This window comes from Homo sapiens, chromosome 11 (assembly GCF_000001405.40).
Source record: "Homo sapiens chromosome 11, GRCh38.p14 Primary Assembly".
In the NCBI taxonomy this organism is placed as follows: Eukaryota; Metazoa; Chordata; class Mammalia; order Primates; family Hominidae; genus Homo; species Homo sapiens.
Window position 1 is genome coordinate 30,685,863 of NC_000011.10, and position 136,423 is coordinate 30,822,285.

A 136,423-nucleotide genomic window follows, 5' to 3' on the forward strand; every position below is an offset into this window, starting at 1 on the left:
CTGCTTTCATTATAATTCATGGAGAGGCCTATGATCTTGCCATTTTGTCATGATGCCATATAGTAGCCAATGAATACTAAATTGTATGCTTCTTAGCTATTTTTCTACCACAGTTTCAAGTGGTAACAGATTTCACCCATGTGCTGCAGTTTGTCCATTTAAAATCTTACCTGCCTAGAATGTGTGAAATCACAGAAACCCAGAAAAGAACACTATTTTTACATACGCGAAGTTTGGTGTCATAGAAAGAGGATCCAAGTACATTTGGCCTTGGATCCTTCCTCTACCACTTAACGCTGTTGTGGCCTCAGGAGTGTCACTTGATTCCTTTTGTTCATAAATAAAGTAGTGATAAAAGTGTTTACCTTTACATGTTAATTGTAAGGCTAGGAGATTTGCTATGGAAAATACTTTGCCCAGTCTTTAGCATGTAGTAGGTGCTTACTAAATGCTAGTTCATTAATATCATTGCTATTATCATTACCGTCTCTGAATGGTGCCAAAGGACTAGTTAGAAAAGTTAAGATAAAAACAGCTCTTGAATTTATTCACTTGGGCCTTGATATAGACTGGGCCTTTTATGTTGCCAAAATAGCCAGGGAAATATAAGTGTAAAGTCACATTAAAATGTTTCATGCAGGGAAAAATAAGTGGTCTCCTAACTTGATTTTGCTCATTTATTTTTCCAGCAAGCATTAAACCATAATCAGGCCCTTACAACTGGAAACATCACATAGCAATTAGAGTTTCACATGTCACAACTGAGGTCTTTGGGGAAAGAGATGCTACTGACATACCAGCCCATTCTGTCCTTTGCAACCTAATGTCCCCGTTGTTACAACCAGCATTTTGTAATACACTTTTACTATCCTGAAATGAAACTCATAGATAAAATAACCTGTCTTCTCATTGGGTTTTTAAAAAAAATGCCCTAAGTATCTATCATTAGAGGAAAAATAAAAGGAAAGTAATATACAATTTAAAATAATCTAAAATGCTATGGCACAGCTACATTGGGGAACTTAATAAAGTTGTCAGACACTTTTGCTTAAAAATAATATCACCTTGACTGCAATATCTACAAATACAGATTGACACAGATGGCTGAACTGGCAACTCAGACACCAAGAGCTATATTGCATCTTTGATGCTATTTTCTAGAATGGTGAATGACTCTTGATAAGTTCCAAACACAGCAAAGCATGATCTTTCCTTAATTTATGTAATTGTGTCCCTGGAAAATTTAGTGTATATTAAAACTGTGCAAAAATATTTTGTGTTATATGTATATATGGAGTTAGGCTCTATGCCAAGACAGTTACAAAGAGGTTTTTCATTGACAAAAATGCCTGGAGGGACATCCCTAACTTGTCCAAACTTGAACTTGGGACAATTTTTCATTGTGTGCAATTGTCTTGCCCATTGCAGAACATCTAGCTCAGTGGCCCTTTATCATTTTAAGGCTAATAGTGCTTACTAATTACTGGGACCAAGAAAATTCCACAAAAATTTTTCAAAACATCCCCTAAGGATGTCCTGCTCCTGTTGAGACTACCGCTATAGTCATACTAAGCACTTGCAATTCTCTCAACAGCCAGCCTTTGCTTATTCTTTTTTTCTCTGTAGGATATGCTCTTCCTCTACTTGGCCTTGCTATTAATGACTTAACCCTAAAGACCCACATCAGGTATCTCTAGTCTAGGAAGTCATCTGTAAAGCTCCAGTTGCCTTCCCTTTGTGTTCTCATAAGACCCTCTGCTTAAGGAATTTCGACTTTGATTGTACAGTATTATTTGTTTTCCTACATCATCTAAGAGCTCCTGAAGGCAGAATAAATCAGTCAATTTATTTTTCTTTATCTTTATTTACTTATTTTTACCTATTTAAATTTAAATTTATTGGTTTCAGCCTGCTAGCTTTGAAGAATACAAGAAGTTCGAGCAAGGAGAGGTTCCCTGCAGCACAGCACAGCTGCCTTGCCAGATCATGGCCAGACTGCTTCTTTAAGCGGTACCTCAATCTATTCCTCTTCACTGGGCAAGTCCTCCCTGCAGGGGCTTCAGCCACACAAGCAAGGGTTCTACAGACAAAGTTCTGATCTCTCCCTGGAATGAAGCTCACAGGGGAAGAGCAGCTGTCATCTCTGCAGTTTGGTAAACTCAGCCATTCCAGCCTGCCAACTTTGGAAAATACAAATGGTCCAGGCAAGGAAGGGTCTCCTGGCACCTACTCTACCAAAGGGCAGCCAGAGGGCTTCTTGGGGTGGGTCCCTGATCCCATTCCTCCCGAGTGGGTGGGACCTCCCAGCAGGGGTCTCCAGCCACCTCCTACAGGCATGTTCCTTCTGGCAACAGGTCAGTGCATCCCTGGGATGGAGCTTCCAGAGGAAGGAGCAGGCTGCCATCTTTGCTGTTTTGCAGGCTTCACTGACGATACCTCCAGGTACAGGGAAAAACTGAAGCAACTAAGGTCTGGAGTGGACCCCCAGTAAACTGCAGCAGTCCTATGGAAGAATAGCATAACTGTTAAAAGAAAAACAAACAGAAAACAACAACAACATCAACAAAAAAGACCCCACAAAAACCCCAAAGGACAGCAAACCTCAAAGATCAAAGGTAGATAAGCCCACAAAAATAAGAAAGAATCAATGCAGAAATCCTGAAAACTCAAAAAGCCAGAGTGCCTCTTCTCCAAATGACAGCAACATCTCTCCAGTAAGGGCACAGAACTGAGCTAAGGCCGAGATGGCTGAACTGACAGAAGTAGGCTTTGAAAGGTGGGTAATGATGAACTTAGCTGAGCTAAAGGAGCATGTTGTAACCCAATGCAAAGAAACCAAAAATCATGATAAAACAATACAGGAGCTGATAGCCAGAATAGCCAGGTTAGAGAAGAACATAACCAACCTGATGGTGCTGAAAAACACAGCAAAAGAACTTCACAATGGAATCACAGGTATCAATAGCAGAAGAGGCCAAGCAGAGGAAAGAATCTCAGAGCTTGAAGACTATCTTTCTGAAATAAGACAGGCAGATAAGAATAGAGAAAAAAGAATGAAAAGGAATGAACAAAACCTATGAGAAATATGGGATTATGTAAAAAGACCAAACATACTACTGATTGGGATATCTGAAAGAGATGGGGAGATAGAACCAAGTTGGAAAACATACTTCAGGATATCATCTAGGAGAACTTCCCCAACCTAACAAGATAGGCCAACATTCAAATTGAGGAAATGCAGAGAACCCCAGTAAGATACTCCATGAGAAGATCAACCCCAAGACACAACATAATAAGATTCTCCAAGGTCAAAATGAAAGAAAAAATGTTAAGGGCAGCCAGAGAGAAAGGCCAGGTCACCTACAAAGGGAAACCCATCAAACTAACAGAAAACCTCTCAGTGGAAACCCTACAAGCCAGAAGAGACTGTGGCCAATCTTCAGTTTTGTTGTTTTTTTTAAGACAGAGGCTTGCTGTATTGCCCAGGCTGGAGTGCAGTGGCATGATTTCGGTTCACTGCCACCTCCACCTCCCAGGTTTAAGTAATTCTCCTGCTTCAGAGATCCATCATGTGCAAAGACACACATAAGCTCAAAATAAAGGGATGGAGGAAAATTTACCAAGCAAATGGAAAACAGAAAAAAGCAGGGGTTGCAATCCTAGTTTCTGAGAAGACAGACTTTAAACCAATAAAGATTTAAAAAGACAAAGAAGGACATTACATAATGGTAAAGGGTCAATTCAACAAGAAGAGCTAAGTATCCTAAATATATATGTACCCAATACAGGAGCACCTAGATTCATAAAGCATGTTTTCTTAGAGACCTACGAAGAGACATTAGGCATTAGACTACCACACAATAATAATGGGACACCCCACTGTGAGAAAATAGACAGAAAATTAATAAAGATATTCAGGACCTGAACGCAGTTCTGGATCAAGAGGACCTCACAGATATCTACAGAACTCTCCATCCCAAAACAACAGAATATACATTCTTCTCATTGCCACATGGCACTAAGTCTAAAATTGATCACATTGGAAGTAAAACAGTCCTCAGCAAATGCAAAAGAACTGAAATCATAACAGTCTCTCAGACCGATGCAATCAAATTAGAACTCAAGATTAAGAAATTCATTCAAAACCACACAACTACATGGAAATTGAACAACCTGCTCCTGAATGACTCTTGGGCAAATAATGAAATTAAAGCAGAAATCAGTAAGTTCTTTGAAACTAATAAGAACAGACAATGTACCAGAATCTCTGGGATGCTGCTAAAGCAGTGTAAAGAGGGAAACTTATAGCACTAAATGCCCACATCAAAAAGCTAGAAAGATTTCAACTTAACAGCTTAACATTTCAACTAAAATAACTAGAGAGCTAAGAGCAAACAAAACCCAAAACTAGCAGAAGACGAGAAATAACCAAGATCAGAGCTGAACTGAAGGAGATAAAGATGTGAAAAACCCTTCAAAAAATCAACAAATCCAGGAGCTGGTTTTTTGAAAAAAATTAATAAAATAGGCTGGGTGTGGTGGCTCACACCTGTAATCCCAGCACTTTGGGAGGCAGAGGCAGGCTGATCACCTGAGTTCAGGAGTTTGAGACCATCCTGGCCAAAGTGGTGAAATCCCGTCTCTACTAAAAATACAAAAATTAGATGGATGTAGTGGTGGGTGCCTGTAATCCAAGCTACTCGGGAGGCTGAGGCAGGAGGATCACTTGAACCAGGGAGGTGGAAGTTGCAGTGAGCCAAGATTGTGCCATTGCACTCCAGCCTGGGTGACAAGAGCAAAACTCCATCAAAAAAAAAAAAAAAAAGACTGCTAGCTAGATTAATAAAAAAGAAAAGAGAGAAAAATCAAATAAACACAATCAGAAATGATAAGGGGGATATCACTGCTGACTCCACAAAAGGGGGATATCACTGCTGACTCCACAAAAATACATACAACCCTCAGAGAATACTATAAACCCCTCTATGCACATAAACTAGAAAATCTAGAAGAAATGCAGAGATTTCTGAACACATACACCCTCTCAAGACCAAACCACAGAGAAATTGAATTGCGAATAGACCAATAACAAGTTCTGAAATTGAGGCAGTAATAAATAGCCTACCAATCAAAAAAATGCCAGGACCAAATGGATTCACAGCCAAATTCTACCAGAGGTACAAAGAAGAGCTGGTACCATTTCTACTGAAACCCTTCCAGAAAATCGAAAAGGAGGGACTCCTTTCTAACTCATTCTTTGAGGCCAGCATTATCCTTTTACTAAAACCTGGCAGAAATACAACAAAAAAAGAAAACTTCAAGCCAATATTCTTGAACATCAATGCCAAAAATTCTTAATAAAATACTGGCAAACCAAATCCAACAGCACATCAAAAAGCTTATCTACCACAACCAAGTAGGCTTTATCCATGGGATGCAAGGTTGGTTCAACATACACAAATCAATAAATGTGATTCCATCACATTAGCAGAACTAAAGACAAAAACTACATGATTATCTCAATAGATGCAGAAAAGGCCTTTTGTAAAATTCCACATCTTTTCATATTAAAGACTCTAAATAAAGTAGGCATTGAAGAAACATACCTCAAAATAATAAAAGCCATATATGACAACCCCATAGCCAATATTATACTGAATGGGCAAAAGCTGGAAGTATTCTTTTTCAAAACTTGCACAAGACAAGGATGCCCTCTCTCACCACTGTTATTCAACGTAGTATTGGAATTTCTGACCAGGGCAATCAGGCAAGAGAAAGAAATAAAGAGTATTCAAATAGGAAGAGAGGAAGTCAAATTGCCTTTGTTTGCAGCTGACATAACCCTATATCTAGAAACCCTCATCATCTCAGCCCCAAAGCTTCTTAAGTTGATAAGCAACTTCAACAAATTCTCAAGATACAAAATCAATGTGCAAAAATTGTTAGCATTCCTATACACCAACAACAGACAAGCAGAGAGCGGAATCATAAATGAACTCCCATTCACAATTGCTGCAAAAAGAATAAAGTACCTAGGAATACAGCTAACAAGGGAAGCGAAGGACCTCTTCAAGGAGAACTACAAAACATTGTTCAAAGAAATCAGAGAGGACACAAACAAATGGAAAAACATTCCAGGCTCACGGATAGGAAGAATAAATATTGTTAAAATTTCCATACTGCTCTAAGTAATTCGTATATTCAATGCTATTCCTATTAAATTACCATTGACATTCTTCACAGAATTAGAAAAAAACTATTTTAAAATTCATATGGAATAAGTAAAGAGCCTGAATAGCCATGACAAGCCTAAGCAAAAAGAACAAAACTGGAGGCATCATGATACCCAACTTCAAACTATACTGCAAGTCTACGGTAACCAAAACAGCATGGTATGGGTACAAAAAGAGCATAGACCAATGTAACAGAATACAGAACTCAGAAAGAAGACCACACATCTACAACCATCTGATCTGCAACAAACCTGACAAAAACAAGCAATGGGAAAAAGATTCCCTGTTTAATAAATGGTGCTGGGAGAACTGGCTGGCCATATGCAGAAAATTGAAACTGGACCAATTGCTTACACCATATACAAAAATTAACTCAAGATGAATTAAACACTTAAATGTAAAACTCAAAACTATAAGAACCCTAGAAGAAAATCTAGGTAATACCATTCAAGACATAGGCACAGCCAAAGATTTCATGATGAAGATGCCAAAAGCAATTGCAACAAAAGCAAAAATTGACAAATGTGATCTAATTAAACTAAAGAGCTTCTGCACAGCAAAAGAAACAACCATCAGAGTGAACAGACAACCTACAGAATGGGAGAAAATTTTTGTCGTCTATCTATCTCACAAAGGTCTAATATCCAGAGTCCACAAGGAACTTACAAGAATTACAAGAATTTACAAGAAAAAACAACCAACCTCATTAAAAAGTAGGTAAAGGACATTGACAGACACTTCTCAAAAGAAGACATACATGCGGCCAACAAACATGAAAAAAAGCTCAACATCACTAATCACTAGAGAAATGCAAATCAAAACCACAAGAAGATACCATCTCACGCCAGTCAGAATGGGTATTATTAAAAACTCAAAAAACAACAGATGCTGGTGAGGTTGTGGTGAAAAAGGAACACTTTTACACTGTTGGTGTGAGTGTAAATTGGTTCAATCATTGTGGAAGACAGTGTGGTAATTCATCAAAGACCTAGAGGCAGAAATACCATTTGACCCAGCAATCCCATTACTACGTATATATCCAAAGGAATATAAATCATTTTATTATAAAGACACATACACATATGTGTTCACTGCAGCACTGTTTACAATAGCAAAGACATGGAATCGACCCAAATGTCCACCAATAATAGACTGGGTAAAGAAAATGTGGTACATATGTATCATGGAATACTATGCAGCCATAAAAGAATAAGATCATGTCCTTTGTGGGGACATGGATAAAGTTGGACGTCACTATCCTTAGGAACAGAAAAACAAACACCACATGTTGTCCCCTGTAAGTGGGAGCTGAATGATGAGAACACATGGACACATTGCAGAGCAGCAACACACACTGGAACCCGTTTTTTGAGGGCGCAGTGGAGGGAGGGAGAGCATCAGGAAGAATAGCTAATGGATGCTGGGCTTAATATCTAGGTGATGGGATGATCTGTGCAGCAAACTACCATGGCACACATTAACCTATGTAACAAACCTCCACATCTGGCACATGTACCCATGAACTTAAAAATAAACGTTGAAGAAAAAAAATTTAAATGTACCTCTTTATCGTTAGTGTCTGGCTCATGACTGTCACATAAGAAAGATAGATGGATGGGATGGATATTTGAAAAAATCAATAAATGACAATTTTTATCCCAAATATTAATTAAGTAGCTACTTTAAAATATACAATGTGACTGGCTCTCAGAGAGATAACTCAAAAGTGGATTCTGTTATCAAGATGTTGGTAGTTAAGGAGGGGACTTAGATCACTCATGGCCATTTTCAAAAAACAAGTATAAACCATAGCATGTTAATTAGATATGGGTTGAAAGTAATCTACATGGTGCCATGTATTTTATTTAGAATTGGTGGAGAAAAACGCCTTTGTAAAGCTTCGAGTTTAGGAATCATTAATGTTATTTCAGGTGGATTAGGTAGGTTATTCTGATATGGAGCAGAACAACACAGGACTGTTTTTAAAGAGAAGTTTTCATACTTGGAGTATTTTAAAGTACTTTAAAGTGCTTTACAAAGTAATGAGTTAAACATTGGTAGTGAGAAACTATGTATGCTAATGGAGAAACCCATTGTGCTCTTGACAGTAGCTCAAACGGGACTGTGGAAATTAGAAGCAGTTTTATTGATATTGGCCAGGATTTGGGATTAATCCTTGCTCCTTTTGAAAATTGCCATGGGATCTTTAAATTGCACTTGGATGGCCGCCGTGTTTAATAAGATTGTTTTCTAGACCTGAAACTCAACCAAAAAGTTTGTGCACAGACTTTCTACAAATAAAGCATATTTGGAGGTAGCAATTTTTTTCTATAATGAATTTCGATAATGATAGATTTTTATAGAAGCAGCAGCAGGAATAAAAGAATCCCCATGACCCTTTGCTGGCTTTTAGAAGTAATCTCATTGGAGATTCTGAAATATTCAGATAAATGTGTTCCAATTTTGCCTTTGCTCTTCAGGGTTCTGGCTGGGACTAATATAAAGGTGCCAAAAATCTAATGAGGAAGCCTGTTCATGAACAATTTCCATACCACTTTTAACAGACTTGCAAGGTTAAGAAGGTCTGAATAAATATGCAAACTTTATGATATCCAATGGAATAATTTTTCCTGCCTTTGGCCTTTTAAAAATTTTGCACAAAATTCCATCCAAATTCTATCCAAATATAAGTGACAATTTAATTGGAAAGAGTGAAGCAATTTGAAGTTTAAAATTTATTTTAATATATTGTATCATCTATTAAGTTAATACAAAATGAAAGGTTAATACTACTATTAGTATGTTTGAGAAATCCCCACTATAAGCCTACAATGAAATCTACAACATAAATGATAGATATTAAAGCTAATCATTTACTAAAATTCTTTAACATTCTGTTTACATTTTGCTTGAAAACTATGTTACTATAATTCACTATTCATTCACCCAATAGAATTTGATTGGGACCGAGTGCTTCTAAGACAGAAATACAAGTTAAGAAAGGAATCTTGGTAAAGACCCGGAAAGCAGAAGTTTATTGAATCCAGATTTTAGAGTTAGCAATAGTGAGACTATATATTGTTCTGGAATTTAAATTAATCTCCAAACTCTCAGCTTTTACTTATGAACTCTGTCTTTTCACATCATACAGAGGTTTCATATGCTGAAATCATTACCTTGATGTCTGCTTCATTTCCACACCTTTAAAATCCCTGCAGAATACATTCATCAAGCCAACTTTCAAGGAAAAACAAGAAGGAACTTGGTGTATCAATGTCCATGTTACTTGCCCTACTGTATGCAAAACAAAACAATACATTTTTTATAAGTAAAGTTACATAAGCTTGACCACAGATGAGCTTGCCTTACCCATCATAAGCAACATAAGCAAAAGATTGAGCTTGACAGTGCTTAGGGCTCACAATGTGAGTTAGCCCCAGTGTGAGTTTTAGAAGTTGGGGATGGTGAAGGGGCAAGTGCTTCCCCCTTGTCAACATTTCAACGTAACCCCAAAACTTTTCAGAGGTGGAAGCCAGTAAGGAATTATAACTATTGCAAATGTAACAGACTTTTCAAGAACATGGGAAAAATCTGAAGGATAAGAATTATTTTAAAAGAATATACAATTCATATATTTTACTTGTAAAATTATTTATAAAAATTAAAAGTAAACTGTGAGGGCCATCCCATGGTAAAATCTACCTCTATGACATTCCCCTTGCCTGCAGTTTCAGACGTTGTAGTGATGATATGTCTTTCTCAAGGATTGTAATGATAACCCAAACTAAGGCAAAAGCTGCATATTAGAATAGCAGGAACTCTGATTTAGGACATAATTCAGTTTGCATTATCTTACTTCTGCCATGAACCCTGACTCCCCGTGAGATTATAAAGGCAAGGCTCACTCTGTCATATTTGCCACAGTATTCTCAGTGCCTCATGCATCGAGTATGGGTGCCCCTTAAATATTTTTTGAATGAATAAGTAACAATATTTTGGCTTTGACTTCTGTCTTGATCTCAACCATTTCATTTGTAAAATAAGTGGGTTAGGCTAGATGATCTTCATGTCCCCTTCCAGTCTAGGACACTGTTTCTTAACTACCAGCCCTTGTTAACAATACAGATTTCAGGACCAAAATCAAAGTCTCTGGGGATGGGGCCTCGGCAATTGCCCTTTTAATGCTTCACAGATGCTTCTTTTGTACAAGAAATTTGTTCTAGGACCATACAAGTATCTTAAACTAAGTTTAGAAGTAGAAATTTTGACCACATCAAAGTACTTATATATAAAGAGCAAGTAGATAGTGAAGGTGACCATCTTGATAATTTGGTTCTCTAATTGCCCATACTCTTAACTTAGAGATTATGAAATTTTTGTAAGGCCTTTCTACCCAGAGAATTTCCTTCATTCTTGATAGAGGTGGACAAAGATATAGTATTTCCAGATTTGGTTGAAAAGCTATAACTTTTAAATAAAGCACTCTATTCTTTCTTTCTTCATGAAGATATAATTTTCAAGCTGTTAATCTTTCCATATACAAATATATCACTAAACTAGGTTTTGAAATATTATATTATAAACACAGAAAAATCTCTTTAACTGACAGACCAAAATGTAATTGGCTTTCTTAATATTCAAACACATCAATCTTTTAAAATGTTAATTGACATCTACTTTCCTGGATAAGTGTTTTCTTTTATAAAAGTGTAATTTTAAAAACCCTAAATTTAAAAGTTGGCATTGGTAGGTATAAATTTTTCTTATTGACAACAGAAAAGACAACTTTTTCTACTCAAATTCCTACTAGCCACAGAAAATACCAACAAAACGTGATTAATAAAACAACCTTAAGTCTTTTCACTGACATTCCCAAAAACCAAAACTAACCGTTGAGTTTAGGATGCTCAATTGCTTCTTTGTTCTTCCAAACTTCATATTCTTGATGAGGTGTAGATTGATATGACTCAAGGGAAGCCAAAGCAAAGATATTTGTTTTATGTATCTGAACTCTAGTGAAAGCCAAATAGGTAGGCTTTTAAGGTAGACTGAGAGGCCAGATTTTCAGACATCACTCAAGCAGAACTCGTGCTGGGCTCCCTCTCATTTCGATGAGTTGTCCAAACCAAACACAGCCAGTCAATTCCAGTTTTTTCCAACAGTTTGCATAGTTTCCAACTGCGGAAAGGGAGAGACAATTTTCGTGATTCCATGTCAGATGTCAGGCCTGCTGACCTTCAAGGAAAGCTGAGCTTGACAATGGTGAACATTGCCCAGAGTACACAAAGTTAAAATATTTGTTCCTTTGCCAGAAATACAGATGGATGTAAAAATAGGAACATTTTAAAGGTTTAAATTTAAACAGTGTTCTTTAAAGAACACATTATTTTGAAACTTTTTTTTATTCCGGAGCTATCATATATTTTAATTTAGGTGCAAAGAGTATTACACTTTGATTTCCAGTACATATTGTTACACTAAAAAGCAAAGCACAAAAGAATATCTATAATACACAACTCTTCAAATAAGAAAAAAAGAAATTTGAAAAAATATCAATTTCTTTGTGTAGAAGAGATACAGAGAGGGTAAAGCAGAAACTAAAGAGATTGGTTACGTGATGGAGTAAGATGAGAAAAGGATGGAAAGAATAGAGGAATCAAAACAGGTTAGCAGGGATGAGGAGGGCATGACATTTTTCTAAGTATATATATTTAAGAGCTCTTACCCTTAGAATCATAGTAATGTTTCATGTATCCATCACATACCCAAAATAATAAACAATAACCAAGCAGGATCCAGGGGGAGCCCAAACTGGAGCAGAAACAAGAACACATGATCTGCCCATAGTGCAAATAAATAATATAATCATATTCAAGGGAATGGGGAAGAAAAGAACTAGGTTTGGAGAACACTGTCTTGATGGATATTGTAAGGCTAAAGACACAAGGAACTATTATGCATGCATAAATAGGATTATGCATGCATAAATCCTGTAATATTACAAGTAAATGTGTTTCTCAAAGGTTTATGGTTTGACAGTTCTGAAACAATGGGTATGCTAAAATTGAACAAATAGGTAAATATACTGAAGATAATAAGAAATGGGTTTCTCACTGCCAGGGAAAGAATTTAAAAATAAGGAAACAGTAAAAACTAAAGCAGTAGTCCCCAACCATTTTGGCACCAGGGACCGGTTTCATGGAAGACAGTTTTTCCATGAATGGGGTGGGGTAAGCGGTTGGTTTTGGGATGAAACTGTCCCAGCTCAGATCATCAGTCATTAGATTCCCATAAGGAGCGCACAACCTAGATCCCTCACATGTGCAGTTCACAATAGGGTTCGTGCTGCTATGAAAAGCTAATGCCACCCCTAATCTGACAGGACATGGAGCTCAGGTGGTAATGCTCCCTCACCTCCTGCTGTGCAGCTCAGTTCCTAACAGGCCATGGACAGGGTACCGATCAAAGGCCCAGGGGTTGGGGAGCCCTGGACTACAGAGAACACTGTAGTGTTGTACTGGAATCTGATGTATCAGCATAAAGTCATGGCTAGATAGATAGATAGAGATGTAGATGTAGATAGATAGATATAGATATGATTGATAGATATATAGAGAACTACAGATATGGTATGTATATGGCTTAAAGTACACAAATATATTTTCTAACATATAGATAGATATAGACAGATAGATACATACATACACACATATGTACATAGATACATAGATAGAGAACTACAGATATGGCATGTATGTGGGTTAAAGTACACAAATATCTTTCCTAACTCTGTCTGCTAAGGGGGCTTAGAAATAATGGCATCCCAGTAGTAATGCACATGCAGCACTCAGATCTTGGTTTCTAAACACCATTCCCCAATGAAAGGAACCAGGGCCCCCAGGAGAAATGGTTAGTTCCAGGGCTAAGGTCAGAAAAATACAAAATGAACCTGAATATCTTGTGCTAGCAGAATGTAAGGAAATGTTCACTAAAAGATGGGGGCTGACTGAAAAAACAAGAGCCAAATCTAGAACAATTTGAGTAACGAAATAAATGACAATATTGGATTATAACCTACAGAATACCCCAAATATCTATAAGTCCACACTAACATAAATAAATGCTTGTTTAAATAAATAAATGAGAAATAAAGGAAAACTCTTCCTCACTGTAGAAATACAGTTAATAAAGGTACAAGAGAAAGGAAATAGACAATTACAATTAAGCAAACACCATAGTAATAATTGTGTGTCATAAAAACAAGATCCATCAATGAATGTCAAAATTCATAGGTGAAAGTTTGAAGAGAAACACTTTCTATAGCTTCAAAATGTGTCCCCTAAGATCTTTACTAACTACAAAGGAATGATAGTAAGTTTACGGTGGTGAAATGCAGCAGACACCAACTTAACCAAGTAAAGTCAAAATCATATATATATATGGAATCTAAAAAAGTCAAATATATAGAAAAAGAGAAAAGAATAATGGTTATCAGGGGTGGAACGTAGGGGGAATATGGGGAGATGTAGGTCAAAGGATACAGAGTTAAACATATGTATATACATACACACACACATATATATATATTTAAATTGCATATATTTAAGGTGTACAACATGATATTTTGATATAGACATATACAGTGAAATGATTATGACCACCAAGCAAATTAACTTATACATCACCTTACATAGTTACTTTTTTTCTTGTAGTAAGAACACCTAAAATCCACTCCTTTAGCAAATTTCCAGTATAAGATATAATATTATTAGCTATAGTCACCATGCTGTTCATTATAGTCACCATGCTGTTCATTAGATTTCTAGACTTATTCATCCTGCATAACTATAACTCTGTATCCTTTGACCTACATCTCCATATATTCCCCCTACATTCCACCCCTGGTACCATTATTCTTTTCTCTGTTTCTATATATTCAACTTTTTTAGATTCCACATATAAGTGAGATCACGCAGTGTTTTTCATTCTCTGTCTGGCTACTTTCATTTAGTGTGATGTCTCCCATTTTGTTGCAAATGGCAGGATTTCCTTTTTGAAGGCCGAATAAAATTCCATTGCATATATATACTCATTGAAATGTCGACAGACACTTAGGTTCTTTCCATAGCTTGACTATTATGCATAATGCTGCAATGAACATGGAAGCAAAGTTATCTATCTCTGAGGTCTGATTCATGTCCATGGGGTATATATCCAGACTGCTTGGTCATACGGTAGTTCTGTTTTTAGTTTTTAAAGGAACCTCCCTACTGTTTTCCATAATGGCTATACCAATTAACATTTCCTATTTCTTTGGTATTTGTGCCAAAATCCATAACTTCATTCCAATCATGAGAAAACATCAGACAACTCCAAGTTGGGAGACACTTGACAAAATATCTGACCAATATTTTTCAAAATTTCAAGATCAAAAAAGACAAAAAAGAAACCCTTAAAAATGTGAAGTGCAGCAACTAAGGAAAAAGAAGAACCAAATGCAATGTAGTATCCCAAGTAAGACCCTGGACAAGATCCTGAACTTAAAAAAACAACATGAATGGGAAAAGGAATAAGATTCAAATAAAACCTGTAGCTTATTTAATAGTGTTGAGTTAGTGTTTGTGTTAGTCCGTTCTGACACTGCTAATAAAGATATACCTGAGACTGGGTAATTTATAAAGGAAAAGGGGTTTAACTGACTCACATTTCCACAGGGCTGGGGAGGCCTCAGGAAACTTATGATGGCGGAAGGGGAAGCAAAGGTATTCTTCCTCATATGGCAGCAGGAAGGAGAAGTGCCAAGCAAAAGGGGGAAAAGCCCCTTATAAAATCATCAGATCTCATGAAAACTCACTCACTATCACGAGAACAGCAGCATGAGGGTAACCACCCCAATAGATGATTCAATTACCTTTCACCAGGTCCCTTCCAAGACACATGGGGACTATGGGAACTACAATTTAAGATGAGATTTGGGTGGGGACACAGCCAAACCATATCATTGTTAATTTCCTGGTTCTGATCATTGTACTGTGGATATGGATAGGAGAAGCTGGATGTGGGCTATACGGAAAGTCTCTCCGCAATTGTTGAAACTTTTCTGTAAGTCTGAAATGTGTTCAAAATAAAAAGTTAAAAAACATGAAATACAAGGTGATGTGTAAAAATTGTTTTAAAGACAACTTTTAGATCTTTTTAAAGGTTTTTGAAGGAATGATATAGTTCAGACTCTTTACCCTGAACTGCAAAGATTTGCACCAGGAGCTCATTCTTACCACTCCTATGTCATTTCCAACCCTCTGCCACCCATGCTGGCTTTTTTCTTTTCCTTGAGCATGTCAGATGAATTCTCAACTACACACACATACAAACACACACACACACGCACACACACATGTGTCTTCCCCTGATCTTCTCAAAATTGGCTCCTTCTCATTGTTCAGCAGAATTTCTTAGTCAGCTCAGACCAGGTTATACTGTATCTCAAAAATATACTTTTATTTCTCATGTATGCTTCATGGCCCATCCATTAACTCCGAGTCAGCTGTGGATCTGCTCCCTACGTCTTCTTCATTCCAGGAGTCAGGCTCGAAGAGAAAACCCAGTATGGAATTTGCTGAGGGAAGAGAACAAGCCAGCTTTCAATAGCAAATGATGGCTCTCAGGGCTTCTCTGTGGAGCTGGCAGGCTGGTGTTCGTGCTCACATTTCATTGGTTGAAGCATGTCACCTGGCTAAGCCTGGTGTTGACGTGATAGGGAAGGAAACTTCTCCTATAGAAGACACTGCAAGTCACATGGTAAGGATGTGTAATCTTCCAGGAAACAGAGCAAGAATTTGGGAACAATAAATAATCTATTATAAGACTCCTTGAAACTTTCTCAGAGGAACTTTCTTGTACCACCTGCAAGTAAAGTTATCCCTCTTCCCCAGGTTACTTAATATTCTATTATTTTGTTTTATTTTCTTATCACTTACTAGAATTATCTTACTTTGTTAAGGTTTCCCTTTATGACTGGTCTTTCCACCACAATGTAAATTCTAAGAAAGCAGATAATTTATCTAAGTTACTCATCACTCTGTCCAATAGTTCCTTGCTCATATTTAAGTGCTCAATAAATATTTGTTGGATAAAAGAAGGGCACAGCCTGGAACTCTCCAATTTCCATGTTTTTATACAGTACATCATATACAATGTCTCACTAAGAGCAGGCACTGATAAATGTTTGTTAAATAAATAAATGAATGCATATTTATATTGAATGAAATTAAAGATGAAAAATATATACATATATTTATATACACATTTTGATAATGGTTATGGCTACAACTAAGAAAAAAGAATTTCCTTATTAAGAAGGGACATTTCTATGCATTGACTTTTTCTCCTAGTGTACTTGGAAGAAGTAGATTAAATTTGATTTTTCTCATGTAGTTCCAGCTAACCTCACCTATAAATGAATAAAGCATTTGAGGATTCAGTCTGGCAAATGCAGAGCAGGTCTGCAGAACAGACATATTAACAAATTGTTTTGGAAGTGGAGCAGCAGCAGGATGGGAGATTGAAAGGGGTTGGGATATAGGTGACGAACAGCACAGACACACTGGTGTTGCAAGTGCTTTTTCCTTCTTTTGACTGGTAAGAGCTTCTATTGATAGCTCATTTTAATAAATGGTACTTCCTTGCAAAATTCTCTATCTTTCTTTTTCATAAGAGCTAGGAAAGTTCCGTATCAATTCCTTGTTTGGACTTCCACTTCCTCCCCCAAAGGGCAAAATTATGATCTAATTTATTTAAATGAGCATTACCCAATAAGGTTGGCTCTGTTTAGCATGACTGCCTGCAGTCTCAAAGTATTCACAGACCTGCTCAGTTTTAGCCTTAGGGATAGATGGAGTCAGGGCTATGACTGCAGAAATCACGGTAGATGTTGCCTTCCCTGATCATAGATTTCCACTATTAATAGTTCATTACTGTAGCTTTAAACTAGATAACCCACAATTTAAAGGTTGCTTTTCCTCTTAAATTTAAAAAAAAAATTAAGATGAAAAATAGTGTGATTCTTTTCTTTACAATTTTTAAATTAGGTCCCAAGAAAAATGTGCTAGAGATGGGTGTCATTGTTGGGAAATGGGAAATGGAAAAGCATGGGAGAAGTAGAACTATGAAGCTAAAAAGTTTGTGTAATTTCCCAAGTTTACCTTGAGCTGGCTTTGACCTTAGGGTAAATTACCCATGGTTGTCGCCATAAACCTGCAACCCATTACTGCACAGACTGAATTAAGATGAGGTCTGTAATAAACTCTGCTCAAGGAGGTTCAGTTAAGAAAGGTGAGCAATGGACCAGTTATTCCAGCAGTCTTTCAGGGATACATTTTCATAGCATAGAGACCATTAGAGTGAGTTTCTACAATATTTACTTCTTTTCAATCTTTCTCAAATGTAGAGTTTAATGATTCCAGACAGTAAACAATACTCACAATGGTACTGATGAATTGTAAATTTTTGTACTGAGGTATTCTGAGAGTTAAATTTTAGTCTGCCATCTGTCAGCTATGTATTATTGAGCAAGATACTTAACCTCTCGGAGCCTCAGTTTCTTCATCTGGAAAATGACTACACTAATACTATCTATTTTGGGGCATATTGTAAAGATTAAATGAAAACGTGTATGTGCAATGTCAGGATATCATGAGTTGAAGGTCCCCCAAAAAATCCAACTCTAACAAAAACGCAAAGGAAATGTATTAATTCATGCAACAGGAAATTGAAAGTGAAAGGCTGGCTTTACGTATGGTTGGATAAAGATGTTCAATAAATGTATTCAAAATTTGTCTTTTCTCCAACTCTTGGCTGAGCTGTTCTTTGGATAGGCTTTAATTTCAAGTAGTTTCTCTTCATGTGTTGGCAAAGATGATCACCAGAAGCTAAAAAACAGTACTTCTTTTTCATAGTTCCAGAAAAAGTCCCAGGACTGAATCTCATTTGTAACTCCTGGGTCATGTACTCTAGACTGAGACCAAGAGAAAGAATTCTCAGATTGGCTTGATCCTGGAGGAAGTTGGTTGTGTCAGCCTCACTCAAATAGTATGGACAGGAAAAGGGTGAAGGGCAGCACCTTTCAAGCAAAAAAGGTGATGTTACATCACTACAAAAAAAATTGAGAGTGGGCAAAACAACAGCTGAATGTATTTAAAGTGCAGCACAACGCTTGACAAAGATCAAGCCATCCATGAATATTTGCTGTTATTAATGTCATCAATTTTCTGGAGAAGGAAATAGATGGTGACCTTAGGCAGATATCACCAGGGGAGAATCTGGGTGACTAAATGCTAACCAAGGATGTGAAATATGAGAGCATGACCAATTCTTCTTAAACTTTTCGTTCCCAGTACCAGCACAGTAGTTGGCACATAACACTGCTCATAAATGCATGACAAGTGAATGAATATGTGCTAGGAATCCTGCTAAGTTCTTCTCATCCAATGGCCATTATAATAGGAACATAACTATTTCTTGGTCTGTTGTCCCAATAGACTCTTTCTTCTGAGAGGTTTCTTGTAGGGTGCTCTAAACTTGAAAGTGCATGTGAATTACCTGTGATCCTGTTACAATGCAGATTCTGGCTGGGCATGGTGGCTCAAGCCTGTAATCCCAACACTCTGGGAGGCTGAGGTGGGTGGATCACTTGAGGTCAGGAGTTCAAGACCAGCCTAGCCAACATGGTGAAACCCTGTCTCTACTAAAAATACAAAAATTAGCTGGGCGTGGTGGCACACACCTGTAATCCCAGCTACTTGGGAGGCTGAGGCAAGAGAATCACTTGAGCCTAGAAGGCTGCAGTGAGATCACACCACTGCACTCCAGCTTGGGTGACAAAGTGAGACTCAGTCTCAAAAAAAAAAGGAAAAGAAACGATGAATGGAGATTCTGATGGAGTGAGACTGAAATGGGGCCTGAGATATTACATTTCTAACAAGCTCATAGGTGGTGCTATTTCTGCTGGCATGCAGACAACCCCTTGAATAGTGTCTTAGTCCGTTCAGGCTGTTAAACAAAATACCATAAACTGTGGTGCTTATAAACAACAGAAATGTGTTTCTTACAGTTCTGGAGCTGGGAAGTTCAAATTTTCAGGGCTGGCAGATTCAGTGTCTGGTGAGGGCCTCAGCTTCTCGCTGTGTCCTCACATGGTGGAAGGGACAAGGCCACTCCCTGGGATCTCTTTTATAAGAGCACTAATCCCAGTCAAGAGGGCTCCACTTTCATCACCCCATCACCTCCCAAAAGGCCCCACCCCCTAGTACCATCACATTAGGGGTTGGGATTTCAACCAATGAATTTAGGGGGTACACAAACATTCAGATTATAACAAATAACTAGGCTCTAAAGCTCTAAACTATTTCCAGGTGGGAACTGACATAAAGCTTTTACCAAGTTATTCAACCCCACTGTTCAGTAGAGACCCTGCTTTAGGGTGTTCTTGTACATGTCATTTCCTTCGTGGGTAAGGAGGCAAAAAGGAAGTAACAGAGAATTTAGGCTTAGAGTAGTTCTCCTAAAAATCTGTGAAAATGGAGTAAACCATGTAAAATGTACTTTTAAATAGATTAGTGAATCAGTTTCTAGCTCTTAATCTATATATTTTAATTTATCATACAGACTACTCTAAAAATGTTAAAAATGCACCCATAGCTGTTTTTAAAACCAGGCATCATGAATTTTAACCCTTATTTCCTTTAGCACTTTATGGTGTGCAAAGCATTTTGGCATTTATTGCCTTATCTGATTTGGCTAGTCTGAGATAAAAGCTGACCTTCTAAAATAAAATAGTGAAGATGCTGTGTCAGTTTGTCTGAATAACCATATTTTCTCTTTTGGCCATATATCTCATTTTAATGCACTTATGATCATCCTCAATCTTTCCTCCATCAACTCCATTTCTAGGATTTAGAATTCTTGGCTCCACACCTGAGATTCATAATTGCTTCCTTCTGTTTATGCAGCTGCAAGAAGTTCACATGAAAACAGTCTCCTTCCTCTCTCTGTAGCCATGACATTGAACATACATTTTCCCTCCTCAGCAATTACATGGAGGTTACATAACCTACTTGTTGAATTGAAGTAGCATATCTAGACTAATAAAATTTAACCATTGACAGATCCTTACAGGTGATCTGTGGGTAGACGAATCAGAAAGACATATTTGCAAATGTAACATAGCTAAGCAGAAAGATTTAAATGGATCTAGACATAGGAATCCAAGGAGAAAATAAAGTTACTCTAAAGCACACTTGGCCTCTCCAAAGCATGTCCAGAGCAACAGGAGTGCCCTCAGGGAGCTAGTGGCTGTTATGGGAGTTTCTGTCCAAATGTGATTATGCAAAGCTCAGACATTGGCAAGCTAGTAAATAGATAGCCTTGTGTCTGCAACACCCTTTCTAACAAAGAAGAGCTATAAATCCAGCTCTGATGCAAAAACCGCCATAGACAATATGTAAATGAATGGTTGTGGTTGTCTTCCAATAAAACTTTATTTACAAACACAGATGGCAGATGAGATTTGGCCTACAGACTGTAATCTGTCCACCTTTGAAATAGGCAATGCTAAGATAACATTCTTGTACATGACATCAATAATTATTTCTATAGAATAAATTCTTAGTAATGGAATTATGGGTGAATAGGGATGCACGTTTTTAAAGGTCTTAATATATATTATTAAATTTGTTTCCCAAAATAATGCAACAATTATACTTCTTACTGAATATAAATGTCCTTATTTTGCCATGCATTCACCCACATGTACTATAACCATTTTAATGAATCGATTTGACAGAAACAAATTAGTAGTATTTCACTAATTTGACTTGTTGTTTTATTACCATGTTTACAATGTTCCTGCATATTGTATATTTATTTTCTGTGTGTTCAAAATATTTTGTGACATATAGGTGATTTTTGTTTCATGTCTTTCAATTTTCTTAAAATTTGTTATTAAAAATCCATTATAACACTAAATTTAAGGGAGATACAACCAGAGGTTGAATATAAATGGATAGAATTAATCTGAGTAAATTAACTGTTATAAGAGTTAATCTGAATCCCTGAATCTCAAGAGTTTAATATAACAAAAGGTTATTTCTCACTCATGATACAGTTCAACACAGTTTTTGGTGACTCTGCTATATGATGTCATCCAATGACTGAGGATGACAAAGCTCTGCCATCCTCAACACATTTTGTCCCTGCACATAGGAATCCAGCTTGCAGTTTGGAAACCACTGTGTGGAGGAGATGGGCCTTGCCTGACTGTTTGAGCCTGAAAGTGGCACAGGACCTTCACTCATCTCCTGCTGGTGATAATTCATCACATGACCTTACCCAAGAGGGAGAAATGATGTTGTGTCTTTCTCAGGGCATTATATCTGGGTTCATAATATTAATGTCTTTATTACCAGTGATGTTGACTTTGATTGCTTGGTTAAGTTGGTGTCTGCTGCATTTCACCACTGTAAACTTACTATCTTTCTCTTTGTAGTTACTAAAGATCTTAGAGGACACATTTTGAGGCTATAGAAAGTGTTTCTCTTCAAACTTCCACCTACTGATTTTGGCATTCATTGATGGATCTTGTTTTTATGACACACAATTATTACTATGGTGTTTGCTTAATTGTAATTGTCTATTTCCTTTCTCTTGTACCTTTATTAACTATATTTCTACAGTAAGGAAGAGTTTTCCTTTATCTTATTCCTACACCCAGGAAGAGGAAATGGGTTTGGTAAGCATCTAGCCCATCTTGTCACAAAATTAAAATTTAAATACTAGATTTCAGGACTTTGTTTTTTTTTTTTTTTTGGTTCCTCTAATATTTATGGCAAAGACTAGTATCATTTTATTAAAAAATTTGACTGATGAAGAAATGTAAATAAAAACTACAAAAAGGTATCATCTTACTCCAGTTAAAATGGCTTTTATCCAAAAGACAGACAATAATGAATGCTGGCATGGATGTGGAGAAAGGGGAACCCTCATACACTGTTAGTGGGAATATAAATTACTGTAGCCACTAATCCACTATGGAAAATAGCATGGAGTTTCTTCAAAAACTAAAAATAGACCCCCCATATTATCCAATCGTCCCACTGCTAGGTATATATCAAAAAGAAAAGAAATTAGTGTATCAGAGAGATATCCACGCTCCCATGTTTGTTTGCAGCCCTATTTACAATAGCCAAAATATAATCAACCTAAGTGTCCATCAATGGATGAATGAATGAAGAAAAGGTGGCATATATACACAATGGAATACTATTCAGCTATAAAAAGAATGAAATCCTGTCATTTGCAGCAACACGGATGGAATGGAAGATCATTATATTAAGTGAAACAGGCCAGGCACAAAAAGACAAATATTGCATGTTCACACTCAAATGTGTGAGCTAAAAAAAAAAAACAACAATTGAGCTAATGGAGATAGAGACTAGAAAGATGGTTACTGGAGGCTGGGAAAGGTAGCAAGGAGGGGGAGATAAAAAAACAAAAGGATGGTCAATAGGTACAAAAATGCAGTTAGAATGAATAAGATTTAGTATTCAGTAGCACAGTAGGGTGACTACATGACTATAGTTAACAATAATTTATTGTATATTTTAAAATAACTAAAATAATAAAATTGGAATATTCCTCACCTAATGAAATGATCAATCCTTGAGGTGATGGATACCCCAATTACCCTGATGTGATCATTACATATTGTATGCCTGCATGAAAACATCACAAGTACTCCATAAATATATATAACTATGATGTACCCATAATAATTAAAAGTAAACTTATTTTAAAGAAAGCAAAGCTAGGCATGCTTGCTTTTTTCTTTCTTTCTTTCTTTCTTTTTTTTTTTGTTCGAAATCTTGCTCTGTTACCCAGACTGGAGTGCAGTTTTTGTAATTTTAGTAGAGATGGGGTTTCATCATGTTGACCAGGCTAGTCTCGAACTCCTGGCCTTAAGTGATCCACCCACCTTGGCTCCTAAAGGGCTGGGATTGCAGGTGTGAGCCACCATGCCTGGCCTATTTATTTTTTATTTTTTTATTTCCCTCCCTTCCTCCCTCCCTCCCTTCCTTCCCTTCTTTCTTCCTTCCTTTCTTCGCCTTCTTTCTTTCTTTTTCTGTTTCTTTCTTTCTCTCTCTCTTCTTTCTTTCTTTCTTTCTTTCTCTCTCTCTCTCTTTCTTTCTTTCTTTCTTTCTTTCTCTCTTTTTTTCTTTCTTTCTTGAGTCTCACTCTGTTGCCCAGGCTGGAATGCAATGGCACAATCACAGCTCACTGAAGCCTCGAACTCTGGGCTCAAGTGATCCTCCTGTTTCAGCCTCCTAAGTAGCTCAGACTACAGGTATGCACTACCACACTCAGCTGATTTTTAAACAGTTTTGCAGAGACAGGGTCTCACTATGTTGCTCAGGCTGGTCTCAAACTCGTGACTTCAAGTGATCTTCTTGCCTCGGCCTCTTATAATTATGTTTTCTTTAAAAACATTTTAGCTGATGATTACTGATATAAAACACATACTTTATAAGAAAAACCAAACAGCCAATGATAAAACTATAAACACTTTGCTTTTCGGTTCTTTACACTTAAAAGGTGTATCTGCTTGCATTTGTAACTAATCCCATGCTATTATTACAATATCCAAAATTTGCATTAATTTTGCTAATTTTCTCAAGATTAACAAAAATTAGATCATGAAGCCAAATAGAAAATTAGTAGGTTAAATAGCAAGAAAAGAAAGCATCTTTGAAGAGAAAATTCAAATATATTTCAAAACAATTTTTATAATTAATTACCATTAAATAAAAAAGAATAACATCATGCTTAACACACTATCCTGGTATTGAATTCAGACAAACATAAGCAAGGGAAAAGAGATCACTAGAAATCAATGCACAAAATGAGTATGAGAAAACTCTAACGTTTTTTCTTTGGTAATTTAGAATGCAAATGGAAATCAAGTTCTTATTCCTTTGATGCTTATGTATGATCTTCTTATTGAGAAAACTCAAAAGAATCAGATCACTGTATTCCTCCTTATTTTAGGATGTTTATATTAATGCAGGATAACCTGGCCAGAAAAGCAAAGGGAAGTGAAGAGGCTGTTTAATGAAGGCAGTTTAGCACCAGAAATTCCAAAAGAATAGATTAACATTGTCTGCCTCTAAACTCTTCAAAGAAAAACATAATTGTGCCTTTTATATCTTAACCCATGCTCCAACTGCAGAATTCCTTAACTCCCAGGAGGAGCCTCATAGAGATGCTGTGCTGTTTGATTTGGCACTATTCACAAACCTTGGCAGATGATCAAATAGAGGGCACAGAAGTGCAGGAAAAGCCTTAAGAAACTGTCTTCGCTGTTGTCGTTACTGCCTTCATGAATTGAAATCTCAATGGTAAGCATAAAAAAGCCATAGATATTAACCGAGCGTGCATAACTCCAATTTAGATGTTTAACACACCTTGGCTTGGAGAAAGCATGCACGTTTAGAACTCTATATGCTCTCCCTTGAGTTGTAGTTGTCTCATCTTTCAAATAAACATGGTTTCTTAAAATAATTAGGTCTTTTTGCCCCAGAACTCTTGTACTAAGTGTGCAGACATGATAAAATGAGTGAGTCTTGTCTTAGAACTCAAAAGATCTGGGTTCCAGTTCTGATGCTACCAGTTCCTAGCTCTTTAACCTTGGGCAAGTTGCTTAACTCCACTGAGCCTTAGCCCATAGGTCTATTAAACAAATACTGCTCACTTCACTGATTTTCTGTTAGAAGCAAATGAAAATTATATTTAGGATCACATAAAAATAATGTATAGAAGTATTTGGTAAAATATAAAGAGCAATGCTGTTGTGAGAGATTATTACTGTGATGAAGTAGAATTGTGCAGCAATACAAAGTGTCATTAAAGGACAGGTATTTTAAAGAATTGATTTATAACGAAAGGATAAAATCCAGGAGAGAATCTACTAGATTTTTACTGAGTTTAAAATATAAATGTAGACAGTACTTTTAAAAAAGGAAAAGAAAAAAGAAAAGAAAATGGTCACAAAATCGAAAAAAGTTATGCTAACTATGGAAATGATTGGCAAAATAGTGGAATTTCTAAGGCATGAAATTCTTTAAAATAGATTAATTATATATTTGGGAGAGTTTTTGAAATGGATTTTATGTCTCTAGATGATTTCTCTCAGCTTATATTCATTCATTCTTCCATTCATAGAATGTAAGCTCTTTGGGTTGTGTTCCCTAACTTATTATGAGAGTACAGAGTAGGTGCTCATTAACTATTCGTGGATCAAATGAACTGATGAATTAATGAGATCATTAATTCACAATTTTCTGTGGTATTCATTGTGCTAGTTGTTAGAGGTGAAAGAATTCTATAGAGACAGTTTCTGCTCTCTGGGAGCAGAATATATATATGTGTGTGTATATATATATTTTATATATATATACACATATATATTTATATACATATATACATATATGTATATATGTATGTGCATATATACATATATATACATATATATGTATGTACACCCACGTGCATTATTGTTTTTCAAGTGTATGTTAATTAAAATAATAGCATACAATATACTATTCTAAAACTTTCTTTCCCTCTATAACATTTATTGGAAACCTATTCATATTAGTACATTTCAATCTAGTTCATTCTTTAAAATGTTGCAATAGTGGCCACAATGGGGCCATCATTCGCACGTGGTACCCTATGGAGTTGTGTAGTAAACAGCCTGTACACTTGTTTGTGGCTGCTCTCTGCCCTGTTTAGATAAATAACATAGCTACACCATAGCTCATCTAGTTGTTCCTCTATTGCTAGATAGACACATAGGTTGTTTCCAGTTTTTCAATATTATCAACCATCTTTTAATGAATATTTTTGTACAACTTATAATAACTGAAATATCCAAACAATGTAATGAAATTCTTCATCTATTTTAAATCCTAGACTTGAGATCAGAAATTCCTTCTTGAACTCTATGTATTGTGTGCACACTTAGCAGCAGAACTATTAAAAACCAAAACAAAATAGCCTTTTGAGAAAATGGGAGGGACGAATAAATCTCTTTTACTCTTTAAACGCAGAAGCTTGCAGAGATTAAAGCCCTCTCTCTTTATTTGGGTATTCAGTAGGCACAGAAATTAAACTTTTCAGACTCAGTCTTTTTGCCTCATACTGATTTGATTTAGTTGTAGGATTCTGAAGATGTAGTATGTATGCACCATTTCAGGCAAGCTGGGGCTTTATGTGTTTTTGAATGGCAACATTTCTTTTCCACAAAAGATAACTTTATGACAAGTTACATTTATATTGAACTGCTTTGACATTGTGTAAGAACAGATTCATAGAGCTTGATACATTCGGCAGAGATAGATGTTTCCTCTATAATGCCTTTGATCTCTTTTCTGTTCAGAATGCTTTTGAATATTGAGAGGGCTGTTTGTCCTGAGGCACAGCCACTTGTAAACACATAGACACCCCTGAGGAGCTATGTATTACTCAGGTAATTGTTGCAGGGACCTGTTCTGTCTGGTGCCAAAGACAGCCTTTAGTGCAGACCTCTTAAGGAAACACAGGCTAATGAAACTGACTTAATGAAATTGCTAGGCATTAGAAATAGCATTTTCACAAGGGGAGCAAATGGACAAGAGCCTCCTTGTTGTCATTTGGGCAGTGATTTGTGGTATTGATTCTGGCCTTTGGCTGGAGCTTGAACTAAGTACAGCAGAGGTCCAACTGCCTTGACCTTGAATGGAATGCTTACTCCATCACGGAAGGAGCTGGCTTCCTGTATTTGAAGAGAGGATGGTGGCATAGAGATTGGGAGGAAGAGAAGGCCAAAGAAAGCAATAGAAGCCAATCCCCAGGCCTGAGGGTCAAAAGACACACTCAAGGGCCAGACGAGGCTGCCTCCTTGATAGGGGACCTGATAAGCTGACCTCAGCTGCAGTTTTCTTTCCAGATGTTTGGTGGAGGATTCTAAGGCTAAAAGCAAGTCTTCTCACAGTGGCATTGCCAGATCCCCTGGGGCTGGTTCTGTGGCATAAGCAGCCTGGACTGCCTTGGCAGGTCAAAGCACTCATGTCTCCTTTTAGGTTTGCATAAATACATATGACTCAACTTGTTCCTCCACTTAGAGTTACGGATTTTTCAAACTGGAAATGAGCATAAAGATTACCTATCAAAATCTCCTTCACTTGGAAGATGAGGATGCCAATCTCCAAAGTGGAAGGAGTGGCCTCTGCCGCTAGGTCATTCACCTCATTAGTGATTTTACCAATCGATTTCCCTCTCGACAATTTGAGGATTCCTGACAATGGCTCCTCCTCTTCTTCCTCCTCTCCCAGTTATCACCACTATCATGGCCATCATCATCATCTTGAGATTCCTTGAATGTGCTCTCCATATCTTCTGCTTAATAGCTACAGTTCCATGAGCATTCAGTGTGAAGGACCCAGCAGCATTTGTCCTTGTTGCATAATGAAAAGAGCTCTGGATTCGGAAGCAGACACACTTGAATTTAAAAACAGACCTAACTCTTTACTTTCATTTGCATGACCTTGACAGCCATTTTACTCCTCTGAGCTTGTTTCCTCGTTTATAATATGAAGGCAATAATGTCTGCTTTAGAGTTTCTATGAAGCTGAAGTGAGGATGTTACCATTATTGTCTACTGCCTGTACAGGATAGGTCCTCAGTAGATGGGTACCTGGGATACTAGTATTGCTATTATTTCCCAGAGGCTTGGCTTCTTATATTTGAAGAGATGCTCTGAAAGTTATCACAGATGCTCTCAAACTTAGTCCTGACTCAATTGTCTAAGCTTGAGCAAGTTGGTTTCTCTCTTGGCCAGGCCAGGTGGCTCACATCTGTAATCCCAGCACTTTGGGAGGACAAGGTGGTACGATCACTTTCACTTGAGCCTAGGAGTTCGAGACCAGCCTGAGCAACATATTGAGATCCTGTCTCTACAAAAAATAGAAAAATTAGCAAGGTGTGGTGGCATGTGCCTGTAGTCCGAGCTACTTAGGAAGCTGAGGTGGGAGGGTCACTTGAGCCTGGGAGGCAGAGGTTGCAGTGAGCCAAGATGGTGCTAGAAGGGTGAAAGAGTGAGACATTGTCCAAAAAAAAAAAAAAAAAAAAAAGAGAGAGAGAGAGATAGTGCCTCATTTATAAACTGAGGAGTTGCACCAGATCCTTTCTAAAGCTCAGTGCATACATTTTTTGACATAGCATGATGCAGTGGTTCTCCAGCATTGGTGAACATTCCAGTCACCTGGGGTTTCATGCCTAGAGATTCTAATTTAGTAGGTCTGGGAGAAAGACCCAAGAATCTGTATTTCTTAAAAAAGACACCAAATCTTAGTTTTCTCTTGCTATGACTGAGAAAAGTAATAATATCCATGTGGTAGGAAAATGGTGAGAAGCAAATGAAATAATGTCTATAAAGCACTTAGCATAGTTTCTAGCATACAAGAATTGCCCAGTAAATATTAGGTGTTATTCCTCTTTCCCTTTGTAACTTTGGATAGCACATATTTGTAGTTGGTAGGCTAAATTTGGCTGATAAACAGGACTTTCCATATGTGAATTAGACACAAATATTTGCAATTAGGGGATTTCTACCTTCTCTTGAAAAACAAAGAGACCTAGCAACACCAAGCCAGAGACAATTTACAGTGGCTGTGTCTGGACATTGGCTGTTCCTTTAGCTGTGGGTTCTCCATTTAAAACAGTCCTCACTCAATCGGCTTCACCGATCTACACTTCTTGTTTGGCTCCCATAGGCATTTGGGTTTGTAGATTTCTGTTGTATGCCCTAATTAAGCCTCTCTATCCAGAGTTTTAGAAGAGCTAACAGACTATTCTTTCATGTTTTATTTTAGCTATTCTAGATCAATTAACAGTTGTCCATGGGCAGAGGCACAGCCCCCATCACAGCTCCCTCTTAACTTAGCAGAAGTGATAGAGGGAGTAGCTTGTCTTTATAACTTTTATGATTTAGGGGCATAATTTAGGATGAGTTCCAAGGGGCAGTATTATGAAAGTCTACTGGAATACTTTGCCAGGGAACCTAACCCAAGCTGAGATGTTGCCCAACAGAATCAAAGCAGGGTTTAAAGTCAGCTGCTGCCTTTATTACACATTTAAAACTTGGCAAAGGAAGTTCTTTGGGTTGAGACCACATGAAAGAAATCAAGGCAGGTGAAGGGTGGTTCAAGAGAACAGATGGACTTGGACATCTTAAACCATTGGAGTGATGCTACAACTTCCAAAGATACCTGCTTGGATGCTGTGAAAGTTATCACAATCTTTGTATTTTTTTTCTCTAGCTACGGGTGTCACACATGAAAAAAAATATGAGGCAAGAAAGGACTTTATACAAAGGTATTGAGGCCACATTTGTCAAACCCAGAATCCCACGCAGATTTGGGAACTATGTTTCAAGCTGAGTTTAAAACTTTCAACTCTCAAAAGTGCTACTTACCCCAAGTAAAAGGCAATTTTCCAGCTCAAAGAATGGCAGTTCTGCAAGGTTCAGGAAAAAAGGTCAGAAGACTCCTTGTACATCAATCAGCTCTTGGAAAACAACATGTCAATGAGTTAAGTGAACACGAATCAGGCACATATGGATTGAATTTCCCTTGAAATACTCCTGGGGTCCAAGTTTAAGGGGTGGAGTGAAGGAGGGGTGAAAATTCTTAGGAAAATCTGCAGACCCCAAATGCTTGAAAATACTTCCAAGATGTCGACTGGCTATGCTGCAAGTCCTGCTGGCCTGAATCAATTCTGAGCCCAGCTGACCTTTGCTTTCTGGAGATGAGAATGGATCTAAGGCCCATATAACAGTCAAGGACTTCCCTGCCCTTGATCTAAACTTCATTCCATGGCACGAAAATAGGGAGATCTGGTAGAGAATGGCTTTGAAAACACAAACCGTAAGAAATGTTCAAGGTTACCAGTTATTATTGCTAGTAGACTATGTTTTTAAGCAAGCAAATCAATCATTCTATGTTTTCTTCCTTCCTGGAATTATAAGAAAAGCAACTTGGAAATTATATAGATGTGGGGAAAAAAAGCAAATACAAGAATATTTCCCTAACATCATTCTGCATGGAAATGTGTGGCATAGTGAAAATATTCTTTGTAAACAGAGGTTCTTATAAAATCTTAAGAAAGAGATCAGTGCAACATTGTGGTCTATTCTAACCCAAAACACTAAACAATAAATGTAGTAAGAAAAAAACATTTAGATTTTGCATTCAGCATAGGATTCATAGATGTTGGGACTACTTAAACGTGATTTTAGGGTAAAATTGAAAGAATTCAGTATCAAGGACAACCTAGTTCAGTATATCCATATATGATCTAAAATTAGTTAGTACTGAATCCTTTCCCAAGAAAGCAACAGAGGATACTTAGAGTAGAATGGGATACATACATTTTAAGCTCTGTAAAAGGAAACCTGTTAAGAAACAATAAGATATATTTCATTTTTTGTTTTATAGGGTATTTTGTAGTTGAACTATAATTTAAGTGCAAGAAAAGTACAAAACTTCTTGGTGGCAGAGGAATTGTTATGGCATTTTTTCCCCTGTTCTTTTTCTTTCCCTTTTTTTTTTTTTTTAAGGCAGGAGGTAATCAGGGATAAATGTTAATGGGATTTTTTTAAAAAACAAAAGATGCACTGTCAAGAGAAAATTTTTTCACAATTGTCAAATTGTGTAGACAGTGTTCAAATGGATCATTCATTATTAGCAGCACCACCAAGTTGAAAACCTACTTTTTCTGGTCTGCAGCTGATTGATGTACATTACTCATATCAGGCTAATGGCACTTTATTTTCCAACAGTAGCAAGTAATGAGTGACCTTGAGTGCATATTGTTTCCCTGAAAGGGTTTGTTGCTCTGCTTCCTTCATAAGCAACCCAAGGAAACAGGCCTCTGTATTGGTGTTTTGCAGCAAACCTCATTTCTTTCATGGCTTTCTGTAAAAGAATTTGATACAGGGATAGAAGCTAACCTCAGTGAGTAAATGAAATATTGATCCATGCTACTCTGGCCTTGCCTTCACCTTGTCCCAGGGCGGTGAGTTACTGACTTTTCCGTTTTGGCTGTAATAGGAATTATTACAACAGGCCTGTGCAAGTAATTACTTGGCATGGTAAAAAAGGAGGGTCCATCATATATTTCTGTAGAGACGTTAGTTTCCATCAGCCCAGCAGTCTGCTTTTTTGGCTCTGTCTTTTCTACTCTTGATTCAATTCTTTTAACCATCATTAATCACACTCCTTGTCAGCAGAAGTTTATCAAAAGTATTAAGTGAGCAAGGTTGCCTGGCCTCCTTAAAAAAATCAGCCAACATGGGGCAGTAAATTTCGAAATATGGAAGGTTGGTTCCGTGATATATATGAGTGTCTCTTCAGCTAGAATGAGCCGTTTGTTTTAGTGATAGATATTGTAGTTTGAGCTGTGATAGAATCCTTCTCAAGTTTATATGTCGTGGGCTATCGTTTATGAGAGACCATGTGTTTCTAAATGGTGAAGGTCATGGCTGATGGCAAAAGTAAAAGCAGTGGTGATTCATTAAAAATAGTTAATAGGGCCTGCGGCTGACAGGGATAAATCGGAACATGTGGCTTGCCAACCCACCAGCACCTAAGATGACATTGCGTTTCTTCAGTCCCAACCTGCCACTTGCAATTGCCAGACAGCTGTGAGCCGAAAGACAGGCGGAAATAAGATCACTTACTTCTTGTTAACAGATTTGGAAAAAGTTTTTGGAAAGAGAGAGAACCCTCTTCTCTTCAGTTTGACCTGGCTGACATGTATTTTAAAGTTGTTACTGCTTTTTTGCTGATCATAAATATGTTTATTACTTAAAATTCAAATATTATAGAAACACACGATGTGAAAAAATGAAGAGTCTTTATTATGTCTGAAATGTTAATTTCCTTTTAAAAAATGACAAGACACAAAATATGACATAATGTTAAGATTTGATAAAGCTGAGAGGTGGTCTGTGAGTGTTTCTTATGGTGGTCTGTATTCTATTCCTGGCGATCTGAAATAGTTCACAACTAAATTTTTTTTCCATTTTCACATCTAAAAGGAAGCCCACCACTGAATCCCATCTCCCAGAAAGAATCACTTTTATCATGTTGTATATTTCTGTATACCCCTCTAGACTTTTTTTTCACTATACACACACACACACACACACACACACTCACACACACATATAGACATAAATAAACATTTGTGGCGTATATAGTAAAGAAAAATATGTTCAATATAATAATAATTAAATACACAAAATATATATTAAATATTAGATTATGCTATAATACCAGTTTGCAACATGCTTTAAAAAATTCCAAGATTTAAATATGAATATTTGATTAAATTCATGGACTCATTCATTCATTCAGAACATATAGCAACTGTCAACCAACCTATAGCAAAATATTCACATCCCTGGAGGGGAACATAGGGCCAGAGTTCTACTTCCAGCTTTCATTCAGAATTTATCTAATAAATGTTTCTGTTCCTGGGTCTTACTATAACAAATATCCTCTTTGAAAACTTTCTGGCTAAATTTCAAGACTCCTAAGAATGAGAATACTAAAAGGATTTTGCTGACTACAATTAATAGAGTTTGATGATCCATTTAAGACTTGTAGATCAACAAAGGAATGTATGGAAATTGATGCAGCCCTTAGGCAATTTCCAAATAAGCAAATATGGATTTTCTATATGTTATGTCTAATGAAGATGGTTTTAAAAACAATAGTGTTTGGGGATTTGATTTTTGTTTTGTTTTGTTTTGTTTTGTTTTTGGTGTGTTTTTTTCTCTCTCTTTCCAATTTGAGAAGTCAGTGAAGAATAACACAGTGGCTTGAAATAATACTGGGAGACAAACATCTTCACTTTTCACTTTGGATTGCCTCTTTTCCCTAGAAAACAAATTGGCTAATAGTTAGAGAGGGTTTGCTACCTCCGGATGGAAAAGGATAATAACCAAGCTGCATAGGAAAAACAGTTCCTGAATATAAGGAAATATATAAGTAGAAAAGAAAAGAAAAAAAAGTTGTTTTTGTTTGTTTGTTTGTCTCCTTGCAACCAGAGCCTTTGCCTTTGCCTGCAAAATCTGAGTTGGTAACTCCAGGCATCTCTCCCTGCATTTGCAGTCTGGACAACAACCCTGCCTGGAGAACATCAATCTCACAAGAAGAACTATCTCTTTCCATGATTTCAAAAGACACAAGTAATTCAACAGTACAAAGAGGTTTGAGTTTTGCAAACTGTGTCTTCAACTTAGCTTTGAGTTTTTTCATTTGTTGACAGTTTAGACTTTGGGGCCACCATTATCACAACAAAACTGCCTGGGCAATAGCAGTGCATTCCGTTGAGAAGTACTCGGCGAGAAGACAGAACAGCATTGCAAATTAACATGTTTACAGGGAAAAGCACTTAGCCTCAAATTAGCGAGGGAGGACAGGAGAAATGTGTTGTGCTTAATTCAAGGCCAAGTGACAATGGGCACAGAGGATGTTTCTGGTTACCATCATCTTGAAGAAGACATTCACAGTGGTTACAAATTGACTTTTTATGGAGAAACTAAGACTGTTTCTAACCTATTGCACCGATATTATATTTCGTTAATATTTTATGAAAGAAAGTCCTCCCATTAGAGGTGGCAAATTGCTTTATAATTATAGTACTTTACAGAACAGACTGAATGCTCCATTTTATGGCAAAAGCACAAAAATACAGCTGCCTTTTCTGTGTAACTCCTTTGCAGAGTCCTTGTGGTAAGTGACTACCCCTCCCATGATTGTTTTTCTTCATTTCAAATATTAGTTTAATTTGCACAGAAAGTCATGTTGCATGCTTGGTATGAGTTAATGAAATATTGATGCAGAAATTTCAATGAAGCAGGCCTGGAACACACTAGGGACCAGAGGTGAACAAAGATACCTCCTCACTCTTCTAAACTCTTGTCTGACTCCATGCCACTCTCATAGTGACTACCAGCCATTAAACATGATGGCTATTTAGTAATGATGACTATAATGAATTGGTAGGCAGAGCAGCATCAAATTTTCATCAGAGAGTATAGATTGAATGGGAATGGAGGCTGGGCTATTTTCCCTTCCTTCTTCCTTCTTCTTTCTCTTCTTTTGTCCTTGTTCTTCAATGAGAAGTAACAGATCTAAGTTCCTAGCAGACAAGGAACATGTTTTATTTATTTTGTATTCCAGAGTATATCACAATGTTGGCACTAAATAAATGTTTCCATGAAAAAAGTTTCCTTTGATTGAAATGTGCTATGTAGCAGAAGCTGTTAGTGCCCTGACATGCCGTGTTAGAACTCCTCACTACCGTGCACACCAGTGAAGTCTTACTGAGGCACCTGGTACTTACTGAAGGTGCTTTCCCTGACCACTACAGCAGGCTCCACTTGCACAGGAGGCCGTGGGAAATTAATGCCCAAAGAACAGCTCTCAACCAGTGATGAATGGAAATTGGTAGATAAATATCCCTCAGGCCAGACAACTCAAAGGTGTATTCAACAGACTTTTTCCAGAAGTCCCCAGTGGAACTGAACTCCAATTACCCACACAGGAATGAACAGTCCTGGTCTTCACTTTCTTTCCTTCCTTGTCTCACTTCCTCATGTCCCCATCAGCACTTCCAGGAATCACATCCCAAATTAACTACTTGCCCTCAAATCCTTATCTCAGGTTGGGCTTCTGGGGAATACAACCTAAGACATCTTCTGACACCAGGATAATCAATTGATAAGAATTGATGGAGAGTTTTCCATGTGCCTAACCTTGTGCTATGCACTATGGGACTATTAAGGCATTTAAAATATTTACATTTACATTGCTCAGAAATTTCTCATTTTGTTAATTTCTATTTCAATGGTTTTTGGGGTCCAGGTGGTATTTGGTTACATGGATAAGTTCTTTATAAATTACGTTGGAAGTTAAGACATACACATTTAAAACAATTATTGGTCCAGACAGCATTATACAGGGATATAATAAAGTCTAAAGTGTGTATTATAGATAATTGGAGACAAGGAAAGTGGACATGTACATGTACAGTTGGGACAAAAGTCATAAAAACAGTTGCTTGACTTGCTGATGCTCATGGGAGCTGAGGTGGATAACTCAAGGAGGATGGTACACTTAGCACACTGGATGGTAGGTCTCCAAGCCTACTACTCTTCATGCAATGATGGCTCAATAAATACTTTGAGAAATGAAAAATGAACAGGAAAATGAGTCAGTCATGAAAACTCAGATGAGCTACACTATGTATTCTATCAAATTTTTGAATTAAATAAATACATAAGTGTAATCATCTCTTATGTAGTGGGGTTTTAAGTATTTGACTTTCTACTTTTCATCTTTTCTCCTATTTCACCTACATCAACTTGGTTCTCTCCCCAAGAGATCTGCTATTTGGTAGCTGGGTGACCACAGGCAAGTTAATTAATCTCTTTAGTTTCAGGTTCCATACCTGTAGAATATTCAAAGGTTGACTGTGACTCTGGGACATGATTTATTTGGCTAGTCCCTCAACTTCCAAGGAAAAAAAAAGTCCCAACTTTCCACTATTGCTTTATCTCTGGCCCCCTCCTATATACTTTTAATACTAAGCTCCTGAAAATATTAGGTGTTTGCCGTTCCTGAATTAGATAACATATAATTTTTTTAACTTTAACAAAGCATTTTTAAACAAGCAAAATGTTTGGACCTAAGACTGTGTGGCTTTGAAGAAGTCATTTAATCTGAGGATCAATTTCCATTTTCCAAAAATGAGGCTATTGCTTTTTTACTATAGATAATTATGTAAAGCACTTGGTTCAATGAACGATCAAAAAAATTGTACTTTTTTATCAACTGAATTCAGATATAATTTACATATTATAAATGCATGCATTTTAAGGACACAGTTTGATGAGTTTTGGAAAATGTGTACACCCATATGACCACACCAATCAATGTATGGAACATCTCTGTCACCTTGAAAGGTTCTCTTGTACCTCCTTGCAGCCAATCTACCCCTTCACCCCCGGCTCCAAGTAAGCACTGATCTGCTTTCTGTCCCTCTACATTAGATGTGTCTCTTTCTAGAGTTTTATATAAATAGACTCATGTAGCATGTGCTCTTTTGTGTCTGGCTTGTGTTGCTGAGCGTTTTTGAGATTCATTCATGTTTGTGTGTGTGTCTGTGGTTTGTTTCTTTGTAATGAGTGGTAGGTCTTCTTTTACTAATCTAGCAAGAAAGTTATTTCTTTCTAGGGGCCTTTAGACATTACCGTATCTTGCAGTTATAACTGAGGAAGGATGAATCATAAATAGATTTAAATGATATGATACCTAAGATATTTTTTCTAAATAATTTAACAATAATAATAGCCAATATTTATTAAATACATGTTTTATAATGAGCATAAAACAGAAAATAAGAGGTGTATTAATTTTCCACTGCTGTGGCTTAAAAGAATAAGCATTTATTATATCAAAGTTTCCATGGGCCAGGAATTCAGAACTTGCTTTGGTTGATGATTCTGGCTCAAGATCTATTAGGAAGTTGCAGCGAAGATGATGGTTTGAGCCACCATCAACTGAAGGCTTACTAAAAGTTGGAGGATCAGCTTGGATGGCTCACTTATGTGACTAGCAAGTTGGTGCCAGATGTTGACAGGAGGTTTCTCCCCAGCACCTGTGAATGTGATCTTATTTGGAAACAAAGTGTTTGCAGACGTAATCAAGTTAAGATGAGGTCATACTGGATATGGTGGGCCTTAAGTCCAGTGGTTGGTGTTCTTATAAGAAGAGAGAGACTTGGAGACAGACACACAGGGAAGAGAGCCATGTGAACATAGAGGCAGAGACTACAGTCATGCATCTACCAACCAAAGAGTGTCAAGGATTGTAGGCGGCCATCGGCTACAAGCAGCAAGGAAGAACTCTTCCCTAGAGCCATTGGAGGAAGTATGGTCTTGCCAACACTTTTATTTTGCGCTTCTAGCTTCCAGAACTGTGATAAAATAAATTTCTGTTGTTTTGAGCCATTTGGTTTGTGGTAACTTGTTATGACAGCCCTTGGACACTGATACGGGGACTAAATAACGGCATGAATACCAGGAGGTGGGGATCACTGAGGACCACCTTGGAGGCTGGCTACCACAGGAGGGGGGAACCTACTTTGATGGAGTAATTAGGGAATGTGATAAAGTTTAAGCTGTTAGCTGAAAATGACGAAGAGCCAACTAGGTGAAGTAGGTGAAAAAGCATTTCAGGCAGATGAAACACCTTGTAAAGACTTTATGGCCAGGAAAAGTTTGGTGTATTTGAGGCATGGAAAGGAGGCCAAACTTGGCTATTCTCTATTGGGTAATGAAGAGATTCAAAATAGACTGGAATAATCAGCAGAGGCTGGATCCCTCCCCATTTGAGGGAGTTTGAATTTTATACAAAGGGCAGTGGGTGGTGTTTTAAGCAGGGGAGTGGCATGCTTTTGTTCGTGATTTTAGAAGATGACCCTGGCTGCCATGTGGACAATAGATTGAAGAGAAACAAGATTTAAATGAGAAGACCAACTAGGAGACTACTGCAATAGTCCAGGCAAGAGGTATTATTGCCTTAACAGAGGGAATTAAGATGAAAGGAAATAGATAAGACTATTAGAGATATATGTTGGAGCTCAAGTTATAGGGCTTAGTCATTATATGCGGCATATAGGCGTAAGAAAAGAGAAAGAATCAAGGATAATGCCCACTAAATGCAGAATATTCTTTCCCAAGTAATTGAAACTCCTACTAATTTAAATGAGCTTTACCTGTTGTGAAATCTTCATGCTTAGAACTCTTTGTCATTCCCTATTATAAAGGCTACGCTACTTAGCTTGGCACAGGGATGGCCTCAATAAGTCTTTTGCCTGAACAGCCAGCCTCATCTCTTCACCTACGTCTATCACACTGAGCTGCTCATTCTTCTGGGAACATGGCACGATGACAAAACACATCCCCTTCCCTCTACCTGGAATATCTTTCCAGCTTACCTCCATGAAGTCTTCCACATTGGCAAGGTGTTTCATCACTTCTCCTACTTTGTTCTCATAGCATCCTGCTGACCCCTTTTTTTCTTCTTATCTCACCATATGTTAGTGATCCATCCCACCATATGTTGTATATCTGTATGTCCCATTAACCATGGGCCTCCTGAGAGCCAAAAACTCATCTAATTCTTATTTCATATCTCTGTCTGCTCCTAGCATAATCATAAGCACATGGTAGAGACTCAATTAATGATTGTCAAGTGAATAACAGAGATAACAGAGGTGACTGGAAGTGTTTGACAGTTATTGGTAGATACATTATTTCTGATGAATATCAAGATATCATGATTTCTCTCTAAGTGAGAATCAAAGAATCCCAAAGGCCCACCAGAAAAGACAGTAATGTGATTCATACACTTATGAAATCATTCATTTGACAAATACTGAGCACCTATTATGTGTCATGGTTCCAAGTGTCAGGGACATAGCAGGAAATAGGGTGGACAGGCCTCAATTCTCATGGATATTACATTCTTTTGAGAGAAACAAATGATAATTAAATGTACAAAAAAGTGAATAAGGTAACTTCACATGGCTGTGACCACAATAAAACAGAATAACCTGATTGAGTCTGAGTGGGGGTCTCTGAAAGGTGCTTAGAGAAGAGATCTGTTAACCAGTAACATAACAACAGGAGAGAAAAGTTTCCAGGCAGGCACTCTAACTACAAGTCCCAGAGTTAGAAAGAAAGAAAGACAAAGAAAGAGAGAAAGAAAGAAAGAAAGAAAGAAAGAAAGAAAGAAAGAAAGAAAGAAAGAAAGAAAGAAAGAAAGAAAGAAAGAAAGGGGGAGGGAAGGAAGGAAGGAAGGAAGGAAAAAAGAAGCCTAGGCCGGGTGTGGTGACTCATGCCTGTGATCCCAGCACTTTGGGAGGCCAAGGCAGGTGGATCACCTGAAGTCAGGATTTCGAGACCAGCCTGGCCAACATGTGAAAACCTGTCCCTACTAAAAATACAAAAAAATTAACCAAACATAGTGGCAGGCGCCTATAATCCCAGTTACTTGGGAGGCTGAGACAAGAGAATCGCTTGAACCCAGGACGCGGAGGTTGCAGTGAGCTGAGATGGCACCATTGCACTCCAGCCTGGGCAACAGAGCGAGACTTCATCTCAAAAAAAAAAAAAAAAAAAAAAAGAAGAAGCAGCCTATGATATACCCTAAGCTCTACTTTCAAATGCCATGTCAGGTTTTATATTGTAAAAAAATCAAAGCAAACAAAATCATCAATACGTTTTTAAACAAGTTTAAAATTTCAGGGAAATCATACTTTACATACATATCTGTAACCTACTTGCCTTTATTAACTTCATATCTTTTATTGTCATTAAATTTGTTCTACAAAAATTTGTAATAGCTATATAGTATTTCTACACAGATGTAACATAGTTTAGGTAATCAAACCTCTATTTTTGTCCATTTATATCATTTTCAATTTCTCATAAGTAACAGGAAGGTAAACATCTTTAACTGTAAATACTTTGTAAATACATGATTTTTTGGCATGTGTGACAAATTCTTAGGAGAAAAACTGCTGAGTCAAATATTTTCATCCACATGTCCAATTTGTCCTGAGAAGTTTTGTAACCATTTGCTATCCCACCATGAGCAAGCAGAGGTTAGATGCCTGATTAGAATTAGCTTGTTTTGTATCATATGAACAAAAGGAGAATTGTGCAACTTATTCCCAAGAAAGGCCACCAACGTGGTTGGAACAGCCATCTGAAACCTTCAAGGACAACATTCCAGTAGCAGTTGTTTCTACAATCATCAGGACTGTAGGTGCAGCCCTTACCCATTTGAAGTAGTTAAAAATCATCCACACTATTCTCAGTGGGCAGAATGAGAGGATTTCCATCTACTGAAACACGACATGGCTGATTTCTGATTTAACTATCAATGGTCTTCAAGCATTTAACCTACAAAAAATCTAAGAGTTCCTAAGGTTTACCAAACTGATCACCAATTTCAATAGGAAATTGACAATTTATGAGAAAAATCACTGAGACTTCAGACTTCAAAGGAACAGCCATTGCTAAATCTACCAGCTTCTGCTTTTCAATGACTATCTCAACAAAACATTCAGGGCAGTCACTATTTCTGCCAGGAAAAAAAAAAAAGCAACACATAAATACATTGTATGACTGGGGAAAAGGTAATCTGAATGCATTGCTCCTGCAACTTTTAAAAATTAATAAGGCATTTAAATTGTCTCTTGTAATCATTGAAATTTACAACTGGAAGGGTTTTGAGATATGACCTTGACTTATGATTTCTTACCTTTGAAGAAACAGAGGCCCAATTTTGATGTAAAAATATTTTTGAGAGTCCCAACTTAATAATAAACTTTTTTAGTTTATTGTTTGAGAACATAATCATGACAATGAATCGATGAATCCAGAAATAATTTTTAAGTTTATTTTGATATCCCCAAAACAAACCTACACACCTGTAAAATAGGAACACATATATAAGCAAAACACATGATTTATTTAGTCAGTGGATCACTTGCAATGAACTCCAAGCACATTGCTTGCTCCTTCCCCACCTCAGGAGTTTGTCTACTACAGATTAGGAATTACTGAGCTTATAATATTAGCAGTGAGGCAACTAAAGTGCATGAAAGTCATGTGAATTATCCAAACCATAGAATTAGCAAAGGAGCTAAAACTGGAGCCAGAGCACCTGATTTTTCCTCTAAAGCTCTTTCCTGAGCTGGGTTGGGACTACAGCTAAACTAAGGGTGTCCAGTCTTTTGGCTTCCCTGGGCTACATTAGGAGAAGATTTGCCTTGTGCCACATATAAAATACACTAACACTAACAATAGCTGATAAGCTTAAAAAATTGCAAAAAAAAAAAAATCTCATAATGTTTCAAGAAAGTTTACAAATTTCTGTTGGGCCACATTCAAAGCTGTCCTGGGCTGCACGTGGCCTGCTGGCTATGGGTTGGACAAGCTTGAGCTAAATCATTTACCACTGTGATCTTGAAAGTCACCTCACCTTGCTAAGCCTCAATACCCTAATCCATGCAGTGAATAATTATATAATTCATGTAGGTGCTTCCTCTGAAAGCCCAGTTTCTGACCTAGAGCAGGTGCTCTGTACACATTAGCTATTTTCATTATTGTTATCTTGATTATTTTCATTTCCACAACATCTTTGCTTTAGACTTTATCACAAACAAATGAAAGTGCACCAAACCTTTACAATTTATCTGCCAGGGCTCTCTGCTTATCAATTCTTCAATTACCTAATGCAACCCCATGTCATTCAGGGCTTCAGAAATGCCTTCCCATTTTGATTGGAGGAGAAGTGGTTCCCGCTCTGTAACTTATCAACTAACCTTGCCTCTTGGGTATTTACATAAAGAATGGGAATTTATTTGAAAAGAAACTGTGGGAATAAATTGCCCTTAACTATTCTCCCACAACTATGTGCTATGAATTTGCATCATTCATTTCTATCTCTCTGCAGGCTGATACACAGTTTGTTTATAAAAAGTGAGATCTTGTGTGTCTTGACTAGTAAGATCATGAACTCTGCTGAAGAAATGCTATTATTTCTGCTATTAAATTGGTTTATTTAATGGATTTTTATTTACATGCATTGTTAAGCTAAAACAAACAAAGAAAACAAGAAAGCAACACCCCTGATTTCCCAACATGATAATTAGAGCATAGAGAAATTCAAAGATCCTCCTTTCCTCTCTCTTGTCTTTTTTGCTGTGTGGTTATTAGGCCTATAGCATAGTCAAGATGTTACTCTAAAGCAGACTTCATCAGGAAATAAGGAATTTGCTATATTTTGCAAAGGACTATCATAAGTATTTCAAATTGTTTTTCTATAGTGCACAAATGACAGCACATTTGATGCTTTTCTTGCCAGACCATACGTACATATCACAAATTATCACATACATCGGATATATGCTTGTCCGAGACAAAAATAGGAATGGGAAAGAGAAGTTTTTACTATTCCTTTGATGTAAATCCTAAACCAGACTGACATTAGTTATATTGGCTAAAAGCTTCCTGAATCTGCTGCAATAAAAAAATTGTTTGCTAACATAGGACTTGATGACCAACACAGTGATTGAGTCAAAAACTGAGTCAAGGCTGGGCACGGTGGCTCACACCTGTAATCCCAGCACTTTGGGAGGCTGAGGCAGGTGGATCACGAGGTCAGGAGTTCGAGACCAGCCTGGCCAAGATGGTGAAACCCCATTTCTACTAAAAATACAAAACAAAACAAAACAAAACAAAACAAATCAGCCTGCCACAGTGGCGGGCACCTGTAATCCCAGCTACTCGAGAGGCTGAGGCAGGAGAATCGCTTGAACCTAGGAGGTGGAGGTTGCTGTAAGCCGAGATCATGCCACTGCATTTTAGCCTTATCGTGGGCAACAGAGCAAGACTCCATCTCAAAAAAGAAAAAAACAAAAACAAGCAAAAAAGAAAAAAAAAACTGAGTCAAGTGAGGAAGAAAAAGAAAAGAGAATGTGAGTTGGGGGATAAAATGTCCTTGCTGCACATTTATAAGACAAAGTCAGAGTCTTGGCTCAAACACTGATAACTTGATTTTGGACAAATCACCTAACCTCTTTAAGCAGTTTTCCTCATTTTATAAAGTGGAAATAATAATAATCTTAGCCAGTTTATCTATCAGGGTTGTGATGAGAATCAAACCAGTTGATGATTATAAAAAGATTTTGTAAATTGTTAAATGTTTACAAAATACATGAGTAAAGTTATAGCTTTTTCAGTCTCTCTTGATTTGTTTTCACATACCATGGAAGAAATTAGGTAAGACATAAAAGTAGACTCAGCTTTAGTTCTTTATTTTCACACTTAGTGAAGTGCCTATCATCTGAGAGAGCAAACAATGCTTTTATTCTTGCATCATAAAAAAAACAAAAGTGAGATCTCTCCTTGAACATTGTGATCTAATCCTGCTTTGTTGTATTTCACTTCCTGTAGAGTGGACAGTCTTATCTGACTATCAAACGTTAGGGTCACAATGTTGAAATTCCATATTCACTTTTATCTCCCACCTCTTTAACAATCTGCTTGATGCAGTCAGTATCAAGACTGCCTTATCTGCCCTCTAAAATATTTTTCTGTTAATCACCAGGTAATTCAATTGAGACAGTGATTGTGTCTTAAAAATAACTGAATGTATACAGTTTCCTTTTTGATGTACTAATTCCCTAGTGGCAAATTTTATCTTTTTGTATATATCTCTCTGTGACCTTTTAGAAATTACCAGCAGCTTTAAAAACATCATTTTAACATATTTTGAACATAAATCATCTAAACCAACACAATAATAAAATATGTATTATTCCCTTATTTTAAACTTAAAAAAAGTTTTCCACACATATGAATAAGATATAGTAAGGAATGGTTCTTTTTAAAAAGTTGGGGGGTTTGAAAACAGGAATATTATTTGTTCTTAATAGGCAAATCTGTATTTTTTCCTATTCACTACTATCATCAATTATGTTTAATTTAAAGCTCTGGTTAATATCCAGGGCCCACTTGTCCCTGGGGGAAAGTTATATTCTGAAGATTGTTTTAGAAAGATTCTAGTGCCTATGTTCTCACCGCTGAGCAAAAGGGAAGATTGAAGAGTGAAGTTTTGCAGATGGGTTCCCTAAGAAAGCAAAGACACATGTGTGTTTTCTTAGTGACGCTCATATACTTTTAGTTCACCTTGTGACACCTGTGGCTGCTCTATATCAGACAGCATGTGTCTGGTGGCAGCACCCAAATGTTAAAATCCAGCATGCAAAGCCAAAATCATCAACATGTGATTTACCAGTGAATCAGCCTGAATTTGCTCCCTTCAAGAAGAATGGTGCCTGTATGTAAAAATCACAAAGCATGCACCGTTGGTGGCACTTGGTGGCTTATTCATTATTCTGTTTGGTAGATTGGAGAGGCAGAAGAATAAAAAGAGTTATTGTTCTCATTTCCATGTGATTTGACTCAGGCATGTTTAAAGAGTAGCTCTTGTACCAGGGAAATGAAGATTTGATCCTGCACTGCTCTTAAGGTAAATATTTTTACTTAATTTGATCTAAATGAACATTGGACTCTACCCTTATTTTTTTCTCCTGGTATTTTCTCTTCTCATTAAAATCTCTGACGCTGCTTTGTCACAGTTTCCACTGACAACAGGGTCTCATGCTCATTATATGCTGGCTCTGAGTTTTGGGACAAAGGTCACTTAAAGAAGAGAAAATCATGTTAAAGAAACCTTGGAGAGAAAATTTGAATATGGCAACAACTATAAATCTGTTGTAAATATAATGAGTTTTGACTACTTTTTCTCTAGAGAAAAACTCAAGCCATCAAAGAAAATTTCTTAAGCAGTAAACTTTCATTCTACAAAATATTGTCTTTTAACTTCTTACTGATGTACCTTCTTTTGGAAATGTAAGCGCTTAATGACATATTGACTCTTGCTGAAGCCACAAGCCAATTACTCATCCTTCCAAATAGATTTTTTTTCATGGAGTGATGGAGATGGGAATATGTAGAAGAAGATAGAAATAAAATTAAAAATTCATTGGGAAAACAGAATAAGAACCATTTAAACATGAACTCAATTGTAAGTGACAAGGTATAAAAAACGAGGTGTTTTATAGAATCAAATATAAAAACTTGACTAGAATAATAGGAAAGATGTGTTAGTAAAACCATGGCAATATGATAACACCATTGTTATTTATTGAACACTTTCTATGTGTTAGGCATGTGCTAAATATAGTAGCTAAATATAGTATTTATCTCATTATGGGTGTACCCAGAGATAAGCCCATTTGGGATGTATAATATCTCAACTTCTGGGTCCATTTCATTTAATATCCTTGCTCTAGTATGTGAAGTATGTATGTTATTTGCATTGACAAAGACTGACCTGAATGCTGCATAGCTCACAAAGTGCTGAGGGATGGAAGGGGAGCTACCATCACATCTGTACTCTTCTAAATTTGGATCACATGAAGTTCTCCTTCCAGAAAGCTCTGGTTTAGTATCCCAGGCAATTCCATAAATCCATAACATAATTTGGTTCATGATTTCTTTTTGTACAGCTATGCCTTTGTTTATTTTTTATGCATTAAATGTGAATTACTTAAACATTACTATGTGTGTTTTGTATGAGTGCAATCTTATGAATATAGTGTACAACGGCTATGAAAGAATTTAACTAGAAAAAATGGCAAAATTTTAAAACAATTGATGAAAGTAATAACTTGTTAGTTGTATAATGCTAATCAATATTAACTATTGAAGAAATTATGTCCATTATTATGGGTTTTGGTGTTCTTTTGGGATAAGTCAATGTTAGCATTCAGAATACATAAAATTTAATTTTTTGAAATTTTTAGGGATTCCACTTATTTCTCATAATGAATTCCTTAAGGTATTTTCAGGCACAAACTCTAAGTATAATTATTCTCATTTTACTATATAAGAAACTAATATCAACAAGTTTAATGATCTGCCCAAGGACATACATATGATGAAGTTGGAGTATAAACTGTCTGACTGTTATAGCTTGTTATCAATGTTGAAACTAATGTTATCAAACCCTGTTACTATAGGACAATGCTTGCCTAACAAAGAACTAGCTCACCAAATGAGAATTTATATGCTTCTTCTAATAGCTATGCCATTGTTTAGAATATTTTTTGAAGTTATCTTTAAGTCATGTCCTTGGAGACTATTTATGGAGCTCACAAAATAATGTTTCAGTACTTTGCAGTCATCTTTGAACACAACTTGACCATCTATCTTATTGATAAGAGCTTTTCCTGACTGCAACTTGAAAAACTTCTAAAAAGACCAAGATGTTGGCACCATTGCTACTTTTTTAAAAAAGTGAGATACAGTCCCTAGGTGCTGAAAGTGGAGTCTCTAAACTGGCTTGGAAAATGATAATATTATTGCTTCCCAACTAATTTTGTACATCTGTTAAAATATAGTTTTGACAATCATAGACTCAAAGATCTTAGCATTTAGAGGATTTTGAGAGACTCTGAGATTCAGAAAAGATAACATAGGCTCCTGTAATCTCAGCACTTTGGGAGGCTAAGGAGGGTGGATCGCCTGAGCTCAGGAGTTCAAGACCAGCCTGGCCAACATGGCTAAGCCCCAACTCTACCAAAAATACAAAAAATTAGCCAGGCGTGGTTGTGTGCACCTGTGGTCCCAGCTACTTGGAAGGCTGAGGTGGGAGGATTGCTTGAGCCCAGGAGGTCGAGACTGCTGTGAGCCAAGATTGTGCCACTGCACTGCAGCCTGGGTGACAGAGGAAGACCCTGTCAAAAAAAAAAAAAAAAAAAATAGGGAAATTAGGAGATTTTTGTTTTGCCAAAAAAAAAAAAAAAAGTTTCTGAAGGGTAAATTCAATAGGGGACAGTGGAATAATATATTCAAAGTACTAAAGGAAAATAGCTATGAACCTAGAACTCTATGCCCAGTTTAATTATCATTTAAGTAGAATTTAAGACCCTTCTTTTTGGCAAGATCAAAGTGGCAGGTAGAGGGTCAGAAGTTGAGGACAGCAACATTCTAGTAGAAAATGCTTGTTGAAGGAAAAGATTTCTAAGAGAGCTTTCCTGAGACCATGGCAGTCACAAATACCTTGTCATTTGCAATGAGTTCTTTAGAAACACTTTTACAACACAGTACTCACAGATTTCTACTTACAAAATCAAGCAACAAGAATCCCATAAAAAGATGAGCTCACAATAAAATTTTTTTAATGAAATGAAAGTATCATAGAGCCAGTAAATGCAGCAAACAAAAGAAGTAGCACTTCTGAAAAATGAACAGATAAATTCACAAAAACTCCAATATAATTACATTTTCATTGAAATTAAAAACTCTTAGAATATTTGCAAAAGGGTACATACAAACACAACAGTTTACTTCTGAGAAGGGAAACCAAGGCAAAGGGGACAGGAGTAGGGCGGAAACTTACATTATGCACACACTGTCTTTTAATAAAATGTTCGGATTTTTACAGCTTACACTTTTAAAAATACACTTAAAAAAGCAGTCTGGTACTATGATATTATCATTGGATAAAATAGACTTTCAGGAAGAAAATGAAGATGATCTTTTTTGATCATTAAATTCTTTTTAACAATAGAGATAGAACCATCTTGTTTCTGAGTGCTCTAAAAATACAGTTTCAACATACATAAAGAAAGAACTAGACAAATACAGTATCATAATAAAGATGTTTGAATTATAACCTCTAGAAATTGGTAAGTGGAGTGAACAAAAATCAATTAGGCATATAGAAAATGCAAACAACACAACCAACAACTTTGATCTGATTGACATATGTAATCCTGTACTCAACGGAGAATATGTTTTCTTCTTGAGACCACTCATATATACAAAAATTGAGTAGTATCCTTGGCAAAGGAATCTCAACAGATACTGAAGAATCATTATCCTGTAGTCCACACTGTATGATGCAAAAACATCAACAATCAACTATAAAAAGAAGGAAGAATCCCAAATAGTTGGAAACGCAAAGTCCTTCTTGTAAATAATTCATGGGTTAACATAGAAATCTTAAGGGAATTTGTGACATGCTTGGAACTGAATGACAGTGAAATCACTACATATCTAAACTGTCAGAATGCAACTAGAAAAGGACTTAAAGGGAATATTGTAGTCTTAAATGCACACATTTTAAAACAGGAAATATTGAAAATGAGTAAAGCAATCAGCTCAAGGAGGTAGATGAAAACAGTATTGCACACTTGAAGTAAATGGAAAGAAACAGTAAGTGCAGAAAATAATAACATAGAAAACAAAAAAAGAAGAGAAGAAATGAAAGTTAAAAGCTGAGTCTTTGTAAAGACTAATGCAATATATAAACTGACAAGATTGATCATGGGGAAAAGAAACAGTACATAGACAAACAATATTAGGAATGAAAAAAGAGGATAACTTTAGATGCATTGAAGATGGTAAGACCATAAGAAAATATGAGCAACTCTATTCCAGTACTATTGCAATCCTACATAAAGCAGATAATTTACTTTAAAAAAACCGTGAGTTATTACCAAAGTTAAATCAAGAAGAAACAGATTATTGTAATGTACATCTAATAAGTGAAGAACCTAAATTAACAATGAGAACTTTATTCACCAAAAGAAAGTATCAGACCCAGACAGGTGTCTTTAATATTGACACATAAGCTTTATACGAATTATTCCAGAAATTAGACTGAGAAGAAAAGCTGCCCATCCACTGTTATGAGTCTATCAAAACTAGACAAAAAAGCATTTAATGGGAAGATTATGGACCTCGCTCACCAATGAATACAGGTGCAAAAAACTTAAATAATATATTAGCAGAATAAATACAATATTGTATTTAAAATACGTGGTGACCAAGTAGTATCTATTTCAACAATATAAAAACATGGTTATCATGGAAATGTTGTCAGAAAGATGTCCAAGTTCAAGCAACAGGAAACTTGTTTAAAATGGCTTGCACAAGTAGGCATTTATTTTACTCACATAAAAAGAAATCTGGAGGTAGTCAGTGGCCGGTGTTGGTTCAGTGGCTCACCAGTATCAGGAGTGATGATTCTTTACTCTTTTACCCATGCTTATACAGGGACTGCTGGCAGCTCTGACGTTAGACAAAGGTTAGAAAAAGGAAAAAGGAGGATGGGTGAAGGGTTCCATCTGCCATGTTTTTCTCTTTTATTTTTCCTGGAGTCTTCCTGGCAGAATTCCACTTAACAGATCATCGGCCAGACTGGCCAGAATGCCACCTGTAGCTGAAAGGGAGGTTGTAAAAGCAGTGAAAATATAATTATAATTAGCTTCCACCACTGATGCCCTGAACAAAATCAACATTCTGTTAGCAAGAGAAATGGGGAAGAATAACTATTTTATAGTCAACAAGTAGTGTCTGCCTTAAAAACCTAGCAGAGAAATTCACTATGTTAACAGATTAAAAGAGAAAATTGATATGATCATCTCATTAGATGCAAAAAAAAAGCATTTAGTAAAACAATAACTACTAACAAACTAGAAATTTCAGGAAATTTTGTCAACACAATAGAGAGTATATGTGAAAAACTTCTGGCAAACAATACTTAGTGCTGAAACTTTAGAAATATTATCTTTAAAGTGAGAAACAAAAGGAGGATACCATTATATCTGATAAACACACTAAAATATAGTTACATATTATATATATGTACTTGTATACATATATGATATACAAATATAGACAAATAAATTATAGCATATTCATTCATTTAGTGATATGCTATCGATCAATTAAAATGTTCAATGAATGCACTAGATCTTTACCTATCAACACTGATATATGTCAAACATATATCAAAATACTGAGTAGCCAAAGGATATATACCGTATATTGCCACTGAGGTAAATTTGAAAACCTTGAAACTACTACTATATATTATTTATTAACACCTGAATTTGTAATAAACATAGAAGTCATACCACCACTTCATCTAGAAAAAGAAGGAAGGAAAGAAGATAGATGAGGGATACAAGAAGGCGTCTACTGTTTAGAAATTCTTATCTTAAAAAAAAAGAGACTAAAGCAAATATATCAAAATGTCAGAATGTGTCCAATCTGATTATGGGTACATGATTCTGTTTTGTGTTCTTTTTTGCACACTCTAAAATGTTTTACCTATTTCATAAGGGTAAAAACCTCAAGAATATCTTTTGTCTCTGATGTCCCCAGTCTGTGACAAGTTCTAGAACCCCAAGAATTTTCCAGTGGTTTGTCTAATGTCCCACATGAGGGAGCCAGACCCTAAAGCTGCAAGTGTGCTGACCTCAATCATTCTGTAGGTTTCCTGAGCTCTTTGGTTCTCACCTCCCACCCTGGACTAGCACCTGCTGAGGTCTCTAAACCAAAAGCCTGTTGGTCCTGATCCTTGCTGCTTTTATGGAGCCCTGCAATAGTTTTCCTAGGTGGGAGGAAACAGGCATCCCTCAGTTTCACTCCTAGATGAGCAACTTTTAGCCAAAACTCATTGTTTCAGGCCCCAAGTATGATGGCCCTGTTCTATGTAACATATAGGTCTACCCTTCTCCTTTCCTGCCATGCTGGAACAGCTTCAATAGCAATGCAATGTGCCTGAAATCAGCCATACCCTTTCATCTGCCATGACCCCAAGATCCCTGAAATGACCCTGTTCTAACTGCGGGCAAGTGAGTACTGGTTCTTCTCTACTTTTAGGTGTTCCTTGAGGCTGTGGCTTCCCACCTCTGTTATTATCACTGCTAGTTCTCATCAGGGAAGTGAGGGGTGGGTCAGGGGAACGGTAGGAGAGACTAGAGATTCTGTGGAATTATTTGCACCTGACAGGCCTGGTTACATAATTTGTGGGGCCCCATGCAAAATTAAAATGTGGGGTTTTTTGTTTACGAACCAATTGTGGAGCCCTGTGTGACTGCATGGGTCACACATCTATGAAGCTGGCTCTGGCACCTAGCCTACTTCCTCAGCTGTGGTAAGTTCTCTTGCCTCCTCAAAAATAGTCCCTCTAACCTACCTTTGCCTACCAGCCAGATACCTCAAAGGATAAAATCTCTCCATCCTCATTCACAAGGACCACTTCATGAGCAGTGAATGATTGGCTGTACAAATACCCATGATCTTTGGTTTCCATGGTTAATAATAGGAAACGAAGAAGGAAAATAGTCTAAAGCTGATGTATTTCCCAAGGTCTAGGCTAGCTATCATACGTTGAGCATTTACTATGCACCAGAAACTGAACTAAGAACTTCATAAACATTATCTCATTTAATTCTTACAGAACCTTTGTATATAGATATTATTATATTCTAATTTTAAAGATAAAGAAACAAAGATTACAGAACTGTATGTTTTTTTTAGCACAGTTTTGTTTTACCTGAATTCCTATCTCTCATTCCCTTTTCTAGACAAGAAAAGAATCTGAGTGGTCCATTGACTCAGGATATGATTGGTTAACGTTGAACAATATTGATTAAAGACCCACTGTTCAGAGGACTAGATACTATGAGAAGAGCCACAAGACTTAAATTTCTCATGAAGTTTGTACATGCCCTGAGGACATGGCACTTATAAGTATACATGTCAATACATTGTGTGGTGGGCATTAGGACTGTTCACAGATATTCTCTTTTTTTTCTGGCACATGATAGGACTGTACTGTACCACCTACTTATGACCACGTGACTTGCTTTTTTCAATAGAATGTGAATCAGAAGTGATGTGTGTTATTTAATAGAAGAAGCATTAAGACTCTATTTCTCTGCTATATATCTTTCCCTCTCCCATGGAGATCAATAGCACTACGGATTGTGACTGCTCTGTCATCTGGGTCTCCAAAGTGAGAATAACAACAATGTAGAGCAGAGCTCCTAGATGACCTGCGGCAGACATCTAGTATTGTGAAATAATCCTTTGTTGTTTGAAGACTTTGAGGATTTGGGTATTGCTTGTTATTACAGCATAACCTAATCTATCCTGATTCATATGAAAGGAAGCAGTGCTAAGGGGAAGCAGTCCTATCATATCATTTATTGCATTAGAAAATGAAATAGTTGCAGATAGCCTGACCAGAAACACAAAATCAACTGTCCATAATTGACTTATCTTTCAACTTCCAACCAAAATATGATAACAATAGTAAAACACATATCCAGTGTTTACTATAGGCCACTGTTCAAAATGTTTCATGAATATTTACTCATTTAGTCCTCATGACAACCCTGTAAATAAGGTATTTTTATCTTCCTTTTATAGAGAAGGAAACTAAGCACAGAGAGATTAAATTGCCCAAGATCATACAGCTAATAAGCAAGGGGAGCTGGAATTTGAACTTCAGGAGTCTGATTCCCAAATGCATACCTTTTTTTTTTTTTTTTTTAATTATACTTTAAGTTTTAGGGTACATGTGCACATTGTGCAGGTTAGTTACATATGTATACATGTGCCATGCTGGTGCGCTGCACCCACTAACTCGTCATCTAGCATTAGTTATATCTCCCAATGCTATCCCTCCCCCAGCCCACCACAGTCCCCAGAGTGTGATATTCCCCTTCCTGTGTCCATGTGATCTCATTGTTCAATTCCCACCTATGAGTGACAGCCATCCCATTACTGGGTATATACCCAAATGACTATAAATCATGCTGCTATAAAGACACATGCACACGTATGTTTATTGCGGCATTATTCACAATAGCAAAGACTTGGAACCAACCCAAATGTCCAACAATGATAGACTGGATTAAGAAAATGTGGCACATATACACCTTGGAATACTATGCAGCCATAAAAAATGATGAGTTCATGTCCTTTGTAGGGACATGGATGAAATTGGAAACCATCATTCTCAGTAAACTATCGCAAGAACAAAAAACCAAATGCATACCTTTGACTACAAAGTTCTACTTCCTCTGTGTAACTCAAAACTTAAATTCCGGGAGCACAAAAGCTGCTTCAGAGTTGTAGAGAATATAGATTGCTCACCTCCTCCTCATAAAAGTCATCCCTCTCCTCCCTGTCCCTTTGCATCCAGAAATAGTACTCTGATTCCTTTGAGTAATTCCCTCTCTTCCACTTTCAGCCAACATGGCTTGGATGGGGTTGACACAAGTCCTGCTCTAAGGATACATCTGGATTGCCTTAAACCAGCCAGCCTGTTTTCTCTCTTGGATTGGTTTGGGGATTAGAGTCAGTGTGAAGAGGGGTTAGCTGGTGTTTCTAGGGAAAGGAAGGTTTCTTTCTCTACTATTGTAATTGGCAGAGTATGAGTGTGAAGCCTGCATCTGTAGCCACCTTAAAGCTCTGAGGGACATGATAGAAATTCACAGTGCTTGAAATGGAACCAACCCACAGGAAGCAAAGCCAAGAGCCAGATGCTACTGTCACTGTTTGAAGCCTGAATCAAGCCACACCTGAAGGCAGCTGTACCTGTGTACTTTTGAGTTTTATGAGCCAATTAATTTCTCTTTTTACCTTAATCCATTTTGAGTTGGTTTTCCTGTCACTTACAGCAAAAAAAAAAAAAAAAAATCTGAACCTATGGAAAAGTAAACAAAATGAACAAGAGCAACAGTAAAACACACAAAAATCTATGAGAGATATCAACTATTCATTTCTGCTTAAGGGGTGAAGATCAATCTGAATTATCAAAATGACTGAATCCAACATTATTAAACAGCAAGACAAATAATAAAACAGCAACTCCATTTCATCAGCTTTGGGAAATCTCTAAAAATGTATTCAATTGCAAAGGGAGGCACCCTGTAGATCTTAAATAGCTTGCTATACTTTTTTTTAAAAAGCAAATGGCTAAGAATTATTTCTAACTGTTCACCTTTAGTCATTGTTGGAATACAAAAAACACTGTTCAAGCACTGTTTTAAAATTTGATGGGTTTACTTCTTAGGATGGCTAAGATGCATTCTGTTACATCATTAGGCCTTCTTTGTAAAAAAAAATAATAATTCTAGAGACCCTTTCATGGCAGAAATTATTATTTGTTGGTCAAATGACCCAAAGTGTGTATGAATTTAATGAAGTCTTTAAGTAATTTTTAATTTTATCTATCACAATAGCATTCATGTACATTTGGAAATTAGTCACATAAGGATGTACTGGCTCAGTTCACAGTTATGCGTACCCTACATATGGATCCTCAGGGCATTAAATAACTGTAATATTCCCTCCCCAGCTGATGCTGAAGCCCAGTTTCTTTCTAAGCTTTCCAATTATTGCAGTTGCTGATTTGGTATGATCTACAACAGGAGTTGGAAAATATTTTCTCTACAGTCCCACATAGTAAATAGCTTATGCTTCATGGGTCATGTTGCAACCACTCAACTCCATTGTTACAGCCTGAAAGCAACCATAGGCAACACATGAACAAGCAAGCATGGCTGTTCTCCAAAGAATGCTTATTTCCAAAAACAGGTGGCTTGCCAGGTTTGGCTCAGAGGCCATGGTCTGTCTACACCTTATCTAAAATAACAACATTGTACTATTTTAGATGTGTTGAGAAATTTCCTCAAACCTTGAGATTCTTGATCCCTAAGTTGGAGTGGTTTTATGTGGCCAGACCATCTGACTTGGGGAAGAAAGCAAATATCTTGAATCGTACATCTTATGTCTTCCAGTTAGTGTTAACTATGATTACTAATCATTGTCAAATGAAGAGAGTATAAAAATAACAATTTAACATGTGCCAGAACTGTGCTGTCGGCTTTATTTATACGACATCCTTGAGTACTTACAACACCACCAGAAAAGATGAATATGTAGAGATAGAAAACCCTCATGGGAAAAAGAAAATTTATAGGTGTGAGACAATGAGTGCAATGGAAAGAACGTGAATTTTGGACAGATAAGACTTGATTTCAAGTCCTGGCTTCACTCCTCCATTCCATGTGACCTTGGCCAGATTTTATACCTCTCTTGAGTTTCTTCATTCATAATTGAAAATATAAAACTATATGAGAAAATTATGTTGTAATTGTAATTTATAATATTACCTATCTTTTAGAGACATGGTAAGGGTTTTTGAAGTGAGCAAAAAAATCATGTAGCACTGGAACATGGTAAGCACTCATTAAACCTGAGCCATTCCATGTGCTACACATAATGATAAAGTGACTTGCTGAAGGTCACATAGTAGTATGGGTGGAATTAGGATTGGCACTCCACCCCGACTGACTTCAAAGCTTGTGAACTTGCTACTGCATTGCACCGCCTCCCAGCTATAAATCTGAAGTGGTGTTATTCAACTCATGCATGGAAATTGCTCAGTGTATTAAAATATGAAATCTCCAAAGCCAGTCACATGAGGTGAGTCATCTCTGTTGGGCCATGGAAGCTGGGTGCATGTTTCTGGAAGTAAACATGATGTATCCAGCATATCTTGTGGCTGACGCTGCCATGTAATACTCGATTTGTCTTTCCTCTGCACGCAGACACTATGGGAAATACTCGTAACTTCTAAGTCTAGTTCAGATTCTCTTGGCTGCCGAATTCCGAAACAGTCATAAAATGTGATTTGCACTCCTAGACACTCAGGAATCTCTCCGTTACCTCAGAGAATCTGGCCACAAACAGGACTCAGAGTGGAAATTGCCCAACCTGTCTGCTATCACTCTCTTGAAAGAGACAGATCCGATCAGCATCTCTCAACTGTGACTCATGAGGTATTTTTGGCTATGTCAAGAACATTCTCAAACAAGGTACGTTTAATGTATACATTTTAGAGTTGGAAATGAATGGAGAGAACATCTAGATCTACACCCTCATTTTTCAAATGTGAAAATCAAGGCTCAGGGAAGTTAAATAACAAATCCAACACTTCTAGATTCCAGTCCCTGATCATTTCCCCACCCTAAATATAATCTGGGGTGGGGAGAGGGAGAGAGACACTTAAACCAGGGTTACGAGATTTAGCAAATAAAACTACAGGAAGCCCAGTTAAATTTGAATTTCAGTAAAATAACAAATACTTTAAAAATATAAACATGTCCCATGCAATAGTTGGGACAATGTTTGCAACATATTTATACTAAATAATTATTCTTTATCTGAAATTCAAATTTAACTGGGCATCCTGTATTTCACCTGGCACCTAGTCCAATCAAATAAGCAATGCCAAATTTCTACCTTCTGAAAAATATTTGAAAGTGTCAAGTTAGAATGTGGCTTAAGTGGAAGGATAGAAAAAAAAAAAAAAAAAGAAAGTAAAGAAAAACCCTGAGTAGACAGGAAGAACTCAGGTGAAAATAATCAATGACTAGAAATGAAGTTAATGAAACCCAAGAAGAATAAGGAAGAAAGAAGAAAAGGAGGAAGGCAGAAAAAAACAGACCCCCTAGAAGGTGATGCTCTCTCCTTCATCTGAATCAGCTTGACAAAATAATGTTCAACCTACTGTCTTTTTTTGCGTCCCCCATTCGCCACTTGTCCTTCCTGCTCCAGTGTTACTTTCCCTGCTATATACAACTACCTTCCTTCTTCTCTGCTAAAATTGTATTATATTTAAGTTGTAAATTTTAAGTCAAAGCCATACATTTAGATAATTTAAAACTTAAAGAGTACTGAAAAGCTTAAAAAGAAAAGCTCTAGTCCTTTTCCCCACCTCTAGGTTCTTTTGAGGAACCTAAATTAGGGTAGCCAGATTTGGCAAATAAAGATACAAGATGCTCAGTTAAATTTGAATTGCAGGTAAACAATAAATACCTTTAAATATAAACATGTTCCATGCAATAGTTGGGACAATGTTTACAATGTACTTATACTAAATAATGATTCTTTATCTGAAATTCAAATTTAAGTAGGTATCCTGCATTTTATCTGTCAAACCTACCCTAAATCAAATAAGCCATACTAAGATTTCTGTCTTCCAAAAATATTTGAAAAACTACTTTTAAACTTCGTATCTATTTCAAAGGTGACCAGCAGTTCCCTTTTCCCCAGAACTGAAGTGTTTCCTGAGATGGGGGACTGTTGGTGGTAAAACCAAGACAGTCTTAAATAAACATGTATTATTCGTTGGTCACCTCATTTCTTATGTTAAAGATATTTCCATCTCACTAAACAATAAACCTTATTTTTGCTTATCAGTTTGAGACATTATCGTTAATTTCCTACTTTGAGAAGTGAGTATCTGTTTTGGTTATTTTTAAACGGTTGGTACAAAACCGTTTCCACATAGCACAAGTTCACCAATTTGGCCTAAAAGCCTTCAGAGAGTAGCTTCAGAGAGAATGTGTTTTCTCTAATCAGAGAAAACAAGAATTATGTTGTGTGAGTGTCAAGTTGCCATTTTATTGTCCCACTGAAATGCTTTCCCCCACCTAGGAATCCTTTTAAATTTTCTTAACTTTAATTGCCTTTTTCCCCCCACAAAGAAGTCAATTTAAATTAAACAGAATCCATCACTGTGATAATTTTTTAATGAGTAAAGATAATGTACTCTACAGAAATTGAAATAAGGTGTTCCCAGGATCATTTGCGAAGTCTCACAAAGTCCTCCTAAGAGTCAGCTGAAATTAATGAATCTCAGTCTCAGGACCGTCAATGCCATGTAACTGAGGGCTAGGTTCAATGGAAAAAAACCACACACAATAATAATAGTTACACTTTCCAATTTGAGCATTTAGCTCCTTTCGTTCCAAGATCCTGAGGAATTTTATAAACATTAATTAAGCTCACAGGTGTGATTTATTAGATTAACTCACTGATAGACATCAAGGACTTTTTAATAAAGCTGGATTAAAAAGAGGAATAAATTAACATCCCAGGAAGATTTCCATGCTGGGGTGGAGCCCCCAGTATTGGAGGGAAGGTCAAGAAAAGAGATGTGCTCCTTAGCTCAAATTTCTTGAACTAACTCTGGTCTCAATACATAGTGACGACAGTTTGATGCGTCCTAATCTCCATTGAAAAATACCCCCTCCACAGCTTATTTGAGCTTCTCTTTATTGTTTCATCCTCATTCTTCCACTGGGTTTCAAAGACAAACAATGGCTTGTGAAACAGGTGACCTTCAGTTCAACAAGAGAAGTTTCTATGCTTTGTGGAAATCTGAACACATGTTTGGTGATGCTTTTAGGGTAGAAGAGGTAGTCGTGGTACTGATCCAAAAACTAGGTTTTATTTTATAGGTTACTCAAGCCCTTCTTGGGTGGAGGGTAGGGTAGGGAAAAGATTTTTGGTCCTGTATTGTGGGCAATATGTTGTCCTGATAGATTCCTTTGTCTTAAGAAGGCAAACGGCTGCAAATTAAAATAAATTCTCAATAATAGTTTTCAATAATAGATTGAGTTTACGGAGATACAAAGAGAATTTCCATTATCCACCCTGTGAATTGAAGGGATGGATTAGCAAGGATAATACAAGAACAGTAAACTAAGTGATGTTTTATTGTCTTGTTTTAGCAAGTCCTGAATCAAGAGGGGATCAAATGTGAGGAGATTGGGGAATTGGAAACCCAACTTCTCATAAGGTATGAGATTCTAAAATAGAGCTAGAACCCTAGACTTTAATCTTTTTCCTCCAGGATAAGCAAATTCAATCCCCTCACTATACAGATGATACATTTGAGTTCTGGAGAATTAAAGTGACTTGAATAATTTAAGAAAGCTAATTAGTGGCAGATCCAGGATGTGAGCCCATGCCTCTCTCCTAATTCCTGTACCTCTGCTATAAAACCACATGGACATGTTGGCTCTTTCCTTCTAACATTACATTGGCTGAAAGCATTTTCTGGAGTCAGAAACAAGAAGCAAGTTTGCTTATCTGACAGACATAAAACAAGGGGAACAATTAGTGTAGCTTTCTTGGGAAGGTGACAGTGATTTTAAAAAACAGCCTATTAAATATGCAAAGCAATGGAGGAAGGCAGCCAAATGTCATAGGTAATCCAGAAGGAGAATAATTCACCTTTGGGCAACAGAATTTGCTATTATCTGTAATGTTTAAGCCAATGTTCAACATGAGATATCAATTCCCACATTTTTAGCTATCTAAGAGGCTTAGATGGCTATATTCTTAGAAAAAAAAAAGGGTAACAGGAATTATAATATTTAAGGAAACACTAGGTTGATCTTGGGAGAAAGATGGAAATAGTAAAGGCTCATGAATAATAATAGTAAAGGCTCATGAACTCTGGATTTGAAGAACCCTAAGCAGAAATTCCATCTACAATCCCCCTAGCAAATAACCATCCAACTACAGATCAACTCCACAAAAATAGGGAACTTACTAATTTAGGTGGCAGGCCTTTCCTTGTTAGGCAGGTTGTATCATAAGCATGCTCTTCAGTACACTGAGCCAATATGCTGCTCCCCTATGATAACTGTCGGTGAATAACTGTTGTTCTATGGTTCAGCCCTACAAATATTTGAGGTCTCTTATTTTCCAGGTTGTACTGAATTTTCTCTATTGATTCCCCTTCCTGAACACAGTCCATGGTCCATTCTCTGCCTTGTACGCCCTAGTATAGGTTCCAGGAAGCTAAACCTTACAGAGAGAAACACAGGCTCTCTTGCCACCTGATTCTCATGTGGGTTTGGTCGAGGAAGGACCAAGAGGAACTTGGAAATCAGAAGGAAAAAGAGGTAGGGAATTTCCTTCTTGCTCTTTACTGGTGTCTACATTTTTGGTTGTGTTTATGTCCTTTTGTGACTATGGTTCCTGTCCAATAGTCCTTCCTCCATGAATCCCTTAACCTTGTCTACACCTTTGTAAGCAGCCACTTCATTAAAGTCCCTTGAACTATCTGAGCTGGATTCCGTTTCCTGCTAAGACTCTTGTTGATATACAGGTTAAAGAAGCATTCTCTGTTTCTGGAACTTCTCCTCAATTAACATGTTTTTCGGACATTCTCATTATTTTGGCTGCTTTCATTTGGTCACAGTCTAATTGTTCAAGTCCTGCCTAAAGAGTTTCATCCATAGTGTGGGCCACAGCATTTCATATTTAATCTATTAGTGCATCACTTTAATCTCCCTTGCCAATGATGTCCTTTCTCTATTAATTCATGTTGTATCTTTCTTTTCTTTTTTTTTTTTTTTTTTTTTTTTTTGCTATCTTACACGGGTGCCTCACCTGGAGCTTGCATTCAATGCAACTCCTAGATCTTTTTTTTTTTTCATGTGATTTTTCTATTAAGCCAGGTCTCTCTCATCTTCCATATTTTGCTCCTTGTCAGGAGACTGAATTATTTAAAAGGCCTGGCCCTGGTATTAACATGCTGGTCCTGAATGGTGACAGAGCACAGGGACACACTATTTTAAAAACACTGTTAGGAAAGAACATTTTAGTTTCTCTTGTCCTAGACTCTGTTTGTTCTCAGACACTGTGTCATAAAATTTTCATGGACATTAACTTCCTTTGACTTCCACGGCCTTGTCTCTCCTGGGCCCTGTCTCTTCTTGATTGTCTTGGGTTTTGTTAACTACTTTTTCTTTTTCTCCTCCTTTAGTTTAAGTATTTCCCAACATTCTCTCTAAGGATTTTGCCACTTCTTTGCAGAACAAAGAATGCACACCTACCAAAGGGCTACTTTGCACTCAGCACTGAGTAAGTCACTTTCCAATCAATCATCCCAAAAACCATCTGAAATATTTGTGTTCTTACTTGATCGATGAGGAACTTTACCTTATGCAGTGAAGAATCTAAGAAGAGAGAGGTTCTACCTCAGAGAAGTGAGCCAGACCATGTAGATGGTGGGCTCTCAGGGCAGGTTGGCCAGGGGATCCGTAATGACCTCTCTGTTTATATCGCTACGCAGTAAAAAGAGATGAATCTAAAGGAAACACGTTGTACGTGTAGATAGTAGAATGGCTTCCCAAGAGGGACACTAAGTTACCTTTATTGCTATTACTGACCAGCATTGTCATTTTATAAGTAGATTTGTCTGAGCGCCTTAATGGTAATATAGCTGGGCAAAGGGTTGATTACTTATATTTCATGAGAATAGATGATTAAACATTCTCAACCTAAAGAAATGTTATTATCTTTATTACATTAATATTTTGTTAAAGAAAGAGGATTACAGCATTATTTACAGTTACTGATCTGTGGATTAATAGGAAACACTGCTCTTTAAATATAGTAATAACATGTTAGTTACCAAGAAAACTGAGGCCTGAGAGGTAGAGAAATTCTGATGAACATAAACAAATTGGGTATAAGAATGGAAAGCAAATCATTTTTACGGCAAATGCATCTGAGCAAACCTGGAATAATACTATTTTCTAATTGTCAATAACTGTCACCCCTTGATTACAGATGTTTATAATACATAATAGAAATATATACTATATATTGCCCATTAAAATTGGCAAGCAAAATAGAAGCTCCAGTATTTCAGAATTTCTTGAAAAGAAAATTGGGGGAAGGGGAGAATACACACACATACACACACACACACAGACACACTCACAAAATAAAACATATTATGCCAAGCCCACACTGTAATTTATCAACTGGGAAGGAAATTGGCATGTCTTTTCCTGCTGATTTATTGGTTAATTCCAACAATTCATTGTAGAAAAGGCCACCAATGAATTACAGTGTGGGAAAAAAATTAAGCGGAGCATTTAGAAAGGTGTTTCAGAATACAGCCTTTAGAAACAACTTACATAGCTATTTTATAGCCAGTCCCAAAGCAATTGGTGCATGTGAAATGCAGTATACAGTTACAGAAAATACACCAGAAAATGCCGTGCATAATGCTTCCCATATTTAGAAGAATATGCCATGTCACATGAAGATTAGATTTCTCCTTTATCTTTAAGCTAGAATCATGTAACATTAGATCTCTCTTACTATTTGTTGTAGAAATCATGTTGGAAGGGCAGTAACAAACATGAACTATGTTAGCAAAGTCAGTGATGGACACTGCTTTAGTGATAGAGACATTCGTCTTTTAGTCCAAAGGGGATAGAAACTTTCATGGGGTGGAACAAAATGCTGAAATTTTGCATTACAAAAATCAGGATACACTACCATCCATCCTGTGTCCCAGCTCTAACCCCAAGGATCTAAGGCTAATAGAAGAAGGGAATTTCTCCATTAACAATTCCATTTCTAATTTCTCAAACCTGGTTTAATCAGCTGGTTGCCCCTCTTTGTTTTCAAAAAGGAGTCTCTGAAATGATTAAAGATACGTGTGATGGTTAATTTTATGCATCCGCTTGGCTGGGTCTTAGAGCACAGATATTTGGCCAAACATTATTCTAGATGTTTCTCTGAGGTTTTTCTTTGTTTTTGTTTTTTGGATGAGGTTTATATTTAAGCTGGTAGATTTTGAATGAAGTAGATTACCCTTCATAGTATGAATGGACCTCATCCAATCAGTTGAAGGCCTGAATAGAACAAAAGACTGACCTCCCTGAGCAAGAGAGAATTCTGTGGCAGGCTGCCTTTGGACTTCAACTGCAACATCAGCTCTTCCCTGGGTCTCCCACTTGACAGCCTTCGAACTTGAACTGTAGCATCGGCTCATCCTGGGACTCCAATCTGCCAGACCACAGCAGATTTTGGACTTGCCAGCCTCTATAATCACATGAGCCAATTCCTTAAAATAAATATCTCTCTCCAGACACACACATTTTATTGGTTCTGAATAATACACTCTTCATAGTCTTCTTCTTGTTATTATTCTTCAGTGGGAAAGGAGGATAAGAGCAAGTATATACTGAGTGCTTACTATGTGCCAAACATTATGTTTATTTATTTACTTGTTTATTTTTAGAGACACCATTGGCTCCTCACAATATCTCTATGAAAAATGTATTATCTCTAACATATAGATAAGAAAAAGGAGACCCAAGGGGATTAAGCTACTTTCCAGTGGCCACATATCTTGTGTGGAGCCTCTGTGGAGATGTCTGACTCCAAAATCTATATATATTACGTTTATTTGAGTGAGTACTTTTTCTATTTTTATGCTGTTTTCTCATGTGACATGATAGATACTGCTAGAAGCACATCTATATACTAAAGTGCTCCTTTGTAGAGTGAAAACCACCATTTTTTTAGACCTACTATGCACTAGGCACTGTGCCACTTTTCCTATATCATCTCTAATCCTCATTTTAACCCTGTCAGCGAGGTAAAAGCACTTCTATTTGACACCCAGGGCCACTGAGGCTTAGAGAAATCATATAACAGACCCCAGGTTACACAGCCAAGCTGGGGTTCACCCCTGGGTTTATATGATTCCAAAATCCACCCTGTTAACTCCTACACTATGCCTCATGCTCATTTCCTAAGGATTCTGCATCAGTGTGTACCCCTAAATCATAACCCTTGGTTTTCAGACAAAAGAGCTTCCATGTTGTCGAATTTTTTTCTCACTGGCTCAAGGAAACAGCAGAAGGGTTTCTATCCTGCAGCATGCTATTTTCTGAATGGAAAAGAAAAAAAAAAACCAGAAATGTTTCCAAAAGAAAGTACAGAATATGTGCTATAAATTCTAACATGGTCTTTCTATTGACAGCAGAGTCTAGGGTTGCCTGAGCCACAACACTCTACTTTATGTTGCAGCAGCAGAGACTTCACAGCAGGACTCCTTAAGTCTTTCCGGTTTGCTCCTACAAAGTGATCAATAAGCATCCTCTTTCCCTTTTTTTTGTCCCTTTTGGTTGTGTTTACTTGGTCTAAAAAACAAAGAAGGGGAAATAAGCCCCTTGTTGGGGGGTTTTCCCTTACTTGCCCTGTTTCCTAATCACACCAGGACGTTATTGTCCAAAGCCACATTCACATTTAGAAATAAAAGAGAAATGGAATAAAACTTCAAGAAAAAGATACGAAAATGATGCTGCAATAAACGTGAATTCCTGTGGATAGGCAAAATGTGGATACTCCTTCTGGATATTTGTAAATGGACAGAGAAACCTGTCTTGCCTCAGAAACTCAGAAGCAATGATGTGCTTCTTGATGTATATGCCTCTGTAGACTTCAGGAAGGTGAGCCCATTTTTTACTGAGGGAGAGTGACAGAAATCTATCAACCTGGCTTATCATCCCACAATTACAGCAATTTATAGTGTGCTTCTTGCAAGGTCACCTGCATCTGCAACCAAACAAAAGCACTCTCTCTGCCTTTGTTTCAAAGCGACCTAATGTGCTCCCTGCAACTTAAGTTATCCAGGATATTTTTCAATTAATTTGCAGTCACTTAGCCTTAGCATCACACAAGCCTGGCATATATCACATTTTTCATTGGCTGGAAATACCGGAGTGTCTCAACCCCCCTGTTTCAGAAGAACTGCTTTTCCTTTTTCTTTTAAAGTCACTTCATTCAGCTTTTTTTTTTCTCTTGAGTTAAGGAACTTGTTGTGAGAAAAAAAAATTCTTTGTAATTTCAAGAAGGAGTTTTCCATTCTGATAAGCTGCCTATATTTTTCTATCACCGCCCGAAATTGTCTGAAGCAATTAAAAGCATGGCTAATTCTTCTGAAAGGAGGTTGAAACCTCTGCATTCCGAAGGAGACTCTTCTGATACAGCATCGGGCACCAGAGTCTGGGTCTTCAACCCCCAGTGGGAATGTGTGGAGACAAGGACTGAAATTTTTAGGTCAAAAATGCACTCATGGACATTTATTATAAGAGAACGAACTAGAATTCTTAGTAGTAGGGCCTTTCCTTCTCCACCCTTGTCTGTCTTCAGTGTTTTGCTTTCCAGAAAATCTTTTTTTATGACAACTGGTTGCAGTGCCCGCCTGGCCTCCCTGTGCTGCTGGCTCCAGTGGCAGGAGCTTCTGGTCTGTTTTCCAAAGCGCTAAACTCATCTGATCATTTTCCATCTCACAGTGCAGGTTCTCAGAGACTCACAAATCCATCATCCTGTTGCCCTTCAGATACGAGGAGAAATGTGTCGTTCAAACACCTCCTTGCTGAGAAGCTTTTTCAATCTATTCGACCCACTGGGGCCACAAGGAAGGTTTTACTTTTTCTCTTTTCCAATCCCCAACCCCACCACTGTCCTGCCCCACTGTTCCCCTGTCCCCCCCACCCATTTCAACTTTGACTCGCTTTCTCTGTGATTTTTTTCTGTCATCTTCTCTCAGCGCTTTGTGGGGCAGTGTAGCTGTGTGGTTTGGAGGCAGTATGGGCTATAATGTCAGACCCATCTGAATGTAAATCCTGGCTTCGTGACTGAACTTCTGCCTTCTCTGTCTCTCCATTTGTAACTGTTCCTCCTTCACAGCAAAGGTGAACTCGGATATGGAAAGTGCTTAGTACAAGACATACTCACATATTTTTAACAAACATAAATGGTAGAAATTAATCTTTACTCAGGCACTTTTCCTCTAATCTCTTTTCTTCCTCTGCTTTTTGTTTTATTTGCGTTTTTGTGAAATCACAGGTTGCATGCCCTGTTATTTAAATTAAAATACTTACCACTAGTGAAATGGATGCCAAAAATCTGGGAAACAAAGCACACTGTGCAATGTATGAGTTTTACAGTGGAGAAAACTGACACCCCTGGACATACCCTCAAGATCAGAGCTAGGTTTCTTTTCCTCTCTCCTGGGTCTTGTCAGATGGAGGCAATAATAGGACAGACTGTTTTGGAGTGTCTAGGATTGGCAGACCAGCTGTTCCTGTGAAATGTAATTGGTGCCACAGATCTGGATGAGCAATGAATGAAGTCCAGGGAGTTAAGTAGGCAGGGCTGGGGAAGGTGGGCAGCATCATGAGGTGGGCAGCATCCGGTTGCTGAAGTAAATCTTCCTTCCCTAAGCCAAGATGAGCAGACCTAAGGATGCTGATTCCAGGGAGCAAAATGTTTGCTCTCATCTCTGTTATTTCCTTTGGGTTATATGCACTCCTAGCTCCATATGTGACCACAGTAGCCAGAAACTTTGCATATTTACAAGCATACACAGGTCTGCAGACAATCTATATTGCTAGTTAGATCCACCAGAAGCCCCATAGATGACTTCTCAGTGTCTGTGGATACTAGGTTAAGAACTCCATCTAACTCTCAAGTAGTTACTCATTTACTAGTTTTTCATAGACAGGTTAAAATATCCCAAAGACTTTCTAATGTCCTTTCCCATTAATTTATACCAATCACATGACCTCTTCTTGACTAATTTCACTTCTCAGAGACATCAAAAAGATAAAAAGTATATTCTGGCTGAAGGAGAAATGTGTTGCCAGACAGTATACCACCATGCCCTATGCCTGTGCATGGCATTTTTCCTTGCTGAATTTGGATCAGACTCAGTACCTTTTCCACCAGCTATCCAGGTATTTTTCTACAAATTGATTGGAGTTGTCATGTGACCATGCTCACCTAAATTTCATTTATTCTACTATTCCCAACTTCCCATGGACCAAACACTAGGCCATATGGCTAGTTCTACCCAATGTATAATGAGTAGAAGTGATGTGTGTCACTTTTGGGCAAAGGCAATTGAAAGCTGATGTGCTTCCCCCATCTACTCTTTCTTTATTGTGACGATCTTAGAGGTCATGTGTTCCAGGATGCATGACTTAAAATGGAAGATGGCTGCTGTTTCTGAACCAAACTTGGTCTCTTTGCCCACGTGCAACAGAAAGTCCAACACCAAAGCACGAAGATTTTGTAGAAAGGCTTGTTGTGGGTTGACTGGCAAGGAGACAGGAGACAACACCCAAATCTGTCCTACTGAGCTGGGTGGTGGGGCAGGTTTTGTAGGTAGAGGGTAGTGAGGCATGGTCTGATTGGATCCTGCAATGAAGTGATGCTGGGAGGTGTGATCTGACTGGATCTTACCAGAGGGTGATGCCAGGGCTCAATCTGATTGGATCATGGATCACGCCAGCATGTGGTGTTCACGTCTTAACTCAATCCCTGTTCCTTGGTCCAAGTACCTAGGTTCCGCCAGTGGCTGTGCACTTCACTCATCTGGGTATGCTCAGGTTACATAACTTGCAACGTGGGTTCCATGGCAACTGAAAAACAAGTCACCATTTTATTACACAAAATTGAACCAGATTAGGCTGGTTCTGCAGGTACACTGCCCCATGTGTGCAAATATTTTATATGATACACCTCTATTGGGAAGCACCACTGAGCTTTAGGCTTTGTCCATTGGAGCAGAAGAATCAGACCTAATCTGACGAGTAAAACACGTAAGATAGACCTTCTTTGCCATTCCTCCTGGTTATTGAAAAGGTAAAGCAGCAAGCTTTAATTAACATGGTCAGCTGTGGGTAAACAGAGTCAGCTTTCTGGATCCAGAGTGCCAAGGACTCAAGTCTGGAGGCATCCTGTGTCCATCCATACTTGAAGTTCTGACTGCTTCCCTTGATGGATTCCTCTCTTTAATTTCAATAGGACTAATTTTCACAGATGAAGAAATGAGGCCCTGTGAGCTAAAATGGTTTGCCCAAGTTTATATAGATAGTGGATTAGGGGGTGAGCTAGAACCAGACTCCTGACTCCTGACCCAGGAATTCTTCCCTCTCCCTGTTGTTCCATTTCCCTGCCTCCTGCCTCCCTCCATATTGATGATGGGGTAGCAAAGGGGGTTCCAGCCATAGATTTGCTTCCCTTGATAGTATGGAATAACCAGCAGGTAACCACAGTGCACACACTCTAAATTACAAGATCATTAGCCTTAGGAATTATCTTTAAATCTGCAAATTCTGCCTCCTAAGAAGGCCTCCTTGTTTTTTTTAATCCTACCCTAAACTAGTCATTGAGTTTAGCAAGCAAAGATCCTCATCGTAGCATCAGACATGACTTTCCCTCCTCCTTGATTGATTGATTAATTAGTTATGCGTACTTGGGTCCAGCAGGGAGCCCAGTGACAGCTGTGACATGAAAATTACCAGAAAGTTACAAAAATATGTAGCAGTGTTGACTTGCTGAAATGTAGAATCAGGGATTGATTAGAAACAGACACGTATAACGATCACGTCTTGAAATTACCTGTCACTACTGAGGCCTTGAGAAGAATCCTTTTGGTTAGGATGAATTATTTTAGTTCCTATCTAATCACCTGCAAAGAAACTAGTGAATATTCTCTATTCTTATTTTAACTTTTTTTTTTTGGTCTGGAATCCTAGAGTTTAGAACAACAACTCCTGTAGAGACAAAATGATTTTTGAAAAACTCAAAACCCAGTCACATCATTCCCTGCTTAAAAATCCTCCAATGGTGTCCCATTGCTCTTAGAAATAAGACAAACTGCTGAACATGGTCTTTAAGGGCCCCATCCTGTTAGCCTTCAGCTTCCCCTCAGCCTCATCATGTATTCCCTTTCCTGCCCTCTGGCCACACTGATCCCTTCAGTTCTCACCACAGCCCACACTCACCACAGGGCCTTGGCACATGCTCTTTCCCCTTTCTGAAATTCTCTCCCTTATCAACTCTTTGTTATTCTTCAGGTCTTATCTCATGTCACCGTATTGAGAGTGCCTTCTCTTATCTCCTGATAGATCACATCTCTCTATTAAAGACTCTTTTGGTATCATGTGCCTCCCTTCATGGCACTGTCACAGCTATAATTTTACCGTGTGTGTGTGTGTGTGTGTGTGTGTGTGTGTATGTATGTATGTATGTTTACATTCATTCAGAGAATTAAATTTTTTCCCCTAATTAGAAAGTTAAGTTCCACAAGGACTGTGCCTTGCATCTGTTTTCTGCTTTCAATATTTTCCCCAGCAGTGTGTTCCCCTGGCACAGAGCAGGCCCTCAATTTATATTTGATGAATAAATGAATGAATAGTTAATTGACTGAAAACTATCGCCTGGTATAAATGTAGTAGAAATCACAACCAGGCATTTTTCTTGAACACTTTGAAAAAAGACAGTGCATAAGCAGACAAGAATCTTAAAAGAACCCAAAGCTTAGTATGATTTCTAAGCAGCAGATTTCCTGGTGCACAAATAAAACAGCAACTAAAAGTTCCACCCTTCAGATTTCACCAGTGTGATTCTCAGCTGGTTTAGCAAACCTGAGGCATTCATAATTCAGAAGAATCTGAAAGTTGTCTGGTATCTTGCATGTTCAATAAAAGGATCACTTTTATGCTCAACAATTTTTTATGGCTGCAATACTGCTATGAGCAAAGGGACACATATATTAATAATGTTCAGTTGCATCAGTCAGGGTCCCAGCAGGAAGCACTTGGCTCTCTCAAAAGGTATTAACTAGAGAACATTTAATGAAGAAACAATTTCAATAGACATGGGCAGGCTTCAGGGAACGAACAAAGCATGGTGAAGCACCCAGGAATTAGCAACAATTGGGAGCTGTTACTGTCCCAGGGCCCGGAAAAACAAGAGAAGGGAATGGCGTTAGAGAAATATGATGAAAATGGGTGCTCTAGAGAGGGGCTGCCTATCTGGAGCTGTTGCCATCCCAACTGTAGCCATAGAAGAATGCAGCCACTACCCGATCCCTAAAGGGAGCAGCAGAGACAAGGAGGAATAAATTCTGGAACATCTGTCTTTTCCAGCCCTACAATCTACTGGCAAACCCAACTGGAAGCCAGAGGTGAGGAAGTTGGGGAATGCAGTCTATAGAGGTCAGTTTCTGTGGGCCCCGAGCAAGACAGAGAAGTATGAGGATGGATTTATGAAGGGATAAGGAGGGCAAAGAGAAAATGGCCAGCATGCCTTTTATTTATAGAACACTTACTACGTGTCACTGTTTTAAATTCTACGTGTATTAATTCAAGCAGTCTTCACTGTAACCTCATGGGGTAAGCCCCAATATTTTTCCCCTATTATGGAGGAGGAAACTGAAACATAAAGAGGTTAACTAACTTGCCCAAAGCCACACAGCTTGTTAGCTGGTGATGAAACTAAAATTTAAACCCAGGCATTCCGACACCAGAGCCATTCACTTCACCAGTATGTGAGACTTCAGAAGAAGAATTCTAATTTCGGGGTGAAGATTTAAGGCTGTGCTTGTGCCAGGAACAAATCACCAGTGCAGGGGGCCTGGAAGAAACAGACTCAAACTTTTTCTCAGTACTAGAATAAATACTTTAGAGTTCGGGAAAAAAAAAACCACACAATTTATTATTATACATCAGGATTTTTTTTTCAGTAAGTTGATGTTTGGGGTTACTAACTACTAACTGTAGTGGCCATATTCAAATATATAAACATTCATTAGGCAGGATGATGAAGGATTTAATTGAAGCTTAACTCAGAAAGAAAAATATCTGCAAGTGTGTCAGCACCATCTAGCCAAATATTCATATTAGGGATGGAGTTAAAGAATTTTAAGTAGAAGGAAAGAACACATCCAAGGTTTGTAAGTCTCATATTCATCCCTTTGCTCCACGACTTTGATATTTTATCCAGAAGTGAGTAACACTGCTAATATCTGATGTAAGTTTGAGAGTTGAGTCTGAAAACAAAATAACATCAATCATATCTTGTTGCTATATTAAATAACTTACTGTTTTTAATTCTTTTTGCTGTACTTCTAGAAAATACAGATACACAAAAGGAAAAAAATAAAAACCAACTACAATTGTATCACTTAGTGAAAAAATAACTGTGCGGTTGGAATGTCATCCTAGTCTTTTTTCTGTTTGTGTCTCTGTGTATTTACAAAGTTGAGATCATATTGAATGTATTGTTTTAAATTTTATTTTACCTATAGTGAAATGAAATTTCCATGTCATTTTTCCTTATTACTAATAATGAGGTTTTCTTTTATAGAGATAGACCATATTTTGTCTACTCAACCCTCTACCGCTGGACATTTAGGTTGCTTTCAGTTTTTATGGTAAACAGCATGCTCACAACCAAACATTTGTACATATAATTGTAGAGAAAATAACCATGAAGTTATATTTACTTTTTCTATTTGAACATTCCAGACACCCCTTCCCAAAAGACAGGGATTTTCTTTAATATTTGGATGTCTTACATAGTTAGATTTGGAGGACGGCAGGCCTGAGAGAATTTGATGAAATTGGCTCGGCTCACCAATATACATCAGAAGCTTTAATATACGCTCTAAAATACGGTTACAAATATCAATTTCTTTCTTAGTTAACTGAAGTTAATAGTGGATAATTTTCTTAAAGACCCTAAAATTTTGTTTTGAAAAAGCTCAGGTCAGAATCATCTTTCTGCTGGGAAAAAAAAAAAAAAAACTACACACAGTAGACTGAGCATTTTTAGTTAAGGAAGTGTGGCTAATGAAAGCAGACCTCTTTGTTTCATTTGCCACATGATGCAGTAGCTAGCTGTATTAGGTTGCCAAGAAGGAAAAAAAAAAGGCTCACAGACCTGTAAGTCTATAAAAAGAATGTATCATGTACTGTGGTGGCTTCTATCTGAAGTCCTGAAGGCATTTTTAGATGCTTGAGCAGTTCAGTCATAAGATGAAAGGACTTTGATCTTTCCCGCTAACTTAGCATGAAAATAAATTTAAAAACTTGGCCCTTTATGATAATAGCATTAATTCTAAGCAAATGCACTGGCAAAATTCAGAGACACTCCAGCATTCTAAATTATAAAGTAAAATATATGGGTGGTGGCGAAAGGAGGAAGAGATCTAATTTCTCAATCGAAGGGAGAGACATCCAATTATCAAGGCAAAGGATACTTTACCATTTGGTATAAACGCTGAGAAAAGGTGTCCCTCCCAGATCCTGGTACAGGTTTCCTGTTTGTGGAACAGGGCTCAGGCTATCTGTATGCTACTAATTACTACATTTCATTCCATTTCCTCATTTCAAAGACTCTCTGTCAAAGTCTTTTAGAAAAGCTTTGCTTGGCTAGCCACTATTTAAGATACAAAATGAGGAGCATGTCTTCCTCCAAGAAAAGTAAAATAATAAAAACCTACTGTGTGCTAGCTTTTGTATGAATCATGTCCTTAAGCCTATAAGGACAAAAGGAGAAAGAATTGTCTGAGAATCCCAGAGCTAAAAACACATCAGCCTGGTCACACAGCTAGAAAGTGGCAGGGCTAGGTTTTTAATAAAGTCTATCTGACCCTAAAGCTCATGATATTTTGAATACACTAGGTATACCACATAGTAACATATGTAGATGTACACCCTATTGTAATATAGTATTGTCGCAGACATTTGATCTTCATTTGGCTGTCTCGCATTTGATCATACTCCTCCCCAATTTCTTTTTGGGTGGAAGTCCTCTTTGAATGTTGATTTAATGGGAAGGCAGTTCTTACTACCTCCCACTATAGAAGTCTAGGAGATCATATTCCTTTTCAGCGCCCCTGGTACAACTGGGAAACAGTGACCAAGGTGCCAGTGTGATTCTTATTCTCAGAACTTTGGCTGTTTGGTGACTCAGTCAGAGGGAACGTTCAGAGGTTGTGTGCATCACAGCAGTAGGTGTGGCTTGAGGACCAGACATTTCCTTCGATAAGACATAGTTTCCTCTCCAGCCCCCAGAGTCACTTCATGTTGGTGTATTTTCTATGCTAGGTCCTCCAGCCTCCCATTGATTCTGTGACTTGCCCTTCCTTCCAATAAATCCTCTTGCTAAGTAGCCAGTGTTGGTTTCTAAGGTTTCCAACCAAGAGTCTCAAGAGATATGAGTTTTTTAGACTCAGTAACAGGCCAGAAAATAACCATGAACCTTTACATGGCACTGAAATCTATAACATAGTTTCAAGGGACCCTCTGCAAATTATTGCTGGGATATTAACAGCAATATATCCATTCAGATCAATAAGAAGTAGACAAATTATTAGGGCCAAGTATGGTGTTAGTGATTACCTTCACACTTTAACCCATCATATTGGGGCTGTCCCCCTTGACCACTTAGAATTTTACAACTTTAAGGGACCCCAGTGATCATCTAGACTAACACCCTCATTTCCCTTTTATGAGGCCACTCCCTCATCAGCCGTAAGAAGGATATCACTTTCTCTTTACCCTTTGGACTTCAGTATTCACAGTGTCACTTCCAAGGCTTCCATTGTCCCTTTTGAACATTAGTCCAAAGTTATTAAGCTTAATGCACAGTTGCTTAATGCATAGAGAGTGACAAAATGGTCACAGAGGGAAATCTATGCTCCTCATTTATTTTGTTTTGTGAGACTTTACTTTCAAGTGGCCTTTCCTGCTAAGTCTGAGGAATTTTATTTAAAAATAATAATGAAAGGAGGGGAGGAATATATCATCAAGAAAAAAAGCTGAGATAAAATCCGCAAATCATTTAAATGATTTAGAATGGCAAAAGATAACTAACTGAAAAACAGAGAAAACAGCAACAGTTCATAATTCTACCTGGCAGCCTAAGGCAGCCTGAAATTTGTGTCTGACAAGCTGTCACAGAGGCTGATACTCTTGGGAACGCCTTATTAGGAGTTTACTATGAAATGATTATATGCTCCAGTTAAACAGTCTGCATGTGTCCGCAGACTGCGATGGCGATGGCGGGTGCACACTCAGGAGCCAGGCATGCTGGGAACGGGAAAGCCAAAGTTTCTGTTGACAACAGCAAAAGCGCCAGGACTGACCAGGAGAGGCTGGTTGAGATTTGGCAGCTGGTACTCATAAAAGCAGTTGTACAGTTCGAAACACGGTGTCCAAAGGATATTGTAAGCTTAGAAGCAGCGAGAGAACTGTTTGAGGGAGGCCAGAGTTGAAACTTTCAGGAAGGAAATTGTAACTGCCAATGAAGACAGAATTCTTCCCTGGATCTTGAGATTGTAGAGCATGCAGAAAGATTCCACTCTCAGGCTGAGGGTCTAAGAAGGGGTTAGCAGGCTATCAGGGACCCAGACAGTCAGATGAGATCCAAGTCAGAGTTTTTGTCCTAGAGACAGATGGGGTGCTAAGGACTGTAGGCCATTGGATTCAAACTCCATATTGGCCACTGATTAGGTGACTGGCTTTGGTACTATTTAATCCCTTTGAACATGAGTGTCCTCATCTGTAAAGTGGTAGTAACAACAGTGCTTACCTCATAGGGTTGTTATGAGGATTAAATGAAAGAAGCATATAAGATACTGAGCTCATAGTAAGTGTTTAAGAAATGTTAGCTATTATATTAGTGGGGAAGACTAAGGAAAGGGGTATAATTGTAAGTCCTTAAGTCTGTAGTCTTGGAGGAGGAAATATTATAACTCAGAGGCTTTAAAGACTTCTTGGGTTATCCCTGCTATGACAGCTAATGAGCTTGATTGACCATATAATCTAATTCTAAAGCCTCAGGCTGTATAAACTTCCTGCTCTATTTCTAATTAACCCAGACACCGGGAAAAACTTGAGGCTGCTGCTCAGGTCTGTCAGGAAAAGCAGAAGAGACAGACAAGTCAAAAGTAGACCCCAAGTCAGGGCTCTAAGTTGTGCCACTATCATTTTTGTCTTTGGAGATAAAGGTAGCTTTGATCTCATTGTTTCAAATGGATAACCACACTAATACCTCACCTGCCACAATTAGTTCTAACATTTTATTTTTGTATTACAATTCATATCTAATTTTAATACATGGTCATGTTAGACAAATAAATGTCATCTTCCCCACCAACGTGATACTGGTGGGCAATGGGTTAAAATTTCTCATCTGATTTGTTGACTGAGCTGGGTGAACTTGATCAGGCAATTTGTTAAGAGAGCTGAAATATAGTCAGGAACACTCTTGGCTTAGGGTTTGCATTTGTGTTTTCTTTTATCTTTTCCCCAGTCATAAATCTTGAATGGGAAAGAAAGTGAAAAGGGAATGAGGGAAAAAAAAATGAATCATGCAGAGGGATGTCTCACTGCCCATGCATCCATCCTCTGAGCTGGGCAGCAGAGATTACAAATCAATCATACTGTGCAAATCAAAAGTCTCTCACAGATTCCACAAAGGAAATCATTTCAGAAAGATATTCTTAGGATTCTGTTTTCCTCAAACACAGTTGGTCCAGCATGAATGGGCTCTACTCAGATTAACATGGCATTCTGGTTTGGGAATCAATGAGACACGATGGAAAGTATGACAATTCCCATTTATGGTGTTAGATGAAAATGACAGAGCCAGGAGTCAGAATCCTGTAGAATCCTTAGTCTACCTGACTTGCTGCCACTCTGGGCCTCAGCATCCCGATACATAAAATGAAAGAGTCAGCATGATGGACAGCAAATCGTCTCTGAATCCTTTCAGGCTATTATTTCACTTGATTTGTATATTATTTTACCTGATTTTTCTATGTTTCCCATTCAAAGTAGGTGTGTCCTTTTAATTAAGGTCTAAAAAGTATATAGTTGAATTTAATTCTGTTTAGTCTTACCATTTTGGTTTTTAAGTTGTAGTATTTAAAACACATATGATTCTTGGGTTTATCTTTATTTATTGACTGTTTGTCTCACTTGTTATTTTCTTTCCCCTTCTCTTTCTTAACTTCTTTTGGGTAAATCCAATGTTTGCAGTCTATATCTTGAAGCAGGCTAGTTATACTTTAGTTAGTTAGAACCTTGTTAGTTATACCTTCTTTTAGTAACATACAGCCTTGATTTATATAAAAATGAATATTTTTAGCCATTCACAGATAAAACAAGGGCTTTGGAATACTTTATCTCCATTTACTCACTTTGGGCTTTTCTGTTATTGTTATTACGTATTTTAATTCTGTGCATCTTAAGCCCCCCAAAGACATACTTATTGTTTTGTATGTTCAATAGTCATTTATATTTATCTAACTATTTAACCTTTACTTAGTTCTTCATTCCTTCTTATATTTTCACAGCTCCTTCTAGGATCATTTTCCATCTGTCCATTGGTGTTTCTTTCAGTCTCCTAATGATGAGTTCACTCAATTTTTGCCTGTCTAAAAACATCATTATTTGACCTTCAGTTTTAAAAATAGTTTTACCAAATATAAAATTGCGTTAACATTTTTCTTTCAGTTTGTTTTACTGTCTTCTGACTTCCATCATTTCTGTTGAGAAGGCAACTGTAAATTTTAATGTTTCTATTTTAAAAGCAATACATTAAAAAAATCTCTGGCTGCTTTTTTGTTTTCTTATTTATTTTCTTTCGGAAACATTATTATTCTGAGCTTAGGTGAGAAGATTTTTCTGCTGTGGTTTGGTGTATATTTTTTGTTTCTTTGTTTCCTTGGTTGGGTTTTTTGCCTGTTGCTCTTTTGAAGTTCATAGGGATTCTTGTGGCCGATGTATTTGTCAGTCTTGGGAAATTTTTACGATTATCCTTTCAAAATTTTTTTTATTTTTCTCTGAGCTTTTCACTATGTCCCATATGTCTCTATGATCTTTCCTATTTTCTATCATTTTAGCTCTCTGTGCTTTGGCCTGGATATTTTCTACCAATTTATCTTCCAATTTAGTAATCAACTTTTCTGCTATGTCTGATTTGCTGGTAAACCCATCTATTGAGTCTTAATTTCAAGTTTCAGCTATTATGGCTTAATTCCATAACTTCTATTTTGTTTTCAAAATAAAGGCCAGGTATCTAGTGAAATTCTCCATATTAACACCTGTTTTCTTGAATGTATTAAGTCCAACTACATTAAAGTCTATCCCTAATAACACTAAGAAATGTGTCATCTGCAGGTCTGTTTCTGTTGTCATTTTTTTCTCTTGGTTCTGTTTTTTGACATACCGGGATATATTTTTTACTAATAGCCATATATTGCTAAAATAAGTATTAGAGGCACTTAATAATGCCATATTATCCTACACAGAGTTGATATTATCCTTCGGTAAGCAAATAGAATGGTAGCAGGCTCCTTTAAGCCACATGGGCACTGAGCTAATTCCAGGATGGATTCCAGTTTTCCAAAATTATGTATCTAGTTTGTCCATGCTCCTAGATTGTCATCCTCAGGGTTTTCCAACCAATATTCTGACGTATCTAGTAGGGCCCCCTCCCTAAAGTGGGTCCCAAGTACTCGAGTGTCACTTTTTTTTTGTCTTCCCAGAACCAAGAGAAAGTAGAAACACGTGCTTTATTATATGATTCTTATTCTCCTTTTCTGTAGAACCAGCAAATGTCTTAAGGGAAAACAGGCAGAGATCTGGGCTTACTTCTTTCTTCTAATCAGAATCTTGCCTCCACCTCCCCCACCCCATCACCAAATTCTGGCTATTGTGGCAGTTCCAAACTCTAATTTTTGGCTCTGTAGCCCTGTGAGATTGCCAAATTTTCCACTGACTTCTCTGCCTTTTAACAGAAGCTGTATGTCCTGGCCCTCTGAGTGAATTCTTGGCTTCCCATTCAAAAATCAACAAATGCCCTGAAGAAAAAAAGTGGTTATAAAATCTCTCTGTGATTTCCTTCTCACTGGCATCTTAGCATTTCAAGATTATTTACATCAGCAGTTTCTTGATGGGCTCCTCTTCTTATTTAAACAAAATTAATCTGATTTTTATGGTCATTCTCAGAAAGTGTATTAGTCTGTTACTGTGGTGGTAACACATGGTTGTAAATCCTTTTTGATCCCTTTTGAGAGGTGAGATCTTTGACCCCTATCCTTAAGTTTGGGCAGACTTAGAACTACTTCAACTAATGGATTACAGCAGAATTCATAAATGGCCATTCAACATCTGCTTTATGCTGCTGGAACACTTGCTCTTAAAGCCATAAAACATCATCTTAAAAGTCTACTTGGAGACTGCCATACTGAATTGACCACAGAGGTGGTCTTGTGAACAGTCCAATCTGAGCCTGTTCTTTAGAGATCCCTTCCAAGTTCCATATATACAAGAGAAGAAGCATCATGGAAGTCAGTCCTTCAGCCTCAGCTCTTCTTGCTCTTCAGCTGTTTGAGCAATCCTAGCTGAGGCTCAAGGAGACGTCAAGGAGTAGAGAAGAGCCATTTCCACTGTGTTTTTTCTGAATTCCTGATCCACAGAGTTTATGGGCATTATAAAATGGTTGCTTTTTTATGTCACTAAGTTTTGGGGTGATTTGTGATACAACAGATACATGAAGTATCCCTAGGTATTCCAACAGAGCCAGACACAGAAGTCACATAAAATTTACTTGATTTTTTTTTCATTATAAGAGAAACTATGAACCAAACTTGAACAAAAGAATGGAACAAGAATAGGATTGTAAATAGATGCAGAAAATCTTTTATAGTCATATCTGGTTTAACCTGAGAAATTAGAAAAAAAATGGATTTTTTTTTCTTTTTGCATGCCATCCTCTTTGATGTACTAATTTTCCCACTGCTTCCATATCAGATTAGCCCTTCATCAAGACTTATACTCTTTGTGAATTACACAGGTCTTTAACTTCCCCTCCCTTCATTTCACTATACGGTCTAGTGAAAATATACCACCTTTGCTCCCATCGCTTCAGAACTGTATTCTCTGCTTGCCAGCTGTTAAACCAACCATGAATTAGAGGAATCTATGAATCACGGAATCTTCAGTAGAAATAAATACGATCTAGTCTAACTGCCAACCCTACGCAGATATTCCCATCCCTGAGAGGTTGTTACCTAGCTCATGCCAAGCAATATATTTCTTTTAGCAAATTTAAATTAGGGAATTTCAAGAAAATGAAAGCCAATCAGCAAAGGATGTCACAAGAGTGATTCAGTAATATCTACCATGAAAAAGGTGTTGGAAAATAAAGTCGAATAAAACACAGTCATTGGCCTCAGGAGCATAACAATTTTTCAGGAAATAAACATACCACTAACTATTCTATAATGTTATGTGAGATTAAAATGCACCAAGAACAATGCATTGAAAAGGAGGAAATTATTCTAGTTAAGTATATGGGGATATTCTGGGAAAGTCCCACAGACAAAATGACATCTCAGCTGTGCTTTTTCCTCGGTTGATGTAGTTTCCAGGTTCTTCTGCATTCTGATTGCCACCATTCATCTGGACACTATCTAGTTTTTCAGTCTCTTTGGAAACACAATTTCCCTAATATTACTTAAATAGTCTACAGGTCAAGGGACAGTCACACCCCTTGAGCTGAATGTGACACCTCTATTTATGAAACCTAAGATTTCATCCTCATTTTTATCAGCAAGGTCATATTATTGGATCCATATACTGCTTAACGTGTACTAAAATCTCTAGAATTTTTTCCACATGAGTTATTTTGAAATCAGGTTTTTATGCTGTTCATATTTTGAATCTGCATTCTCAAGACTTTATATTAATTCTTCATTTGAATCCAGTGTTTCAGCCTCTAGAGAATTTTGTTGTGGGGGAGGAGACAGGATGGGAAGGTCTGATCTCAGATTCTAACAAATGAGCTAGCTTTTCTAGGTCTGTGTCAGCTGCAAATTTAATGAGCAAACCTTGTGCATCTTTCTCCAAGGTGGTGATTAAAAATGTTGACCAAGACACAATCATGTAATCCGGGCTTGGACAATCATATATTAATGCATTTCTCCTATTAAGTGACTTATTTGCATTTTAACAGTGGCCTTCTGGAGAACAGATACTTTTACCCAAATAAATGATGAAGATGATAGGAATATTAGGCATCATAGAAGTCCACTTTGGGAGATTATTATTAGACGTGGGGTCCCTTCTATGCTTCTCAAATCAGACTATCTGGGATGCCTTCTATTTATTCCATTTTGAGGCCTCTCCTTCATTCTTAAACTTTCCTGCACACTGGAATCACCTGGAGAGGTTTTAAATATACAGATACCTGGGCCCCACTCCCAGAGTGGTGCTGCCTACATTTTGGGTGTTTGTGAAGCTACCCAGGTGATTCTACTGTTCAGTCAACGTAGAAAGCCACTGCTTTTGCAGAAAGTCATCAACTGCAGAAGAAAGAGTATAAGGTTAGAGGTCAAAGTGGGATAGACCCCAGCTCTTCGTGTAACAGTTTTGTGATTTGGACAAATTGCTTAATCTCTGAATTCTACTTTCTTATCTGAAAATTAGGGCTAATAATGATCTACAATGTGTTTAAAAGAGATCATGTACATTACCTCTGTTCATAGTAGGCAAATAGTGACTGTCATCCCTTCCCTCTGTTTTTCCTAAAGTCCCCTAAGTTGGTCTATAGAACAAGGTCAGCAATAGCTGAAGAGCAGATTTGACACACGAGCTCTCATCTCTGGTGTTCCTTCCAGGATCAGATAACTTCACCTTTGATGACCTATGGCTGAACTTTTCTGTCTCATAGAATGATTTAACATCATTTAAATGCACAAATGTAGCTTAGCTGGGAAATAAAACATATATTCGACTTTAAATTGCCAAATAGAAAAGAAATGTTTCATTTTCAAACTGTGGCTACGGAAGAACATGCAACTGCTCAAGTTTCATCAATAAGCCTTTCAAATGTTTCCCTGTATTCTCAGTTTCTCATGTAAGACAACTTTTCATTAATATAGGACTTTTTTGAGGTGGAACTCAGCAAGAAAAATAAATACTAGATAATTTTTTTAGCTATTCTTTTTGGAAAATCCTAACCAAAATACTAGCTAGGTAAAATAAAAGTTTTTAACATCCGAACTATTAAATGATTGTTTAAAAGAACTTCTTAATTGGAATGAGGTACAGTACATGTAATACAAATTCATGTGTTGTTTTCCAAATGTGAAAATATATACCTAGAAGTCAGAGTAAAGCATTGAAATATCACTAAAATTTTAATGTCATGCAAGACTATTGTTCCATTTTCATTCTGCTTCCAGCCCAAAGATACAACAGTAATTTTTAAAATAATGTGAACAAACAAGCTTGAGTTTATCTCATCTCATCTCCTTTCCAGTCTTCTCTCCATGCTTCTCATCTCACTTATTGTAAAACATTTATTGAGATGCTAGTGTTCATTAGGCATTACGAATATCACGACAAATGAGGTAAGTGATCCCAGACTTTGAGGAACTCACAATCTAGTGTAAAAAATAATTAAAACCCAACATAGTTAATGACAACTGAATAAGGTGTGTAGTCTAGTTAGCAGTATTGTACCAACGCGAGTTTTCCAGTTTTGATTTTGTATCATAGTCATGTAAGATGTCACATTGGAGGAAGCTGAGAGAAGGGTACACGATACTATTTATGTAACTTTTGGTGTAATTGTAATTGTTTAAAAATAATAAAGTTTTGGCCAGGTGCAGTAGCTCACGCCTGTAATCCCAGCACTTTGGGAGGCCGAGGCGGGCAGATCACGAGGTCAGGAGATCAAGACCATCCTGGCTAACATGGTGAAACCCCATCTCTACTAAAAATACAAAAAATTAGCCGGGCGTGGTGGCGGGCACCTGTAGCCCCAGCTACTTGGGAGGCTGAGGCAGGAGAATGGTGTGAACCTGGGAGGCGGAACTTGGAGAGAGCCGAGATCGTGCCACTGCACTCCAGCCTGGACGACAGAGCAAGACTCTGTCTCAAAAAATGATGATAATAATAATAATAATAATAATAATAAAGTTTCAAAGAATCTAATATAGTAGATTTTTAAATAATGTCCTACTAATGTAGGACAGATGTTTCAAGGAAACTGAATAAGGAGACATTATCCTGTATGAGGGAATAAGGGAAGGCTTTGCAGAGGAAATGGCATAAAATCCGGCTCTGAAGAGGTAATTCAAAATGTCCGTGGTGTTTTAGTTGCCCGTGGCTTCTGTAACAAGTTTCTACAATCTTGGTGGCTTAAAATAATATGAATTTATTCAGTTACAGTTCTGGAGGCCAGAGGTTCAAACACTAGTTTTACTGGGCTTGAGTCAAGGCATCAGTAGGGCTGGTTCCTTCTGGATATTCTAGGGGAGAAACAGTTTCCTTGCCTTTTCCAGCTTCTGGAGGCTTCCACATTCCTCAGCTTGTGACCCCTTCTTCCAATCACTCCAGCCTCTTGTTTCCATTATCACATTTCCTACCTCCTCTTTTGTAGTCAAATCTCCCTCTGCTTCCTTGTTATAAAGACTCCTGTGATTACATTTAGGGCCCACCTGGATTACCTAGGACGTTTTCTCCTTCTTAAGATCCTTAACTTGGCGGGGCACGGTGGCTCACACCTGTAATCCCAGCACTTTGGGAGGCCAAGGCAGGCGGTTCACCTGGGGTCGGGAGTTGGAGACCAACCTGACCAACATGGAGAAACCCCATCTCTACTAAAAATACAAAGTTAGCCAGGCATGGTAGTGCATACTTGTAATCCCAGCTACTTGGGAGGCTGAGGCAGGAGAATCACTTAAACCCGGGAGGCAGGAGGCAGAGGTTGTGGTGAGCCAAGATTGTGCCATTGCACTCCAGACTGGGCAACAAGAGCAAAACTCTGTCTCAAAAAAAAAAAAAAGAAAAGAAAAAGAAAAAACCCTTAACTTATTCACAACTGCAAAGTCCCTTTTGCCATCTAGGTTAACACTCACAGGTTCCGATAATTAGGACCTGGATATCTTGGAGGGTACCTATTTAGCCTAACATATCTGCCATGGTAGTATTCCCTGAGGTTTCCAATTGTGAAAAACAACTTGTACAATTGAGGGATGGTGAATCATTGGTCATATTTGGGGTATTGGGAAGGGAAGTAATGGGCTATACAGTTAGCAAGAACAATATATCACAGACTGGGTGGATTAAACGGCAGAGGTTTATTTCTCACAGTTCTGGAGTCTACAAGTCCAAGATCAAGCTGTTAGCGGGCTTATTTCTCCACAAGCCTCACTCCTGGGCTTGCATATTTCTGTCTTCTCTCCATGTCCTCGCATGGCCCTTTCTTGGTATATGCACGTCCCTGGCGTCTTTGCCTTCTTATATGGACACGAGTCATATCAGATAAGGGCCCACCCATATGACTTCAGTCAACCCTATCTCAACAGTCACATGCTGAGATTCCTGGGCTTAGAACTTCCAACATACATATTTGAAGGGGACACAATTCAGTCCCTAATAATTGGGATTAAGTTTTGAGTAACTTTGTGACCTGGCTAATGACCTTGATCTTGAAAGTTATAGTAAGCCAAAGGAGGCTTTTAAGGACTGGAGTGACAAAAATCAGATCGTTTGTTAGTTTTTTATATCAGTAACTGAAAATGGAAACAAGGAAGTAGTAACTTGCAGCAGGGAGAACAGGTAGAAGCCCGGTACAGTACCCAAGCAGGACATATAAAAGGAAAGGTGAGGCAAAGCGTGGTGGCTCACGCCTGTAATCCCAGCACTTTGAAAGGCCAAGGCGGGCAGATCTCTTGAGGTCAGGAGTTCAAGACCAGCCTGGCCAACATGGTGAAATTCCGTCTCTACTAAAAATACAAAAATTAGCCAGGCGTGGTGGTGGGCTCCTGTAATTCCAGCTACTGGGAGACTGAGGCACAAGAATCACTTGAACCCAGGAGCTGGAGGTTGCAGTGAGCCGAGATCATGCCACTGTACTCCAGCCTGGGCAACAGAGTGAGACTCCGTCCCCTAAAAAAAAGAAAAAAGAAAAAAAAAAAAAAAGGAAAGGTGATGTTTGCAGAATCCTAAGACAAGGGTAATAGATATAGCAGACTTTTGCCTGTTTTCTCACACCACAAACTCATGGAATCTTGAATAAAATATTATAACAAACTACTCTTTTTGCCACATAGCTGAATTTAAAACAAATGTCCAGATGCCAGAACTGAAGCAAGAAATCAGAGCCAGAATGATGAGAAGGGACTGCTGGCACCATGTGGATATCAGACCAGATATTGGACCTGTGGTCTGGGAGTATTGTAAAGTCACGTGAGAGATAGAACCACACCTATGGGCCCAAGGACCTCAAAGATCTGCCCAGCCTATAAAAAGGGGACTCGAAAAACTCTGACCTCTTATTCTGGGAAACCACAAGGAAGCCTGCTGACTATCCCGAAATGTAGATGGGGTGGGGATGGAGGGGGTGCACAGTAATCTTTAAGAAGTGAAATCACTATCTTTACTTGAAAATACCTTTTTAAAATCTAAATTTGAGTCAAGGAAATCTCAAACTGAGGGATTAACTCAAAAATTGCTCTAGGACTGTTGAAACCCCTACACCAAAAGGACTAAGAAATGCAAATAAAGAAAGAAGAAATAAGAACATTGGATGACCAAGCAACATCTGACTAACAGGAGAGTAAGAAGAGAGAATGGAGGAACACCTAGCCTCAAAGAAATAAATCAAGACATTTTCCCCAATCCAAAGAGCATGGGTTCCCAGATTGAAGGAGTCCACCATGTGCCCAGAATAATACATTTCAAACACTAGAGACCAAAATAATTTTTTACAAGTTTTCAGAAAGAAAACAACAGAACTCGTACATATAACCAGAATGGGTTTAGAGAGAGAGTATGTGTGTGTGCTTGTGTGTGGTGTATATATACACACACGTGTGTCAAAGAGAATCTTCATTTTCCAAAGTTCAAAGTCAATAAGTAATGCCTAAAACTGTGAAGTTAAGAAGTGGCAACGTATGCATATTACTTAGAAATATAGAGTAAAATACCAAAAGCGAAGCAAACAAACTCATCAGAAAGTATGGAAAGAGTTTGCACTGGGGTCTGGAATTGAGGATTAGTGTTCTTGTTCCTTACTGCTATTTCTAGACCCTAGTCCCTTCCTTCACCCTCAAAACCCCTGGCTCCTTTGAAGCAGGTGACATTAAATGACCATTTGTTCTCTCCTGTTTTGCAATCTCCTGTCCCCTGGTCACTTCTCTCAACCTCTGAAATTTTAGCACTGGCTCACTGTCTTTCCCTCCACTGTTCTCCTGCCATTATTCCTGAGAATTTCGATGCCCACACCCTGCCCGTCATTACCCTGACCTCATTGTTTCCTACACACTTTAAGTCTATACCTCCCTCCCCCACCTTCCATGGTCTGACCCTAGGACTTTCCAAAAATCTTAATGCCAAATACCTCACACTCTAAACTTCAAAATCTTAATGAATAAATATTCACTTTCATGTTCCAAATTACCTACTCTACCAAACCCACTTCAGTCTACCCACTTTTACTACCTATCGCCCTCTCTGGTCTCTCATTCCTCCTCACTCCTCATCCAGTTTAGATCCACCGTTGATGATCATAAAACTTTCTATATAACTTGTCTGTCTCCCCTCCCATCATGTTCTACTGGCAAATCCCAAAACCTATTTAATATTTATTGCTATATTTCATCAGTTAAATAGAACTATAGACAAAACAAAGCAATACAACACAAATGCATATAGACTGGTTTCATTTTAAATTTATGTTTATAATCTCAAGAAAATCTTCAGCACAGCCTGGAAATTCTGCATATTTCATTACTCAACTTGCTTGTCTGTTTTCTAAAATAATTATCTCAACTTGTCCTCTACTCTCCAAACTCCAAAATATTTTCTTTCTTTTCACTTTCAACTAATGGTGGCTCTTTTTTAGTTCACTCAAGTAAAAAACCAAAACAAAAAAACAATCAAAAGAGGCAGGTTTAGTTCAAATGCCAGTTTTGCTACTCACTACCTGAGTGAATTCTCTGAGCCAGTTACTTATTTTCTCTGGGGCTCAGTTTCCTCATCTGTACAAGGGGTAGATAATAGCAGTAGTGTCCAGTTATGAATGACACGTAGTTTCTGCTAATGTAATGTTCACTTAACGAGGGAAACCGAAAACTGTCTACTTTACACTATCAAATCTTCTGTCCTACCCAGGTATTTGAATATATCTGTGAACTCTGCCTTCCTTTCTTGTGCATACAGTTGTTTCAGGACCCCCATGAATACTAAAATCTGAGGATGCTCAAGTTCCTGACATAAAATGGAGTAGCATTTGCATAGAACCAATGCACATCCTCCATATACTCTAAGTCATCTCTAGATTATTTACTTTAAATCATCTCTGGATTATTTAAAATATAATACAATGTAAATTCTATGTAAACAATTGTTGTACCATACTGTTTTTAATTTGCATTATTTATATTTTTGTTGTTGCATTGTTATTTTTTATTGTTCTTCCCCCTGGATTTTTTTGATCTGTGGTTGGTTGAATCCACAAATGTGGAACCCACAGACAGGGAGGCCGACTATGTCCTTAGCCCCCGCCTCCCCTTCTGAAACAGTGGGTGAACTGTTCCTGAATCTCATTTCAACCCCTCTATATGAGTGTTGGATCTCCTTCCCTCTCCCCTATTCAATGACTTTGTTCCTGCAGTTGTTCCTCTTCAATCATATCCTATGGAATTTCCTCTGTCTACTAAGTTATACCATCAGCATATAAACGTTATGTATTATCTTCCATCTTAAAGGTCCTTCAGTGCTGTCATGGCTTAGTTCTTGATTCCTTTTTTAAGAAAACTCCTTGAAAGAGCTGTTTACGTTTGCTTTTATTTTCCCGACCTCTGCCCCCTTTTTTGAGTGAATTGGAATCTCACTCTGTCACCCAGGCTGGACTACAGTGGCATAATTATAGCTCACTGCAGCCTTGAACGCCCAGGCAGTCCTCACACCTCAGCCCCCCAAGTAGTTGGAACTACAGGCATGTACCATCACACCTAGCTAAGAGTTTTTATTTTTATTTTTAGAGATGAGGGTGGTCTCATGATGTTGCCCAGGCTGGTCTTGAACTCCTGGCATCAAGCAAAACTCCTGCCTCAGCCTCCTGAGTCAATGGGATTACAGATGTGAGCCACCACACCTAGCCTTTTCATCACTCTTTTGAACCCATTGCAATACCTCTTGTCAAAGTTTATCTTTCCAAATTCTCAAGTACTCTGCCCTTCTTCATTAAACATCTCAGAAGCATTATTCTTCTAGGCTTCTAGACTTCATTTGGTGTCTTAGCCAGCTTGGGCTGCCAAAACAAACACAAACAACTAGGTGCCTTACACAACAGAAATTTATTTTCTTACAGTTCTGAAGGCTGGGAAGTCCAAGATCAAGGTGGTGGCCAATGCTTTTTCTGGATTTTGGAGCAGACTGCTTTGGTTTAAATCTAGACTCCGTCATTTACAAACTTTGTGACCCTGACCAAGACAGTTAACTACCAGTGCCTTGGTGTCCTCATCTGTAAAATGGGGATCATGATAATATACTCATTTAAGTTAAATAAGTTAAAATATGCAAAAAGCTAAGAATGTTGTCTGGTACAATTTAAGTTCTTAATAAATGTTAGCTATTACTTTATGATTCATATTTGTCCATTTTCCTCTTTAGAAAAAAAAAAAAACTCCCAGAAGACAAGAACTTTCTGCCCTGCTGAAATACATGGTATCTCCAGTGCCTAGACCACTGCCTGATATTCCACATATATTTGTTAAAAGAACAAAGGTGTAAATGAGTGCTTTCTTGGAAGGATTTTAAAACGTGTGGTTTACAGTGTCAAATGCTTCAGACAGCTTGGCAGATAAGGACGTAAGCCATTTGTCAATCAAAAGGTCATTGGTGATTTGAGTAGTAGTAATAGCCATAATTTACTGAGCCACCTTGCTAAGTGTGCTAATCTACACAATGGTCCTACAAGGAAGCCATTATTATCACCATTTTATAGATGGAGAGCGTATCTGCAGCTCTATGGGACAGAAGTAAGACTGAAAAGGATTGAGAGATGAACGGGAATTAAAGATACACTATCAACTCTATTATAACTGGCAGCTTGTTTAAATATATTAACCTATAGGAGAAGAAATAAATTCAACTGGCCAGAGACATAATTTGTCAACCACTCTTATCAAAAAAACCAAGTATGAGTGAGTCAAGGGGAATGGAGTGAGAAAAATATAAAATAAATGAAGGTTCTCAGCTTTATACATATTTTTTTTTCTCCTGGGTCATTTTAAATGCTACCTTGGTAATGATCTTCATTTAATTTATTCTTCAGATCCTCTGTGCTTGAAAATACAGAGATGATATGAAAAAAAAAGTCACCATCTTTGTAAGAATCTTACTGAATAAGAAAGATCTTTTTTACAAATTAAACTGCTGAAGAGATTTCAACTGGGTTTGGAATCCAGATCAACTCAATCTCTGGCAGAATATTTTCAGGAAAAAAAAAAACCCTGGAACATTTGAGAATTACAGTTCTGTACCTCTGCAAAGATTTGTATATTCTTCCATTGGTGGGTGAGGGGGCAGGAGGAAATTCTCTGGGTAGGCTTACAAAAACAAGATTTTTAAGCGCTTCTGATGATTCTGAGCTACATTTCTGGACTGGAATTTGAGTGTTTACGTCGCTGTTTCTTGGATAATTAAAGAGGTATGTGTCTGTTTCAGAGAATCTGCTCTCTTCTACCTTGCTTTATTTGGGTGGTGTGACCTTGGCTCTTCTGTATATTCATCCTGCCTGTCACTTTTCAGAACCGAGTAAGGCAGCACCAGTAATAGTCACTTTGGACACAGAATATTTAAAAGTTTTGTGTTTTATTTTAAATTGGAGGCTCAAATATCATTGTTTATTTTCAGGGCAGCAAAGGACCATAAGCAATTCTCCAATGGTGAAGATCGACCCCAGTCATGTAAAAACACGTACGTATTCATTAATGTGTACATTTCTTTTTCTGTGTTAGTTTTCCCAAGCTATTTCCCTCCTCAGCCCAGTCTCCCTGCTTCTGTTTTTTATTAGCTTTTCATAGTTCTATTTTCTTACTCCTTAGTCTTAGCTCTTTGGCTGTGGATAAAGATGGCTGGTAGGGATTGGCAGGGGCCAATGAGTAGTTAGAAAATGTGATTTGCCAAAATAAGAATGATAATTTCATTATGCATATCTCACTTGGAGTATTGAAAATTAAAGCTTAAAAATAAAGCTAATCCCCTGTCTTTTTTTTTTTAAAGCTTCCGTATTGCTGAGGTGACCTTTTCTGTTCTGTCCTGTGCTAACATCACCATATGAATTTTAAGTTCTCCCCTGCCCCTGTGGCTATGTTAGGTTGATAGTTAAGCCAGGACTCTGTCCTGAAGCACTGTGCTGTTCTCAGCTCCAGGCAGCAAAGGGTTAACAGAGTCTCCAGTGCCTACCGAGTTGTAAAAGGAACTGCTGAAGCTGATCAATGACCACTGTTAAGACCTGGAAACCAATTATAAACCTGAAATTTGTGATGAACAAAGCCCTGAAACACTGGGATGAAAACTACTGAATTAGTCCAGTTCATTAAAATCATTAATAGTCATGAAATGAAAACCACCAGAGTCCAAAAAGGCTTAATGCTCTATCCATATTAATTAGATGGGAGCAAATCTGAACTGAAAAGCAGCACATGCTTTGTAGAATTAGCAATTGGTCTCTACAGACTACACAGATCTCTATTAAAATTCAGTTTAATTAAAATTGATCACGTTAAGAAACTGATGTGGTTAATTAACTGAATTCCTGGACTTCTTTTCATACGTTTCACAGGCGCCTTTTACACTGCGTTTGTGGGTGACACTTCATGTTGCACAGAGCAAATCCAATTGCAAAGGTTAACTCTCTGTGTTCCTGGAGAGGATACAGACCACGGAGGAGGGGTGTGTGGGGGAGAGGCAGAAGAAACCCGCTTTATGGAGAGTCAAACCCCAGGTTAAACTTGAGGAAACTCCTTTAGAAAATTTGTCCCATTCATGGTGGATAAATGAATGTGTATCTATCAGTGACAAAGAGGTTCTCTCTCCCAAGCTGCCACCTCTAGAGGAACTGAGAAGTATTGCCAAAAATAAGAGTCACTCTAACTTCAAAAGGAGGACAGTAGGCATTTGGTTAAGTGTGGCTAATTCTGTACCAGGATTGCTGAAGGCATCTTAGTTTTATTGCCTACACACCTCCTTGTTCTGTTTGGCTCAGAAGTCATTTTCTGTTTTTTCCGTCTGCAGAATGGTATACTGACATTTCTAGATTTCACCAAGGCCTAAAATAACAGCAATAGTCCCTCTGCCTTGAGGCTGCTCTGCTGCTCCTGGCCAAGTCTACCCCCCTTCCCAAGTCCACCAAGCATATTGCTGCTAACGCAGCCTTCCCAAGACTGCAGCTTATGGTGTCACCGGCCTGCTCAGGACTCTGTAATGACTGTGTGCTATATACAGGACAAATTCTAAACTCCATGGATTTAAATCCAGAGCTCTTCATCATCTACCCCAACATACTCTTACTTCCTTTGCCTCTTAGAGATGTACTTTGCCTATGAGATCTATTTCTTTGTTTCAGCCACACTGGCCAATTTACAAACTTTGAGTCCCTTATTTGCTTTACAGCCTGCACTCCTTTTTCCTCTTAGAAATTTGTTTCAATCCAGCCCATCCTTAAGAATTCCACTGGAATCCCATCACCATAAAGTAATTCTGTCATCAACCCTCACAAAAGATCTCTCCTTCCCCTGCCCTCTGGTAGTTGGTATGATCTCAACTGTCAATTGGCTCTTGTTCCCCAAAATCTGAAATAATTACTCACATGTACACATCAGCTCCTAAACATTTTAAGTTCTTATCAGGCAGAGGCCATATCTTATATTTCACTGAATCTGAACATGCGCCAGACACAATGTGTGCTCCATAAATGTTGTTTACAATGAGGGAATAACTTATCCTTTGATAGCTTCTGGCAATTTTTCTCAGCGAGGGAGGTTTGAGCTTCGTCTTATGATGAACTGGCAAAAAAATTTGAATGTGACATGCTAATAGCAATAATAATAATAGATGATATTTATTAAACTCACATGTCAAACATTGTGCTAAAGACCTATTGTTTTACAAGGAAATCACCCTTTCCCTCTGTTTGTTGTCAGAGTTGCAAGTGCCTCTCCCAGCGTTTTGTTCATCTTTTGCATCTAGGACTGTGTCTTCCATCTCGTTTCTAATTCTTGTATATTTTTGTTCCTTTTTTCTAACATAATTTGGCAATTCTTTTTGGGTTTTGTTGTTGTTGTTGCTTGTTGTTCTTGTTGTTTTTCAGGTATTTTCAAACAACCAGCTTTGAATATACACATTCTTTGTTTTTATCTTCATTGACTCAAATTTAGCTTTTAATTTGCTATTTCTTGGCAGATTTCGTTGCTTGTTGTTTTTCTTTCTTTCTTTCTTTTTTTTTTTTTTTTTTGAGACACAGTCTTGGTCCGTCACCAGGCTGGAGTGGAGTGGCACAATCTCGGCTCACTGCAACCTCCGCCTCCTGCCTCAGCCTTCTGAGTAGCTGGGACTACAGGCACCTGCCACCATGCCCAGCTAATTTTTTGTATTTTTAGTAGAGACGGGATTTGTTGGCCAGGATGGTCTCGATGTCCTGACCTCATGATCCACCCACCTCAGCCTCCCAGAGTGCTGAGATTACAGGCATGAGCCACTGCGCCCGGCCGTTGTTTTTTTTTTCTAATGCCTTAATAAGTTAAAAGTTTCTTAGTAAGTATTTAATTCCATTTTCCCCCTTTTCCCTTTGTTGGTCTTTCTTCCTTAATAATAAAGGCATTAAGAACATACATTTTATCATAAACACAATTTTTATTGTGATGCTTAGATTTTTGATGAAGTATTTTTATTTTCACTTATTTCTATAAATCATTTATAATTTCAGATTTGATTTCTTTTTTTGATCTAACGTCTTTTATAAATTATTATTAGAGACTATTTTAAAAATTACTTATTTTTAACTTCATTATATTTTGATTAGAGAGCATGCCCTATATGGTTTCTTTGGTCAAGTATGGAATTAAGTCTTATAAATATTCCACAGATATGTACACAATGTATTTTCCTATTTAAAAGTTACAGAATTATATTCTTCAATTATTTTATTTATATCCTTATTTTTTGGTCTAATTCAACTGTCCAGTTCTGAAATAGTCATATTAAAGAGTACCACTATATTGTATTTTAATTAAACTCTACTTATCTATGCATTTTTGCTTTCTGTTCAGCTGCTACGTATTTTGATACAAAAAGGTGTAAAACAATTATATCTTATTTTTCTTAGAATTTTTTAATCCAAATTCATTATCTGATTTTAATATTATCACTCTTTTTTTCTTATTGTTTGGCTTTGCCTGCTATCTCTTTGCCCATTCATTCACTCATAAATTTCTTTTCATTTTTGGGGGTCATATTTTTCTTCAAAATATATTTGTATGTAGGCTTTTTTAAAGGAAATGTATGCTACTTCTTGTTATAAAAGATTTTTTGAAAACATACACTATATCTTGTTATAAAACATATTTGAGACAATTTACAAACTATATAGACTCTCAAAAAAATAAAATAAGATAGCTGGAAAAATTAGTGCTGGTAGAAATAAAAAAGAAAGTTCTGCCGGGCACGGTGGCTCATCCATGTAATCCCAGCACTTTGGGAGGCCAAGGCGGGTGGATCATCTGAGGTCAGGAGTTCAAGACCAGCCTGGCCAACATGGTGAAACCCGTCTTTACTAAAAATACAAAAATTAGCCAGGCGTAGTGGCGGGCCCCTGTAGTCCCACCTACTCAGGAGGCTGAGGCAGGAGAATTGCTTGAACTCGGGAAGTGGAGGTTGCAGTGAGCTAAGATCGTGCCACTGCACTCCAGCCTGGGCGACAGAGCAAGACTGTGTCTCAAAAAAAAAAAAAAGAAAGTTCCAAGCCAAAATGTTTGCTCAACTCTAAAATGCAAATTTTATGACACACATTTTGTATTTATTTTTATTAATTACTATTTCCTTTTTTCAAATCTTACTGTCCTTTGTATTTCAGTCATTGCAAAACTAAAAACAAGATTAATTAATGACTGGCTGTATCCATATGCCTCTCTCTTTTGTTCTTTGTTTCTGCTGATTTGATCAAGCGAACTATTCCAATCCCTCTACTCCCACCACATCAATTAATTTAGAAAGGCAATTAACTGTATTTACCATTTCATTAGTGGTTAATTTCCCTTTCCTAAAATTCCTCATCAAACTAATATTTTTCTATTATTATATGAAAATAAAATACAACTCTTCTCTTCCCAACCTCCCTCAAGATTTATTGCCTCATTGGTTTGTCTGCTATTACTTATTCTTTCCCCCATCTCTACCACTTTGACAACTCAGGTTTTGCTAAGACAGTTAAAAACTTTTGGTTTCAATCCATCATTAGGTCTTCCCTTGAAATATGGCTCTTTCTTTTAAGAATACTTACATAGCTCACATATTATGCTCTCAGGCAATTTTTCTAGCTACATATTTTGCAAGTTTTATGGTTTCTTCTCCTCTTCCACTTCTCCTGTTAAGATCTCTGTTCTGACTCATTATTATTTTTTTTATAAAAGTCTTTTCCTCAAAAGGGGCTTATGGGAACTTGATTCCTCGAACTTTTTCTTATATACAAACATCTTTCCAACCTCCTGGTAGTTGAGTGACTTTCAGTCCTTCCCTATCAATCTTCTGCAGGTGTTATTCCATAGTCAGAATGATTGTTTTCCTTTGTAAATCATTGTCATTTCCTCTCAAATAATACTTAGAATTAAGTAAGGTATTTTACTTTCCAGACTCAAGTTTTTTTTAGCATAGAGAATTTAAATATTGCCATCTATTTATTTTTCTCCTTCTAGATCTTCTATTACTCACATTTAGTTATCTTCCAAGTCTTCTACATTGTCCTTCATGATTCCCATCTTTTTGTATTTTTTGCAAGGTTTTGAAATACATATTCCATTTGATATTCTTGGATACTAATGAATTCTGTCATTCAATTTACAAATTAAACTTCTGTTTCAAACATAGAATCTTCTAGGTATTTGTATTACTTTTTTTGTATTGTTTTAGTAATTACCTGCCTCTTTTAACAGCTTTATTTAATCAAGAACCACCTTTTCCAGATGTTCTGAGTGTTCTTTCTCTGGCTGCTAGGATCCCTTACGTGGATTATAGTTTTCCTTTGCCTACTCTGCAGGCTCAGGCTGAGTTTATGGGGTACTCACTCTTGAGGGTGGTGAGGCGCAAATATATCTCTGCCAGTGCGGCGAGTTCAGTACCAGCTGATAGGTGGTAGTAATTACCTGATTGAGGCTCTCAAGGGAAGGGGAAAAGGAAATCCCCTTGAAATATTTTTCTGGGCACCACTCTTCTTCTTGGAATGCCACAGAGTTCCAAAACCTACGTTCTCTCCAAGACTATGGTACACTGATTTTTGCTCCAAAATTCTCTACAACTCCAGGCTGTGTCCAAAGCCAAAAGAAAAAGTCTGACATCAACTTTCTGTGTCTGGATCCACAGAGCCCAAAGTCATATTCTTACCCTTCAATGCCCTGCCTGCCTGCCAGATAGACTCAGGAGAGGAAGACTGCTGTTAGGAATTGAGATTTGAGAACAGCAGGGACACATTCAGGGTGCCATATTCCCAACATTCCCCTAAATACTTTTTAAATGTTTTAAAATGTGAAATATAACACTCATACAGAAATGTGCATAAATCATAAATATCAGTGTAATAAATGATTATAAAATAAATACTTGTGTAACTAATACCAAAGTCAAGACATAGAATATTGGCAGCAACCCAGAAAATGCCTGTGTCTTCCTCATTTAACACAATACTCTCTTTGCCCTTCTAAAGGTAAATCACTATTCTGTCTTTTATAGTAATTAGTTTTCTTGCCTCTTTAAAAAGGTCTTACATTTTTGTATGCTCAAAAAATGGAGTTTAGTTTTTACTTTTGAACTTTATATATATGGCATCTTATAGTATGTACTCTTTTGTGTTTTGCTCCTTTTTGAACTTTATATATATGGTATCATACAGGATGTATTCTTTTATGTTTGCTTATAATATTTATTCATCTATCTATAGCTCATTCCTTTTTATTCACTATAGAGTATTCCATTGAATGGATATGCCACATGTCTTTGCTTATTCTCCCATCAATGAACATTTGGGTTGTTTCTAGTTTAATGCTATTTCAAAATATTGCTACTGTAAACATACACAGTGTGTGCTCTGATTCACATGTACACAAGTTTATAACATATAATTAGGAGTAGAATTGATGTGATGGCTAATAAGGCTGCATATCTTTGATGTTATTAGATAACGCCAAGCTGTTTCCAAAGAGGTTGTATCAATTTTATTTATTTATTTATTTATTTATTTTTGAGCTGGAGTCTCGCTTGGTCACCCAGGCTGGAGTGCAGTGGCACGATCTTAGCTCACTGCAACCTCCGCCTCCTGGGTTCAAGCGATTCTCCTGCCTCAGACCCCCGAGTAGCTGGGACTACAGGTGCGTGCCACCACGGCTGGCTAATTTTTGTGTTTTTAGTAGAGATGGGGTTTCACCATATTAGCCATGCTGGTCTTGAACTCCTGACCTCGTGATCCACCCACCTCAGCCTCCCAAAGTGCTGGGATTACAAGCGTGAGCCACCATGCCCAGCCTGGTTGTATCAATTTATAACAACGAGCCATTTATCACAGTTTATTAGCAGTTTATTAGTGTTCTCATTTTTTCATGTCCTTTACCAATCCGTTGAATATGTAATGTTATCTCATTTTGGTTTTAATTCACATTTCCCTGATTAGAAGTTAAGCATCATTTTTTATAAAAGAAAAAACAAACAATAAAGAGTCATTTACAAAATGAGAGTGAAAGTAACATAGCTGCACTCAATGTTTCATAAAGTGGTAATTCTCCTAACAATCTTGATTTAGGTAGTCTATTACAATCACCCCCATTTTACAGATGGGGGAGTTTTAGTTTTAATGAAGACATACAGCTAGTCAATAGCAAAGCTGAGATTTGAACCAGGCTTGAACTTCTCAGCACTGAGTCCCCTATGCTTTAAGAAGCTAACTATAACAGCCATGTGGATAACAGTGTAGAGACAGGAGTTACTAATAGTAGTGAGAGCAGGCAGGAGCCTGTAGTACAGTATTTGATGAAAATGTTCAGAGGGTGAGTGAGTCACACAGGTGTAACTTTAAAGCTTGTTAGCTAAGGCCTTAGGAGGAAAAAAGCAAAATGTCATATGAATTGAGATTAGGCTTAATTATGCCGTAAAGATTTGAGTACTCATGGAACCCAATTGAGAATTATTTTTAATTTTAAGACTCAAAGCTATTTTTTTTTAATTTTTTCCTGGTATAAAAAGGGATATATTTTATCTCTGATATAAGGGATAAAAATCACCCTTAATCTCACTACCCAGAGATAACCACTATTAATATTTTATTTTATCCTTCCAGCATTTTTGAGCCTGAAGAGATATATTATATTTAAACAAAGTTGAGATCAGCGTGTATATGCTGTTTTATAACCTATTTGTCCCAAACAAAATATTGAGAACAACTTTCCTTGTCATTAAAATTTCTTTTGCACATGACTTTTAGCAGTAGTTCATTTTAAAGTTGTATCATAATTACTTTTTAAGTATTTCAAATACTACATGATAAGAATATTTGTAGATAAATCTTTGCCACACTTCTGATTATTATTTCCTTATGTAACATTTCTAAACGTGTGTGTGACTGTGGATCATAGTTCATAAACTCAGGTTTGCAAAATATATCTCACCTGTGTAATTTCCTTAGATCAATTCAAATTTGATCCCAAATTCCCTTATCTTAAACCCTTAAGATTTTTTAAGAATCTGAGAAGCTTATATGGTGCCTGGAATGAAGAGGAAAGATGCAATCACTCTAAGCATCTATAGTCAGCATGGACAACAGCAGTGGTCAAACTCCTGTTGTCCCTCAAAGTCATGTAACTCTCAGCTTGTATACCACTTGTGGGACAGGTTGACTTTCCAAGCCTGAGAACCTCAGTGCCCATTATCCAGTCTCTCCAAGGACACCACACAACTGGTCCTCTCTGAGTTGCTGCCACCACCCTGAGTGCTCCCAAGATAAGGACATGGGTCAGTGACCGCTGCCTCCCTACCCAGTCTGGGAGAGAAAAGCCCTGTCCCTACCTTTGCATGTTCTCCAAGAGCCCTTTTCTCTCCATTTCTCTCTGGGATGATTTTAGGCTTTTATGTGAGATAGGACACATTCTTGACTCTAAGCAGCTTCAGCTTTCCAATGTGTAACAAACTTCTCTTGGGACAAAGGAACTTAAGGTTTTGCCACCTTCTTGAAAATAAGGAGGAGAAAATATATAAGAATACCACCAGTCAAATTACCTGTGATCCTTTTCTTTATATGTTTCTAATATGTCCTCCTGTAGTGTCTAAAACACTTGCCAAGGTGATTTCTGACTAGTGAAATAGATAGAAGGTAAAAAGTTGAAAGATACCATATAAAAGGCATGGATAGAGTCTAATGAGATTAAAAGAACTCAGGGCATCAGCTCACAGAGGAAAAAACTAAAGCTTGAGAATGGGTAAATATTAGACATTTTAAGCAGAGAACAGAGGGATGAACAAAGGCACAAAAGTGGGAAATCGGAAGTGTGTTAAAAGCCTTGCTACTCAAAGTTTGGTCCATGGACCAGCAGCACTGGCGTGACCTAGCAACTCATTAGAAATGCAGACTCTTAGGACTTGCTTCTGACTGACTGAATCAGAATCTTCATTGTGACAGAACCACAGTGATTTGTAGGCAATTACAGTTTGAGCAGCTCAGCTTTACAGCAGTGGTTCTCAACATGTGATTCCCAGATCAGCAGTATCACCTCCCCCTGGGAACATGATCCCAGGAGTTTGAGAGCAACCTGGGAAACATACAAGACCCCATCTCTACAAAACAAATTTTAAAAATAGGCATGGTGGCATGTACCTGTAGTCCCACCTACTCTGGAGGCTGAGGCAGGAGGATCTCTTGAGCCCAGGAGTTGAGGTTTCAGTGAGCGTGATAGTGCCGCTGCACTCCAGCATAGGTAGCAGAGTGAGACCCTGTCTTTTAGAAAAAAGAAAAAGAAATGCAAATTCTTGAGCCCTATCTCAGACCTACTGAATGAATATCTCTGGAGGGAAGGCCCAGCAATGCATTTTAACAAGTCTTACAAAGTGATTCTGACACATGTACAAAGTTGACAACCACTGCTCCAGAGCAGAGTTGAAAAAGGCTTCATGGAAAAGGGCCAGATACTAAATATTTTAAGCGGGCTTTGTGGGCAATAAGGTCTCTGTCATAACTTCTCAACTCTGCCAATGTAGCAAGAAAGTACCAATAGGCAGTCTGTAAAAGAATGAGCATGGCTCTACTCCATTGAAACTTTATTCACAAAACACTGGAGGACTTGATTTGGTCCATGGGTCATATTTGCCAACCCCTTTTCTAGAGTACAGATTTTCAAACTTGCATGTGCATTAGAATCACTTGGAGAGCTTCATAAATCTTGATATTCGGACCGTATCCCACACCAATTAACCAGCATCTCTACAGTTGGCTGAGGGATCGATATTTTTAAAAACTCTCCAAGTGTTTTAAACTCTCTCTGGAATGCACAGCAAGGGATGAGACCAGATGCTACAGAACGGAATAGAAGGCCTGAGAAAGAAAGATGGGTTGAGAGGGTCAAGGGAGATTCAGCAGGAAAGGTGGCTAGAAGCCTGAAGGTAGAGGCCTTTCAAATTGGGATGTTCCCCAAGCACGACAATCCCGTGGGGATTTGAATATCCATACAGGTCAGGGCACACATTTTCATTTTTTTCTTAACCACATGTTACTGCATTTAAACCACAATATTAAAAATGAGAAACGTCTGAACAAGGAGTAGGCCAAAAGGCTTTTAATTCCCCAACAGCAAAACCCTGTTAATACCTTGCCCTGTGTCAGCAAAATAATTGTGGTTCAAATGAATATAAAACACTTCCATTCAATCTTCTCCCTCCTCCCTAAGGCAAATGCTTTCTTATCATGGAGAAACAGTACTCCTCAAACTGTCAGACTGCATCAGGGGAGTTAAACAAGAATTATAAAGCCAGGCTAAATCAAGGCATCAGCTAGGAGGGCAAAATTCTCCTGCAGGTGCACTTTCTTTAGCCCCTTCCCTGACCAGAGCCTTCACTAACGCTGCTGTGGAAATGCTGAGAGAGAGTGAGCTGAGACTTTTGCAAGAAGATGAATTAAATTTCTTTGGTTGCAAGTAGCAGAAGCAGTCACTGGCTAAGTCAAGTGAAAAAAAAAAAAAAGTTAACTGAAAAGATCTGTGGTGGCCCAGACAATAAAAGGAGACGCTAAAGAACTGGTCTTGGGAAGGATGGAACCATAGCGGATCTGAGCCTTTGTAATAGGAGCTGTGCAAGGTCTCTTCATGGGGCTGCCTTCTCTATGGGAACTCTGCCTACTTTCTGCTCTAGAGTCCCACCATCTAAGGTGCCCTGTCCAAGAAGAGAACATCTGATTGGCCAAGCATGGGCCCCAAGACCTTAATAAACAGTCCCACCTTGATTGATGGTTCTCCAAAGTCTATGGAATTTTATTGCCACAAGAAGGAAGAATAGATGCTAGGAAGGTAAAAATAGCAGATGTCCATTACGGAGAATAATAATCAATATTTTTTAAACAATGTTAAACAATGCATCTAGAGACTCAAACAGGGTTTGTCACATATTGATCATGGGACTGGGCACACAATCTCTTACAATCCCCAAAGGAGAACGCTTATCTAGTCATAGGCATTGGGTCAAGAAAAACTTAAAAATACAACCCCCTTTTTTACAGGGGAGAAAATGAAGGATGAGTGAATAACTTTTCCAAGCCTTTTCCTATTCATGTTTAATGTTATTCATGAAAAGTGTACAATCAGATAAGAGTCCAAGCTGGACCCTTCATCCAGAGTATTCTGCCTGTGGTTGTGAAAGTCAGTGTTTTTTAATTTCCTTGAAGACTCTGTGCATGCATCATGTTTGCTCTTTTAAAGATGAGAAATAACAGTATTTCACATTTGTCCAGGGGTTCTTATTTAAAAAGCACCACTGGCCAGGCACAGTGGCTCACACCTGTAATCCCAGCACTTTGGGAGGCCAAGGCGGGCAGATCACCTGAGGTCAGGAGTTCGAGACCAGCTTGGCCAATAGTGAAACCCCATCTCTACTAAAACCCCATCTCTACTAAACCCCATCTCTACTAAACCCCATCTCTGCTAAAAAAATACAAAAATGAAACCCCATCTCTACTAAAAAAATACAAAAATTAGCTGGGCATGGTGATGCACAGCTGTAGCTAGACTACAGCAGGAGAATTGCTTAAACCTGGGAGACGGAGGTTGCAGTGAGCCAAGATCGCACCACTGCACCCCAGCCTGGGGGACAGAGACTCCATCTCTCAAAAAAAAAAAACAAAAACAAAAAGCACCACTTCCTAGGCCCCATATTTCAGAGATTCTGATTCAATAGGCCTGGGTTAAGACCCAGGAAGCTGCTTTTTCACACAAGTACCTATATACCATTGGTGTGTACAATGCATTTTGAACAACAGTGTGGTCCCACGCTCAAGTGTTTGCAGAGACCAGAGAGGTCATGTGAGTAAAGCCAGGAGAGGATAAGAAAACGAAAAGAAGTGAGGATGGTGACTTGGGAAGTACATGTACTGTCTAAGGGTACTTGGACTCCATCTGTTTTCAAGCACCCTGCAGGCTAAAGAAAACCTTACCATAGGACAAGTTTTATTCTCATAGATTCTATAGGTTGTGAGTGCTGTTAGCGCTTTCACATGAATTTTATCACTCAATGAACTTCTAAGATGGGAAAAAAATTATTATTATGAACACGTTTTCATGAATAAAAAGGGGGAGGTTTAGAGGAGCTCCCCTAAGGCTTCCTGCCATCTGCCAAATTTGAACACAAATCTAATTTCTAAACTGAGGTGCTTTGCAAAACCGCAAGTAATGCACCCCTGTTTATTTTTTTAACTCCTCTCTGTCATGTGGCCTGCATAAACAACATTCCTTTCAAATGTGATTATGTCTGTTCAATCATAAATAGGGCAGAAAAAAAGCCTAGCTGGTAATTTTTTTAAATATGTGAAAAGCACGCAAAACAAGCAGAATCTTCAGGATTTCAAATAGTGATACAAAGCCTGGCAGGTCATTATGTAAAATTACTACAAGCCTCTTGAAGATTGACCCAGTTTACATAGTTTTCTTCATTTTATCCAATAAAGTTAAAATATATTATTCTCATATTACAGTTGGATGATTTAGAAACACAAAATATGTTTGGCACAGATTCATAGTTCCTTAGTAAAACAAAAGACAAAGTCCCCGCAATAGTTAGAAAGTTAATTATTTATCTTGGCCAAAGACTCTGACTGTTGCCATGACACAGATTAAAACAGCACTTTTCAAATAAGGTGGTAGTTATTTCATGTCAGGCTTTGAAAGTGCTGGGCTGAGTCCCTCTTTCAGTAATTGGAAATTCTGGACCTATCTTACTCAACACTTCAAACCCTTGTAGTATTTCTATATGATGTTGGAGTTTGAGAACAGAATTAGGACTAGGTTAGAGGTTAACTGTGTAACATCAGTCTTTCACAAAACAAAGCTTAGTTCAGGGAACATGCCTTGACCTACCTTAACCTAAAATCTGTGTGATAATGAACCAAGTTATAACAAGGCTTTACAGTACATGGAAGACCTTTTTTGGACATTAGAACCACTCAAAGGAGGAGAGAGAAATACAGTCCCTTCTGGTTATAAGGGGATATACTTGTGGTTTTAATTGTTACCCAATTAAATGAGGTTAGATATTTACAAAAATACATTAAAATAAGGAAAATTTTATAACAAAGGAGACAGAAACTAAGTTATTGTCTACAATATGTAAAGAGTGCTTAAAAATCAATAAAAATTAAAAATCAACCAACTACAAAGATGGTAAAAGGATATTGACAATTCATAAAAGAAGAAATCAAACACCCAATAAATGCATAAAACACATAAAAAATTCTTTTACTAAGAACAAAACAAATGCACATTAAAACAGAAATAAGATAAAAATTGTCACCTATCAAATTAGTAAATATTTAAATATTAAGTATTATTAAATATTAAATTTTATTAAATATTTAAAAATATTTAAATATTTTTAAATGATACTTAAAAGTGGAAAGTATGCAGTGAAACAAGGATTCTGAAATAATGCATGTGAAAGTGAAATTTCATACAATAATTCTGGAAAGCAATTTGGCATATTATATCAAAATGGTAAATGTTTCCTTACCTGTATAAACATATTAAAAGTAAAATATTAGAAGTGCAGTCCAATATTGGTTTCTAATAAGGTATATTTATTATAGTTTTATTGTAATTTTTTTTGTAATAGAAAATTGGATGATCCTCAAATGTCCAATAAGAGGATTGGTTAAACAGTCCAGGGCTATTTGGAGATAGGGAAAAACCAAAATGTGTTTCCTACTCTCTTTCACACCAACCAAGCAATTCTGACACTAGATGTGTATCTGTTGGGGGTAGTCTCTCCACGCACCAACGAGTTCTCCAGCAGGCACCATCTGGGTGTTCTCTAATTCAAGTCAATTCTTACACTATCTACCTGGAGTTAGTAACAGATCCCACAAGTTGAGGGCTCAGTCCTACAAGACTGTACCCTGCTTTAGGTGCCCGTTGCAAGTAGTAGTAGTTGTCACCTCTGCTTCTGATGGACTGGCTATGAATTCAAGGTTCTAACAAACCCCTTCTTGGGTTTGATTAATTTGCTACAGGTCCTCACCGAACCCAGGGAAACAATTTACTTGTGTTGACCTATTTGTTATGAAGGATAGAACAGCCAGATGGAAGAGATGCACAGGACAAAGCATATGAGAAGGGACATGAAGCTTCCAACCATGTACAACCAGAATAACACCCTCCAGGCACCTACACATATTCTGCTATCTGAAAGCTCCCTGATCCTAGTCCTTTTGGGATTTATAGAGGTTTCATTACTAGGCACAATTGATTACATCATTGGCCATTGGTGATCATCTCAAGCTTCAGCCCCTTACTTCTTTTCAGAGGTTGGGGTTAAGGCTGAAAATCCCAACTCTCTAATCATCTCTTGGTCTTCTCAGTAACAAGCCCCCATCCTGAAGCTATCTAGGGGACCCCAGCCACCAGTCATCTTATTAGCATATAAAAGACACTTATCATTCCAGAGATTTTAATCATTTTAGGAGCTGCATGTCAGGAAACAAAAACAAAGACCAAATATATATTTTACAGTATCACAAGGACATATCCTTATGATGAAATATCATGCATTCATTTCAAACATCAGCTTGCCAAGAATATTTAACTTTTTGGAAAAATTTTAATGAGTGAAAAAGGAAGGATTCAAAATGGAATCTGTGGAATAATCTTAATTTTATTTAAAATATATGTTCTGTATTAGTCTACTTGGGCTGCCATAAGAGAATATCAGAGACTGGTGGATTAAACAATAGACATTTATTTTCTTACAGTTCTGGAGGTTAGAAGTCCAAGATCAAGGTGACAGCCACATTGGTTTTTGGTGAGGCCTCACTTCCTGGTTTGCAGATGACTGCCTTCTTGCTGTGTCCTCGCATGACCTTTTCTCTGTGTAGGGCACATACCCCATGTTTCTTCCTTTTCTTATAAGGACATTAGTCCTGTTGGGTTAGGGTCCCATCCTTATGACCTCATTTAACTTCAACTACCTCCTTGTTAAATCAAGTTTAGCCTAAAGTTGCCTCCTTATGTATTTTAAGTTCGGCCTAAAGGTTTTCCTGTACATTGTGAACTATAATAAGTGGAGGTGTAAACAAACCATAGCCTACACTTGTGCCAATCACTGAGTTTTGGCCGATCAAATGTAGCCAACTGTTGGGACCGTGTTGAAATAAGGCAAAAGCTGAGCTGTAACCTATCCAGCTGTTTCTGAACCTCATTTCCATTTTCTGAATGTCACTTTCCTTTGTCTGTCCATAAATCTTCTTCCACCATGTGGCTGTGCTGGAATCTGTGAGCCTGCTGTGGCTCAGAAGGCTGCCTGACTTGTGAATCATTCATTGCTCAATTAAACGCCTTTAAATTTAACTTGGCTGATGCTTTTTCTTTTATCATCCTTAAAGGCTCTACCTCCAAATATAGTCACATTGGAATTGGGACTTCAATTTGGGGGCACACAATTCAGTCTACAGCACGTTTCATATCCATAAAGGAAAGCCTAGAGGCCAGGTGTGGTGGCTCACATCTGTAATCCTAGCATCATGGGAGGTTGAGGCGGGCAGATTGCTTGAGCTCAAGAGTTTAAGACTAGCTTGGGCAATGTGGTGAAACCTCCTCTCTACGCAAAATACAAAATAATTAGCCAGGCATGGTGGCGTGCACCTGTAGTCCCAACTACTGGGGAGGCTGAGGTAGGAGGATGGCTTGATCCCGGGAGGCAGAGGTTACAATGAGCCAAGATTGTGTCAGTGCACTCCAACTTAGAAAGAAGGAAAAAGAAAGAAAACAAAAAAAAGAAAGAAGGAAAGAAGGAAGGAAGGAGAGAGAGAGAGAAGAAAGAAAGAAAAAGAAAGAGAAAGAGAGAGAGGGAGAAAGAAAGAAAGAAAGAAAGAAAGAAAGAAAGAAAGAAAGAAAGAAAGAAAGAAAGAAAGAAAAGAAAAGAAAAGAAAAGAAAGAGAGAGAAAGAAAAAGAAAGAAAGAAAAGAAAGAGAAGGATGAGAACGAAAGGAAGGAAGGAAGGAGAAAGAAAGAGAAAGAAGAAGAAAGAAAGAAAGGCAATAGAGTCTTAATATTGATTATCCCTGAGTAAAGGGAATATAAACCTTTTAACTTTATGGTTTTCCTTGTCCTCTTCTCTCTCCACCCCCTCCTCGTTTTTTGTTTTGTTTTATTTTTACAGTGATCATGCATTATAGCAGGGGGGGAAAGGTAAACAAATGGGAAAAATAAAACAGTACTCAGTTTCATAGATGTGGGGAAAAATCATGAAAATTAAAATCATAAAACTGGAATTCGAGTTACATTATTTTGGTTAAAAAAGGTATGTAATCTTATGCTTCAGTTTCCAGAAGTGCAACAAAGGGATGAAAAGAATATTCATCTCATGAAATCACTGTGAGAAACAAACTAGATGATATATATAAAAATTATTTTGCAACCTGAACACTAGTTTTAGTTTTTTTGTTTTGTTTTGTTTTGTTTTTTCTATTTTTAGTAGAGACAGGGTTTCACCCTGTTAGCCAGGATGGTCTCGATCTCCTGACCTTGTAATCCACCTGCCTCGGCCTCCCAAAGTGCTGGGATTACAGGCGTGAGCCACCGCGCCCAGCCTAGTTTTAGTTTTTATTACTTTTTTTTTTAAGACGGAGTCTCGCCCTGTTGCCCAGGCTGGAGTGCAGTGCAAGATGTCGGCTCACTGTAAGCTCCGCCTCCTGGGTTCACGCCATTCTCCTGCCTCAGCCTCCGGAGTAGCTGGGACTACAGGCGCCCGCCACCACGCCCGGCTAAGTTTTTTGTATTTTTTAAAAGAGACGGGGTTTCACCATGTTAGCCAGGATGGTCTCGATCTCCTGACCTCATGATCCACCCGCCTCGACCTCCCAAAGTGCTGGGATTACAGGTGTGAGCCACCGTGCCCGGCCTAGTTTTTATTTCAAAAGTTTAATTCTTTTTTTTTTTTTGAGACAGAGTCTCGCTCTGTCACCCAGGCTGGAGTGCAGTGGTGCGATCTCGGCTCATTGCGACCTCCAGCTCCCGGGTTCAAGCGATTCTCTTGCCTCAGCCTCCTGAGTAGCTGGGACTAACAGGTGGGTGCCATCAGGCCTGGCTAATTTTTTTCTATTTTTAGTAGAGACGGAGTTTCACCATGTTAGCCAGGGTGGTCTTGATGTCCTGACCTCATGATCTGCCCGCCTCGGCCTCCCAAAGTGCTGGGATTACAGGCGTGAGCCACCACACCCGGCCAAGTTTAATTCATGTTAAAGACATTTGGAGAGCATTTCCTCTGGGCATAAGGGCCTTCTACCTGTGATGGGGATCTATATTTATATCTATAGTTATATCAATATCTATACCATCTAGATCTGTTTCTATGTCTAAGCTTTGATTTCTGAGAGTTTGCAGCTCATTAGAGGTAGAGAATAACAATTAGGACCACTTCAGGGAAAAGAGATGGGGCTGGGAGGGTGGCAATACAAAATCATGGGGATGAGGAGAGGAGGAAAATGGAAAATGTGAAATAAAAAACCAGCCAACTAGTTATATGAAATATGAGCAGAACCTCAGGCGTGTATTGTATAAGGGTCACATGTTAATTTCATGTTTGCTTATTAGTCTCTTTGCTTTTCCAGAACAAGTCCTCCCATTCTGACAGGGCCATCAATTACAAAGACATGACTTGTTAACATCAGAGATGGGCACATGACCAACTGACCAACCAGAAAACCTCATCCCCTGGGAGATGGTAATTGGTTGAGAGGTGATCAAGTGACATTAGCAGGGCTAGAGACTTTTTGCAACACTTTTTAATAAGAGTTCACCTTAATATCTCCTTCTAAGATCATGAAAATTAAAAATATAGTGAGTGAATGATTTATCATGCAAACCAGGACATTTTTGAGAGTGAAAGGGGTTGCTATCCATACACATGCTGGCATGATAGATGTAAACTGGACTTATTCTGGACAAACTGTGATATGTGGTCACCCTAATTAAGGACCGTGCAAATCCAGAACTACTCAGAACTGTGATGTAGGAGAGTACATGCCTGCAAATGACACTGGGAGAAAGGAAAGCAAAGGGAGAGAGCCAGAGAAAGAGCACTGGTGACTTGTTTGTACACAATGTCTGATGCTGCCCACTTATGGAATTTTCTATTTACAGGAGGCAACACATTTCACTTTTGCTTAAGAAGGATCTTGCAGAAAGTGAAGAAGAGCAGGAATAGAGAAGACATTTGAATGACGACTGATGTTCTCTTCTTTGGCCTGAGGTTTTAGAACACATTCACTGCCTGATCACTGTGGCCCAGAAGCCATGGCCTCTGCTGAGAGATAGGGACCCCATGTTCCCTCTACACATCTTCTTCCCCAAAGCCTCTCTGAGGCTCCTATGTTCAAAGAAACAGTCCTCTGGCAATGGCCTGGTCCTTTCTGCCATACCAAAGAAAGTTGTTTTTTGTTTTGAGCAAGAGATCACTTCTGATTTTCCTACCTTTGACATGGACCAGACTAATTGACAAATTCTAGAAGGACAGACACTTCCAAACGTCTCTTGACATACTGGCTTCACAAAGGTTAGGAAAGCTGTTATGGGGAGGACGGAGCCTTTCTCCTCTTCCTGAGAACGTTTGAAGAAGAAAGGGGCTACTGAGAAGTCTGGTAGATTCAGCAGCTAGTAAATATCGTGTCTAAATGGGCATCTTTTATTAAACTCTGAGGCAGGGTTGGTGTGTTAGGCCATTCTTTCTTGCTATAAAGAAATATCTGAGACTGGGTAACTTATAAAGAACAGAGGTTTAATTGGCTCATGGTTCTGCAGGCTGCACAGAAAGCATAATGACATCTTCTTCTGGCTAGGCCTCTGGAAGCTTCCAATGATGGTGGAAGGCGAAGAGGGAACTTGCGCATCACATGGCAAAAGCAGGAGCAAGAGAGAGGCGAGGAGGTGCCGCACACTTTTAAAAGACCAGATCTCATGAAAACTCACTATTGTGAGGACAGCACCAAGAGGATCGTGCTAAATTATTCAAGAGAAATCCTCCCCCATGATCCAGTCACCTCCCACCAGGCCCCACCTCCAACATTGGGGATTACATTTCAACATGAGATTTGGATGGAAACACATTCAAGCTTTATCAGGTAGGTGGGTGAGGGGGTTGGCCATCTTTTCTGATCTAAAGAAAGTCAGCAAACCTCCCAAGAAAAGACTCACATGCCTGCCTGTTATATCTTGCAGCCCAGCTCCGGGAGTTCTTAAACTCATAAGAATCTATGAGCTCCCAGATTTATGGGCCTTGAAATAGACTTTGTAAGTACACAAAACCAAAGTTCTTTATTAGAGTTGACACATTTATTTTCCTCATCTATTCTCCCTTTTGTGATCTTTTACTTTCTTCTTTCTCTTTCTTTATATTGAATACTTATCTCTTTTTCACTTTCCTCCCCCTACAAACATCATCTATTCTTTCTCTTTAAGACTTTCTTTTTGGAAATAATTTCAGATACATGAAAGGATTGAAAGACTAGTACAAATAATTATATACCCACCACTGAGCTTCCCTAAATACTCTGCTAGCATTTTTCCATATTTGCTTTATGCGCTGTCTCTCTCTCTTGCTATCAAGCTCTCTTGCTCTCTCTCTCAAATGCTCTCTCCTTCTCCATAAATATAAATTTATTTTCCAAGCTACTTGGAAATAAGTTGTAGACAAATGCCCCTTAACCCCTAAATATTTAATCATAAAAATAAGGATATTTTCTTTCACAACAACAGTAAAGTTATTACAATCCAAAAATAGCATTGATACAACACTATTATCTAATTTGCAGAGCAAATGTATAGCAAATTTCATTTTTCTCAACCAGGGTCTAATCCCAGATTACACGTTACATTTAGATTTCCTGTCTCTTTAGACTCCCTTAATCTGGAATATTTCCTCCATTTTTCCTTGTCTTTAATGATCTTGACATTTCTGAAGAGCACCATCCAATTATTTTGTAGAATATTCCTCAGTTAGGGTTTATCCTCAGTTTGGGCTTCCTCATGACCAGACTCCAGTAACACATTTTAGGCAGGAACAACACGAAAGTGATGTTATGTCTTCAATTCATTATATCAGAAGTCATATAATGTCTATTTGTCCTATTACTGGTAAGTCAACTCTGACATCTTCCTTAATGTTGTGTCTACCAGATTCTCCACTACCATTTTTCGTTTGTAATTTACAAGTGTCTTATGGGAAGCGACATTGAGGGTATGTAAGTATCCTGTTTCTCATCTAATTTTTACCCACTATTGTAGCCAGTATATTCATTCTTACTTGAATCAATTATTACTACCATGTTGGCCAAATGATGATTTTTCTAATTCCATCATTCATTCTTAATTGATTAGCTGGTATTCTATTATTAAAAAGAGCATCTGCTTCTTCCCTATTTATATATTAATTAATTTATATCAGTATTGATTCATGGATTCCTATTCTATTCAATAGTGTTTAATAGGTTCTAATCTGTAATAATTATTTTGACATTCAAATGGTCTCAATTTCTCTCCCTTTTCATATTTTTCCTTTTCCTGCTCCCCTTGTCCCCTTGGTTTCCTATTCTCAGCCTCCCAGCCCCATCTCTTTTCCTTGTCCTGGTCCTAAGCCCATCCTTTTCCTCTATTCATTAGATGGCCCAAAATGTATGCAGGTCCCCTTCCAGCACAGCCTTTCCTCATTTCCTGGGGCTGCAGCTGCACTGGAGCAAATCTGCTAGTTTCTAAAGGTGATATAATCGTAAAGATACCAACTGCAGTTAAGTGTCTCAGTATTTCCAAGGGTTTGTAACTCAGCCATAAAAATTCACTTTAGGCTATAGCTTGACATATAATTTCTCAGCCCAGGAGTGAATTTCTTTAACCATTTTCTCTTTAATTCAACACTACTTGATTCAATGTATCTTTCATCCTCTAATAATATATGCTCATGAGTTGTTACTGCATCAATACAAATCATGTCTATTGCTAAAGTAATTACTAAGGGTAAATATGAAAAAAGTTACAACTTCACTAGTTCAGAGTTTGTGAAAAGAAAACAGTATTGATCTATGTTACTCTCTCTTCTATTCATCCTTCTACTGGCAAATCTTCAATCTATGAATCAAAAAATGTTTTCTTATGTTCAAAGGAAAGATATTATGGCATTTGTAAGATCCTGGCTTCTTTGCGGGGGTTTGTGTCTAATTTTTGTTTCACAATCTGAGTTCAAATTAAGGGACATCACTTGACCAAAGGATTTGATGGGGTATTCTACGTTTTAATAACCAGAATTTGTAGAACTGAAATATTTAGAAATATTAGTTTCAGGAGACTGGCAACTAGCTGTGCGGCTGTGGACAAATTGTAGGAAGGGAAACATATGATAGAGAAAGGGTTGAATTTGAAAGCAGGAGATTGGTATTCCAGGTCTGGCCCTGTCCAGCCACTGACAATAAGAGTCCAATCACTTCAGCTTTCCTCTGACTCATTTTCCTCATCTGTAAAAGTAAACAGTTTTGGACATAATGACCCATAAGGTCCCTTCTAACCATACTGCATCTCTATAATCCTTCAGCTCCATAAAAACAATTGCTCCTCTATTTAGTTTTAATATGACAAAGCAACTTTAACCTGCATTTGGGAATAGTGAAAAGAATAGGATTGGAGACATTAGAATCATAGATTTTCAGGAAAGAAAAAAAACAGGAAAAAGACTAGAAAAATTCGGTGGGAAAAGTTGTTTGCTGATTTGCCTAGTTGTTTGTTTAAACTCATTTAATTCATTTGATCAAAGTGGTCTCCTGTGTATATCCAGTCTCAAAGGGCAGCAGAGGTAGAACATCTTTGAAATTGACTGTACATACCTTTCTCTCTTTCTAGTCCTTTATTATCATATGTACAGGAGGAAGGATGCTTTCCTGGTTAGAAGGAAAGTGTTTAGGCATCTTATATACAGCATCATCCACTAAGCCTAGTTTAGTGCCTTAGACTTAATGAGCACTACAAAGATAGCTATTGAAGGGAATTACATTGAATCTATATAGAGCCCTTCTAGTTCTTTGGCAGTTTCTTTGTGTCTCTGTCAATTACTTTACTTCTCTTTGTTATTCTGTCTTTAAGCAAAAGGTAGTTTCAAGTATTATCAGTGGTCTTATCCTCTTCTGCATTCTCTCCTTAAATGATTTTGACCTGTTTTCTGGTTACACTTAGCTCCTGAGTGCTAATGACCCCCAGATCTTTATTTTGGGGCTTGACCTATCTTCTGATACACGGATTTGCATTTCTAAGTATCATTTTCAACAAGAGACCCATCAGTATCCTAAATTTCACATGATATAAATGGAAATATTTGTTCTCACCAAGAAATAGGTGAGATTAGGCAATAACTTGTATTATGGTTAATAATCATTCCTTTTTTCCTGGCATATTGTCTAGAAATGGTGGTGTCATCTTCAATTTCTCTCTTTACCTCATCCACTTTTTCTCATCTCTGCAGCTAATCAGACTGTGTATGCTAGTCAAGTTGGCCTCCTTTTCAAGTTTCCTGTATTTAAATTCTGGCCTTGACAAGAAATAAGGGAACCCAGGCCAGTCATTATACCTCTTAAATGTTACTTTCTTTCTTGGTTGGGTTGCAGTGAGGATTAAAGGGGATAATGCAAGTAAAGTGCTAAGCACAAGTCCTGGCACATAGCATGAACTCCATAAATGCTGCTGTTGTCTTTGCTTTTATTACATTTTCATTTTTCCCCTGTAATCCCTTGACATCCTGTGTTACCTTCTTTTAGCATGTATATCAATCTGCCTTGCAGTATCATTAGGTACTTATGTGTTGATTTTATCGAGGAGACTGTAAGCTCCTGGAAGCAACCAGTTCAGCTGGGCCCTCTGCAATCAGCCATCAGATGACCAGACAGAAAGATAACTCATGAAAGATCATGTATTAAGGGATGGGCCTGAAAATGGCGAGCTTCCCCTCAGCCATTTCAATGACCTACTTTACAATGACCAGAAGTAATCACAAGGCCCCATTGTGGAGAGGGAGGGTAAGGACTTGCTATCTTCCCATGTGCTCAAGAGGGAAACAAAACAGTAAACAAAACAGTGTGGAGAGCGCATAACAGTGTCTCTGCCCCAAAAAGTGTGTGGATGGGGGAGAGGGATACAAAAAATACAAGACAAAACAAAGACAGTACAATTTTATTTCCCCCAGATGTCTCAAGTTCCTTTACTGTAATGTTTTCCAAACATTGGTCATTCTAGCACCACGTAAGAAGTTTTGCTATGATGCTATGAGTCATTTTTTTTCTTTACATGGACTTCTTTTACTGAATATGGGTTTTGTTTGTTTGGTTGGTTGGTTTTTTGGGGGGGATTGGAGTCTCGCTCTGTCACCCAGGCTGGAGTGCAGTGGCGCGATCTCGGCTCACTGCAACCTCCACCTCCCAGGCTCAAGTGATTCTCCTGCCTTAGCCTCCTGAGTAGCTGGGATTACAGGCGCATGCACCACCACGCTCGGCTAATTTTTGTATTTTTAGTAGAGACGGGGTTTCACCATGTTGGTCAGCATGGTCTCGAACTCCTGACCTCGTGATCCGCCCGCCACAGCCTCCCAAAGTGCTGGGATTACAGGCGTGGGCCACCGCGCCCAGCCATTTATTTTTAAAAATATATTTTTTCATCACTGCGATAAGTAGAAAACCAGTATTTTTCCAATCTATGTCAAAATAAATCATGAGTACTCAAATAAATTTATCCATTGCTCACCTAAAACATTTTTCATAGCACTCACAGGCATTCCACATTTGGGGAAACACTGACTTACTGCATTACACAAACACACACACACATACACACAAACATCTACACACATTTTAAGTGAAGAATGTTTACTGTTGGGCAGATATGTTGAGGAAATGTAGAACAAAAAAGAAATTGCCAGGCTTTTTCATCGAAAAGTTTTTTCCTTTATCCCTTTTTTCTCTCTTTCCCTCTTTCTGCCTTTCCATCTTCCTTCCTTTTTTTTCTTTATTTCTCTCTCTCTCTTCATCTTCCCCTCTTTCTGTTACATTTTGAAGAGGATGAGAGAGGGCAAGATCTTGGAAAAATACGTCTTTTATTAGTTCCCCACAATACTTTTCTTGGAGAGGGCAAGATCTTGGAAAAATACGTCTTTTATTAGTTCCCCACAATACTTTTCTTGAGATGCGGTGAATTCTGGTCATGAAGGCAACATCCTAGCACAATGAAAAAGTCCTGTCTAATTAAATGAACTTTGAAGCTCTAGGATGACCCCACTACCCTCCTTTCCACCTCCCACTCCCATCTTCATTTCCTGAGCAAACACAACCCTCAGCATGCCAGGCTTCTTACCACCATTTGCAACTCCACTCTTTAGAAGAGAAAGCATGGCAAACTGTGCAGTCTTTCAAGGTGAATGTTAGCAGTAGCAGAATCAGTTGGGGCCTCTGGGTGCAGGTCAGGTTAGCCCTGTCAGACTTGGCCACAAGTCTGAAAAGCTGGAGTTGTTATATTTACCTGTCCTCAATTATGCTGAAATGAGGAAAGCCTTCTAGCAAGGTCTGGGGATTCAGGACAAGGATCAAAATGGCCCAACAGGAGTGCCTGAGAAAACAGTTCATTTTCTTACCAATAGAGTTTTACATCTAAGCAGTAAATTTTATCAGAGCCCTCTAACTCTAGTGAAATACAGCAAAGTGCAATAAATTTCACTTTATGGGTTTTATAGTTTAAAAACAGCCTCAGGCAGTCTGGTTACTGAGAGAACCTGGTTGGAGCAGTCTCCAAGGGTTGGTTTCTATATGCAGGGATCCATGGAGATGACCCCATACAGGTTAGCGACCAGCCATTCAGGTAAGGTGTTACCTCCCGCTTGAACATCACTAAAGGTATGATCTAAGTTCTGTGTCTACACCTGTGAAGCTGGCTTTAAACAGTGAAGAAAGAAAGCAATTAAAGTACTAAGCAAAGGGCTTCTAGCGTCCCTGGGACAAGAATAAATGAAGTTCATTAAAGACAGGGGTTTAGTCACTGACTTATTAGAAGATAGCTGACTGCTCTATAAGGTCCCTTGGCCATTTTTTGTTTTTTGATTTTGTTTGTTTGTTTTTTTTCCAAGTGGTTTTGGACTTGGAGTAAATCAAACAACATTTCTTAAGGGAAACTCTTCCAACTGCCCCTCAACCAAAAATATTTTTATAATTTTCCCTGAGGCAGGCTTTTGTCTTTTCAATTGGACTTTAATTGACTGTTTTCTTTACCTTAATAAGTTGTTAAGACTTGAGACGTTCTCTTAATTCTAACAAGGCCTGGTCACAATAGCAATTTGCATCACATAGGACCTCCCCCTACCCAGACGACAACCACCAAACTCTGATCCTATAGTTCCTTTATTTTCATTATTATTATTATTTTACTTTTTTATTTATATATCTACATATTTTGAGAGGGAGTCTCACTCTGTCACTCAGGCTGGAGTGCAGTGGCATGATCTCAGCTCACTGCAACCTCTGCCACCGAGGTTCAAGTGATTCTCCTGCCTCAGCCTTTCAAGTAGCTGGGATTACAGATGCCTGCCACCGAGCCTAACTAATTTTTTTTTGTTTTGTATTTTTAGTAGAGATGGGGTTTCACCATCTTGGCCAGGCTTGTCTTGAACTCCTGACCTCATGATCCACCCGCCTCGGCATCCCAAAGTGCTGGGATTACAGGCGTGAGCCACCACACCCAGGGTATTTTTATTATTTTTTAATCAACTAGGATTCATGTTGAGTCCTTGTAATGGATCCACTGTCTAAGGCCTTTTGCCTTTATGTAATGATAAAACCCACTGGCATTTATTATTTGGCAGGCATGATTGGAAGCACTTTATCTGTATTACCTTGTTTTATTCTAAAAAAAAAAAAAAAAAAAAAAAAAAAACAGCCCATGAGGTAGAGCTTTATTCCTGGCCCTTTTACAGATAAGGACACCAATTTTCCCAGAGTTGCAAAGCTAGCAAGTGGGAAAGCTAGATTCAACTGCCACTTAACATCCTTCATAGGTTCTTGGACACTGCTACTTTAAGCGAAATGATATACTGCAGGTCTTCAAATAATGTTGTTTTCCTTCAATGTCATTTTGTTGTAACACTGATGGAAAACAGATTGGTTCATTATAGGTCATTTGGCTTAAAGTTTCCTTTTTCAAGAACCTATGGACAATGTTAAGTGAGGACTTAACATACTCCCTTCTGGTTGGCACCTGGATGGTAGATGCAGTGTTCCCCATCAAAGCATTCATGTGCATGAGTTGATAAGCATGAGAGCTTTTATTTTGACCTGAGAAGGATTGAGTTGTTTTCAAAGAACATTAAGGAATACTTTAGTCTTTACAGTTGGGATGGAAGGGGTAGGGCAAGAACCCAACGGTTGGTTCTAGGTTCATGAAAAGATAGGGAGGCATTGCACTTTGGGAACTGAGTGGTATCATTCAACCAAGTCAAAAGAGGAGGGAAATACAGAATCAGGGTATCCCACTGCACTGGCAACTCCCTCCAACCACAGACCACAGGCCCTCCCTCCTAAGAATGCATCAGCAGAAGCAGTTATGAAGCAAATGGCCTAAGTGGCTGGCAGATATCCTCAACTATCTGTCCCCAGAGAGACCTCAGGCACCTCATTCCCCATTTTCCATCTTCTACCCCAACCCTGTTTTATATTCCTTGGTGGTCCTCATCATTGCTTAATACAAATATGCTTATCTTGTTTTCTTATCTCTCTTCTCACTAGAATGTCAACTCCACAAAAGCAGGGACCTTATTTGTCTTGTTCATTGATCCCTGGTGCCTGGCATCTGGTATGACCTTAATAAATATTTGTTGAGTAAATGAATAAAATGTAGACAGGAGATGTACCTGGAAGTCCCAAAAATAATTCAGAAGTGGTCAGTTGTGGTGGGGGAGGGTGGTTAAATGTGCTGAGATGGAAGTCACCAAGTAAGAACTAAGAGGCATAATCATTTTGGATTGGTGAAGTCTTGAAAAGTTTTGTTACAAACAACATTTCAATATAAGCATCACCATTTCCATTTTACAGATGAGAAAGCAAAGGCTCATAAAAATTAAATAAATTACTTGCCCCTGGTCCCACAGGCCATATGTGGAAGAACAGGAATTTGCAACTCCATCTAGCTGTTGCTATAGCTCATGCTATTTCTACTCCACCTCGTTAGTGAACGTCTACCACTGGAGCCTGTCTTCTATCTATGAGGTAGATGGAAGGGAAGAGACAACATGGGCATAAATCTCTCAAAGAACAGCTGCAACATATCTTTTATTTTGACAGCACTATGCAGGGCCAAAATCAAAACAAAACAAAAACAAACACGGCCAAAGTTCATGGCCTTTGTCTGCCAAAGCACAGCCAAAACAAAAGGGAGATCTCTTTGATGTAGGTGAACTAAAATGATCTCTTCATGGTCAACTTACGACCTAAAAATGTTTATTAAGCTGCAGTTACACAAAAGTGACATTGAGCTATCCTTTTTCATGGACCACATAACTCTCTAGGTACCACAGCATGGGAATGATAATGTCACAAAGAAAGAGACTGTGGTAGTAAATGTGTGAGGTCTTCTTATTTAAAGCTAGCTTATTTTCATTGTGGTTGACAATTACAGGATTTGTTGCTTTCACTGTCCTTGAAATATCTTTTCAAACAGCAGTGGTGGCGTCTTTGCCTGGTCCCTTGTTCCCTCACAACTCCCAGGAGAGTTCTGAACTTTATTTTGCCAAGTGCAAAGAGAGTCAATGAGTAGTCAATGGTTGCAGCTAATCAATATCTTATCCCCAGTTCAATTTCAACAATGGAGAATAAAGTGACATTTAAAAGGAGACCAAAGGGGAATTCTGTTAAGAACATCTCAGGAAATATATCAAGTTAGGATTAAAATGAAATCTTCTATCTTTTGCTAAGAGATTTCATTTCTATAAACAATTCTTAGGAAAATAATACTAAATGCAGAAGTTTTACGCAAAAAGCTCTTGATTGAAACAGTACTTATGATAATGGGAAATTGGAGAAAACCTAAGCAGCTACAGCAGGTAAAATGGTATGTAAGTTATAGTTACATTCATGCAGGAGACACGAGGCAATAATCAAAAGATTATGAAATAACATAACATAAGGAATTGCTTATGCTTTAATGCAAAGTGGGAAAAAGTAGAAAACAAAAATTAATATTTGGTATCAGAGTGACTATTAAAAAACTTTAATACATAGAAAAAAGATTGGAAGAAAATATACCAAAATGCCTAAAGGACTAGATTTATGTGACAGGACTAGAGATTATTTTTCTTTCCTCTGTTGGTTCATATAAATTTTTCAGGTATGTTTTATGTTTATATAAGGAAAACATCCTGATACACTTTATTTTTTAAGCTTTGTTTTTAAAATAAAGATTTCCAAAGCTCTTGTAAGAAAATAAATTCATATTAAATAATTTCTATTTGTTGATGAATGTGGCTTTCAGTCTGCATGAGATGAATCACCCAACCTCTTTTAAAGCACTGGGTCTGAACTGGGCAGACACCTCTGAATATCCCTGAGAGAAGCAAGTGCTGTTTCAGAGGTATCCTGGTCCCATGAGAAAATGGGGAGGAAGAGACCACAGTTCTTTTCACGTCTGAGTCTTGTTAACATCACTAAATGAGAGAACACACTGAGTGTGGTAGCCAGAATTCTGAGAGCATCCTCAAAATTCTTGGGGTATATACACTCCTTCTCTCATTACTCAGTCAACACTAATTTAAGTGTTGCCTTGAAAGGATTTTACAGATGTAATTGAGGCCTCAAGTTAGTCAACATTAAGATACAAAAAATTTCGAGGTGACTCAATGTAATTACATGAACCCTTTAAATTCAGGTCTAGAGGGCAGCGTCAGGGAAGCCAGAGATTCCAAGCACAAGAAAGATTTGATGCAGCCTTGGTGACTTGGAGATGGAAGGGGCCATGAGGCAAGGAATGTAGACAACTGTAAGTGTTGAAAGTGGACCTCAGCTGGCAGCCAGTAAGAAAAGAGGAACCTTCAGGCTACAACCTCAAGGGACAGAATTCAGCCAACATCCAGAGTAAGTTTAGAAATGGACTTTTCCTCGGCGCCTCCAAATAAGAGTCCATTCTGACCTCTGCATTGATTTTAGGCTTATAAGATTAAGCAGGTGATCCAGCCACACGGTTCTGGTCTTCTGAGCTCCCGGAGAAATGCATGTTGTTTGAAGCTGCTAAGTTTGTGGCAATATGTTACTCAGCAACAGAAAACTAATATACTTGGAATAGAATATTCACTGTGAATGAAGGAAGTTTTGAGCTCTATAAAAATGGAAAACTTTTATCTTACTCTCACTTCCAACTAATTTCCCAGATGCATTATCACTTCAGAACATTCTGCAGGGTATTGGCGATGATTTTTCTTCTTTATAGAGATCCAGTATTAAGTTAGAGAATAAATAGTGGTAATAATAATAATTAATAATAATATAGATAACATTTTGAGCGTGTTTATCATGTGCTAGCATTTTGCTAAACACTTTATCTGCATTCTCTCATATAATTCCCACAATGGTCATTTTAAGACAGAGATTATTACTATTTTCATTTTGTGTTTTCGGAATTAGAGAATTGCAGACATGTATAAATCTTCATATATAAACCTGTGATATTGTGGTATAATGGGAAATATATATTTTGTTTCTGCTCCTGGTTCCTGGCACAAAGCTACTAAAACCCTTGTAGTTTCCTGACTAATAGGGGTGCTAGGTATATCTTTGGTTCTGATATTGGGTCTTTGATTCCAGTTCCTGACATGGTGCTCATAATCCCTTAGAATTTTCTGGGTGATACATGTGTCTTTTTTTCTAAGGAAGTGACTCTTGATGGGCTACTGGATTGGAGCTTGTCACCAGAAAGACCAAGCCATGATTAGAAGCTTGGAACTTTCAGCCTCAGCCCCTATCCTCCAGGAAGCAGAGAGGGGCTGGAGATTGTTAATAATCAATCTTGCCTATGTGATGAAGCTTCCATAAAAATCCCTGAATTCTGGGGTTCAGAGAGATGCAAGGTTGCTGAACATGTGGAGATGCTAGGAGGGTGGTGCCCTGGAAAGAGCATGGAGGTTCAAGAGCCCCTTTCCCCATACCTTGCCCTGTGTATCTCACCCCCTCTGGCTGTTAATCTGTATCCTTAGTAATATTCTTTATGATAAAATGGCAAGTGTAAATAAAGTGTTTCCCTGAATCCTATGAGCCACTCCAGCTAATTAAGCAAACCTGAGGGGGTTCTAGAAAACACCAATTTATAGCCCATCAGTCAGAAGTTCTAGAGGCCCATACTTGTGATTAGCATCTGGAGCGAGGGGCAGTCTTGCGGTGCTGAGTCCTCACCTTGTGAGATCTGACTCCAACTCCAGGTAGGTATTGTCAGAATCGAGTTAAATTGTAGGACACCCCATTAGTGTCCACTGGAGAACTGCTTGCAGTGTAAGGGGAAAATCCCACAAATCTGGTGTCAACAGTCTTGTAATGTTTTGTTGAGAATATAATAGAAGATGCTTAGTTCATCTGTTTGTTTGTTTACTATCATACAGAACCAAAATCCAGGTCTGTCTGATCTTAAACCCATTTGCCTGGTGGAAAGTTATGGATGGTGCTCAGAGTTCACTGTTCTCTTTCTGTTTCATATGCTCAGGTGTGTTGCTAAACATGAGATGCTGGGAAACTGAAAGGAATACGTAAGAAAGATGGCAACAATTAAAAAATGCAGAATGAGGTTGATCTAAAATAAAAGTTGACAACCAATGAAATGGAGTCCTTAAAATTCATTTTTCATAGAAGAACAGATAACGGAATTACATACTTAAGATAAATAATTGCCTGGGCTTGGTTTACTGAGATTTTTTAACTGTGTTTTATATTTGTGATTTAAAAAACTATCAGGGAAGCTTATCTGCAATGTGTTAAGAGCCAACTACATAAATAGAAATCATAGACTCCATCAAGAGGGACAAAAATCATCTGATTCTTTTTATTAAATTATGGTAGCATAGATATTTAGAAAGCCAAGAAGTAAATTCTGTAGGACAAAGTAGGTCATATCTATACTAGAGCCATTAAGAATTATTGCCAACTATTGACAATTATTATCAACTATGAGTAACAGGGTTATGTATCTCAGACAGGCCAAATATGAGGAGCTCACTCCAAAGCAGCTCTGTCCAGTGGAAATGTAATGCAGGATGCATATGTATTTACAAATATTCTAGTAACCACATTACGAAAGCAAAATGAAAAAGGTGAAATTAATTTTAATACTATATTTAATTTAACTCAATACATCCAAAATACTATCATTTCAACATGTAATTAATATAAAAATGTTGAGATATTTTGTATTCTTTTTCATACTAAGTGTTCAAAATCTAGTGTGTATTTTATATTTATATAATATTTCAGTTCAAACTAGCCACTTTTTTTTCTTGTCTATAACTTTTTAAAAAAAATTTATCTTACTTTAAGTTCTGGGATACATGTGCTGAACGTGCAGGTTTGTTACGTAGGTATACATGTGCCATGGTGGTTTGCAGCACCTATCAACACTCATCAAGGTTTTAAGCCCCACATGCATTAAGTATTTGTCCTAGTGCTCTCCCTCCCTTTGCCCCCCATCCCCCAACAGGCCCCAGTGTCTGATGTTCCCCTCATTGTGTCCATGTGTTCTCATTGTTCAACTCCCACTTGTGAGTGAGAACATACAGTGTTTGGTTTTCTGTTCCTGTGTTAGTTTGCCGAGGATGATAGTTTCAAGCTTCATCCATGTCCCTGCAAAGGACATGAACTCATTCTTTTTTATGGCTGCATAGTATTCTGTGGTATATAAGTGCCACATTTTCTTTATCCAGTCTATCATTGATGGGCATTTGGGTTAGTTCTAAGTCTTTGCTATTGTAAATAGTGCTGCTGCAATAAACATATGTGTGCATGTGTCTTTATAGTAGAATGATTTATAATCTTTTGGGTATATACCCACTAATGGGATTGCTGGGTCAAATGGTATTTCTGGTTCTAGTTCCTTGAGGAATTGCCACACTGTCTTCCACAATGGTTGAACTAATTTATACTCCCACCAACAGTACAAAAGCATTCCTGTTTCTCCACATCCTCACCATCATCTGTTGTTTCCAGACTTTTTAATGATCAGCATTCTAACTGGTGTGAGATGTTATCTCATTATGGTTTTGATTTGCATTTCTCTAATGACCAGTGATGAGGAGCTTTTTTTAACACGTTTGTTGGCCGTATAAATGTCTTCCTTTGAGAAGTGTCTGTTCATATCCTTCACCCACTTTTTAATGGGGTTGTTTTTTTTTTTTTGGAAATTTGTTTAAGTTCCTTGTAGATTCTGGATATTGGACCTTTGTCAGATGGATAGATTGCAAAAATTTTCTCCCATTCTATAGTCTGCCTCTTCACTCTGATGATGGTTTCTTTTGGCTATGCAGACGCTCTTTAGTTTAATTAGATCCCACTTGTCAATTTTGGCTTTTGTTGCCATTGCTTTTGGTGTTTTAGTCATGAAGTCTTTGCTCATGCCTATGTCCTGAATGGTACTGTGTAGGTTTTCTTCTAGGGGTTTTATGGTTTTAGGTTTTACGTGTTAAGTCTCTAATCCACTTTGAGTTAATTTTTGTATAAGGTGTAAGGAAGGGGTCCAGTTTCTGTTTTCTGCATATAGCTAGCCAGTTTTCCCAGTACCATTCATTAAATAGGGAATCCTTTCCCCATTGCTTGTTTTTTGTCAGGTTTGTTGAAGATCAGATAATTGTAGATGTGTGGTGTTATTTCTGAGGCCTCCATTCTGTTCCAGTGGTCTATGGATCTGTTTTGGTCCAGTACCATGCTGTTTTGGTTACTGCAGCCTTGTAGTATACTTTGAAGTTGGAGTGTGATGCCTCCAGCTTTTTTCTTTTTGCTTAGGATTGTCTTGGCTATACAGGCTCTTTTTGGTTCCATATGAAATTTAAAGTAATTTGTTCTAGTTCTGTGAAGAAAGTCAATGGTAGCTTGATGAGAATAGTATTGAATCTATAAATTACTTTAAGCAGTATGGCCATTTTCACAATATTGATTCTTCCTATTCATGAGCATGGAATTTTTTTCCATTTGTTTGTGTCCTCTCTTATTTCCTTGAGCAGCGGTTTGTAGTTCTCCTTGAAGAGGTCCTTCATGTCCCTTGTAAGTTGTAATCCTGGGTATTTTATTTTCTTTGTAGCAATTGTGAATGAGACTTCACTCATGATTTGGCTCTCTGCTTGTCTATTATTGGTAAGTGCTCTGTAGACACACATGGCTACTGGCTGTCACGATATTCAACAGCACAATTCTAAAGTTCATTCTCATTGGGGGCAATGTTGTATACAATCAAGCAAAAGTTGAAATTGAGTCTAGAGGATGGAAATCTTACTCATTTTATGTATAAAGCACAGATGTACATACGGTACACAAAAATATATAGAGTTTGTGGTATTAAAATTTCATGGCAAGCCTATTAGTCAAGAGTTCTCTAGAGAAACAGAACCAATAGGACACACATATAAATATAAAATATATGTGAGTATATATACAGAATTTACTTTTCTTGGTTTTCAAAATCTCATATATTTACATATCTAAATATATATATTTCATATATATGAAAATTTAATGCCATAGATAAAATGTATATCTTTTTATGCACTGTATATAATCTTACTTGCTTTATATATAAAGTATATATATAACATATATATGACGTGAGTAAGATTTCCTTATTCTCTAGAATCAATTTCAACTTTTAACCCTTTGTGTACAACATCATCCCCAAAGAGAATGAACATTTTAGAACTATGTTATCCAATACAATGAGAACCAATAGCCACATGTGGCTATAGAGCACTTGAAATGTGACCACTTTGAGCTGAAATGTTATATAAATATAACATACTGTATTTTGAAGACTTTTAGTGTGAAAAAGAATGCGAAATATCTCACATACGGAGAGAGAGAGTGAGGGACATTTATTATAAGGAATTGATTGGCTCATCATGGAGGGTAGCAAGCCCCAAATTCACAAAGCTGCTGTCCCAGTTCAAGTTTGAAGGCCCACAGCCTACAGTAGAACCAGGAAGAGCCAAAGTCCCAGTTTAAAGGACTTCAGGCAGGAGACGTCTCTCTTGCTGCGGGTAGGGTTAGCTTTTTTGTTCAGTTGAGGCCTTCACCGATTGGATGAGGCCACCCACATTAGGGAAGACAATCTGCTTTTCTTAGTCTACAGATTTAAATGTTAATCTTATCCAAATAGACCCTCATAGAAACACCCAGAATAACATTTGACCAAATGTTTAGGCACATTGTGGCTCAGTCAAGTTGACACATAAAATTAACCATCACAAGGTTAACATTAAAAAAAAAAAAATGTCTAAAAGGCTCCTTAGTGGATGGGGGAAGCAGTAATGCTCAAAGGTTGAAGAAGCTGTTCTAGAGAGACCACTACATGACTGAGAGCTGACCCTTCCCGTTTTGGAAAGACAAAATACTGTAGAAAAGCAGCTGAAGCTTTAACAAAGCACAAAGGCCAAGTTTACAGTCTCCAGAACTGTGCCGTCCAGTGATTAAATTGCCACTATTTAAGTGGCAATTTAAATGTAAATTGAATTCAATTAATAATAAATGTGGCACTAGCCACATTTCAAGTGCCCAATAGCTCCATGTGGCTAGTGGCTACCATATCCGACAACAGGTAGAGAATTTTCATCGTTGCCGAAAGTTCTATTGGACAGTGCTGCTCTTGGGTGTGGTGAGTCAGGAATCAAACCCCATTTCTGCCACTTGCTATGTGTAAAACCTTGGGCAGGTTGCTATATCTTTCTTTGTCTCAGTGTCTTTACCTGTAACATAAAATAATGATAAAAGTACCTGCGTTAGAGAGCTATGTGAGTAGTAAATGAGTTAATTCATGTAAAGAGCCTAGCACAGTACCTGGGATATAATTAAATATTTCATAAATGGCAGCTATTACTTCAGTCATCTTCTTCAGGTTTTTTTTTTTTTGCATCACTCAATATTTGTAGTATTATTAAACCTGAAGAAAATAGGAAATAAAACGTTCACTCAAATAACTTAATTTTGCTACTTAGATAAAATTATCTTGAAATAATCTCAATCATTATTTAAGATGTGGTCTTGGTAACCCCATTATCACAGTATTTAAAATATGATTTTTATTTTGGACTGTTTGTGTGACGGAAAACTTGACCTCATCAAAATTTTAATTAATGCCTCAAATACTGATCTACTATAATTTCATCAGTATCAAAATGTAGCTGTTATAATGTCAAGAAAACAAATTGCATTAATTGGTGGTGTTTATTCACTCACACAGAGGTGGCACTGGAGCTGGTTAGACCATTGGCAAATGTCATGCGGGAGGTAGCTGCTTTCTCTTCTTTCAGCATTGCCCACTTAGTTCACTTTATATAATCTAATTCAGAGCTTCTGCCCTTGTTTGTTTCTTTCCCCCAGTCACTTTTGCAATGGGTACAAACTTTGGTATTTCTTATTACAAACCCCAAGCAACTCACCATCTAAGTCGGTATTGCTTATAAAGTGCCACACCAATGAATATACCAGCTTCATTCCTGCATTTGAATACCTGGTGAAAATCAGAATCTCTGTGTGTGGCTCATGGTGATCAAACTATGTCTGGCTTCTGACCAGCTAAGTTTGCATATAGTCTGATGATTATTTAAAAATCTACCCAGAGATGCTTTTCCAGGAGAATGGGTGGTAGTAACATATCTAGGAGTAAAGAAAGTTGCCCAAATTTCAAATTCTATGTGATACAAAAATAGGTTTTATTTGTTTAAAGTAAATGTCAGGCACTGTTGGTTAAAGTAATTCTACAAATGAAATGTGGCAAGACGCAATGTCTCCCTTAAGCAGTGGTTGCAAATCAGAATACATTTATAGTTAGCAAAAACTGGGAAAAAAATAAAAAGCTGATTGGCAATGAGTACTCCATCTGCTTGTTTCAGGCCTGGAGAATATTTATTGCATAGAGCTTGCGCTGCTATTTTAGTTAGATTTTGGATTTAGATAAACTTTTTCACATAAGATATCCTAGATGCTTGTGTAGTTTGATGGGTTTCTGTGATCTCCAAACTTATTTTTTCCATATGTAATATTGTGCAGAACACAAACATATATTTAAAGGAGATGAAAGTGGAACTGTTCTGGTTAGAAGATGGTTCTCCTCCCTTCCTTCCTCAACTCAACCACCACCTTCCATCCAAGTTGCTTAGTGCCATAAGGCTCTTTCATATTAAAGTTTTGGAGCATATTTCTATGTCCTACCACAAGACAATCTTGTGTGACACCTCTAAGAAAAAAACAAACAAACGTGGAACCTAGGGCTATACAGAATGTGGTTTGAAAATATTGTATTGAAATAGTACTGAGGGGTATTTACAGTAGAAGGAACTATTCAACTTATGTTATTTTAATGGAGAACACTCTTACTAGCTAGAGGTCCTCTTTAGGGGGAAGAAAAGCTAGAAAGTTGGGGCCAAGAGATTTGAGTTCTAGTCCTGAACCCCATTCATCAACTGGGTGTTCTTTGGCATGTCATTTAACCTCTAGCCTCTTTCTAATTTGACTTCTTCATCTGTAAAATGCAGGATTGAAATAGATATACATGCCCTTGTTGCCAGGAATTAAGTTCTATGATGCCATGATTCGAAACCAAGACACATACAGGGAATTCAACTTGAGTGGGAATTGAATATTGGTAATTTCATGTGGTTCAACCTATAGTATCTAGAGGAATCCAGGTAGTCACAAACTGAACACACATATATATTACAACACTGTAATTTAAGTTTATTTATAGAACACAGTAGAAAATTCAAGAAAGAGAAAAAGGGAAATTATGGCAAATTTGTCTTGACTCATCTGTCAGTAACTTTTTCAGGGAATAAAAGTAAGTTCTGAGATACGTAGCATAACGTGTCCAAGATGCAACATCCCCAAGTCATTTTCTCTGTTGTCTATGGTAAGCCAAGGAATGGTAATAGGAGCCTGTGATAATTCTATCTGAAAACACCATCTGGTTCTAAGCACTTATCTAGGCCATGGATGTCACAGTCTAGATGTGGTCACCATGATATTCAAAGGTCAAAGAGGGGTCTAATTACATGCCCCAGTACTTAAAGGGCAGAGCCACCAGAGCATGAACATAATCACTCAGGCCAAACAAGACCCATTTATAATTTTAATTATCAGTGAATCAGACAACTCTATCAAATACCAATTATTTGGCTGTTGCTGAAAATAACTGTCTTGTCTTGTTAGTCTCTAGAATAACCCCTTGAGGGAAGTTGGAATGTTCCCCTTAATGTAAATATTTGATAAAATCCATCAAGCAGAATTAGACTCATTTATTGACACTCTGTATTGGTGGTTTATTTTACTTATTGTAAAGGAGCTTCCAATATAGGAAGAATGTGGTTGAAAGCCTGTTAACACTGTCCACCACTAGCAGCCAGGAATGTGTCTTGGGAGCACAAGGCAGCTTCTACTTCAGAGCTCACTTTATTTTTTTCCGTTAAAAGAAATACTTCACCTTACAACTCAGCAAAACTTTATTTGGGGTCTTGTTTATCATAGTGATTTGACGATAAATACTTTATGTGTCTGGGCACTCGGGCTATGCATTAGAAAAGGCACGAAGCCTCCTCTCAAGAGTTCACAGACTATATACATCCATGTTCAGAAAAAATGAATACATGCTAAAGGAAAATTTAATTCAGCCTAGAAACTATTTTTCTTTAATTATAAGATTGTGTTCTGCATAAAGAATCCAAGAAATGTTCCACAAATGATTAATCTTAATGTTAAGCAGTGGCTACCCTGAGCACTCTATTAAATGAACCGTATGAAACCGCCTGGTCAATAACTGTGGAAAATCAGTAATTTTATATAGTTTAACCTAACAGCATCTGGGAGAGAGAAAAAAAAAAAGAACATCCAGACTCTCCACATTTTTAGAAATTGACTATCTTGAAAATGAATATCTTTGAATAAATTATTTTTCAAAGTGTCCAGGGCTGTCACTTTGAGATCTGCCTTCTTGTGAGTGGCTCTCAAAGACAAATATGAGCTCCACTTTCTGCTGTCATCATTTCTTCCCTTTGCTTTTTACCTACAGCAATTAAGACACAAGTAACATGTTATCTGCACTGCTTTGATATTTCCATTTCATTTGCAACTTCAGCGCTCCTCAGTCATTTTTGACACTCTTATAATTTTTATCTGCAATTACGCTTTCATTATCTTCCTTCCTGATATTTTAGATGTCCAATAAGCCTCTCAATTTCCTTAATTACCAAGTAACCTTCCTTCTTCATGCCGAGGGCTATTTTTATTCCTACAATATTTATTACTAATTGGCACCCACACACTTTTATACTTATAATAATTTTTCTGTTCTGCCCTTTATTTACCCTCTGTTTCTCTCTTTGAGAAACATTTTACCCTCCTTGGCAATACTTGATGCTAGTTCTTGGGAGTGGCAATATGATATCAATTTTCCTTGAACATAGTTTGAGGTCCTACTTTAAATTTACAAGTGTCATTTTATGCTTCTTGAATAGTTGCACCAGCTTCCTTCCTTCCTTCCTTCCTTCCTTCCTTCCTTCCTTCCTTCCTCCCTTCCTTTCTCTTCCTTCTTCCTTCTTTCCTTCCCTTCTCAACAAATATCATCATACCAATCACAACTCCTGCACCAGAACTATGTTATTCCTATGTGCTGCTACTTGGTCTTGCAGTTCTTGCATTTACCATTGAAATATTTTGCACTTTGCATTCTGACCTTGGAGCAAAGAGTTTGTAGCTAGGGACACATAGAAGCATTGACACTAATTCCCTGTACATTTGGAGCACGTCTCAGAAATGCTGTCTCAATTACAAGTTCATATTGTCAATTGTTTCTTCCCATAAGTAGAAAATAGACTTTTGTGTGGTACCTTCTACATCATTGAAAATTCAGTGGATATTAGTATGTTGGATGTGAGTCACCAGAACTTACCCTTTTAGGAAAAGTAACACTACCTTTAAAATATGTATCTTTTGAGGCTGGACACAGTAGTTCATGCCTGTAATTCCAGCACTGTGGGAGGCTAAGGCAGGAGGATCACTTGAGCCCAGGAGTTCAAGGCTGCAGCTAGCTATGATCACACCACTGTACTCCAGCCTGGGCAACAGAGTGAGACCCTGTCCCCCTCTCTTTCTCTCTCTCTCTCTCTCTCCCTCCCTCCCTCCCTCCCTATCTCTCTGTTTCTCTCTCTCTCTCTCTCTCTCTCTCTATATATATATATATATGTTTAATTAAATGACAAATACTTATTAATTGCAGATATATCTATTCCATCTACAATGTAGATGGAAAATGAAAATAAAACCATCTGTACTACCCCAGAGATAACTACTATGAAATTTATTCTTGAATTTTTTTTTTAGACAGAGTCTCACTCTGTCACCCAGGCTGGAGTGCAGTGGTGCGATCTCTGCTCACTGCAAGCTCTGCCTCCCGGGTTCACACCATTCTCCTGCCTCAGCCTCCCGAGTAGCTGAGACTACAGGTGCCCACCAGCACGCCCAGCTAATTTTTTGTATTTTTAGTAGAGATGGGGTTTCACTGTGACAGCCAGGATGGTCTCAATCTCCTGACCTCGTGACCTGCGTGCCTCAGCCTCCCAAAGTGCTGGAATTACAGGTGTGAGCCACCGCGCCCAGTATCTTGAATGTTTTTAATAACCTTTGTTTCAACTAACCAAGAAGGCTTCCCTCTCTGCTCTTTTCCACTATACAATTTATATTTATTTTTCTCTCCTGGAGTAAGGTTTATTATTTTCTCAAGGGGCTTATGATGTGTTTTTGTTTTTTCTTTCATCTAAGAAGTCTAAGTTTTAATTTCTCTATGCCTCAGAATAACTTTCTCCCAAGTTCTCTGAATATATTCACTTTCCATTCAGTTAAATGAGTTTCTTTCTTGGCTTTTCCTTCTATATTCTGCACTACACCCAAAACCAAAATACTTGGGGATTCTGCTTTCCCTTTTACTTTAGATGAAAGTTTTGATTTCACACACTATTAACTCAGAGATTAAAAACCATCTCCTGTGCTTAGGACAGAATGAAGGACAACCAGTGATTACAATGAGGTATCCACTTTGCAAGTCAAGCATTTGCCCCAAAGCTGTGTGACTGGGAAATCTAGCAGGCTTGAGTCCAGTAAAAGAACACTTGAACTAAAAGTATATTATCCGAAAGTGCACATTTTTATTTAATTCAGGGTAAAGCAGAATGAATCATAATAGGTCAATAATAATGACTTATGGCTTCCTTCATATGGCACATTTATAATAAATGGTAATTTACCATTAAAGAGAGATATATTTCTTTTGTGTGTGTGCAAGAAAAATTAGCATTAAGTCATACTGAGAAAGAACAGGTTTTCCATTCCTACATTTAGGATTTTATTCAGTTATTCGGGCTTAGAATATCATATGCAAACCACTTTCTCCCAAGTTCCCCCCTCCCTATTCCCATTTAGAAAATACAGGAAGGATTAAAATGTAACCATTTATGACATCATTCCAAATGTACAATGATGGACTGCAGATCCATTCAGTGGGGCCATTTGGAAAATATTTCATGTTCCAGTCATTAGACTTGCTAAATAAGTTCAGACATGGAATTGTATAGGTAGAGAAGGAGAAAGGTAATATCTATAGGTGACTGTATATAAATAAAAGAAATACATGCATATAATTCAGGCTCCTAACTATTGCTCTGATGTTTTAGGATCCTTTGTGCTTGGATTCCTCCCTCCTTCCCTTCCTCCCTTCTTTCCTTCTTTCCTTCCTTCTATACAATACATGCTGATGCTTTACCTGAGGTGTTAACTCTGTTCATTGACGAAATTATAGGCCATTATTGTTTTCACCAATAAAGATCTCAGACTTGGACTATCCTAGCGAAAAGTGATTGACTCTAATTTGTTTGGTATATACTCTCCAGGAAAAGAATCAGTATAAAGTAGACTACAAAAATATAATTCTGAAAGTTCAACCTCTCTACCCACCTTTTGAGTATTCAGCTAAAACTCTCCTCCAGCTCAGAGAGATGCCAAATTAAATTATAGAGAACATCCTAACACTTTAAAACCTGCATATTTTATGTCTGTGGTCTATAAACTGGCTCACAATAACTTGATTAGAGAAAAGTCTTGAGTAATTGGATGAAGTCAGGCACAGAAGATTTGCCCAATAATCAATGAATCTCAGGCGCCTAGCTCTGCTGGTTCCATACTGCTTTTCTATCTGTCCAAATAGCCCTTTCAACGCTGAAGCTTCAGAGAAAGAATATCAAATCCTCAAAACTGAGCTAATTTCATAAGCTTTTTGAAAGTAGATTGGATTTAACAGGGCTGTGCTTTTGGAAATGAATGGTTGATATAAATCAGAGGTACTGGAAAGGTAACGTTTATCTGATTTGATTTAGCAGCAATCTGGTCCAGATGGCAACGTGGAATTTAAAGATATTGAAATATATGGTTGCAGCTGGAGACTGTATAAGCCTAAATATAAATAATTCAGATGTGTTTATGCATTTAACAATGTCAGTTTTAAATACAGATAAGAGCCAAGACTTTAGGCTCACATTTGAAAACGGGAAGATGACTAAATGCAGGTGCTCTTATGTATGTGACCACATTTTAATGCCTAATTTAGCTCCAATCTGAAAATCAAGGTGGAGCTCATCAGATGTACCTGTCTGGTCTAAGAGCATGAAGCACATATTACTATAAGGTTAAATCTGGAATATCGGAAGCAAAAGGTGTGATAAAACAAAACTGCATACAATGAATACACCTGATTGACTAGGACTTGGAAAGACACAACCTTTCTCTCCATGCTAGGATCACAGACCTATATTTTTGAAAAGGAAAAAAAAAAAGAAAGAAAGATGGAAATATGTCAGCTTGAGCCAACAAAGGTTTGACACCATCCGAAAAGGAGATTGGAAAAAATCCCAGGGTGCCAGAATGATGAGAAGAGTTTCTAGGGTTTAGCACATGGCTTCTTCTACCATTCAGAAAGAACTCTGAGTTTAAAGACTTGAGTTCAAATTCTGCCTGTCACTTGAGAGTTCTGTGGCTGTGGGCCAAGGACGTACAGGAGATAATCATCCACACCTCCTAGGGAGCTATGAGGTTTTCTTGGATCAGGAGTATTAAGCCCTGACCTGGCAATACTTTGTTTCTTTCCCTGCTTTGACCTTTACTTCTCTTTTCTGTCTCTTTTTCCTTTCCTTTCTTCCAATATATTATCCACTGGACCTCAGAGCCAGGGTTGGACTGAGACTATGGGCTGAACTGGGGCTCTCCTGAGATTCAGTCACTCTTTCTCTCAAGTCAATCCTGCACACCTTCACTGCCTCAAGGGCAACCCCTTAACTTGTTATTTGGGCTCTGTCTCTTTGTTCCTCTTCCTTAACCAAGGGCCCACTGATAGGACCCTCAAAATGATGACTTGATACTTGGTAAGATCTTAAACTAAAATTAGGGATAGAAAAAAAAGCAATGCCTACAGAAAATATTGTGAATGAAAAATTAACAAATTTGTATAGGCTGTCTGAGGAGTGGGGAGGGCTGATAAAGAGGTAATGAAACATCAAAGATGACCCCAGGATTCACTCTTGGGTCTGACTGAACCACACCTAGAATCAAAGACCTAGCTTGAAAAAGAAGAGCCTACTTGGGAGATTAAGTGACTTGTCGAAGGCCACAGAGCTAATTATAGTTTGGCTTGGAGAAAAGGTCTCTTGGCTTCTGACAGAGAACCTGCTCATTCTATCTCCACAGAAACATTGGAAGAAAAAGCTTACTAAAGCCACAGGGAAAGCAAGATTGATCTAGAAGATTTTCATAATTAAAAATAAGTTTATGGGAGTATGATGGAACAATGCCATGCTTTCTAAAATAGATCAATGCCCTCATTTTTCCTGGAGACTATTTTAGGAGGAGGAACAGGAAAGTTAAAAAAAAAATTATGGGAGGAGGAGGGTCAGGAAGTTTGAACAGAGGAGTATTCATCCTGACACACCTAACATCGCCTCAATGCTTAAAATCACTTTATACAGTTATTTTTCCAAATTAAAGGTTTGATTTCATTAGGAATATTCTTGAAATGTCAGCCTTCATCTTACCTGCCCATCACAGATGGTTCACAGCCCTGTCTCATTCCCACAAGCAGAGCCCAACCTTACCAGCCAGCAGAAGAAAACAGTGCTCTTTCTTGTATCACACGCCCTAAGGCCGTGAAAATGAATCATGCCTTTACATCAGTGTCCTACAATGCTTTCTGAAGGGGTCACTTCTTTACCTCTTTCTTAAGTCCATGGAGCTGCACTCTGTAGTAATTATCCACTTACATGCTCTACTATGAGTGAGAAGCAGAAGGAAGGTTCTTGTCCATCTTTGTATTCCCAGCCCTTAATACAGAACCTGAAACAAGATAGTCACACTCTAAATGTTGGTTGACCAATATGATGGCAACTGCTTACATCTGCACAGCAATTGAGTAATTCATTCATTTATTTGTTTATTCAAATATACATCCCCAGAGTACTCTAGTACTGGGATGACTACAGGGATTATGGCACATCCCTACCCTTGAGGGGCATGTAAAATCTTTCATTGAGACAATTTTAAAAGCAATTCCAACAGAGAGTACAAAGTGCTGTGATAATAAAAGTGCAGGGGTCTCTATGTGGGAGGACACAGAGAGGTACACAGCTCACTCTTAGGGACAAGGAAGTCTTCTCTGAGGAAGTCATAACTAATCTAAGACACAAAAGACTGGGAAGGAAAGGAAAGGAAAGGAAAGGAAAGGAAAGGAAAGGAAAGGAAAGGAAAGGAAAGGAAAGGAAAGGAAAGGAAAGGAAAAAGAAGAAGAAGGAGAAGCAGAAGCAGAAGAAGAAGAAAGAGGAGGAGGAGGTCTAGGAGAGGAAGGAAGGAAGGAAAGAAGGAAGGAAGGAAGAGAAGTAAGGAAAAGTGCATAGTGATTACTAGTAGCAAGATAGTAAAAAAGATATTACAGGTGTTACAGGTAAAGGTGGGAAGGCGAGAGTGCAACACATTCAGGAATTGCATGGCCTTCCATTTTCAAAAGGACTTTCATTCCCATGAGCTCATTTGACCCTCATAGTCACTTTCTGGGATAGACAGTGTTTTTCGAGGGGAGGGCTGAGTTAATTGTTATGTCTACTTTACAAGTGAGGAAAGAAAGACCCAGACTCTGAGAGTTTAAATAACTAGTTCAGGTCACACTTGCCAGGTTCTTCTGGCTCCAATCTCTGTGCTCACTCTACCATATCACAGTGAAAATCATTTAGGCCTTACTTGATTCCTGAGGTCTGTGATTTCTGAGTGATCTAATTCAGGGCTGCAGGTTGGCCCCTGGGCTTGAAGGGCATGCTGTCTCCACGCTGGGTATAGTGGTGACCTCGCTCAGCTCTGTGGCCTCTGGCCTTTGCCTAAGCACACAGATGCCCAGAGGCTTTAACTTCAAAGACATGCCAAGCCAACCCCTAGAGCCTTCAGCTCCCTGTGGCTTCTTCTGGAATCCACACTCTTTGTGCCAGAAACTCCAACTGCCAACTAAGGAACAACTTGCTCCTGAGCCTGTGCTAATGCACTCTCAGTAAAGGCCCTTGGGGAGCAAGGATTGACTGGGCAGATCACCTATGCTGAGCTGTCCCCTCAGCCCACCCCTAAATGGACACCAAATTGCACCAAAGGCACAGTCCTTCTGGGACAGGGATGGTCACCTGAATTTCAGTACTTCTTCCTCTCTCACCTTATGCATTCAGCCAGCCCCTACATCCAGAGAACTTGCCTCTGAAATTCCTGTAGAGTCTATAACCTGCCATTCATAACTGCCATGTGTTCAAAGCATGCCCAACCAATTCCATTCACTACATGGCAGACACTGTTCTAATTGCTCTATGTAGATTAACTTGTTTAATTTTCACAACAACCCTATAAAGTAGGTAATATTACTATTCTCATTTTACTGACCAGAAAACTGTATCAGAGAAAGGTTAGGCAATCTTCCAAAAATTGAACAGCTTAATGCATGAAACACTTGGGTTATGAAGCCAAGCGGCCTGACTCCAAAAGACACATCTTTAACAGCTAGGTTATATGTCATGTCATAGATGGAGCAGCTGAAAGAAGGGGAGATGGAGCTTGCAGATGGACTCTCATATACCTCCTTGCGTGCTCTCACACCATCACCTCTGCCTATAATGCCCTTCCTCGCTCTATCATCTTTCCATTCTCTTTGTCCTGTTGACAAAACTAAATTCAACTCATTTATATGGCAACAAGTAAGTGTACTCTCCCTGTTGGGAGACTTCTTCTACTTCCCAACAGACACCAAATCAGGCTGAATTCATTACTCCTTAATCAGTGTCCCCATAGCTATATAGTAATGATGTCATTATGAGCCTGACCCCTCATACCCCCAAAAGCCATTATTTTCTTTGAGAGTAAGGGCTCCTTCATTTTGTACCCCTTCTACAGAGCACAAAGCCTGGCATATGCTGAGAACCTCACAAATGTTGAGTTGATCAAACAGAAACATGCAAAAGCTGCCAGGAAAAGAGGGTTTACATTTGTACCTCGACCAAAGCAGTGAGAAAAGCAGCAGATGAAAGCTGCCCCAAGCCATAATTAACTTAATAGAAGTAAAATCTAAAGGTAGAGTAAGCCAGCAGGAGGTGCTGAGTCCCTCATCACTGACAGTCTTCAAGTAGGTCTAGGCGGTGCATAAAGAAGAGGTTATGAAGGGGATTACAGGTTTAGCTGGGAGCTAGATAAGGTTCTGAATAGAGACTGTGATTTCCACTGCCAAGGTCCCAGGAGGCTTGCCTGGACTAGCACAATAGTCTCCTAACTAGTCTCACTGCCAAATCTGTTTCCATGCTAATGCCAATTCACACACACACACGTGCACACACATACACACACACTCATAAACACACACACATACACACGTGCCTGACACTTTCACTTTTTTATGAAAAACCACCTAAGCTCCCTCTTGCCCATAGCAGGTGTTCTCAAAACTGTTCTGTTTGGTCTTCTCTATAGTGTAACTTAGTGGCTTCCCTGTGGAGTAGGAAGATGGGGCTGGGAAGACTCAACCAAAAGGTTGCTCTAAACCCTTCCCTGTGTGACCACAAAAGTAACCTTATGTCTTGTATCTATGTTAAATATTGGGACTCTATGGGAAATTTTAGTTAGGAAAAAAAAGAGCTTTGCTAATTGAAAAAAAGTCTCAAAACCCCTGGCCTCTTGCATGAATCCAAATTACTGGGCACTGAAAACCCCACCTCTGCAGCCTGACATAGCCTTTCTTGGCTCTACACTCTCTGTGCCATGTTGGGTTTCTTACTTTTGCCCCAAAATGCTCCTAAGGTTCACATGAAACCTGTGTTTCTGGATATGTTGGAGTTGGCAGGGATCCCTCCATCAATCATTTTCTTGTTTGGTGAAATATTCTTTTCTTTAAGGCCTCCATTCATTTCTCATGTCCCCTGTGAAGGCTCCTACATGATTTGCACTGATGTGGGTACTTAGCACAGGTTTAGCATGTGCTGACTTAGGCATCATTCCCCTGAAACCATGGGCTCTTCGTACCTCCAGTGCCGCTCACATCTTATGACACATAGTAGGGGCTTAATAAATGCTTATTAAGTTGACGACTATGCCAGAAAAAGGGTGAGGGATTACACAAAGTTATAAGAAAATCTCAGGGTAACTCTTCAGAAGCAAAAATAAAATAATAACATTTAATAAAAGTGCCTGCTCAAGGCCTGCAGCCCAATTCCAGTTTTGCTCCAAATGTTGATGGCCTTGAGCTTTCTTGTGTGAAATTCAGGACAGGCTCCATAGGAGAGAACAGATGACGAGTAGGATTTGAGGAGCAGTTTTAGGTGGGGCTGTTTTCCAGAGCCTGCAATACTCTATTCCTGCATGTTTGTACCCTAACCTAAATCATACATTATCCTGGCTTTGTGCAGAATTAAAGGAGGTGAGAAAATATGTAGCCCTACGAGTAAAGGGAGAATGCCAGGGAAATGATAAAAGATTCCAACCTGAGCCTCTTCCAACTCAGTGAGGCTCAGGTTGGAATCTTTGGAAACACAGTACCCAAGTGTTGCCATGCCTGGAGCAAAGGCGTTGGTGCCAATTCTCACCAGGTGAAAAATACCCACAGATCACAAGAAGAAAATGATGTCAGTTCTTCCAACTCTTCCAAGAATAAACTGGGCCCTTGGGCTGTATTTACTCTGTGAAACATGTATTTGTCTGAAGTCAGTACATATTAGGAAAAGTGTGGGATTACCCAGAAAAGCTTAATTTCATTTCCGCTCAGGAAGAATGCTTTCATTGTGAAAATTCAACAGGCAGTAAAGGAATTGTGAGAGTGTGTGTGTTTGTAGAGGTCAAGGAGAAAGTTTTGGCTGCATCTTTCCCAAATTGTTTTGTGACATCCAAATTTCTAGCAGCTAATATTTTAAAGTTATAGCATCAAGATTTCTAAGAGTTATTAATACCAGGAACTTTAATTTACAAAGGCCAAATCTCAAGCAACTCAAAAGATCTCACCTTCCCCCACAGTGGTTCAAAGACAAGACTAATGAGAGGAATTTTGATCCATTCAAGGCTGTAGTAGCCAGCCTCCAATACGGTGCCACATGATCCCTGTCTTCTGTTATTTCATCCCTTCAAGTAGTACCCTCCCACAGTGAATCAGGGTTGATCTGTGTGACAAAGAACAGTTTAGTATCCTCCACACTGGATTAGGACTTTCAGGAGTTATGTTATCAGAGGCATTGCAACTTCTAGACTA

At 38.0% G+C, this 136,423-nt stretch overlaps 2 long non-coding RNA genes across 5 annotated transcripts; one reads left to right on the forward strand and one right to left on the reverse strand.

The window, feature by feature from the left end:
- Nucleotides 1-663: 663 nt before the first annotated feature.
- Nucleotides 664-49,066, reverse strand: LINC02859 (long intergenic non-protein coding RNA 2859). The gene is made up of 4 exons (NR_187236.1): nucleotides 48,999-49,066; nucleotides 11,124-11,411; nucleotides 9,410-9,527; nucleotides 664-2,503 (listed from the first exon to the last, which is right to left on the reverse strand). It is a non-coding gene; the product is annotated as a long intergenic non-protein coding RNA 2859 (long non-coding RNA).
- Nucleotides 44,424-119,210, forward strand: LOC101928338 (uncharacterized). Of its 4 annotated transcripts, XR_242862.5 has the most exons (6): nucleotides 44,424-44,500; nucleotides 55,553-55,724; nucleotides 88,263-88,325; nucleotides 106,490-107,466; nucleotides 107,564-107,635; nucleotides 108,521-108,585. It is a non-coding gene; the product is annotated as an uncharacterized LOC101928338 (long non-coding RNA). The 4 variants fall into 4 exon arrangements; XR_007062640.1 differs by lacking the exons at nucleotides 107,564-107,635; nucleotides 108,521-108,585 and adding an exon at nucleotides 117,275-119,210; XR_001748480.2 differs by lacking the exons at nucleotides 44,424-44,500; nucleotides 55,553-55,724; nucleotides 108,521-108,585 and adding exons at nucleotides 87,611-88,056; nucleotides 117,275-119,210.
- Nucleotides 119,211-136,423: the final 17,213 nt, after the last annotated feature.